This window comes from Neopsephotus bourkii, unplaced genomic scaffold (genome assembly GCF_033783945.1).
Source record: "Neopsephotus bourkii isolate Nb327-2 ecotype Australia unplaced genomic scaffold, CSIRO-AGI_Nbou_v1 NB_107, whole genome shotgun sequence".
NCBI classification, from domain to species: Eukaryota; Metazoa; Chordata; class Aves; order Psittaciformes; family Psittacidae; genus Neopsephotus; species Neopsephotus bourkii.
In genome coordinates this window covers 1,824,079-1,967,199 of record NW_026900624.1, presented here as the reverse complement: position 1 = coordinate 1,967,199, position 143,121 = coordinate 1,824,079, and the positions used below count along the sequence as shown (strand labels likewise).

Below are 143,121 nucleotides of genomic sequence, written 5' to 3'. Positions count from 1 at the left end.
GGAAGTTCAGGTTAGATATAAAGAAGAAGTCTTTACTGTGAGGGTGATGAGGCACTGGAATGGGTTGCCCAAAGAAGTTGTGAATGCTCCATTCCTGGAGGTGCTCAAGGCTGGACTGGACAGAGCCTTGGATGACATGATCTAGTTGAAGTGTCCCTGCCCATGGCAGGGGGGTTGGAACTTGATGATCTTAAGGTCCTTTCCAACCCTAACTGTCCTACGATTCTATGAGGATGCTCCCAGGACTAATGAAATTAAGGGCTTCCTCTAGAAATCACATTAAATGCATCTGAAAGAAGCATGCATTATCTTGCCTTTTAGTGATTAGTTGTGCCTCCCATGGTGGCAGGAGCCACGCATAACGATACCCTCAAAGGGACAGAAGATTAAAAAGTAGAATTCCCTTTTAGAAAAATGCCAACCAAGATGACACTTATAAAATCTATAGGACATGCTTTCTGTTACTGGAAAGATGAGTATCATGAATTTTAAAAACTGTTACAGATATTGAACACAACTCGCCATAGAACTATGAAGTATTGTAATAGTCTTGAAATGTGAACAGCAAGTAAACTATGCAATCTCCAAAGAACTCACAGAGAAAGTCGTGCAAAAATGACCAAAGGTTGATTGAGGGCCAAGAAGGGGGCAGGTGGAGGATCCATTCTGCTTTGGAATGAGTGACCACAAGAGTTGGAAGCGGTAGTCTTAGGTGAACAGATGAAGGTGAGAAAAAAATGCACAGGTGAATTAAGTAGGATAGAGAAAAGGTGTAGCTAGCTTGGGAAAGATTCACTTGTGTCCAGCAGACCTAAATCTTAACTGTGAAAGGTAACCCCTAAGATACGAGATTACTCTAGATTGATGATCTGTAGATTTCTACAGCTGAGGAAATCAACAAGAGCTCATTTTGAAAACAGTGCCCAATAAAATGCGTCACTCCAGTCTGGTGAAAATCCTAGAGGACAGTCAAGGCTATGATCAACTGAGGCCAGCGATGCTCTGAAATTGGCATCATGTTTTCTTCTAGCAGTTACAAAATGCTCCAAAGGTCTAGTCAAATCCCACTCACGTGGGTTTTCTACAATGGGCTTCACTTTGTTCCGTGTAGATTTCACTGGTACTTTCAGTTAATGCAGGAGGATCTGGTAAGCCCAAAGCACCTCTAATTAATACAGTTTGTCTAGTAAACTTGGGTGACTAAGGTCCAAGGCAAGATGGAAAACTGAAGGCAGTGGGGTAGATTTGTCACAAACCACCAACATCACTTTGAGGGCTGGTATTACCTGTATTAGATCTAGTGGAAGCGTTTTCTTATGGAAGTATGTAAGCTCTTGTCTCTTTGGTAATAAGCAAACCATGGAGAGACACTAGCACAGGAAATGTGCACAATGCCATACTTCAAGTTCAGCATCCAAGTTTGGAGTCTGGATAGTAATGCACTGCTGCGGGTTACGTTTTTAAGATGGGTGCCTAAATCCACAGTTCTGCTTCTAAAAGCAGGTACTTAGGCATCTAAAAATAGGTCTGCATAATTATCCTTTGGAAAGCAGTTTTTAAACTGTGCAGCTGACACTTGGGAATTCCAAGTGGCTGATCAAACTGAATAGAAAACTGTAGCTATAAAGTGAATGAGTGACCAGACTATATTGAAAAGACTAGCTTATTATGACAAGAAAAGCCAGTAGCACTTTTCCCATGATAACCAGAACTTTGATTTCCACAGTACAAAATCCAATGAAGAGAAGAATTTCATCCAGTATCCCACATCTGGATATTGCCTTATTCTGTAGTTTGCTTTGTGTTTTTATTAGACTTACATTTCATTTCAGTGGGAAGTTCTTTTTAATTTGCAAAGCGTATGAAGCAGCTTGTATACTCAGGAAGCTATTAACCACAAACCTCTGATTCTGGGGGAAGAGACGGCAGGGTGAAATTACTGGAAATTGAGATTTAGAAATAAAAATGGTGTGGATATTAGTTGAAGAAAGCAGAAGATATTGCTACACAAATCACATGGGAAATAATAAAACTCTGCACATGGAAATCTACTTTTAGGAGTCTCTCACAAAAAATCTTTCTCTCTTGAGGCAGTCATATCCATGATATGCACATGGCACCAGCAAAGTAAGTGTCACACAGAGTAGAGGTTGAACTGTTGCATTAGAACTCTAGTTTTACGTCAAAGAATAGTACAAATCTAACAGCAGTTTTAATATTGCTGTTACTGATGTAATCACTGCTTTAAGAAGCTTCTCACCTTTAGTATTGATTTGGATCTGTCACATGTACATAATCTAGCACAAACCCTGGTACAGTTTTCACCTCTTAACAACTTCTAATGCACTTGGACCAAGGTGAGATGACAGAATTGCTTATCTTGGTGTTCCAGGCAGGTGACCTTACGTTGCAAGTCCTAAAGCTAGGTTCATCATACTCTCAAACTACCAGAGTTGTATAGTTTCACATCAATTGAATAACAGAGATAATTCTTCTTTTCAGAACAAGGACATCTAAGAGAGATCAGAACATTTAAATTAGAAGCCCATGTTTCCCTCCATTGACTCCAAGGGGAGACTACACGTCTACATCGAGATGCCTTGAGGCTGGCAAGATGATTGTCATTCCTATTGTTGCCTTTGGGCAGCTATATCTGAGATGTCTAGTCTCACTATACACTTAGCAGTAGGTGAGCTGAATCCTGACTTGGATTTCTAGAGAAATATGGAATTGTATAAGACTTATTCTGCAAATCTTATAAACTTCTCTTCATTGGCTCCTGGGAGGTTTTTCCATTACATGCTGTGACTCTGCTGGTACCAGGTAGGTTGGGATAGAGATATTCCAGACGGGCACAAAATGCTGGATACAATAGCCCTAGTCTGCTGCAGATCCTGGAATAAAAAGTTGACCTAGATCTGGACCTCATCTCACAGGGCAGAGAAGGCAAAGAAAATCTATATCTTCTCCACTGGACCTGTGCAGGAGCTGATCTGTAAAGGATGCGTCAGTTTTCTTCTCCTCTCTGAAACCTAAGGACCGTCCAATGTTTTGACGTCAGTAGATGCACTAATGTTCATTCATATAATTCTAAATGAACATGGGATATACTTAGATCCATATTCTATTATACTCACAAAATACTTTCCACACTTTATTGTGAAAGTTTATGCTGTGCAAGAAGATAAAGTTCACTATGACTGATCAAGTAACAAGCATACAGCCATGGGAAAACGCTAAGTACAATGCAAAGTGATGGACCTCATGATGATATTTTTATCTTTCTCATAGGCAGAATGCTGAAAGGGATGTTCCAGCAATGAGTCACCTCGTGTTCAGCTTGCCCAGGTGCTGACCTCAGTGGCAGCAATAGCAGTGTCAGCTTTTTGGAGAGTATTTTCTTTCAGATCCTCACATCTTAAAGCTAAAGACAAGTTCTAAACTCCTGCAACACCTCTTACATGCTATGCCTCCTCCTGGACGATGTTTTGATGGTTTCTTATTGCTGCAGCAGGATTTTAATTGCTTGAAGGATAGGAAGCAAATTGTTGTTAACCATTTTAGTATGTGTACTATGATCAAACTGAGAGGCTTAAACATCATTTGGAGCACCTAAGACAGAGAAAAAAGAAATTATAGTGACATTATAAAGCACAGGTTCAGTCATCAGTGGGGAAAGTTGTGCAGTGAACATGGTGACTAAGTGTTACTGCCCATGAGTGGAAGAGAGTAAATCAAATTCTTCAACAGAGAGGAAGAAGCCATTTCTCGACCTGTGCAGAAAGAGGGAAGAGACAAAGTGGTGTCTTCTCAGCAACAGTGCCCCTGGTTCTACAGACATCAAATTGCCAGCTCAGCCCTGGGGAAAGAAAAAATAGCTTCAGAATCACTGTGCTGTACCAGCCAGTCAGTCTCCTGCTGAGCCCACTGAGGGATCAGCACATGCAAACAGCTAACTAGAGTTTTGTGGATCCCAATGTGATGTTCAGACCCTTTAAGTCTAATGTTTTGTACTGGTGAGTGCCACAGCACCAAATGTTTTTCTCACTTGTCCCAAGAGCATCTTCCCACAGACCTGCAAAACATCTGTACAAAAGCCAGAAACAAAGGCCTGGCTTCTAAGCAGAGCTAGCAAAAATTTTCCACCAGAATATTTGTATCTCAGAAGGTGTCATTTCATCAAAATTTAATCTTTCCTCTGGAGCTTGCTACTTTTGACACTGTTACCATGCCAAAACCCAAACACAATTAAATAAGGTCAAACTTTCCTCTGTGGGAACAAATGATGGGTTTGTTGGGTTTTTTTTTTTTTTTGTCCTTTTAAAAGGAGTTTTATTTTTGTAATTTGAAGAAATAAACTCCAGAAGTTAAAGCTTACATTTGATCCCTCAATGTTCAGATAACTCAAAAATATATTTTTCTGATTAGTCTGTTTCACAAGATTATTTTTGTTGTTGTTGTTGTTCTTTAGCAGGGAGACCAATCAAATACCCAGTGCAAACTTGGCATGTCCTCAATGATAGAGGTTATGGAGTCCAACCAGCAGTTCTTCTAAAACAATATGGAAAGCCAGAATCACACAGCTCTCCTTTTCTCATCTTCTGCTGTTTCTTAAAGATTTTTGAGGACTAATTCTATTAGGAGAAGCTCAGAGAAGATGTTGGGAGGCCAGGAAACTTGGAAAAACTTGGAGTGAACAGTCAGTGCAAATCTGTGTCAGCTCTGTGCCTACAGGATTTCACGGCACCAGACTCCCAAAGATTACTGTGGAAAAGGCCACTCAACCGAGATGGGAGTGAGCTCTTTGCAAAGGATCCATGCGACAGATGTGCAAATCTCTTTTCTACCATGCCTTTTGGGATCTCTTTATGAGGTTATTTCATACGTCAGAAATGGCCCTTTCTTTGAGAACCCTTGCTGTTTGAAGCGGACTACTTACTCCTCTTGAGCTTCTCTTGACAGTCAGGAGCCTTCACAGCTGCAAGCCTGTTAAACAGCAGTACACATCACCAGACCTCTGTGCCCAAGCAGGGCTTTGATCACAAACAAGGAAGACATCAGCAGAGCACACTCTTTACTGAAAAGTAATTCCACACTTAAAGTGCACAATGACAAAATGTACTGCTTTTCACAAGGGACACCGACACAGCACTGTACCAGGCCATGTGGAGATAATCAAGCTAGCCTGCAAGGCTGTTAGGGTACCCAAAGCAGTCTACCTATCACAGTGCTCAGCCTTGGCTAATACAACCTTCATATCAAAGACATCCAGTCCTCTGAGCCGAGCTGCCAGAAGAGGAGGGTAAAGCTACCCCTTATGGAGCCTTAGGGTCTAAACCTGCCCTGACACCTGTGATAACTTAAGTAAGTTAAGTGGGATGTATCTGCACAGCACCATATCCCATGATGTTAGCTTTCCCAAGACTAGTATGTCAGTATGAAGAGTACTGGGGCACTATGAGCACCCATGCTCTTTGGCACAAACAGCTGAGAAGCCAAAGCAGTAGACATTGTCCCATGGAATGTGGGTAACTGCATTCATTTCTTTTGACTTCTCTACAAATAAAGCTATGTCCTTTGGGGTAAAGCTATTACCAAACCCATGGTAAATATGCACTGCACGATACGAGTAGTGCTCTTGTAAAACGGGGTTGTGCTCAATTTGGCAGAAATAAGTTTATTGGGATGATCTGCAGCAGCAATAAAACCTAGACACTTTTAGATAATGTCATCAGTGGCCATCATATAGTTAATACTAATTGGGTTCCCAAATACCAAGAAGACAAATTCTTGTAGCAGCATGTAATTAGTGGGGGTTAGACTATGCTTGAATTTGTTGCTTAGTGCTCCCATGAAATTGGTTCCTTGGGGCATATCACAGAGAGGAAGAAGTAACTAGAAAAGACTTTTCCCAAAATTTCATTCCTGTGTCTTGCTCCCATGAAGCCAATGAAAATACCCACATCAGTAGTGGAACTGTTAAATCAGTTTCTTCCTTCTGATTAAAGTATACAGAAAGGAACGTAAGTTACAGGATGATAATATCAAATCCCCAAAGACAGACACTTCCTCCTGATACTTAGCATCTTGGCTGGGTATTTTTGCAAGATTTCTTATCTCAGCAGCATGTGGGAGCTGGGAACAAAGACAGTCAGGGAAGCTGGTGGTACCGTTGTTTTCCACTCTGAATTAGTCATCTGAAAGCCTAGCTGGTAGCTCAGACTGCAGTTCTGAGCGGTGCATCGCTCCATAACAAGAACAGCAAGCCTGAGAGCGTTTGCCTCCACTGCAATTCAATCAGGGTGTCTTGCAGCTCGAATTGCTACTATTTTGTGGGTCACTACCTCCTCCAATATTCTGTGTGCCCTCTCTTGTTTTCTTTTCATTTGCTATGCAGGCTCGCAGACCTTCCTGCTAGGTTTCACTTGGGAGGCCCAGAACCCCTGTTCTGCAAATCCTAACAGGACCTTGATGGATGTTAATGTCTCTGCCTTTCATATCATTTTACCAGTGAAACCTTTGATCTGTCAGCAGTCTTTATATCAATGCAGTCATCTCATAAAATGGAGAATATGACAAAAATATCTGTTGTGCTAACATCAAGTATTTCCCCCCACCCCTCATAAAAATGCAGCATTAGGGAGTTTACTTTACCCTTCAGCAGCCAGATGTGCCGTGAGGGTAGAACTGGGAGCAAAAACATTTTTTCATTTTATTTTGGGTTGGTTTTTTTAGAAAAGCAGTCTGGTAAAGGAACTTGTAAAGCAACAAGTACTGTACATTATGATTCAGAGCAGCAAGGGACAGCTGGAGAGACTTGATTGGCTCCAGCCCAATGAAACAGAGGCTTCTTGTGACCAGCTGCTGTGCTGCAGCATGAATGACAAGGGTAATAATTGATTACTAACTGGCAGCTCAAAAGGAAGAAAGAATTAACAAGAGTGATGAGGTGCTTTACAGCTTGGTAACTGTAAAACCAGTAGAACAATTAGCGGAAAAAGAAAGGGTTTTCACTTCTTACCTTAGAGTTACAAGGACAGTGCTAGTTATTGTAAATTGCATGACAAGCAAGCCAGACGGGCAGGTCAGTGAGTAATATGGGGGCTTTGCACACCCACAGGTCCCGCGGAATCATTCAGCAGATTTACCGGGGAGCAGCTAAAACTCAATCAAAAGCATCCAGCCATGCCAATTACATTGGTAGTCAAGGCAAGGTCTCTGAGCCGTCAGCCATAATATCATAGTGGATCTGAAACCTCCAGCGAATGGTGCATTGTGACAAACCAATTCTTTGCCTTTCAGTGGGCGATTGCTCGATGGCACATACACTCTTTCTGCCCTGAGAATAAATGCATGCCTTTTTCTTTTCCTTCTCTTTTTTCCCCCCTTCTTCTTGTAAACGGCTTTTGTGTTCACCAGTAAATGCACTGGATGCATTGTTGCTACACCTTTCTTCAAGGGGCTTGTACTGACCTCATGCTCTGGGCCATGTAAAGCCTTCTGGCCATGGAGAGCCAGCCTCTGCCCCTTTTTCATGCAGAGTAGCACCTCACTTTGGGCCAGATCATGGCCAGCATGCCAATGCAAGAAGTAAGGGGCCATAACGTGTCCTATGTCTTGCTTCTCACACACAGGGGAATAATAGCCTCTGAGGACTATGCCCTTTCCTTAGCCCAAGTGGGAAGAAGGGCAAACTTGATGTATCCTTCATTTCCTTTCCCAAGGCCCCAAGGCATCTGGCAGCAGGAAGCATGTGCTGTGCCAGCTACAGACCCGTCACGGTTTGCTCCCTTCCCAGGGCTGCAAGGAGACAGGTCTGACCCAGTGGTAGCTCAGCAGTGGGTAGCTCCTTTCCTGGGGCAGAATCACCATGGCCTGGTCTAGCTCTCTGTGATCAGAGCTGCTAAAATCAATGGGACTAATCATGGGGAAAGGTATCATTCAGCATGAGCAAAGCTGGCAGCCTCCAATCTGACATATGGAAAATGCTCTTCTGGTTACTGGTTGAAGTGTCTTCAATCCAGCTCACCCTCACCCCTCCTCCCACTCCAGAATCTGCCATCCTTCTGCTTATGAAGTAGCTCCTTACCACTGGCAAGGTCTGACACTTTGAACTCAAAATTACAGAGATTTGCCTCTTCTATCTCTAGCAATTTGAAAGCTAAATGACTTGTTCAAACTGGGGGTTTAGCCATCTTCTCAGCTACTACAAAGAGAGCTCTCCCCAGGGGTGAATTCTTACTGCCTGCCTCTAATGACTACATGAGGATGGTGCTGTGGCTGCCCCATCCCTGGCAGTGTTCAAGGCCAGGCTGGACAGGGCTTTGAGTAAGCTGGTCTGGTGGGGCCTGTCCCTGCTTATGGCAGGGGGACTGGAACTAGATGGTATCTAAGATCCTTTCCAACCTAAACATTCTATGAATCTATAGTCTCACACTGGCCTATGAACTTGCCTTAACAAGTATTTAAGAGCTGACTTTGAAATTTCTGTGATTCTACAATTCTATAGTTTCACACTGGCCTATGAACTTGCCTCAACAGGTATTTAAGAGCTGACTTTGAAACTTTTTGGAAGATGTAGATAGGGGATCAACACCGTCATGCCCTGTTCAGGGTCTTACTGTGACATTTAAGACCAGCGGAGACATTCAGTAACACATTGAGGAGATCAGGCTCAGTCACCTCTGCAACTTGGAGGCAGAGCAGCTTAAACTGCACAGCAAGGAGGAGGGTGGGCTCAGGCTGCTAACATGGCATCCCACTCACAAGAAAACCTTCCATGACAGAGGGGAACTGAGCTGCTCCAGGGCAGGGGTAACTGGGGCTGTCCTTGCTCCCACTGAGCAGGACACTAATGAAACAAATTTCAGCCAGAGGATGTTGCAGTAGAGCTCAAGATGTACAAAGGCAAATGGTACAGGAGGCACGTCTTCATCAATTCACACTTGAAGACTCCTCTAAGGACTGTAGAGGGAAGTTTAGTAACAAATCTACTGAAAATCCAAGGCCTGGGGGTAGGTTGGCAGGTCTGGGTTTTTTGTTATTATATACATAGAGCAAAAATGTGCTTGACTAATCTAAACCTTGTGTTACCTTCTTATACTGCTGGAGCAATTATAGTTGAGAAAAAAGCCAACCCAAAACACATCGCCCAATATGGAAATACCTTTTTTTCATGTTTGACGTTTTTACATATTTACTGACAGGGCAAAGCCTATGATTTAATCGGTCTCCATTTCCCATAACTGCTGAGAAGGGGCTGGCCCCTCCTCCACATTCCTCAAAGGGCTAATGATTAGAAAGAAGGCCATGCAAAACTCAACTGAGTTAACTCCATCTATCATGTAGCGCTGCTGAACTAGGGGAAAAGAAAAAAATGCTTTCTCACAAAGGTGTGCACATTGCAGGGTACAGAGCAACTGTGAGTTTCTGTGGCAGAAATGGGACCGTTTTGAAGAAACAAGGTAGTTTTAGCCACTTGTTCTGGAAAGTGAGAAGCTATTCTGCTTTCCTTTTGCTGAAACACATCCCTTCCCCATCCTTTTTAAAAATCTTTTTAGTAGCAATGCCACAGCCTGCTGGGAAGAAGAAGGAAAGAAAGAAACGAAAAGAGAGAAAGGGAGAGAGAGAGAGAGAGAGAGAGGGAGAGAGAGAGAGAGAGAGAGAGAGAGAGAGAGAAGGAAGGAAAGGAAAGGAAAGGAAAGGGAGAAAAGAAGGGAGAAAGGAAGGGAGAAGGGGAGAAAGGGAGAAGGAGAGAGAGGGAGAGAGAGAGAAAGAAAGAAAGAGAAAAAGAGAGAAAGAGAGAAAGAAAGAGAGAAAAAGAAAGAAAGAAAGAAAGAAAGAAAGAAAGAAAGAAAGAAAGAAAGAAAGAAAGAAAGAAAGAAAGAAAGAAAGAAAGAAAGAAAGAAAGAAAGAAAGAAAGAAAGAAAGAAAGAAAGAAAGAAAGAAAGAAAGAAAGAAAGAAAGAAAGAAAGAAAGAAAGAAAGAAAGAAAGAAAGAAAGAAAGAAAGAAAGAAAGAAAGAAAGAAAGAAAGAAAGAAAGAAAGAAAGAAAAGATGGGAAGAGAGAAAGAAAGAAAGAAAGAAAGAGATGGGAAGAGAAATAAAGAGAAAGGGCAAGAAAGAAAGAAAGAGAGAAAGGAAGAGAGAATGAGAAAGAAAGAGAGAAAGAGGGAGAAAGAGAGAAAGAAAGAGAAAATGAAAGAGAAAGGAAGAGAGAAAGGATGAGAATGAAAGAAAATGGAAGAGAGGAAGGAAGAGAAAGGGAGAAAGGGAGAAAGAGAAAGCAAGAGAGAAAAGAAAAAGAGAGAGAAAGAGAGAAAGAGAGTAAGGAGGGAGGGGAGAGAGGGAGGGAGGAGGGGAGGAAGGGTGGAGGGAAGGAGGGAAGGAAAGAAAGAAAGAACGAAGGGAGTCCCCAGTTCTGCTCTTGTCAAAGGTGGTGGACCCACCTCAGTGTGTCAAGCAAACTGCCTTCAGTACAGATCAAACAGACACACAGCACTAGCATCCTGGCTCAGGAAAAGACAAGCAGCAGCTGTTTCCTCCAGAGAAGCTGTAAAGACACAGCTGCAAGCAAGAGAGAGCAAATAATCAGGTGGTCACAGAAACAATAGAAACTGGAAGCAGAGCACAAATTATGTCATCAATGCTGATCCAGGTTTTTGGAGCTTGGAAGGAATTAGAAACTATCCGAGAGTAAACTGGTCTTCTCAAAGAACTGTAAGAGCACAGTTAACTTTTCTTTTCAGGCCTCCCCCATGCGTGCTAGCACCATCCCCTCATGCTGCTGTGGCAACTCATGGGAATGGGAGGGGGCCAGAGGTGACCAGAAGAGATCTCACCCTATGGAAATATGGCATAGAAATGCTGTGAGTATCTGGGGGCAGCCAAAAGTAAGATGCCTACTTGCTGTAGTTGTTGTAAGTGCTGTTATCAGATAAGCCCTTGCTTTCAGTGGCTTATAACTTTGCCATGCAACTAAGTTCAGGCATCACCTGTGCAAGACCTTTGGCCATAGTGGAGAGGGATATCCTGGGATTTAAGTGTTGGGGTTTTTTTCCTTGATGCTGGCAACAGTAGTTTAGCTGATTGTAAGAACAAAGTGAGGAATAAGGAAAGGAGATTGGAGCTCACTGTCAAGAAGAAATTGGACTGGGACAAGCAGCTGGGATTTGTTGTGGGAAAGGATGAGTTGTGAGTCAGCATTGATTTGGGAGATCAAAACTTGAGGAAGAATCTAGGAGTGGATGGGCAAGAATAGAAGCGCTAAGGGAGAGGTCTGAGAGGGAACTGGAACTGACTCACCAACAGAATACGGTGGTCTCACAGAGGACTTATTCTTATCTCACTTTACAGATGAGGACACTGGATCACAGGGACATTGACTTCTCCGAAGATGTGCAGGTAATTATGACAGTAAATATAAATCTGTTGCATTTCTATTCAGACACAGGAAAAGTGGGGCTTGCCACGTGACCACCCTTCTTTTTGATACCGGACAGATTGCCTCTCATACCCTCACAATGAGATGTAGGAAACTTTAGTATTTCTCAGAGCTCTCCTGCTGGCCAGCAAACAGCATGGGTCCCTCACTCCACCTCGCTGGGGTTCTATTGCTTGCAGCTTTCAGGACATGTGATGGACCAAGGAACTCACTAAAGCAGCATGTGGCAGAAGACCCAGTCAAGCCCCAGAGCAGGCCCTGCAAGAGAGAAGTAGGGCATGAGGTTTTCTCATTCAGTGCTCTCTGCTTACATGTGCAAAGGTCTCAGGTTTTTCTGCAAAGCCAAAATTCACCAAAGCAAAAAATAAAAAAAATAAAAAAAAAAATAAAGAGTCTGGTAATCTGTTATATTAAAGACCCTGAAGAGCACAGCAAGAAAAGGAACTACCTGCTTGCAAGCGTACTTCCTACCTTGTACAACTTTGTTCAACTGTGTTTATACAAGTGGGTCTGGCTCATGTGGCTTGTTCAGACAGCCCTAGTAGGATTTTTTTACTGAAAATAACAGTAGAGGATAGGATTCGTAAACTGTGGGAGAAACCCAAATTCCTGTGTAAAGTGTCTTTGGAATCTTTCAATAGCTTTCCAGCAACTTGTCCTGTTCATTGCAGGTTTCTACAAACATACCAAAAAGAGGACAATAGCTTAGCAGCCAGCAGACTATCATCATCATCACCACCACCATGTTATTATTCCACCAGATCTATCAGTGGGGAAGTAAGGATAATTCCTCTTTGTAAATTATCAACTGCTGCTGAAAGTGCAACACTGTCTCACAGAAACCTCCAGACTTTTTTCCTCTGCTTTAATTATCACATACTAAATGCATTACCATCTACCGTGCACCCACACAATTTCAGGCTTATTTTGTGACTTCTGCTATTCTACAGGCTTCAGAAATAAATCAAGATATGCGTGCTTCATGACAAAAATATTCCATGCTCCCATTTAAGAAGGAGGAAGATATGGAGGTATCATTAGATACTAGGAGTTTGTTCACAAAGCTGGGGAATAAAGAGCGTAGGTGCTTCATGGGACTGCAATCAGCTTAAAATTACTGTGATTCAAATTGAAAGTAAAAGGCACTGATGCACTCATTGCTTGAAATTAAAGTGCACATCAAGAGGGGGTTAGTATTGTTAAGCAAAACTGAAAGTGTTGCAGATAAAAAACCTATTCTGCTAATCCTCTGGTTAGACATTCTCATTTCTTCACTTCACCTACGCGTGCAGGGCTTCCCCTCTGCTGCCATCAAACTTTCAGAACAAAAACCATTATTTCTAAACTTCATTACAGTTAAAGTTAGCAGCACAGAGTGCAAGACCCTGGGAAAACTGTTCTGAGAAGAGCATTGGTCTCACAGTAAAATACTGGACAGAGACTTCTGAAGCAGGTGCAGTTATGAGGTCCTGTGTAGGTTTCCTGTGTCTGATCAAGCCGTTCTGTGCATCTGTGCTTCAATTCCCAGATGTCAAGACAGAGTGATACCACTGCGTTCCCACACTCAGCTTGATGGGACTGTGTCAAGCTTATACTTTGGAGATTGGGTTGTAGACTTCACTTCTGCTTGGCCTCTGATCTCTGTTAGCAAGCTGCCCATGTGTTTCATTCAGTACCAAGGGAGGCTTAGCTCATCATAGGGAACCCTCTGCCCTTTGACAGGCTACTACACATATGCACATTAAATCATCAGAGCAAAAGAACAGCTTTGGGAGGTGAGATCTGTAAACAGTCTTTGGGCTAAGGTAGCTTGTGACAGCCTAGCAGATAGAACATTAGGTCAAACTAAGGTGACTTGACTGTTTAAAGACAATGCTGGCCCTGATTCTTTTTTATAAGGTGCACTTTAGATGAACAGTATACGATCTTTTCACACTGCCAGCCTTCCTGAGCTTGCAAATCTTCCAATCCTTCTGCTGAGCTTCCCAGCATACATTTGTGCTTCTGTCCCATCCAGTCCAGGGAGACATATTTTGCAAAAAAAAAATTCTTCTCGAATCCCCTTTCTTTTATAAGTGACAGCAAAACAAAAGAACCAGAACACAGCCTGTGACTGTAGCCGTCAAGTTTAAGATCACATTAGCAAGAATTTATCTACATTCACGTTAGATTCACAAGAAAAAAGCCTGACAAGCCTGTGTTGTTTGAAGCCATGAGTCGAGGAATAAAAAAAAAGTAATAAAGCTGTCTGGCTGGAGAAGAACTAAAAGTTGCATACAGGAAAGCACAGAGCATGGGAGATAGCTTTTTGTTATTACTTGTCAAAAAGGCAGGAGAGAGGGTTTTGGAGAGTAACTAGTATTAGCAGTAGTGGAATTTCCCCACCAGTAGGAGAACCACAGCAAAATTTCACAAGGAGAGGGTGTATGAGAAACAAGTTCTGATATTCAGCACCCCTTAAATCCCTCTCTTGGAGGAATGCCTCATGTCATGCAATTCTTTAGTGCTGTGAGGTCTCATGCAAGTGGCAGAAACAGCTACACACCAACTCTGGGGCTTCCAGCCTGCAGGCTGCCAAGATCCCAAGATGCTGCTCTGTACTCCCTCGTAGCCTTGCAGACCTGTCCCAGCCCCAGGCAGAGGAACTCACCTTTACCTCTGGCCCTGCATGCTTTGTAACGCCTGGTATCTCTCCCCATAAGTAAGTTTTATAGGGACCATATTATTAACCTAATTAAAGGCATTCAAAGAAGGAAGTCAGGTTCATTAAGCCTTTCAGAAAGCTGTATCTAATACTAAACATTATTCTGCTTTAATTCCAGGGGCACTGCCACAACCCAGTTGGACAGAGCAGCTGTATCAGGCTCTTCAGGGCAGAGGAGCCCGGGCTGTGAGTCAGAACAGGCTCCCTCTCCATCCATTGCACCAACATCATTGGTTTTATGATCTCCAGGAGGAGATGGCTGTGAGTGCCAGGGGTGGATCTGCAGAACAGTTACATCAGGGCGCTGTGCATCCGGAAGTAAACCTAACAGGAAGGATATGATCTTGCAGGATACGTTTGTCATATTACTTGAATTTTTGAAGACTAAATTAGGTGAAAGGCTGCTCTTTCACTCAGACATCCACCCGAGACCAGGGACTTCACACTGTCTCAGGAAAGCAGTGCAAGCACAGAAGGGTTTCAGCACTGCTAGCGAAGTGCCACTGATGACAGATGCAATGTAAGTGAGCACAGAGCAAAGCTCTTTCGGTTCATTAAAATGTAAGGCTTAGAGCCTGGAAGAGAGGAGGTTGGGATCAACCCTATGGAAAACTCCTGTGGAATTTAACAGAAAAAAATATAGCAGATTTTGAAAGCTTATTGGGAATATTCCTTCCCCTGAAAAGGTTTTGGGGTTTTTGCACTGGTTTCCTTGAAATCTGTCCTCACATATTTCTGCAGACCCTCCTGGATTCATATCTATTACATTTCACTAGACTTTTCCATGCAGACATGCAAACTGAAACCACAGAAAATATTTTCATGCACCCTCCACCCTCCAGAGCAAACCCACCACGTTCTCCCCGACTCCAGCGAGGTGTGACGTGGCGGCTTCCTCAGAGGTGCCAGCCAGCTCTGAGCAGCAGGCAGAGAGGCAGCAGAACCAGTGGAGGGAAATAAAGCCAGCTTTTAGGTAAAGATCCTGTGCTCACTGCCTTTCCCCTCCTTTCTTTTGCAGCCAAGCTGCACAGCAAGTAAATAGACTCACAGATCGGAGGATGTTTATAAGCCACTCTTAGTAGAACAGTGACAATCCTAAATATGAGGTGTCCATGAGATAGCAAATCCAGCTCTGGTGAAAGCGCACCTCCTATTGAGGCCAGAGGGAGCTGCTCCCAATTACACTAAGGCTGAATATGGCCCCATTACTGACTTTACTTTTTATTGTTGAACATTGCTTAACAAAAAAAAGACACTGGAAAAATGTGCATTCTATCAAGTGTTGTGAAACTGTGTGGGTTGGAGAAGGCTCAGTTTTTAATAAAGGAAACATTCATTTCAAGGACTTCTGTTAGATAGAAAAGAGGAGGCAAGCAGGAAGCCGAAGCCTTTCTCCTAACCCTAGTTCTCCCCTTGCTATTAAACAATAACATTTGTAATGAAAAAGGAAAGGGAAAAAAAAGAGGGGGGCAGTAGGAAACCATGTAACTGTGGAGGCCGAGGAGGTTCCCTTACCTTTGCCAAGATCAAAGCTTGGCACCACATAGAGTGGAAGAGTGATGGGTGCTCAGCTGGCTCTGTGGGGATCCTGGTTGTGTGCCATTCACAGGAAAAGGTGACACGCTGGCCTTTCTCTGGCTACTTTCAGGTTCATTTTTGAAAGGTTCCCATGGAATGTTTAAAAGAAAAAAAAGGTTGTAGTTCAGTGGCAGATTTAAACCAACCAGAAAACTCATCATACGCTCTTTGAGTCACGTGCAGGAATACCTACATGTACAGTGAAGAATACAGACTACATACGCATATACATACTGAAGAATACAGTCTTCAGTCCTGTTACATTTTCAAAGGCATTTTCCAGCAGGGGCTATAGGCCTCCTGAGTTTTAGGTATAGTTAATTCTTCCCAACTTTCCTCTGTTCTGCTTCCTCCTTATTGTTTTCATCTGCCAGTACATCCCTGCCTGATTTGTCATAAATTCATGTTGACATACTGTAGTAAGACAATTGCAGCTGCTCTCTCTGAAGAATGCAAACAGGGATCTGTCATCTCCTCTCCCTTCCTCTCCCTCCCCCTCCCGGCAGGGATGAATTTCACTGGGAAGGAAGGAACCATAAGTCGCCACCAAGAAGTGGCTGCGGTCTGCCTGTGCAGAGGGCTGGCAGATGATCCCTTGTCACTCAGATCTTTGTTTGGACATTACAGTTTATGCTCAGGCTAAATGCTCACCCGTTCAAGTGTGTGTATGTTTATGTAGTCAACTCTGGGATGCAAACGGCATTCCTCTTATCATACGGAGAGAGGATATGAGCTCATTCATAAAGAATCCCAGCTCTGGGGTGCCCCACTCACTTAATCCAAGCATCCCCTGCATGTCCCTTCTTCTGAAAGCATGGAAGAAAAGCAAAGCACAGTGCTATTGGCTTTTAATAAGTGGGATAATATATTTCAGAGAGGAGCTCAGACAGGAGAGGAAATGAACTTGGCTAGACAGTCACTTAAAACAAAAAAAAAAGGGGGGGGGGAATTTGCAAAACTCATTCCATTATTTCATGTAAATATACTTGGCTAAGACAGGCTGATATAATCGTAAGATGCTGAATGAGAGTAAAGGCCATGTCTCCCCTTTAGACAGATTTAGCAATGCAGCATTGTTTATTAGTCTTCTTGATAAGGAAACAAACAGATTATCCCCTTGGCAGTTGCTGACTGTCAAAATAAGCAAAGCTCTAAATATCGTACAAAGCCTCTGATCCTGGAAGAAGGCCCCATGACTGGTACAGCATCCAAATCAACCCACTGGGGCTCTACCTGAGCTGAGGGATCAGCTTATGCGATATGCTTTGCAGGTCTGGGCTTAAAATGGGAGCAATGAGCAGCTCATGTTGTAGGCATGTGATTCAACACACACACAAATTGGAGTGTAACTGGGATGCATCAGTGCATCTGAAAGGTTTTCTGCTCAGGCCTTTGGTTGAACACATAACCCCCAAGTGGTGAATTAGCAAATAAGATTTAGGAGGAAGAAAAGCAAGGAGGAATGGGGAGAGAGCTGTTGCCACTGAATGTGGTGTGACTGTTTGGGCTCATTAAAACAGAGGACATTAAAAAGCTAGGAATGGTTCTTAAAGGTGCTGCAACAGTCCTGAAAACCTTATATGAGACCTCTCGCCATAGGCAAAAAAGACAGCTACCACTTAACAGATCTGACAGCCACAGCCAGCACCAGGTCTGCTCTGCCTGTGCCAAACTGCCAATGAGGAAGAAGGCAGGTCATGTAGCACAGCCATGAATGTGCCAGGAGGTGCATCTCTCCTGCCCTTCTATCATATCTTCCACTCCTTTCCCTAGTCTTCCCCTTCCACTGAAAAAAAGGTCCACTTCTGACATCCCACAAGACAAGAAAGCTTAGCTCTGCCTGCAAGTAACAGGCTGCCTTGAAAAATACTTGAGTGACTTCAGTCTGTTTATTTTATCCCAGAAGATATGCCCAGGCAAAGGTTTCTAAATGCTTCCATGGTAAGACCTCAGAGCTCTCACCTAGCAAGTGAAAAGCCTAACAAGACTTCTGATAGCAAGGTGACATGTGAAAAGAGATATCTTAGAGGTAAAATGTCCACTCCAAGGAGAGTTATCCACTGAAACAACTCACCCAGATGTGAAGGGGTGCAATGATAAGACATCTTTATACCATGGTGACTTTCCCTCTTGTCATAGTCAAGTTCAGCTTCCCAATATGGGGACTTGACACAGCAACTGCTGGACAAGGTGTCTTTTTCAGTATGATCAGTGAGCTCAGACAACATCATAATTTCAACAGTCTCTGCCAGCTATAGTGCCAGAGAGGCTCAGAGCTGCCCCAGTGAAGTTAGGACACCATCCCAAAGTCCCTGGGAACTCAAAGAAACAGAAGCTGCAGAAGGTGCAAAAAAGTAGTCATAACATGAAGCCGAAGGGTAGACCAGTACAGTCAGAGCTGAAGAGGTATGATAATATCTCAAAGGGGATAATAGTGCCACTCAGTTTGCAGTTCTGATATGGGGACGGAGCAGGTCCTGGGTGATCCTGCAGCAAGGACCATGTACTCCCTGCATCTATGCTTGTCAGCCCACTCTGATAGAGTGTTAGAAAACAGCACCCTTCCCAAACCTTGCTCCCCTCCACCACCAGTCCCTGCCCCACTAACCACCAGTCCTCAGGCTAAGCTGCATCTCCTGCACTCCTAGCAAAGGTGACATGCATGAACACAGGCACAGGATTACACTGTCACTTTCAAAGTCTTGCTCAAGATCACATAAGAAGCCTGTGTGAATGCAAAGTGCAGAAATAACCTTCTGAGTCTTGAGCTAGTACCCAACCCATGAGGCACATTTTTCCATAGGGACTTCCTTCATAAAGTCATGCCTGAAATGTTCCCATCTTCCTCCTGCACAAGCCAATGAGGAGCCTATAGTCATTGTCAGTAGGAACGTATCACCCATGTACAATATTTAATTAAAATGTTAGAAATAGAAATGGCTACAGGTTACACTGGAGGCAATTTTGCCAGTGTGTGGGATTTATCCAGACTTCATGATGCTCTTCTGTTTAAATTTCAAGCTCCTGAAGATACATGGTGACATAAGCAACTCACTGGTATCCTTTCAGTGAATCTTCAGCACTTGTTGTTGATGAGAAAGCTTAAAAATATAATGGGAGATGAATGAAAACTGAAAAAAAATGTGAATAGAACTTGAACTACTCTAAATCTCATTTTTCAGCCACTCCCGTAAATACTTGCAGCCTGAACTTTTGGCACTGGCAATATTTCTTATGCTTATGCTTTAAAGTGTGGGGTGCAGATTATAGTCTTTCAAAATTAATGGGAACTTCCTATCAGAAAAGTGCAAACACCTTTTTTAAGACTTGTCATTTTGCAAGTGGTTTATAATTTTCAAAAATTGTTTTTAAACCATTTTCTTCTAAATCTCATGATGTGACTGAGCTGGGCCCAGTTTTTACTAATGTTTTCTACCATGTAACAACTGATAAAAATTACTATAAAAGAGTTTGAAGGGGAACCATAAGTTAAAAGTGAAGATTGTTTCAAACTTTTCATCATATTTATTATTTTTTTAAATGCAGCTAGTGATTTTGGATCCAATTTCCAGAACCTAATCTTGAATTAATCTAAAGGACCCCCATTGACAGAAGAATTCCATTTCAGCTGTGAACATGCAGCACACACAAGATATAGTACCTCCGAGATATCACGTTATGAACAGCTGGAGGCGAGGCACAGAAGTTCACCAGTCAGTTTAAAAACTCTTGCCCATAATGAATTGCTGTATTTATACTCTTTAAAGTGCAGAGAGTGGAATATATTCATGCTATATTGCTCTTCCAACATATGTAGTTCCTTCAAATTCAAGACACGTTTGCGTCTAGCAGCACACCACGCATCTGGGGACACCTTTGACAATGTTGTAGCTTCAGCTCTCAGCAATAAAACACATGTGTAAATAGATACCTTTTCCTGGAAGTATCTCTGTCAACATTTGTGGAGTACTCAAGAGACAAGGATGGTGACTGTGACGGACAATCACAGGAAGGTGGTAATCGCTGTCTCCTCACAGCAGGGTTCAGAAGTGGATGGTGAGGTATAGGGATATACACTGACCCTGACAATAAAACAAAACCTGCATATCTGCCTGCCGAGCTAGTATGGTGGGATGGAGCTGGATTTCCATTTGTTCAGTCACTTCCCAGTCCTCAGAGTGGCTGCATTTAGTCAGAATGGCACTGCTTTTCCCATAACACTTGGGGTATAGCTAGGTGGAAAGACATACTTCCCCCTTAAAAAAATATAATAATGACAAAACAAGATCTTCTAATTATTCACTAAAAAGGTAACTCTGAGTTTTCTCATTTTCATTAAAAAAAAAAGACTCAATCAAGTATCCTCTTCAGTTTGGGAGGAAAACCCATAAGCTTTCTAGAAACAGACCTTGCATCCAAACTTGAATTAATAAGCCAGAATTAATAAGCTGCTCTGTCAAATACACTCTGGTAGAAAAAATTCCACAGTTTCCTCAATTAGCACACACATTTGTACACAAAATTGCATGCATATTTCTTTCTGTTTCTATCCGGTTGTCTTGTAAAGGTCTAAAAGGCTTACAGCAGCTCCTGTGAATGAGGAAAAAGAGCACTGCATCCATTTTACAGATGTGCAGCAAGATTAATCAGATTTACTCAAGGACACACAAGAAGTCTGTGCAACAGCTGGGAAGAAAACCCCAAGTCCTAGTCATGTGCTTTACCCACAGAATTATCCTTACTCTTGGAAAAGCAGAGGGGTGCTTTTGTGGAAAACAATGAGTTGTAAAGCCTGAGGAAAATAAACTCTCCCAGGCTTTTTCTTAAGCAGGGCTGGAGAAAGAATTTGTCATAGAGAGGTTGCTTGTAGGGATGTTTAAATGTGGATTTTGGTCTCATTTGTAGTCTGGTTTGCTTTAGTAAATAAATATATACATGTGTTTAGGTGGGCTTGAATAAACCTCCATCAGTGAAAGACTCCTTCACAAAACCACTGGTGCACAGAAGAGCCCAGCTTCCCCTGCTCGCATGCGACTCCACACCCATGCCACCCCACTGATGTCATAAATGCTAAATTCTTTCATCGTTGTTTGAAACAAGACCTCCATTATAAGCCCAATTTTGACTCTCCCTCTAGACGGAAAATAATCAGCCTGAACTTTCACAGGCATGGTATTATCCCAGGGTAGAGTGTCCTTTTAGGAAACTCGAGGCTGACTGAACAAAGTTTTCAAGAGATTTTGGGTGAGGGAAGCAGGGGGGATGACAAGGAAGTACACAAAATTGAGCTAGTTTTATGATTTCCTAGCTTACTGTTTAGGAAAAACCTTTTAGGAAGGAATAACCAGGGGAATTAAAGCAGGTTTTCTTTTCCATGAGGTATCATGAGATGCACACACTGCAGCACTATCTATAAGCTCTAACTGACCAAGCAACTCCAGGGCAGCTTGCACCTGGAGTGGCAACACGAGATAGAAAGTGGCTCTGGAGTAGCTGGAGCAGCCTGCCTGAACTTTAAGACACTGGATAATTCAGGCGAGGAGGGGCTTCCGGAAGTCCCCAGTCCAAACTCTTGCTCACAGCAGGGTTAATTCCAAAGATAGAGGAGATCTCACAGGATCATGTCCAGTCAAGCTTAGACAGCTTCCAAGGATAGGTATCCCTCATCTTCCCTGGCCTCCTATTCTTGTGCTGCATCATTCTCACAGGGAAGTATCTTTCCTAATCAAACCCCAGATTTTTTCTTGTTGCAACATGTGCTCCTTGCCTCTGCTCCTTTCTCTGTGCACTCCTAAGAATCTGGTTCTGCCTTTTCTATAACTCCCCTTCAGCCAGTAGAAGACTGCACTTAGATCCATCTGAGTCTTCTCCAGGATGAACAAACCCAGTGCCCTCAGCCTCCCTTCGTACATTACATGTTTCAGCCCTTACCATCCCAGAGGCCCATTGCAAGATTTGCCCCAGTTTGTCAATCTTCCCCTTGCTCTTCATCCATAAAGAACAGAGGCAACAGTGGTACCTGTTGTGTGTATTGACTCATCCTACTTCAGGCTAGCCTGCTTGGAACACACTGGCTGCAAATACAACTTCAGATGCAGTGCACACAGAAAAGTTGAGGGGAAGAGCAGAAAGGGTGATGCCAGCTCAATGCCCTGGCCTCAAAGTCCATAAGTCTGTTGATAGGGATCTACGATGACAGTTCTTCCCAGAAGTTGCACAGAAAGGATGGTTTTTCTTGCCTAGTATGGTCCATCCCCATCAGTTTCCCAGCTGCAGAGATATACGCTACTGTTTTGAACATGTGTGGTATCTGAAGTGCTCTCCCAAGGAGTTTTTCAGGGGGTCAGCCCAGATTTCATGGAATCCTGGAATCATTTGGGTTGGTAGGGACCTTAAAGGTCATCATTCTAACACCTCTGCCATGGGCAGGTTTCTCAAAGCCCCATCCAACCTTGCCTTGAACACTTTCCAGCTTGTTCAATTCCACCATGGTCCACTGCAGACATCAGTGGCACTGCAGACAGGTTTTCCTCTGCATCGCACAGAAACAGTGTGTAAAGGACAATCAGGGCAGCACAACTGAAGCAGGCAGCTGAACTGCTCTGAGAACTGGCTGTTCCACACTGGAGGAAGGCACTGTGGTTTTTGAAGGTAAAATTATGCCTGACAACAGCTCAGTGATACCAGAGTTATCTACAATGTACCACATGAAACTGCCCTTCATCCAGCCTGGGGAGACTCTTAGATGGCCGAATTGTTCCATTCCTCCTCCCAGTATCAGGGTGGAAGGGAAAAGAGACATGATCAAGATGTTCATGGGTGACAGTCAAGCCTTCCTGATAGAATTGCTTTCTGGGGTCATTCATATGGGGGATAACTGAAATAATAGCTAGCTCCAGGGGTTCTGCCTGGTCCTGGATCTTAGAACACACATAACTTAATGTCTTTTTTGTGGTTCTATTTTCCCTTTATAATACAGGCTGTAGACTCTGACTCCAGGTGAGGACTAGGGCTCTGATACTTTCTAGAACCCTCTCATTTTCCTAAATAATTCAAGCAAATGATATTAACAAAAGTTTTTGCATGGGAATTGAAACCTAAGTATGTCTGGTATTTGTAAGAGATAATCAGAGCCATACTGAAGCAGCATATGACATATTTTGTTTTTCATGCACCTTTGCCTAACTTTCCAGCACTTCTGCTGACTAATCTGTCCTCCACAAGACCCCTGCCTTATTTCTGTGTATCTTCATAGTATCATCTTTGAAAAATAAAGCCAAAACCAACTTGTTAATGCAATATTTTTCCACTTTCTTAAAAAATATGATACCCTCATGCCCTAAAAGCTACAGCCAAAACTGCAGAACCAGGAAGAAGGAGTCTAAATCCAGTTGCAGGCTGAAGACCCGATGTGTTGAGGCAAATGATGAGAAAAATCAGATCTTCCTACTACTGAAAATAGGTAATTTACACTGGCAGAGCATATATAATTTTCTTCCATCCGCAGAATATCCACTGGCTTTTAAAAACATGATTTTATTATGGTAAAAAAATCTGTTTTGCCATAACTTTCTGGCATACAACAATGGCAACGGTTTTCTCCTTCCGAGGCTTACCAGTTGATGAACAATGCTAAGTAAAGAAACTTGGCTTTCCAGCAGCAGGTCCTCTAAAACCTCTGTAGTCTTTGCAAGCTTTTTAAAAACTTTAAAAAAAAAAAAACACAAAAGAAAAAAACAACCCACAAACCCCCCCCCCAAAAAAAACTTTATTTTTAATAAACAGAACCCTTACTGATATGACCTTAAATACTTATCAAGACTTGTACAGAGCAAAGCCATACATTAGCTGCATGCCTTCAATATCCATGAGTAACGAGGCACCTCCAGCCCTACACTAAGATTTTGATGCCAGACACCACTGTCATGTATTTTCTCCCTCTCATATATATGAATGTGTGTGAGAAAACCCCACCTTCATATATGGTATGTCTTTCTAGCAACATTTTCACATGAGAGAGGGAGGCTGAGGTAATCTTATTATCACCAAAACATTGTAAAAACAGCAGAGCATTGGAGAACTTTAATCCTTTTCTAAATTATGGACTGAGAACATTACAATCATGCTGAGCACAAAGGCAGAGCTGTAACTTGACAGGCTTGTATAATTTACAGCCTCCATAGTAAAAGAGGTGTTTTTATTAAATGACTGCCTGAATTTCTACAGCCACTTCAGACTCTGATGATACTGGGGAGGCTTGCATTCTGCTGCCATCATTCAATTCCTTCCCTTTTACCACATGAATATGGCACTCCAGTTCAAAACCCGTATACCATTATCTATCTATTACTGCTCGTCAATTCTCAGCTGAGGCTCTTTATGCTGTTACCTTAAATAGCTTTTCTTTCTCATTTTATAAAGCTGTTTTCTTTATCAAATAAGCATAAAACCTTAACTAAACAATAAGCAAAATCAATTTATCACCAGGAAAACGCTTTTTGCAAAGAAGGCCTGTGGCTTATGTTCATGTATTCAAATTTCTGTTTAAACATATGACAAATAAAGAACTGAAGCTTTTTTGCTGACTGAATATTCATTTGCGGTAAGTACCTAGCATTATTTTCCCCTTCTGTATTGTACAGAAGAGAAGGATATTTGTCCAGTGAAAGGGAGAAAAAAAACTTCTAGCAGCATCCACTAAAAAATATTTTTGCACTGGTAAAATAAGACCAGGCAAATAGAGTGGGTGACTTCAATCTCAACATTACAGTGCATACTCTAGAAGGATGTTTACACTGCTGGAATGAAAACAATTCACAACCAAGCTTTTAACTTAAAATAAGTAATGTAAATATTTATCAGACCAGTGTTTTAAGGCCTATATTACTAAACTATTTCTGCATTATATTGGGAGTGACAGCTATTGTTAAAATTGAAATGCTTTCATAGCAGAAAGTTAACTGAAATCCATTTAGCCAGCATGGAATTCTGCATTAGTGAGTATATATTTACTGGGCTTAGAAAACTCAGGTCAAAAATTGCAGACAGATAGGCCTTACCCTGGGAATGTGTTTTGTCTTAACTTGACCTCTTTTGTGGATCCCACTGATATTAGAGAGTCTGCATCCCTCCCTTTTTTAAGGCTGGTCCTAGAGGATGAATTCTGGATGTTTTTCCACAGTACATAAGCAGCTGCCAAGCTGTAAGTCTGTGGATGCTACCACTGACTCCTCTGCAAGCAGATAAATTTAAGTGCTGGATGAGAGGCACAGCACTCAAACCTGCTCAATATCAAGGCTTTATGCCTCAGCTGGTCCTCAGATCATCATTCCTCACTCTCAGAAAGAAGTTCCATTGCTTTCCTTTATCACCTTTGACTTGATATCCTAGACCATCTTCAAAATGACACTGCTGAGACAACTGGAGGTGGAGCATAATGTCCCCAGCACAGACCCACAGCATCAAGAAAATGCATCTCGGGCCATCTACTCACATATAACACACTCTTCTCCTCTCCACACAACTACTTCTCCTCTCCTGACACAACACACCTCCCATGCTCTGCTGTGGGTAGCTGGGTTGTGCTTAGAAAGCCAGTAGTGCTCCGTGTCTTGCTTGGTATCATCTATTCATTCCCTTCCCAGCTTCCAAGCTCTTCCAAGACATCTGCACGTGCCCTGCCTGGAGCTGCTTCTGCCATCTCCACATCCATGCCAGATCCAACCATGTCAACACTGGGGCCAAAATAATCAGACTCAATTAACCTCAAATAAACTTGATTGACTCCATCCAAACTCCTGACTCCATCCAAACCCCCTAAATGTCTATTTCTTGGAGAGTTAGGCAAAGACCACAAGCAGACACTTACAGGACTCACCCACTTCAGCCCTTTGCAATGCCTCATCTGGAAAGTATTTATGGCTGTTTGGGGACCATGGATGCTGTATCACACCATCCCTAATTCTACCCCATTCGATGTGCAAACCTTTATTAAGTGGCTCTTTTTCCTCGAGCTCTGATACACTTGGTGCAGGAGTATGTTGTAGTACTCAAAAATGCTATTTCAGAAACAGGTGCTTGAAGAAGAAACATTAAAGGGGGATAAAGACTTTCTGTTGGAAGGGCCAGAGATAAGAATGGAGACAATGGTCGGTGAGACGAAACAGTGGCAGGAGAGATGAAATGTGTTCCTCATGCGTGGCAGAAGAGAGGAGAATGCAGACTGTTTTATTATTTCTCTAACTTGTACAAGTCTAAATGAGGTATAGCTCACACTTACAGAAGCCTAATTACCTGTTGTGAGGTTTTGCATAGCAATGTACATGACTTTTTAACCAGTTCAGAAAAAGAATTTCATGCAGATGAATAGGGACAGAAGAGCTTTGCACTGAAGAACACACCAAGCTCCACATCAATGCTTTTGCACCAGTAGCTCCATGATCACTAGCAGAAAATCATTAGTGTTGAAGTCCAGGGTTTACTGGTTTAAAAAGGAGCGTACTTATGCCCATCCCAGTCAGCAAGGTCTGTGTGCACTCAGCTCCATCAATAATATGAAGACGGTGTTGCTTAGTTACACCATGGATAATGGCTGGAAACAGAATGAAATCTAATTTCAGTTTTAAATTAGCTGTTAAATCAGAAAAACTTAGCATCCATGACACTAGGCCTTTTTTTATTATTGACTTTGTATTTATATATATATATAGTCCACAAAACCAAAATTATGTCCATATATATATGAATTTTAAACCAGAAGTGGTTAAGTTTCTCGTGTCATCTGAGTTCAAAGACCTTTTGTAGGAGACTTAAGAGAAGAAAAAGAAATCTAAAAAAAAAAAAAAAAGTCCAAACTGCAAAACAAATGTCAAAGGGTGTTAAAACTAAGCTTACATGAAATTTCACACCAATTGGCTGCCTAGATTAACCAAGGAATTTATGCTCTCTTTTCATGATACCGTTATAGCTTTGGAGTCATTTCAAGGTACTGCTTTCATATACTTGAACAGAAGGAGTTGCATTTGCCCACAGAAAGGCATACTCATGATTGATTGCTTTACCAGGTGGCACCTCAGATACTGTGTCTGGGATCTAAAGGTGTTCCAGCTTTCAATAGACTTTTAGGACTTTTGTTATATTTGAAAGCTCTGATATTTAATAAAAGCTGATGCTTTTGGTTCATTTACTGTTACTGTCCTGAGTGTTTCCTAGAGGCTAATGAAGTACAAAGTCCTAAACGAGTCTTTCTACATGAGGTAACTCTCACATTGTGTTGTGCTACAGCTTCTTTCAGATCTTCTCTGAAATGAACTTTTAGTAATATTTTTCCCCAATTAAAAAAAAAAAAAGAGAAGAAAAAAAAGCAGTTCATGCAAGGAAAAGTGACACAAAAGTAGCACAAGGACACCATGTCTACATGGCACTGTGCTTGAGTCAAGAGGACAGCATAGCTTTTGAACCATGATAATCTCCACACGCAGTGCTTGCTCCTCTGCAACATGGGGATGTATGAGCTCCTTTGGGCCCAGTGATACCCTTCAGAATGTTTTTGTCACAGGACTTAGCACATTGCTAAGATGTAAGAGGAGATGTTCGCATTTTTTTCTTTTCCACATGTAGCAGTCTCTCTTTCTGTGGAAGTTCCCAGCGTACAACACTGTGCAAGCTTCAGGGGATCTACTTCACTCTGCCTTTTGCTTGTTTCACTTTTTTCAGGTATGCTTCTGTTTTTCTGACTTGCACTGACTGTCAGACTTATTTTCTGTCACAGGTCTGGCAAACATTCCCATTGGAGATTCCTCGTCTTGCCTTCTACAGTCCTGCTTTCTCAAGAACATCCTGTTGCAAAGGATCTGCATTTCAGTCATGATGTACTGGATTAAAAATAGAATTATCCAGAAATGATTTATCTCTTAATTGTTAGAGGAGGAAATCCTCAAAAGAGAAGATGTTGTGAAGTGTCTCATTCCCCAGGAAAAAAAAAAAAAAAAACAACTATGGAGAATTTTTAAAATCACTTTGTGAATTCCTCAAAACACAATTTTCAGGCAGAGGACTAAGAGCTCAGGAAAGCCTGAGCTCTGCCCAGCTCTCTGAAGTCTGATTAGGCATCCAAAGTCATTTATGAACAAATCATTCACTGTCCATGTGATTTTGGAAAGGGGAGAGATCAACTAATTTTGTTGATCTGTGACTCATCCATAAAAATAAGAATCTTCACCACTCTTATTTGATCTGTTTAGCCCACTTAACATGTATGTTACTCAGAATGAGGATTTTTCTCTCTGCTCAGTAGAGTTATGAAACTAGAATTACAAAAGGTGAGAAGATGGTTCTGTTATCATATAAAAAAAAAATTACAGAATCTACAGAAATGTTTTTAGTGTTTCAAACTAAAATGTTTCATGAGGCCTCAGTATTTATTTCAGGCTAATAAGATGAAGTAACAGTGAAAAACTTGCAAGCCAGCTTCTGGTCTTTTCTCAGCTTCCCACTCAGATGTGCAGGACATGAGGTAGACAGATAAAGACCTAATGACTGAACCAAGTTAAGGAAAGTGTGGTACTTAGAAAGCTCACGTGTCCAATTCCTGACTCTGCATAGGGCAACCTAAATATTAAACCATATATCTAAGAGCACTGTCCAAATGCTTCTTGAACACCATCAGGCTTGGCACCATGGCCCGTTCTCGGAGGAGCTTGTTTCAATGCTTGACCACTCTCTCAGAGAAGTACTTTTTCCTAATATCCAAACTGAATTTCCCCTGACACAGATTTAAGCCGTTCCCTCGCATTTAGAAAGAAGAGATCAGCACCTCCATCTCTACATCCTCTTGTGAGGAAGTTGTAGACAGCATTTGTAGGGAAAGGATCAGGATCATCAGAATTTGCAGTTCAGAGACTGTTCAGGTCTGCTATACAGAGAAAAATTTGCTCTGTACATTTACCTCTTAATTCTGGGATTTACCCAATTTTCTTACTCAGACCTGTAGCTACTACAATCTTGTCTTCTACCACATTTCTTGAGACAGTCTATAACAATCTGTACAGTTCCTCTGTTTTGGGATTGCTGGTTTTGTAAACATCCTGACAATGGTAAAAGTCAAAGAAAAAAGATGAAAGGACACCAGCTGGCCTACCCTTGACCTATGAGATCCTTGCTCATTTACCATTCTTTCACTTCCCCCCCTCCCCACTATTAAAAGGTGGTAGAAGTAGAGAGCACTCAGGACAAGATGTTCATGCAAAATCTTTCCCCTTCAGATCTGACATCTCAGGCTGCTACTGTCAGGCTGGTGTAATGCACTTCATTATCAATAGCTCTAACCAACACTACCTCTCCTTCCAAATCTTTCCGCTTGTGTATCATAACTGAGAAGAGACCTAGAAACTCTGAATCCCTGTAATACCTGAGCACTGCATGCACCCACAAGAGGTTTTAGCATCAGGCAGCCCTTTACAGACAGCCAAGGCATGCCCCAAAGTTCCAAGGTCTGCACCTAACTAGGAACAGAAAAATAGTTGTCCACAAGTTGGTTAAGGACCTTAGCCACTAGATAAACATGTTGAGGTGTTGTCAAGACCAATTACCATGACAAGGCAAGCTTATTTATTATTCTTCTTGCTCCTAGGTCGAGCTGACTGCTGCAGTCACACACAGAGGCCTGCAGCTACCGTGACCCCGCAAACATCTTTTCTTTTTGCTCAAGAGAAAACAGTGCCTCTAGGACAGTCACAAACTGACACACCAAGTCACTCACTGACCACACTGCGCCTGGGAGCTGCAACCATCCAAGTGCTACAGCCAAGGCAACACGGCAAATGTAGAGTTTTTAATGACACCTACCGCACACAAAGAGCCAAGGAAACTCCCTGGATCATTCACCACACAAACTGTGACAGTCAGTGCATGGTATCCCTCAGCGCCTGGAAAGAGCAGGGGGCCACATCTCTCCTCTCAGCTGTGGTGAAGTTTCAGCGATACTCAACCTGGTCCCAGAGGCATTTACATGGATGTAAAACAGTGGGAAAGATTGGATTTATTTTTATTTTTAATGCAGTTTTAATAGTAATATATTACCTTCAGGAACCGCAGTGTGACAGAAAATAATTCGGTGTTAAGCAGCAAAGAGGAGTGCAGTGAAAATGTATATATTCCATATGAAAACAGGATAAGAAAATTGGGGCTGTTCAGCCTGGAGAAGACCGCATGGAGACCTCATAGCAGCCTTCTAGTATCTGAAGGGGGCTCACAAGGATGATGGAGTGAGATTCTTCATCAGGAGCTGTAGTGACACAACAAGGGGTAATGGGTTAAAACTTAAACAGGGTTAGATGTAAGGAGAAAGTTCTTTACTGTAAGGGAGGTGAGGCACTGGAATAGGTTGCCCAAGGAAGCTCTGAACGCTCCATCCCTGGCAGTGTTCAAGGCCAGGTTGGACAGAGCCTTCAACAACATGGTCTAGCGTGTGGTGTCCCTGCTCATGGCAAGGGGGTTCCTTTCCAATCCAAACCGTTCTATGATTATATGATTCTATGATTCTATATAGCTGTAAACAACAGACCCAAAAGTTGGGGGCCTGCTCTGTGTTCTCTTCTCACTGGGTTTTGCACTAACCCCAGCCCCCTGGGATGTGCAGGAGGCCATCTGTCCTTCCCGTCCTCTCAACTACAAGCTCAAGGCAAACACCCATCAGCCAAAATTTTCAGACTTTCCACAGAAGACAGGGCTGTTGCACCTGCGCATTGCAGCAAGGCCCACATTGCCACCATGTTCAAGCCATGGCAGGAAAAGCTCCTGCAAGCACAGGGCCTGGCATCAGCCCAGCCAGGAGAAGCTGGAGCTGTGGCAGCTTGAGGAGTCCTCTGTCCCACTTCTACCCCTGCAGCCACAGTTACTGAACTAATGTCAGCACATGGGGTGCATGGAGGGGAGGATGGACATCTTGCTCTGCCTACAGGGCCAGGGATGAGCTGCCAGGTAGACCCAACCAGCCTGCCCTTCTCCTGTGGCATGGCAAAGACTGGGGACCATTGTATGTAGACTGCTTGGTGGAGACCACACCAGGGTTATTAAAGGCTGTAATTTCACTGCTCACATGCAGAGGATTTTTTTTTATTAAAAATGAATAAATAAATAAATAAAAATAAAAGATGCTACATTACCCTTCCTCAGGGACGTCATCAGAACCACCCCAGCTCAGAGGCAGGGGAAGCCCTCAATCACTCTGGGACTGCCAAGGGCTGCTGCATCCCAGAAGCTTTCATAGAATCATAGAATTAGCTAGGTTGGTTAAGATGTTTAAGATCACCAAACGCTTGAAAGTCCAACTGTTCCCCCAGCACTGCCAAGTCCACCCCTAACCCATGTCACTGAGGGCCTCATCTACACGGTTCATGAACACTTACGGGGATTTTGATTCCATCACTTCCCTGGGCAGCCTGTTCCAATGCCTGAGCACTCTCTCTGTGAAGAAACATTTCCTAATATCCATTCTAAACCTCTCCTGGCAGAATTTGAGGCCATTTCCTCTTATCCTATTGCTTGTTACTTGGGAGAAGAGACTAGCCACCTCCTTGTTCCATCTTCCTTTCAGGTAGTTGTAGTGAGCAACAAGGTTCCCCCTGAGCCTCCTCTTCTCCAGACTAAACAAACCCAGTTCCCTCAGCTGTTCCTTGTAAGACTTATTGTCCAGGTCCTTCAGGGACTGGAAAATCTCTTCTTTTCTCCCCCATTGTGTTATTATGATGGTGTTATTATTTGCATTGCAGTGGTGCTTAGAGACTTCAGCCAAAGGCATAAGTCTCATAGCACTAGACACAACACAAGCATGCAACAGACTGTCCCTTCTCCAACACATTTTCACCTAAATGGAGACAGCAGACAAAACCAGGAGGAAGAAAATATCTGTGAATCCATTTACTATCATGGTAAATACGAGTTGACTCTACTTTTTTTTCTGTTAGTAAGGGATTTGCTCCTGCAAGATTCAGAGAAGCCATCAGATTATTACTTTGTAGGAACCACATTTTCATGTTATGTCTGAACTGATTGAATGCCCAGTTGTCACAGAGCTGAGGTGGTCCTCCTGTCCTCCTCCACATCTGTGTGCCACAAGCTCCTGAGCTCAGCTGACCTCTCACTGAACTGATTTAGGGGGACACGGGGGGGACACAAGACCTAAACTGGCAGCAAACTACCACAGCTGCAACAACTTAACAGCTTCCTGCTCCCTGCTGACCTGGGATACTCCACCACTGGCACAAGAGAGGTGAGGGGGGTGATGTGAGGTGGGGGCAGGACTACCCTGCTAAATGGCAGTAGCTGTTTGACCCCCTCAAAGCATACTGCACTCTCAGGTACACTAGCTTAGCCTTTTCATAGCAGGAATAGTGAACTTTAATGTCTTCCAGCTGTTCATATCCCAGAGGAGTGGTGGACGTCATCCACAGACACAGACCAATGCCAAGCATACTGCCCCTTGGAATTAGTCTGCCAGTGCTGCAGGTGTCTGGAGGTAGAGCATAATGGCAAGCAGCATCATATGTATTGAGATAAATGTTGTATTGCTTCCTTTGAAATTACTGCAAGCTCTTTCTGATCAATGAGAAGAAAAAAGAAAGGGAGGAAAAATCCCGAAGGTTAAAACATATTTACCTTTCAGCTGGCAAAGAACAGGGAAAAGTAATGTTGGATATCCAGTGGTTTATCATTGGCAACTCAGCTTTGCTAATACACCAAACTGGAGAGGAAAAGGAAACCATTACTGGCACCACAGCTCTGGGGCTTCTTCAGCACACAGATCTCCTCCATGGGAAAAGAGCAAGCACAACACCTAAACCCAGCCTCTTCACATTTGCTATTGGAGAAAAAGCCAGGCAGCAGTGGGAAGACAAGCAAACCCCAAACTCTCCAAAAGAGTGTTCGAAATGGATTAAACCAGGAGAAATTAGGTCATGGGGGAAACATTTTAGGTACATTAGGTCTGTACCTATCTGATCTGGTTGTGTTGTGTAGACACCTCAATTTACTGAAAGCCAGCAAAAACCTGAGCATCCATAAGTTTTTAAGATTATAAAACATGTATCCCCTAAATGAGATGGAGAAGTGCAGCTCTATTTATAGCTCTGCTACAATGACATCTCACGGAAAAGGTCATGTACATGTCTTTGACTGAAGATCCATGGGCGCAAACTCACATGAAGGGCAAAACTATGCTACAAGGTACTCATTTTGTATCAGGGCTCACTGAGCAGACAAACAGTGTATCGGCTCAGATGTTTTCTTAGAAGGAGCTGATAAACAAAAAATACAAAGCAACTGGCCACGTTCCCAGGTAAGATACAATCACGTTTTGCTGCTGTTTGCTGGTTAAGCCCCGATGAGCACGATAGTCCACCTGCAGGAAGGCAGGAGAAAAGGGATGTGCTTGCCTCCAACTCATTTAGCAGAGGCCAGATCTTTGGCAGGGCGGCCATAGTGTTGTATTTACATGGGCATCAATTTAATCAAAAGTGACTTTAACTAATAAAAGCCTAAATAAAATGAAGTAATGCCTTCAAGATTTCACCTACCGTTTAAAGTGTTAAACAAACCTCCCTACATTCAGAAGGAACATTCAAACTTTCTTCTGAGATGCCTTTGCAAGCGCACAACTTAGGATAAAAAAGGAACTAAGGTTTGACTTTAGGAGAAAGCAGGTATGCAAGGATGAAAACATTTGTGTGCTGGAAAACAAAATTATTCTGAATCTGCGTTGAGGAGGACTAGGAATACCTGATACCAGGAAAATATCAACACTTATTTTCCTCCTGCCACAGGAGGGGTTCATCAAATGCTGTAGCAAAAATACATAGGGATTGCAAAACTCTTAATTTTGTCACTCGCTATCAAAACAATTTGAGCATCCCTTGACTGATGTGTTTTGATTTGATCTGTTGAACTCACCCTACATATTTCCTCTTAAGCTAGCTCAATATTCAGCAGTGCTTTTCAGTGGTGTCAGAGTGCTGCCTCCTGGGAAGGAGCAATGAGGAAGCTCACAATCTTCTTCATTGCTACAAGCCACCCCATCCATGTTCTCTCACGGCCTGAGGTTTCTTGCTTAAAGAGAATTAAGGGTTTCTTGCACTACATCACTGGGAGACCTGGGCTGATCACATAGCCCAGCCATAGGACTGCAATTCCCTTTCCAAGGAGCAATACACCACAGTTTAATGTGGAGTCTCTGCCAGTCAAAGCATCTAGGACCATTTCAACATCAGACTCACCTAAAATAAAGTGCTTTTGAGAAGCCTGTTAGGAAGATTTGGATGGATTTGAAAATCTCAGCATTTTATGCTTTGGAATAAAATAAACCATTTGTGGTCACTGAATTGCTATCAAGTATGCAATACAAGTAGCTCTGTTGGGGTACCAACACACATGGAGAAAACACATAGTTTATACTATGCCAGATACATGATGATCTATTTTTGTTTCCCACTGTTTTCTCTACCAGAATGTTTTATATCACACCCCTGACTATGATTTGCAAAGCATCAAAAATTTAGGTTTTTAAAAAGGATAATTATTATTTTCAAACTCTCATTTTACTGCCTTGGGTTGTATCTGCTGTGGTATATACTTGTTAAAGTTCATTCTTTCCTTCCATATAGTCTTTTCTGTTCCTCATAACTACAAGCACTGTACTTTTTACAGTTACATTGGACCCTTTTAATTCAAATATATATACCTCCATTACTGGCTCACAAAAATGTCCTTCCTCCCATTGTAGTGGCTCTTTTCCTAAGAAGCCTCTTTAAATAAAGGGTAATTCAGAGCCTGGTCATTCCAACGTACCTACTTCCAGTCCTAGCTGAGGCATCAAGGGCTTTTTCAAGGTATTTTAGGGGTAAGAAATTAAATAACATACTTTTAGCCTATCCAGCACTGATGCATGGATCATTTCAGACAAGGAACGAGAGACCCAAATGTCTAAAATTATGAGCAAGTTTGTTTGGTTTCCTTTTGACGCCCACTCTTTTGAAAGTGCCCTTTGGGACACAGAGCGTGAGTGACACTATGTGAAAGCACTCCAAACCACCGCTTATTTGGCAGGGAAGTATTTCATCTGGTGTCGCACCCAGTAACACTCCCTTCCCAGCAGCACTCCTTCTTCCCAGTATTTACAGCCCACTGCAATGTGGGATGGCCATGAGACTCCCTCATCCTGTAAGTCCAGTTTCTATCCAAAATACAGTATGGAAACAACTAGGGGGATGGGGGAGGTGGTACATTGTTAGACATCTCCAGGGTAAGCGAATTGTGAGAAACAGGAAGCAAGAGGTTGAGAAGACTGGGTTTTGTCAGATAAATTTAATCAATTTTTGGATGGGTTGCACAATTAGTGGATAAAGGGAATATAAGAGATACAATGTGTTTGGATTTTAGTAAATATATTTGATCCTATGTCCCGTGAAACCATCAGCAGAAAAATTAGTCCAAATTTGCTTGGGAAATAAGTATTAACACATGGGCTGCAAACTGGCTAGAAGACCGGAAACAAAGGGTAATAATAAACAGCAATGAATCCAAATGGAAGAACTTTGTTTTGCTTTTTCTTTCCCAAGGTGTTAAAATGATGGTGTTAGTATGGGTGTCATTAAAATGCATTAATCATCTGATCAGGGATGAATGAATGATTTGTTCATGAATGCAAGTTGCAGGTGATAAAAACTTGGGGAGAAATATAAACACAAGCAAGGGATTAACAAAGAAAAATGAAGTTCAGAGATATTAAGGAGTTTCTGTTGGAGCCTAGAAATTGAAAGGGTGGGAGAAGAATCAGGTAGGGATCTGGACTAAGGCAGTGATACTTGAGGAGGAAAACAGTCTGAAAGTAGTGAGTAAAAAATGGACCTGATCACAGGCTGCCCAGTTTTCAGGCTGTAATCCAGCAAATTCCCTAAGCAGGTGCTTAACTTCAGGCATGTAAACAGTTAATGATTCACTGAGAATGAAGCTAAAACCACTAAAAGTTTGCTGGATTGAGACCAGGACTGCTCAGCACCTTGCAGACTGAGCCCTTCGCCACTCTCCCCACACTATGCATCTTTCATCCACTCAATACTTATTTAGGTTATGGGCTCCATGGGCTTGGAGGGGCTGATGTACCCAGCAGCTGTGGATTCTGCTCCCACCAAACAATTCTGGGAGTCCAATTTCAGCTCAGCTTCAAGCAGAAAGAAGACTAAAAATTCCACACTTCTCCATGGACAAAAATTTCACCAGCAATGATAAATAGTTTCAGAACAGTCCAGAGGATTTTGGCTTGTACTCAGATTTTCGTTGACAGCGAGACCACACAAACTCCATAGAAAGTCTCATTGAAAGGGGTGTTTCAAAGTGAAAAATTACACTATCCTATATAAAAGAAAAAAGGAAAAAAAAAAGAAAGAAAAGTTAGACCAGGTCTTTTCCTGAGTTTTCCTTTACACGATTCCATAGAAACTGAAACCAGTTTACAAAAGAACTCAACACTTTACAGGATTGGAATTTTCTAATGGAAACTGTCTCACCTGCCCTTCTTTCCTTGAATTTACCTAATACCTTCTTCTCTTTGTGATAATAAATACTGAAAGGAAATTACTGACTTATGCATGCCTTGTACAAGAAACTCTAAATTTTTATTCCTACCTGCAATTCACATGATATTCAGCATTCCTGCTCCTTTCCAACCACAGCCTTTCCCTTTCTGCCTTGTCAGAAATGTTACATCCAGCTCTGCTTGGCCCTGAAAACTCGATAGGGCTTGTCACTCTTCACAGAACATTTCTGCTGGGCCAACACTTTGTGGAGAAAACAAAACAACAAAATAAGCCAGAAAACAGCATAGTCACAGTCACAGGATCTAAAGTGTTTTATTAGTTCTCATGACTTTGTCTATGGTCCCAAGTTCTGGAGCCAGATTACAGAAGAATTCTCGTCTTTGCAGAAAAAAAAAAAAAAAAAAAATAAAATAAGAGGTTGAAGCAAGGCTTTGGTGTTCAAACTTAGAAGGAATGGAATGTACCACTGGTTTTAAGCTCATGTGTTTTAGAGAAACTGGCTTATGGTACATTAAGGTTTATGCTGGCAATGTAACAACTATTGAATGCCACCCAACAATTTGCTGCATTACTATTGCACCTCTTTATCAGAAGGCTTCACCTCATCACCTGCTCTCCTGCAGTCCCCACCATGGCTCTGCCCCAAACTCCACCTTGGGGTGCACTGCTGCTCAAACCTCCACCATTCAGAAGGGGAAATGCACAGGAAAGACTCTGGCAACCCTTTTTCCTCCACACCCAGGTGGTTTTGATTTGTCAGTGACTCCAACTGTCATCAGAGGACTTCTGGGTAGAAAACATGCAAATGGAGGTCTACCACTGACCATTCCTCCCTTTAATCACCAAAAGGCAGGAGCAGAGAGCTCCCTCATCAAAGCCCCCACCAGACCAGCAGTGCTTCCCAACTGCCCCCTAGCTCCTGCCCCTCTTGCAGTGAGGTATACTCCACCACCCCTAATCCTGGCAGGTGAAAAGGAACTGCTGTCAGGCCAAGAAACTCATCCATATCCCACTTCAGATTGTGATCTCTAACGGGAAAGTTACTATTGTGGCACATGAGCAAAAAGCTTTATCAAAAAATGTTACACAATTAAACACCTCAGAGTTGGTTAAAACTGAGCAGGATGGTGGCCACCAACAGAGGTGCTTAGGCTACCAGCGACTTCAAGAGACACATCAGACATGCACCTTTTCTTGTGCAATACCTTGGACCTAGCAAGGTTAAATTCCATATGCCTTTCCAATCTTCTTTCCTTTATTTTTCCCCAGTGATGATGAAGTCTTAGAAATTTACAAAAAGGATATTATAACTAACTGGGAAAACTCCCAGAGGAGAGAATTTTGCCGTCCATAGGTGTTAGTATCACCTACATGGGAGCTGGAAAGAAAGTTCAACCAGTTCGTGCACCAGCTGATGAAGCAGTTCATTTGCACCAAATGATGAATACCACGCTTCCATGAAAACTATGGGGTTTGCCTTTCCTTGGCCAACCACAGTTTGAAGGAAGATGTGGGTGACCATGTGGGGCTCCTCAGAGCACCAAAACCTCCAGCATCCCTGGCTAGTAGTCATGCTGACCTTCTCTGAACAAAAACAGTCTATTCACTGACAGGGACTTTGGAAGCTCTTCAATGAAGAACTGGTTTTTAGCATCACCAGGGAAGTAAAACTCCCTGTTAGTGCAGGAGCCAACTACTCCAGCAAAGCCCTTGATCCATCCCACTCTTCCATGATAAAGCCTTCCCATGGCTTTGCTTTGGGCTTTTCCTGTAGGATTTTCTGTGCTGAAAAACCTGAGCTGTGGTGGGGTCATAGGGAATAAGTGGTTGATGAGACCCTTTGAGCTCAGCACCTTTCGTTCAGTGGCCTGTGATTTGCAGACACTTTGCCTTGGTGATAAAGGTGATCCCTTCCAACTCCATGCTACTTTTTAGAGCAAAATTTGATTTCCCTTGTTTACAAAGTGTTGCCCCCATAATACAATTTATAGGTTGTAATAATTCCTTGGTGTAAAATATTAAGTAAGTAATCCCCACGACACATTGTGTTTTCTTTAAGTCTTTAGCTAAAATTATTTTATAACATTTGGGCTGTCACCGATACTATGTTCCTTCACCTCAGCTTCTTGGTTTGCTCATATTTCTGCCAGATTTCTTAATTCCTCCTCATGCCAACTGAGATGATGCAGGATGTCCGAGCCAGTACCATGCTGCAGCCTGTCAAAATGTGATGGAAGATGGCCCTGAAGCCTTCCTTGACTTAAACTGCAGCTGTCATTTTCCATCAGTGCCCACTGTTGTAGCTTAGCTCCTGCTGGCACAGCACCCTATGCAGAGTTGAGGCTGTGCTTTTTGCCACAGGTCTCCACTTTTCACACAACTGACACTTTTGAGTCTCCCTTCCCTCCCCCCAAAAAAGCTCCCTTTTTCTCCACTGACTTTTTCTTCTCTGGCCCCGTCCTTCTGTCCCTAAGGTCCTACACAGTTCTCTCTCCTCACTCACACTGCCATGCTTTCAGCAGACTTCCTAAGCTATCATTAGCGGGAGTAGAAAACAAAAGGATTCAGAGGAACCTCTTCCCAGGCTCTCAGTGTCAGATGCAGAGTATTTGCAATGGGGTCAGGGCTGGCAGCAACATCTCCTCAGCATGAGACCCTGCTCTTATGATGACACTTCATCTATGCTGACTGGGGAGCACCATCCCAAGTGGGGCTGGTAACCACAAGCCAGGCTCCCGTTATGGTACTGGCCACACATGCAGCAGTACAATGAGAGGCAGCAGGTGGGTCTGAACTGAAGGGCAGAGAGCCCAAGGAAGAAATTAGATGATACCATTCAGCATGCTGAGCGGCAATCACAGGACACCAGATGCATTGTAGCTGCCAAGTTTCTGTAGGGGTCAGGAAGAGAAGAGCAGCATGGAAAGAACTGTGGGACACCAAAGAGGCTCTACTATGTTCTATAAGGAGCACTTTTCATATGGAAGGACCAGTAGAAGAAAAAGTGCATATTTGTTGGAAAGTGCCAACAGTAGACTAGCTTCATCCCATATACCTCTTACTCTTTACACTTCTTTTCCTAATCCCTTTCAGTTACATGTCAATCTCTCAGATAGGATGAAAACGGGAATAGCTTTGAGAGAGCAGAAGCTGGCAATCTGGCTTTGTGTCATTCTATGTGAGAGCTAATTCGCTCAGAGTACTGCATTTTTTTCAGCTGACTGCAAGAAAAATGTCTCTCAAGTCTCACTGTTGTCCACAAGGCTGTAATGCACATAAACCTATACCAACAGAGCAACGCAACTTGATGGGCTGACATTTGCCAAGGCTGGTTTCACTGTCCTAAACTATTAAAAATCATGGAAAATTTTTACTCTGCCCTTCTATCTGTAGCAGCATTTTCTATAACAGGTGAATGCCATGGAAGCCTTCACGTTTCTCCTCGCAGCTGTCTTGTTACTGGGGAAGTATAATCCCAGTACAATGACTGGGCTGCCCAAAGAGATGGTGGACCTGAACCTAGGTCTCCTTGCAGGCATATGGACATGTCCCCAGGTTCCTGACTGCACAAATACAAATCTTTGCCCCAGCAACCTTGCAATACTGCACATAAGAGGCAGATGAAGCAGAGCAGGAAAACAATGGGACAGCGCAAAGCCGGTTCAGACCAATGATCCACCTTCCCCTGTATCTTGCCACCAGCTATTCCCAAATTTCTTCTATTGCTTTCTTTTTCTGTTGCAATACCAGGCCTGGGTTTGGTGTTTCCCCCTGCTTCCCACCACACTCGCAACAGAACCCACCACTGGCAGTGTCCCAAGCAGCTGTGACACAGGCCTCTCTCAGGGAGGCTGAGCTAAGCTGGGCATAACCCTTCTATCCTCCCTTGTCCATCTGTCTGCATATCCCCCCCTCCCCGTCCTGAGCCCACACTGCTCTCCCTGGCACACACAAATGTCCATGCTGGCAAAGCCCCTTGGCAGAGGGGGCAAAGGGTGGCCAGCTCTGTGCCAAACTCATCGTTGTACACCCTGCCCTTCCCGCCTCAGAAAAGCCTCCTGCACTTTGCTTGGGGTAAGTTGGCATGAGAACTCCCCATGGAGCCCCCTCCCATGGCACCAGGATCTGTCTCTGTCCTTATGCCCACTTGTGCAAGAGTGGACAGTGGATGGTGCCAGCTAAACGGGTCAGTTGCTGCTGGTTTAGGGCTTTTATTTTTATGTGTGGAAGAATTACTTCAGGAATGGAAAATAAAAGAAAGTTAAGGAAACAGGAAAACCAAACAAAGCTGATGTCCCCATGGTCCTCAGGCAAAACCAAAGCTGCAAGGAAATGAGAGATGCAAGAATGGGACGAGTATACATGATACTTCCTCACGTATGCTCCTGTTGCCATCTCACTCAGGAAACAATGGCAGCCAGTGTGCCTGGGCTGGGTCCACTGTCCTCTGCCTTCTGAACAGCTGGCAAAATACACTGAATCGAACCTCAGAGCATGCCAGAGATGGACATACATCGAGATAACTCTATCTGCTGTCCTGGTAGACACAGGGAAGCTATGTCATTTGCACGTGTCAGAGCTGGAGCTACCCGGGAAGTCCTGACCCTCTCTTAAGTAAGTTCTGACCACTAAAAACAGGGGGTCCCCTTAGAAGGCAACATCCAAGTTAAATGGCAGATAGAAATATAATCATTAGGCTGTGAGATAGCGTTTCCCTTTCTGTCACATGAAAGATGAGTTTGTTATAGAACATCCTCTCTCAAGCCTGTAGGGAAAAGCTTGGAAGCTCACAGATAAAACAGATTGAGTTATGTCTTCCTTCACTTTCAGTGAGTACAAATACAAGGATTTTTATTGTCTGCAATGTTAGCAACATTGCATAACACAAAAGACCTTGTTCATTTATCAGCTTTCTTTAAAATCTTTTGTTCACAAGCCTGCTTGTGTGTGAACACAGGAAAAATTCAGCTCTATCTAGTATCAGCCCGCAGCTGTTCAGTGACAGAAGGACTCAAAAGCTACGGATATGAACATGGGAAAATCCACCAAAAGCAGAAGGAAGACACAGTAAGCAACAGCTGCATGACAAGAATATGCTGTTTCTGTAGTGTGAGAAAACATAAAAAACCAAGCTACAGTTACAGTGAGCATCAGAAAGTTGTCAGCAAACATTATAATTGAGGTTCAGCTGAGATGCAAAATTACTTCTCCTTCTAACTTTAGGTATCTGATGTTCTTCTGGACATGTGTTCTGATTCTCAGTAGGATTAGGAAACTCAGAGCCAGGAGCTGGGTCCTCTGAACCATCTTCTAAGCGCTGGAGTCAGCAGATTTCAATCTGTCCCTGACTTTCACAGGAAAAAGGGCAAAGTGGGCAAAAAAAGTGACCTGCAGTCCCCCAAACCTGCTAAATCCTTTCAAAACCCTACACATAATATTATGATTATTCATAACAGGGCTGTGTTTGGGTCACAGCATGTTGGCCCCATGTGCTTTTTATGCTTCTTTAAAACAAATCCCAGGCACAGTAGTTTCTAAGCGTGTTCTCAGGACACAGGTCCTCCCTCAAGTACTTTTCCCCTAGATGCACAGACAGAACCAGAGACCAATGCTGGCTTTCTGTGCTCTCCAAGAGTTTCAGCTTGTATTTCTGCACGCACTCCACCCTTGTAAGCCCTCTACATTTAATTTGCCATCTCAGGGATAAACAAATACATAGCAGATCAACTGTGCAACATTTGTAAAAATAATTACTGTCTATTTGAGATGTGCAAGAAAATATATAGAGCTAAATAAAGCAGAAGAACCCATCTGCAGTAACCTGCATTCAATTCTTCACCATCCTTTGCCAGCCCTTTTCCAGGCCCTCTCAGGAGCACCTTGTTTCACTCCTGCACAAAGCATTGTCACATCAAATCGAAGGCTTTCTTCTGCAGCTCTCATTAACAAGTACTGTTTCATTATAAAGAATCACAGAATCATACAGTGGTTTAGGTTGGGAAGGACCTCAAAGCTCATCCAGTTCCAACCCCCTGCCATGGCCAAGGACACCTTCCACTAGGCCAGGTTCCTCAAAGCCCCATCCAAAAGGACTCTCTTTTGCAGAAGCATGTTCCTCTTTTCCCTTTTTACCTTCCCAAGCTTTCTTTGCATATGGCTTCTGAGCTCTGCTTCTAAGGCAATGCTTGTCCCTCAGCCTGCTCCAGAGAAACTGGGTAGCCTGACCTTCCCCAGGATGGAGCAATTCCTTTGTTATCTGAAGATAACGAGCTCATTCAGGTGCCAACAGTCTCTAATAGTCCATCTATTCATGAACAGAGAAACCAGCTCCACTCCCTTTTTTCTGAGTGAAAGGTTTGTGAGATAAGGACACAAGAAGACAGTGCTAGAACATGAAGGTGGAAAAGACCTATAAAATGCCACATATCCTGTCCTCTCTGATGAGGGAGATGAATCTGTTTAGGTAGTGCTCTGACATCGGAAAGGCAGTACTGCTAAGAGATATACTGCAAAGCTCCTTTAGGGTGTTGCTTTATACAACAGAGCCTCAGTTTCCCATTTATAAAATAGAAATGATGACTCCAAATCTGCGGGACACTGTGAAGCACCTGTTCTGATGATGGTGATGGCTACCAATGACCCTTATAATTAAAACTTTGGAACCCAAGAAAGAAAAAGATTCATGTCTGGGCATCAAAACAGCCACTCAGGCAAAAGGTCCTCTAGCCCAGTGCCCTGGCTCTGCCAGTGGACAATACCTAGGGAAAAGTTGAAGAAGAGGATGAGGAGCTAGCAGCATTGCCCAAGGAACGAACTGCCCATCAAAGAGGCTATCTCCATGTCAAGAAGAGATGAAAGCTCAGAGAAATGAGACAGCAGCACAACAGAGTTTTGCTAGGGGCACAGATTTGCAACATCAGGGATGAAGAAAGAGCATAGCTCAAAACAAGAATGAAACCAAGCAAGGAGACAATGGTGGAGGTATGGAGGTTTCAGTGAAAGAAAGCAGTGTGGAACTTGTGCTAGTGATTTTCTTAGTTAATAATGCAGTTTAGTTCCATTTACCAATAAATCCCACATCTACCAATATAAGCCACATATACAGATCCTGCACAATACATCCTGAGCTACGTATATGGAGTTATGCCAATGGACAGCAAGAACCTGTCACTGTTTCTTGCTGTTTTTCAAATACTCAGGAAACTTCAAGGTGATGGACAAATGTTGCAGCCAGGCAAACTCTGAGCTGGCACAAGGGAAGATTCTTCTTCTCTGAGACTGGTGCAGCACTGAGAAAGATTACCCTGGAAGGCTGTGGTATCTCCTTCCTTGGATATTTTGGCTAGACAAGGCCCTGAGCGATTCAGTCTAGCTTGGAAGGCAGCCCTGCTGTGAGCGGTGGATTGGACTAGATGACTTTCATCCTACTCTTTCTATGAAGAGTGTTTGTGACTTAGATACATTTACATCTAGTAAGACAGCTGAAGAGCAGCAACACCCTTACGGGAGCATTAAGTCATGCATAGGAAGTTGTGTATACCTGCGAACACCAACTTCAGAATCAGGCAGAACAGCAACCAAGGAAAGGGTTTCCTAGTCAAGGGCAAGCCAAAATGTTGTAGAAGCGAGGTAGCAGAGCTGCAGGGAGAGAAGAACATTTCTTCTGATAGCCCTGGGGAGAGCTAGCCCTTGAGAAACGGCTCACCATCTCCCAGCTGCTGCTGCAGTGTTTTGCCCCCATGGGGTGATGGAGGAGCCTTGGGAGCTCTCCAGGGGTAGCAGCAGTGGATTTCACAGAGACCTGTGCGAATTTCTTTCCACTCCAACAGGAGGGCAGCTGTCATTTCAGCCGCCTTCCTGTCTCAGTCCCTGCCTAAAATACCTTCTTACCCATATCAGGAGTTTTGCTCAGACCAAACAGGAACTCTTCAGACTTTGGATGTAACTCTGAGAAAGCAGACACGACTTTCATCATGCTCAGTCAGCCAAACACTACCTGCATGAAAGTGCTGGGAGATTAGATCTGAAATGGCTGGGGCTAGAGCCCGAAACAAAGATGTCCATCACCCCATCACACAAAAGCAAAGAGACAGAGCCTGAGGTCCTTGTTCACCATTACCCATGCAAATGCCCAGCAAAGTCTCAACAAGGGCAGCAGTGCTGAGCATGAGGACTTCGGGTAGCAAGGGATGCTACAGAGGTCACAATTGAGAGAGGTTTCATATCACCCCCAGTGTTTTACTTCTCAAGAAAACCATGTCTTCGAAAAACGTGTGGCACCTGACAAGTGACTGAAGCCTGGCTGTAATTGCCACTGTGAAAAGGCGCACAGCCTTTGAAAATGCTGTAATTTCATGGCTAACTCTAAAATGCATATTTCTTCAGTTGTAACACACTGGTGCTGAGACACGCTGTTACAGGAATAAAATATGCATTCCCAAAAGAAAAGGAGAGAAAAAAGAAGCAAATTATACTACTGCATTCAGCTGGTCATTAACATTCTATGCTATGTCATGGTTTAGGCTATTAATGTTTTAGCAGTACTTCATATTCCCAGGTGTTGGTGTCATTGACACAGAAGAGACTAATAATCTGAACTATTCATCTATGGGAAATAACTTTTAATTCAGCAGTTTTGGAAGAGAAAATAAATGAGTAAAATTGTTTACTTCAGTAGAGGGCATTTATTGACCCTGTTTTATTTTGTTTTACTCTCGTTTTGTTTTCTATGTGCTTGTCTGCTTGTCAGGCAATAGAACTTTATTTGTTCCATTTGTTTGTTTGACCACATTAAGAAGACCAAAGGCAACAAATCTAGGCAGTGTTTCATAGTCCCTGGAATGCAAAAGGGACACCCAAAATACTGTATCAATGACTATTTAAGCCAGAATGCTTGTGAAATGAGTTATTTCTTTATGGGTGGTTTATGATGCTTTTGCAGAGGAAACAAGCCTAGTGCTGAGGGGAAACTTAGTTTTTGTTCCCTTTAAAACCTCACCTATTTTCAGAACTCCTCTGTGCTCTATACATCTGCCTTCCAACTTATCCCCATAACAAGTTGCCACTTAACACAGTCATTCACACGGCTTCCAAAACAAAATCACATACTGATGTACCTCCATATATCTCGTCAGACTATATATGCCTCATATGTTTCAGCAAACTATTCAGTGTGGGAATCTGTGTCAGGATAATTCTCTTACTGCGGATTATCAGAATCATTACACATACCTTTAAAATACAGCTGCTTCTTGGAATAAATACTGTGATTATTTAGCAGCTCACAGCAGTGTTAAGACAACCGAGGCATGCAGTATCCCTTCCCATCTCCCCATAAAAGGAGCAATTTGCTCTGAAGGGCTTCCTCTCCCTTCCCTGTCTGTTTAGACCTGGGCATGCCACACAAATATATTAAAGGTAAAATCTTTGCCTCAGTGTAGATGGAAAGAAAATAAAATGGAATTGAAGCTCCACATCTGTGACCACAGAGAAAAGTCAGAACATTACTTTTGAAGGAAGGTGTGTGACAGCAGGATGCTTCAAAAATTAGAGAACAGCTGAAGGCTTGGGTACAGAGTCTTTTATTAATCTCTTCTAATAGTCTGGAAAGCAAAAAGATCATGCATCTAATGTCAAAGCCAGCATTGAACTAATGACTGGTACAAACCTCCCAGAGAGCAGGGAAATCACACAGCAGAACGCAAGAGGTTAACAGCAAAGTCTATTTTAAGCAGAAAAGTGAGATGATTCATAAGCAAAGGAAACAAAACAAAACAAAAAAAGGATTCGGTCACCTTCAGATCCTATCCTACTGTTAATGATGAAAGAGATATCAACGGCTCATAACCTGCAACTTGTCAGAACTGTTCTTGCTCTTTCAAATATCTTCTCCAAAAGACAACTTTTTCCCCCCCCACACCACCTAGTAAGAAAGAATAAATGACGGTGTTTCTGTACAGTCCTGCATACCAGGGGCCCAATCCTGCAACAAATGTCAAGAGCTCTCCCTTTCAGTTGACTTCCTAGCATGGGGGAGGCACCTGTTATGTGCTCCTGCTCTCTGTAAACCACTCACAGCCTTATCATCCAGCTCATCAAGGAGATGATGGAGTCGGCAGCACTCACTGCAAGGGACATGGCACCCCTGCAAGATAAGGCTGTGGCACCACCAGAGTTAAGCAACACAAAGATTTCCCTGTTTCCCATCTAGTGAGAAAAATGCCAATCCAAGACTTTCAGCTGCAGCAGAAATTTCTCATGGGTTTCAATTCCTTTGGTGCAGGAAAAACTGTGAGATCTCACCCAAATTCTGCACGTGCCCATGTTACCACAGGCTATAGGTTCTATATAGATTGACAGATGAAATAATTTTAAGGCCAGAACACATCATGGAGATTATGTATCTGATTCTGGTTTTGGGTCACACACTGGGCACACAACCCCACGCAGTAACTCCTCCTCCAACTCTGCAGCTGTGATCTGTGGTACAATATACTTTTTTAGGTTTTAACCCACCTAACCTTAAAAACACAGTCCTGAATAAAATATCAAGGGATTAGTAAAGTTGCAGTTGGAAAGCTCACTTTGTGGTTAGCATTGTGTACCACTACCTGCTCTACCACTCTAAATCTCCCTGAATTTGTCTGGATTTCTGTAGTTTACATTTGTGTCAAACCTGGGAATGTCTTTGGGCTAACTGTGATGAATTTACAAAGTCTTCCAGCCTAAAACATGATTCCCAGGTATATGATCACTCTTGAAGCTCTTTTTTGAGTCCCTTCCCATCTCACCTAATGAAGGAATGTACCAGTGGAGCTGTGCACTTCTTGCACTGGGCATTGCATAAATGCAGTTTCTCCTTACTGCTCTATAGAAGTTCAAGCCAAGGAATGAGAGCCTAAAGAAGAAACCTTGCACAAACCAGAAAGGAGTAAATAATTAAAAATATGTTAAGCAATCAAACAGAATTCGTTAGTTAATGCTGTAATTGTTCTGCCTGCATAAAATCACCCTCTAAAGGCAAATATAGTTTTATTACAGGATATATTTCACCTGCTCAGTACTTATGTTAAGGTGGCTGTAACTGATAAAGCTGCCACTACCCAGGTATTTAAAGCCGAAAATTGCCTGTACAATTAAAAACAACTGTTTGAAAATACATGGGCAGTGTGCAGCATTTCCTGCAGCATCCAAATCCTCTTCTGGTCTTTAATCAGAAACCAAAGGAAAGAAAAGATAGTTTTTATCATATTGTTCCTGCACATCACGGAATTAAGGAATTTATCTTTGAACAGCAAAAAAAAAAAAAAAAAAAGAAAGAAAATTAAAAAAAAAAAAGAATTTAAAAAAATAAAAAGAAACCACCAGGATAGACTGCTTCCACTGACTGAAGCTGGAATGGTTTATTCCAAATCTATTGCACATTTTATTATTCACGTGTTTGTTTGCTTTCGGGGCTTTCCTCAGCTTGGACAGTGGAAACACATTCATCTGTTTCTTTTTTGGCTTCCAGTCGGTTTCACTTTCAGATTCTCATGTTTCACACTCCAGCCTTCAGGTTTCAAGCGCTGCAAGGGAATACTTATTTCATTTAAACAAATAAAAAACCTGCGGCTGCCGGGGCGCACACACATGTGTCTATTGGTCTGCGGTTCGAATGCAAAGCTTGATCTCATACTGTCCCCTGAAGCATCTTCCAAGATTGCTCTCCGGGATGTGCAGAGAAAAGAAATTAAATAAATAGAAATGATGACGAATTAAGGATCTATTTTTAAAAAAGCCAAGAGACGCCGCGTTTTGCAGCGCTCTCCGACTAACACCAACAAAATGCCATTACACAGAACAGATTTGATGGTAACTATGTGTCACGCTGATGATGAGGCTCCGTGACTCCAGACTTGACGACCCGCAGAAGAGGGGTTCCCCAGGGCAGCAGCAGGGACTGCGGCATTGCCCCCCGGCGGCTGCGGTGAGGCTGGGAGCGGGACAGCCCCTTCCCGCCGGGCTGCGGACGGGGAAGGGGAGGAAAGGGGGGGGCTGTCCGACCTCGGGAGCGCTGATCCCACCGTGGCCGCTTCTCCTCGCAAGGCGCAGCGCTGCTCCGCGGGAGCGCCCGCCTAGGGCTGAGCGCACGGCGGTCCCGGGGCCGCCGGGGAAAAACCCATCTACCGGCGGTATTTGATTGAATCATTTGTGCTTTTGAACGGGCGAGGCAGCTCACCAAAAGATTGGGAGCGAGTGCGAAAAGTAGTTTTTTCTTCCTTTTTTCCTTTCTTCTTTTTTTTTTTTTTTTTTTTCCGGAGGGGGGTGGCATTTAACATATGGCACTCGGTAATCTCTACACGGAGGCTGTTAAAACATCTGCTGCCTCCAAACGCATGCGGCAGCGCCCGTGGGCACGGGGACAAGGCAAAGGGGCACATCGGGAACCTTGGCTTCCGCAGCCGCGTTTCGGAAGGCCAGTGTTTCCCCATTGGAAAAGCGTACCGCGTATACAGAAGCCGTCGCATCGAGGAAAAGCGGTGTTTGGTGGTGGTTTTTTGCTGCACCTCCACGTGCAAAGCTGGCATGTTTCCATGTATTGATTTAGGTTGGGTTGTTTTTTTTCTAACGGGAGCCTCCAATCCCTCCCAGGAAGGTGGCAGGGTGGCCTCTGCCCGCCCGTGGGACCCGTGGCTGCCACCCCGGCAGCCGCCCCGTCGCGGGGTGCGGGGAGCCCCTCACATCCCTCCCCCGGTCCTTCCGCCGGCAGCCGTGTTGTGCCCCAGACATCACCCCACTTCGGAAAGTTGGTGCCGGACAATTAGGACACCCGTTGTCCTCCCGCCCGAAACCCACATAAATCACAATCGCTGCATTGTCGGGCTACAAAGCCAGACGGGAGCGCTTATGAATTTAAGTTTGGAGAAGGAAAACGTGCGCTGACACAACACGCTCCCTGTTCACAGGAGTAGCCAGGAAGGGGAAATGAATGGTGGAAGTTAAAGAGCCTTTCATTGCGGAGCACGCCGCGACGCAGCGGGTCCCCGCTCGCCGCCCTCGACGTACGCCGGGGGGTGCCCCCTCCCAGATCCTTTCCTTCGCCCTCGCAAAACGCGAGCCTTGCCGGTCAAAGTCTGCCCAATTCCGCCTACGGCGGGCTCGTCCCCGGTAAGCTCCCGCCTCGGGGGGTGCGGGTACAAGGGCCACACACAGTGCCCGGCAGCTCCCGGACGCCGCTGCTGCCGCCGCGATTCGGCGGTGGCCGGGAGCTGCCCGATTCGGTGACGGGACGGGAGGTGGGCGCACGGAGCTGATTCTGCGGGGAAATGCGGCTAGCAACGCGTGCAGAGGTCGGCTGTCCCGGGCCGACTCCGCGTCACCGGGGCACGAGGGGGAAAGGGAAGAGGGAGTCCTGCTCGCTTTCTGTCGGCGAAGTAGCAGTGCTCCGACAGGCGGCTTAGGTGCCGAGCCGTCCCAGCCGGCTTTTGCAAGGGCTGGAGTCCGAAGAGATGCACCCCACGGCACAGCCGGCCCCGTCCCTCCCATCCGTTTTGATGCAGAGGGGAGAGAGCTGGTGTGCGACGGGACGCGTTTGCCCACTCGCGGGCAGCGACGGCCGGTAGCCCGCCTTTCCCGATACCGGCAAGGACCTTGCGGCTCCCAAGACCGGCAGCGCGGCCAGGTGAGGGGCCTCCACTTCGCCCCCTGCCCTCCGGGGCTGCTTTCGATGCCGGGCAGCATGCGTCCTTAAAATATAATCTGCCCGGTAACAATCAGCGCGCAGCGGCGAGAGCCCCAGAGCTATTGGCTATGCAAATGGAGGGAGGGGAAGCGGCGCCCCAAACTCCCCACTCACTCTTTTAAGGCGGTATTTCTTCCCCCGCCGCCAAGCCCACCTCCGCGGAGTCCCGGGAGGGGGGGGGCTGGGAGGGGGGGGCTGTGGGGCAAGACGGCGGTTCCGGGAAGCGAGATCCTTTTATGCCCCGCGGGGCCGCTCCGATGAGCGCCCGCCCGGGCAGCTCGTCCCCGGCCGGCTTCGGTCAGCTCCTTCCCCTTCGGGAGCCTCCGCTCGACCGTAGCAGGCAGCGGTAGAGACTTAGCAAATTTGACACATTTTGCAGGCGGGGAGCGACTGCGACGCCGGCGAAGTGCGAGGAGGGTGGAAGTCACCCGGTGTGGGACATAACTCCCCTAACACCCCCCCCCCCCCATCCCCCCGACAACCTCTCTCCCTCCTCCGCTCCGTTTCCTAGAAAGTTGTATCAGTGTGGTCGTGCAGAGCTAAAACGGTTCGCCCGCTAGAAACGCCTACATGTGCCGGAGGAAGCAGCGGTGATTATTGTTAGATTGCACCCCGAAAGCGCCGGGGAACCCTCACCGCTCAAGGATCAGTGGGGTCTTTTTCGGGTTTGCAGCAGGCTGCAGTTAGCACGGAGCCCTGTCACCCTCCGGTTGCAGATCAAGGGGGTGCGTGAGGGAAGAGTGGGTCAACGGCTTGGGGGGGGGGGGGTGGTGGGACGGGACCCCGCATCCATCGCCCCCATCGTCGCGGTGGGTACTGAGAGGGAGCCCTCAGTTTCTTGCTACAAGAAAAGGAGGGGGAAATAGATTCAGACGAGCTCCCGCAGAAGGAAAGTGCGGAGCGGATTTCATTTAGTCGCTGGAAGCAAGCAAAAGAGAAGCTGTCATTTGTATGTGTGTGTCCCTATACGAGGGCCTCCTGGTTCCTTGTTAGCTTATAGAGGGGAAAAAAAAAAAAAAAAAGAAAAAAAAAAAAGAGCGTTTGATGTTACGTCTGACCAGCTGCTGTTCTCCATAATAACAAGAGAGAGAACTGCCTGCCCCGGCGAGTTGCGTCACTTTGCTTCAACTTTAGGCTAGAAATCAAGAGAGGGAGAGACGAGTTTCAAGGGAGGCAGGAGCGAGCTGGAAAGCCCGGCTGCCGCCTTCCTCCCACCCACCTACCCCTCCTCCTTTACCCCTCTCCTTTCTCCACCCCCTTCCCCCCAAAAAAAAAAAAAAAGGAAAAGGAAAAAAAAAAAAAAAGGAAACCTTTCCCATCAGAGAAAGAGGGAGATCTCTTTGGAAACATGGAGCTGCTGTGCTGCGAGGTGGATCCCATGAGGAGAGCTCTCCCTGACCCAAACTTGCTCTACGATGACCGCGTTTTGCACAACTTACTAACCATAGAGGAGAGGTATCTGCCTCAGTGCTCCTACTTCAAGTGCGTCCAGAAGGACATCCAGCCCTTCATGAGGAGGATGGTAGCCACTTGGATGCTGGAGGTTTGTATCCCGGCGCCTTCCCCCGGCCCCTCGGTGCGGCGGGGCGCGGGCGGCAGCACCTCCGCCTCGCCTCGGCCCCTCTCCCCCTGCAGCCTCTCGCCCCTCCGGTCGTGGTGGGGTTTCTTCTCCTCTGTGTGTGCCCCTTCTCCTCCCCCTCCTGCGCTCACCCGGTGCCGTGCCGAGCGGTGCGGTGGGGGAAGGGGCGCGGGGAGCATCGACAGCCCACGGGGGAAATCGCCCCTTCCGGGGGGCTGCTGCAAAGCGGGGTGCAGGAGGGGAGGAAGCAGGGGGTGGGGGGTTGAAAAAGTCATTTGCAATTAAAAAGCAAAAGAAAAGCCGCCTCCGGCGGCGGGCTGCCGGGAGCGCTTGGGAATGAGGCTTTTCTGGGAAAAGGGAGCTGCGCCCGGGCAGGGCGAGGGACGGGGGCTGCTCGGTGCCCCCCGCGTTTTGCCCAGAGAGGGTTTCATGCCCACGTATGCAGTGGTGAGGACGTGCCTTTTTCTCGCCATGTTGCGTTGCATGCAACTGTGCTCGGAGGCGCCGAGCCCGTCTGCCCCCCCTTTCCAGAAGGGGTTCGGAAATGCATCCCGCCGCCGCGCCCCCTTTCCTTCTCGGCCTGGCGGGGGTCTGTCGGTAAGCCCGAGCTGGCGGCGAACCCCCCGTTCGCCCCTATACTTCAGGCGGGGCGGCAGCGGGCCCAGATCCCCGCAGTCTCTCTTGCCTTGCCCTGGCCCCACCGCCCATCATTTGCCCCTTCGGATCTCCTTTGGGGGGGACCTTTCCCTGACCAAACCCCCTGCGTTGGAAAGCCCAAAGCCCCCGCTTGGTTTTCATGTGCGAATTGTTTTTTTTCTCCCTTGCTCCGATTTTTGGTAAATTTTTGAAGTCATTTTTCGCTCGCTCCTGCTAAAAGGATCCAGGCTGCTCAGGCTCTCCCCACCCCACCTCGCCCTCGCTGTGTCTCCCGTCCTTTCCCCCCCCCCATGCTGGATCAGGGGCACAGGGCTGGGGGACACCCCCCGAGGGAATTTTTGCAATTGTCGGAAACGATAGGGGACCGTCCCGGGGTGCTACCAGCACCAAAACCGGGACCCCCGGGGAAGTTGTAATATTTTTATCGATTTTTTGAAAATATGACGAAATCAAAAAAAAAAAAAAAGTAAAAAATTGGGTCGCAAAAAAAAAAAAAAAAAAGTCGGAGACTGCTCGCTTGCTGCTGGATGGGGCTCTTCGGCTCTCCCACACAGTGTCTTGAATTCATTTCTTACTGAATGAACTAAAGGAATGTGAAAGCCGATTGACAGCCTTCCCAGCCTCTCCAGAGATCTCCCCCTCCCCCAAAATTTAGCTCCCCGGGAAACAAAAATAGCAGGAGGCATAGCGGGGAGGCAGTGGTCTGTTTCGTGGGATCACTCATTTATAAATATTTTTTCCTTCTTGTGTCTTTTCTCTCCTCTCTCCACCCCCATCCCGCTGCCCCGTCCTCCCCACGCTCCCCTCGCTTGCAGGTCTGTGAAGAGCAGAAGTGCGAAGAAGAAGTTTTCCCTTTGGCCATGAATTACTTGGACAGATTCTTAGCTGTGGTGCCCACTCGAAAGTGCCATCTGCAACTGCTGGGGGCAGTGTGCATGTTCCTGGCCTCCAAGCTGAAAGAGACAATCCCCCTCACAGCCGAGAAGCTGTGCATATATACGGACAATTCCATCAAACCCCAAGAGCTGCTGGTAAGCAGCCCCCCCTACCCATTCCCTCTTCACCACCTTCCCGGCAGCTTGCGCTGGCCGCCTTCTTCCTTCTCTTTTTCTCACACGGCAAAGCCATCACTTGTGTCACCCCCCACCCACCTTCTACAAAATCACGCCTTCCACGTCAAAAAGAGCTAAACACTCGGAGAGGGGTGACCCGAAGCTGCAGGAGACTGGTTTGGGGGCCACCCGCACGCACACACACACACACACGCGGGACTTCCCGGTGGGCTCAGCCTCCTCCGCAGCCACCCCAGCGGCGCTTCCTGCCCCATTGGTGCAGGGTTTTGCCATGTCCGCGTCGTGTCCCCCATATGTGTGTGTGTGTGTGCGCGTGTGTCCCATAGACCCCGGTGGGTGCGGGTGTTCCCGTACCGGGGACCTCGCCGGGCAGGGAGGGCGCCTGGGCGCACGTGCGCGGGGGGCGGGCGGCGCGGCGCAGCGGCGCCACCTGGCGGCAGACACGCGGCTCCGGGCGTGACTTCACCCCTTGAGCGGCTGCCAGGCGGCCCCGCGCCCCCGGCGGGCGGGGCGGGCGTGAGGCGGGGAGAGGTGCGGGGCTCCCGGCCATGGGCCCGGGCAACGGGGGTGATGGAGCACAAGGGAATGGGGAGGGTGTGGCAGTGGGGTGGTGTCCGGGGGAGGCCGCGGTGCCCGCCGGTGAGGTGGGAAGCCACGGCCCTGTGTCTCCGCACTGCTACCATGTAGGTTATCAGTGGTGCAGGTGGTGAGGTAAAAAAAGCATCTCGGTTAAGCAACCCGCGGTGTAAAAGGCCACATCTGGTAGTTCGGGATCAATTCGGGCACGGTGAAGGCAGAAAAAAAGAATTATTTAAGGGAAGAGCGCTTTGTGGTGCAGAGCGGCAGGCAGGTATTTACGGCTCTGGGTGAGATGTGTTCTCAGTCAGCTGGCTGTGTGCTCACGGATCCTGGTCAGTGCACATTGCCCAGCTGGATCCCAGGAGAATTTCTCCTGTGAATCACTGGGCGAAGGTGGTGGGAATTCCCCCAGGGAGGGGTTGGGAGCTCATGCTTCTGCAGAGTGAAGAGTTGTGTGCTGCAAACCCTGACATGGCTGTAGCAGGCATGAGGAGGCCTGTCAGTGATGCACACTGTCAGTGGTACACGCTGCCATGGGAAGTGCTGCAGCCCCCATGTGAGAAACCATGGAAGGATGTGCCTGCCTTTTTGGGCCACATGAGTTTAAGCATGTGTTTTAAGTCCTTCCCTGTATTATCACCTCGGTTAAGTGCTCTTCTGTATCAAAACCTATGGCATTAGCGATGTTGGGAAGATCAGGCCTTAGTTAACGTAGTTGCCATTATGTGCAAACATTTTATGGGTTTTTTTGCTTCCTAAGTCCATCTTTAGGGGCCTTTTACATATGTGAACATGAGGTTTTCCAAGCTATGGAGAGCTCTTTCATAATCCAGTAGGAATGTCCGTAGGAAAGTAACTTGCTGTTAAAGTGGGCATCTATTCAGAGAAACGACAGCAGAAATGGCATTGTGGGGTCCATGTTTATGGTTTCTCAGCAACGCCGATTGACGTCTCCTCAGCTGCAAAATTAAAGGGCTTTTTTTTTCAACTTGCCAGCTCTACAAGTTTAGCTGGGGCTCCCCACCACGCTGGGCTCCATCAGCCTCACGCATCATCAGGACTCAAGAATCAGTGCATGGAATTTAGTTAATAGCTAATAGTTGACGCATGAGACAGAAGCAAGTCCAAGGCCTGAGCTTTGTTCACTGCAGGGCACTGCGAGGTATTTAAAACCTATTTTGAATGTTGAAGGATGCAGGTCTAGCCCTGCTTGAACCCCACTGCTAGATCTGTTCATTAGGTACCATTTCTACATGTCATCCTGTTGTAGGGAATGGCCAGTAGTTATATATCCACCCAAGTTTTTCTTTGATTTCACTGGGAGTTTTGGGTGTGCAGAGAATGTGGGAATGTATCCTACATGATATATTGGCAGATAATTTACACAGGCTACTTCTTGGCTGCATTGTGTGCATTTCCTTTCTGCAAAGCCTGTCTTGGAGTCATTTAAGTACCATCAGATTTATCTGCAGGCGCTTTTGAATACAGTTTTGGGAGAGAATGCCATCAAGCTAACTTCCCCAGTCTTGGAAAAAAGCATGTATATCTAGGTCATTTTTGTGCATGGTTATCCTGAGGGCTTTAAATGGCTATAAAGTAAGGACTACAGCCGTTTAAAAGAAGTTGCTAGGAAAGGACCACAGTGACCTTGGCAATATCTAATTGCAGGCTAAACTTTCTGGGTGGGCATTCAGCACTGGATACAAAAAAAGTAAAACCTTGGCAAGAGCTGCCAGGTCTCATTATTTTCAGTAGAGCTTGACATTTCCAGTGTTAAAAAAGAAAAAAAAAAAAAAAAGAAAATAAAGTCAACAACTTCAAAGTAGTAGGGGCATATGGAAAAAAATGTTTGAGCAAGACCAATTCAGCAGTGATATAATCAGCGATATAATTACAATCAAGGAAATAGGTGACGGGGGTCTGGGAAGGTTTTTTTCAGCACTGCTTACAGCTTCGCTTCTCCCTTCTCTCTCCCCACCCTGCAGGAATGGGAGCTGGTGGTGCTGGGGAAGTTGAAGTGGAACCTCGCAGCTGTCACCCCGCACGATTTCATTGAACACATCCTAAGGAAGCTGCCTCTACCTAAAGACAAGTTGCTTTTGATCCGGAAGCATGCACAAACGTTCATTGCCCTTTGTGCCACAGGTAGGCCAAGGTGTTCAGCATGTACCTGCTGCTTGCTGTGTGGTTAGGAGGGCACATTAATTTCTGGTGGCACAAAGGCTTTTCATTCCTTTCATCCTTACATGACGCGGGAAGAGCGCTGAAGCTGGTGGGGCAGGTTGAAGAGGGCATCATGAATCAGGCTCCGAAACTACGGAGAAACAACCTTGCACTTGGGAACTGTAGTGCAGTTGCAGTCCTAACTCCTGACAACATGTGCAGTTCCTTTCCAGTGGAAGTCAGTAAGGCTGGAGTAGATCATGTGATTTTCTACTTTTCCCTGTTCACTAGTGTTTTCAAGAGCCGCAGGTTGTAAGGACAGATGTGGGACAGCCAAAATACTAGAAGCTGTTATGACGCATTAGCCCAAAATGTATTTGGCTAATGCATTAAATTAATGTGTTTGCAAATTTTTCATTAGCTGGATGCTGTCCAGATAAAAAGTAAAAATTATATTTTAACATGTTTGTGGTACTACCACATTGTTGAAGCATAGGGAATGACAGTTACTAAACATTTAGATGCTTCCTTCACTTCACTCCAAGAAAGCAGGGAACTGTTACACTCCTCTTTTGTTGTAGGGTTGGATGAATACAGTTTCTGAAGACTTAGGTGGGAATAACTGCTGCTGTGGAAGAGCAGATTTGAATTTATACCTGTCTGCAAAACGCTTTTTTTTTTTTTTTTTTTTTTTGAGGTTTTTTGTTTGTTTTCACAGTGACTTTCACAAAATAAGTTTACTCTTAATTTTCATCCAGAGGATTAGCATTTAGACCATCTCTTAGAAGCTAGTCCTGGAACAGATGAAAAGCATGCAGTGTTTGCCAGGGTTATCATCAAGTAGTACATGGCTTAGTGTTTGAATTCATTACAGATTGACATACCTAGTCCTGTGAGATAGGAACTGTTCTGCCTGCATGTTTGCAGAGGGGAAAAGAAGACGGTGCAGCTTTGGGGTATGAATGTCTACTGCTATGCCTGCTTCTTTCTTTTACTATGCAGGCTGGTTTTGCCTACCTCGGGTGATCTGTTTTAGAGAGTTTGTATCTGGGCAGTGTAAGGGTAATTGACTTGGTTACCAAGATGCTCAACTTTCCATTCCTTTTCTGTGGCTGCATGATCCTTTTCAAGCAAAAGACCCTAGGACTCAACAGAAATATTGCTGAAAGTCTGCAGGATCACTTTTGGTAATTCATCAGACACTTCTAGACTAATTAACTTTTTACGTCAGGGTTAATCTAATACGTGAGCTTTGCCTTCTTTCTTTGCCTTCTCACGATTCATTCGCACTGCCCTTTTTCTTCTTTCTTTCCCATGAATGTCTGGATCCTCGCAATGCCGTCAGCCATCATCCTCCAACATACCTTGATGTTGTCTTCCAGACCAGACCAGTCTTCTCTCTCTTTTGTTCATTAGTTGCTTTCGCCCTTTTGCCTTCTACATTAGTGTTTTCTGGGGGGTTTTGGAGCTTGGGTTTGTTTTTTTTTAATCCAAGAGGACATTTTCTTGAGTGACGTAGATTTCATTGTGATTTAACTTTGGAAATTCTTCTCTGTAATCCTTTGCCCTTGAAGTTTTCCATGTAATCAGACCATTGCAGGACTGTGGGCCATGAAGGACTTTTCCAAAGTCCATGGCTTCTTTCCACTCCCTCCATGAATTCTTTGATGCTTAGCTCCATGCATTGCTAGTTTGTTTACTGAGATCCAAAACAGAAAGAGTTCCAACCCTTAGCCCAGTCATGCACTTTGCTTATGTGCTTCCGCTGTGTGACTTGTTGCTCATGTTATGCATCTTATGCTATGCATGAACCGAAGTCCTCCATGTAGAGTTTAAGGCAACAAGTTAGAGATTTTCTTGAAAATGAAAGACATAATTGACTGCATATGGATTTTCCTAAAAGACAGCACACCATGATGCTTGCTGTAGATTTTATTTTCTTATCCCATTTTCTGCAAACCACAGGGTTGGCGTTTGATTTTCAGAAGGACCCACAACCCCTTGCAGTTTTGAAAGCAGAGGTCTTACCCAAGCCCTCATTCCCAGTTTTCTACCTCATTCGCAGTTTATTAGCAAGCTACTCTCCGCATTTGCCTTATAGAAATTTGTTACTGTTGTATTTCCCTTTCACTGTCACTCTTCTCAAAGTCATTCTTGCCCTCCTTGGTGAAGAAAAGCCCCTTCTCATCAGACTTCCTTCCGGATCCAGTTGTCATTTCCTTTTCTTGTCCCATTTATTGCAGAGCTGTCATCGGCTCCTGTGTTTCTTTCCCTTTCTCCCTCAAAGCTTCTGCTCTCCGCCAACGTGGGTTAAGCCTGGTGTTTCATTTCCCCATTTGCCTTCTTTCAGCAATATGACCTCCTTTCACATGTGGCTGCCCCTTCCATTGCTCCCTCCCTCCATGCATGTTTTTAGCCTGGTTTTCACTCTTTACTATTACCAGACCTGACCTTGCTGGCTGGCTAACAGCCCTGGTCTGGAGCACAGAAATTAATCTATTTTTATTTCCTAATTCATCTCATTGCAACTTTCTCTGCTCTCAAGTACTTTTTCATCTTCTTTAGTGTATCATGCAAAATCTGGCATATTTTGAACTTTTTCCTGTAGCCTGAGTTCTTCTTCGCCAGCTGCTCCATTTTACTTTCCCAGCCAAAGCACACCACCAGAAATTCCCAAGTGTTCCCTGCCTTTTGCAGAGCCACTTGTGATCCTGTCCTGCGACACTTTGGGTCAGCAGAGAGGGAAGCAGCCATTAACAGTTCTGGATATTGGGCTGGATGTGTAGGATCATTTTGATATTCATCTCTATCTTCTTTCTGTTTGAACGTAATGCAGGAGGTGAACTTTTTTTATATATTCACCTCAGTCATGGTTCATCATTCTTGCATTTTCTCTGTTTCTCTGTATTTATTTTGAGGCCAGTTTCTGAAAGAAGCTGTGTGGATATAAATCCACAGCCTCTCCCCAGTCCTTGTGGTGATTAATGATTCACATGAGCATGACTGAAACTGGAACATATCCCTCTTTGCCCTTGGTCCCATCTGAACATACGGCTGCTGAGCAAGACAGAAGCATATTCCCTGACTAAAAATTTTTCTCTTTTGCCTGCACTGCACTCAATGCTTTCAGGAGCTTACTTCTCCACTGGAAGGGGCTGAAAGTGGCATCACTCCTGCAGCCTGTCCCAGACTGTGCTGACAGCACCGTGGCTGTGCAAACAGGGTACTGTCATTGAGCGAGAGTTCAATCTGTTGGCTGGGAATTGCCTATGCTTAGGCCAGCTTTCTGCCAGTTGCCTCGCTCACTGCCCAATAAGAGTGTATAGATTGATATGCACTGGCATAGCCTAGTGTTTTGCAATGTCATTTCCCACTGGTGGGTCCCTATGCAAGCTAAAATCTCCTTCAGGAGTCTTTTGAATTTTAAAGACACTAAGAGGGTACATCTGGAGTCCTCGTCTTTCCAATATAGCCTGGCAAAATTGATGCTTACTGCTTACTCTTTATCTGTGAGCCCAATGGAAATAATTCTTCTTTTGCTTTCTGGGATCACATTGTTTTGCCACTCTGACCCTAACTCCATCTGTTCATTGCTTTGCACCCTTCGTTCCTCCTGTGTCTGTTCACACAGCAGCACTCCACAGTTTGGAAATGTATTCTCAGGGACTGCCCACTTGCTTGTACGTGCCATGCTCCAAGCCAGGGAATTGCTTGTGGAGTAGTGGGAGAGGGCAGCAGTTACAGAGCTGCGTGCAGAGCATGCCATACTGGCATTGAAAAGAGAATGTGCACTATTGCCTCAACTTCAGCATGCTATCCCATTTCTTCTTCCAGACTGTTCAGAGTCACAGATGCCCAGCTGCTTCCCTATGTTACAGTCTTGTGCTGGAGGCTAGAGCCACTGTTTTGTCTCAGGATACCCCTTTTTATGTCAGAACCTGTAAGGGAATGGGTTTTGAAGGAAGGCAGGCTGTGCAGGTCAGGCTTTCAGAAAGAGGAGCTCTGCGTCTCTGAACGTAATCTGTAATGGAGGGACCAGTCTCAGTGAGGAGGTTTTAAGTGTTGTATTTAAGTGGCGTGCAAAACTTGCAAGCAAAAAGCTTTGCAGGCATGCAGGGACACAAGGCAACTTGTAGATCTCTAGTCTCAGCCCTTTGCATGGTCTCTTCTGTGCTTCAGCTGAGTCCAAAGGCAGGTGAGATGTTCGCATGATTGATACAATGCAGCATCTCATAGACTGGTGGCTTTCAAAGCCCATGTCTGCAAAGAGGCTGAGAAAGAGGAGGAAAATGTCAGCTTTAAGTCAGTTTTGTACAGAGTGCCAAACCTCTGCCCACTGTTTCTGGGACATTAATCATCTACGTTTGAAAGCTGAGAAGGCTTTTTTATAAACTCCTGGGCCAAATCTTGGGTCCTTACTCAGACAGAAGTTCTGTGGAAGTCAATGGGAGCGTTGTTTAAGCAAAGACTGCAAGATTAGGCCCACAACCCTACTAGTGATGTGGAGGGCAACCACACAGAATGCCTTGTAACAGCAAGAGGTATGTTTGGTCCTCAGGGCTCCTGCTGGGAAAGTCTACTATGCATCCTTTCCCTCTCAGCCAATATAAGAGTTATAGGGCTCTTACACTAGCTTACTTGGGCTCAGAGGACAGAAGTGTGGTATGAGTTTTCTTTGGGAGCTGTTCTTTGCAGAGGGAAAGAAAAAAGGCCACAGAGGCTTTGTTGTGTAGATTAATCTCTTAGAAATAAAATATATGTTGCAAAGTGGCCGCGGTTGCATGAATGCTTCTTGCATGACAGAAGAAACAATAATACATGTGGATTTATTACCCCTCTTGTTGGTTCTTTGGAGAGGCAGTATATTAAGTTTTCCATCAAAATGAAGCCACAAGAGCCGTGAAAGCTCCAACAAGTAAGCAGGGCCTGGGGAATTTTTCAGATGAGCAGATTCCTTAAGTTGTAGGATCCATCAAATCTGGAAAGATGAGGTAGAAGGAAATGGAGGAAGAGACCCTTTTGCTGATAACAAGCTGGTGTAATTGCAGCACTTCCAGATAAGTTATCCTCTTTCAAGTTGACCTCTGACCAGCTGCAGATCAGACCTTTTGATGGTTCAAGTGCTAACACAATCCTGATCCTTGGTTAGGTGAAGCTGTAGAACAAGTGAAAATAGTAATTGGTGCAAACAGTTGTTCAGAAATAGTGTTTATGATCAGCTAATGAGCATGTTGTAATGATTGCTCATACACTTTACATAGACTGTCCATACACTGTGTTTCCTTGTCTGTACTTCACTTGGATGGTTGTGATGGAGCACAAGTGTTTAGGATACTTTAGACCCATTTGTTTATACAAAGGCCAAATACCTTTTCTTTACTGTAGTCCTGGAACAGAATTGAGTGTCTGCCCTCCTACCTACTCAAAAGATAGGAGCACATTTGCATCCTGTTTCACTTGACAGTTTTTGTTTGGTTATACTTGGCACTTCCATGCCCTTTATGAAGGGCTGAAGAGTCATACGGTTTTGCCTTGAGAAGAAGAAATAGTTAACATGGGGAAAAATTGCAGTGTCTTGTAGAAACATGAAAGCAAGACAAAAAAGTGGTCAATGCAATAAAAACCAGCTGCATTTGGAAAAAAAAAAAGTAACACACTGATACTGGAATTGTATTTGGATCAAAGAGGCAAGAATTAATTAACTACTTACACTGTTTCCCTCAGCCCTTTCTTTCAGACTTCGTTTGCAGAATGTAGATCCATGCATATCTTCATAGTACAGTCATTGACTGTGTGAAGTTTGAGGCTGGGTGAAATTTGACCATTACCTATGTAGTTTTAAAAACCAGTATTTATGACTGTCATAATTCTGTTTACCTGATGGAGGTAACTTTCCCTTTCTTCTTCCCACCCCTCACCCCGTGAGAATTACCTTCCTCAAGCCAGCAATTTTCATTCTGCAGTAGAAACTCTGAAAATAAACCTCTGTCAAATTATGTAGCTTAAAACGGGCTCTTAAAAAAAACCCAGCCAGTGGCCAGAGCAATAATAAGGGTCATTGTAAGAAGATAGAGTTCCCACCTGGCTTTGGCACACTGAGCACGTTCAGCCTGGATATTTGTCAGTGCTCTTTTCCTTCCGGCAGTTTTCGTTTATTGGCTGTGAGTTAGGGCTTCCCCTTGCAGGACCTCTCTGGGTTCCTGCCTCCGGTTCCCTCCTGCTTTAGACTGACTGTCAACCTTGCATTTTCCTGGCTCAGAGGTAGTGAAGTCCACTGGATCAGGAGAGAGCCAGCAAAGCAGCTCAGCTGCTGTGTGCAGGGTCCTAGAACCTGACCATGGATTACGTGTGGCACACCAGCAGAAAAACATCCTTGGCATGTGATTGTGTTCATGCCCCTGCTGTGTAAGCTCCAGTTTGAAAGCAGGGTGCGGGTTTAGGGCACCCTGAATTTGCTTGATGACTCCAGCTGGCTGGTCCAGAGGTGGCTGTATTTCAAAGGACACTTTTTCTTGTATCAGCTCTTTTTTGATTTCCAGTACTGAAGTCAGTGGGGTTATGCAAGGCTGGTCCTTTGTTTCTGTGGTCCTTTAAGAAAAAGGTGATACTGAAATGGGGATGGGATAGTTTCTAGTGCTTATTGCTAATAATAGAAGGCAAAGCAATTCCTGCTTTCTAATAATGTAGTGTCTTCCCTTGAAGTGTTCGTGTGCTCAGATTCTCACAGACTACGCATTGTTGCACTACTTCTTTAACTTTTATTGAGATTGGTTTGTACTTTCCCATGGAATTGCATAAATCACAGCAAAGTTAGAGTCAGAGCCATGTCTTCAGTACAGGCTCTGAGTGCCCGCTAACCAAGGTTGCATGTAGGTCCAGAAGAAGCTCATAGCTTTGCTTCAGGTGTGCAGTAGAAAGTGCTTTTTGTAAAATCCCCTCTGTAGTACAGGGGTCATCATCTGCAACAAGAATTTAAAGTAAAAGCATATGTTTCAGCTCCACATATCTAGGTCCTCTCTCCCCTTCTTTTATTGTAGAATATTTTTATTTTTTTTTTTAACACCAGGGCAAGCTTTTGACTTGATTCCGGGGAGGCAGTTTTACCTGGGTGAGAATGGCAGGATTTGGATTGCTGTCACAGGGGAAGCAGAGATAGAGGTTTATAATTGAAAATAACACATAAAAAGCTTGTTTTGAATTTCTTGATGGAATGTACAGGACTCAGAGGGGGGTTCTGCATCCCCTCAGATACAGTACTTAATATTTACGCTTTCATTGCACCTTGACAAACATTTCACGTAGTTATTGCTTTGCTTGAATATGGAAATATGTTAATTATGGCCTTTATTCCACTGCCTGCTCTTTTCCTCAGCCTTTTCTATTCAACCCTCTAGGTGGCCCAGCACAATGTGGCTTCTTTTCTTTCAATGAGCTCTTTCCACACTAATAGGGTCCAGGGTGATGCGGAGAACCATGTGCACAAAATTGGTGCACCACCCCCCATCCCTTTGTGGGCATGTCAGGTTAAATTCATATCAGCAGGAGGGTCACTGCCATGATTTTCAATAGCACGAGATGAGGTGATGACTTCAGACAATGGTGCCACACTCTCCAGTTGGAGACACTTGCCTCACCAGTTGCAGTAGTTAATTAATATGCTAAAAATAGAAGCCAGTGATACAAATCGCTGCCTGTTGTACAACAAAGACTAGGCATGTGTAGCTTTGATAGCCAAGTTTATGGTGCTTGTTATGGAGGGAAGTTAGTTTAGAGCTAGAGGCAATGTAAGACTTTCTGGATGCTGAGCTTTAGTCACTCTGGGCCTCTGGCCATTCGCTCGCTGTCTCATTTGCATTATGAATGACATTAAGGGAACTAACAAGGTTATTGGGCATAGAAATGTTCGCATGTGACCCCACGTGGAAGCAGACCTACAGCAGTGCTAGTTGGCAGGGCCACTGTGGCTCTTTATTCAGCTTCCTAGGAAGACGGTGTCTGGGAGTAGATATAAAATCAACCACGAGAAAACCAGCATTTGGATAATGTGAAGGTCTTGGTTCAAGACCCTAGGAGGCAAGGAAGTTCAGAGGGCAGGCAAGAGCTGTGGCCTTCACTCAGTCCGGTGTGCCTGGCTGGTCTTGAGCATTGAGTGCAAGACACAGGAGCTCCCTGTTGCTCCCCACCAGCTAGCTGCTGTTCTCTGGAGGCTCAGTGACCATGCATGAGGCTGTGGGTCCATCAGGCCTCTGACTGGGTCTCTTTCTCCCTGCTGCTGGCTCTCATGGTGGGGTGGCAGAGGGTGGGTTTTGATTCTGGGGCACTGCATCATAACTTCCTTAGGGAATGCCCAAACAGCAGAGTTTGAGAGGTTTCACATCATCTTTTTACTGTATCTCTTCTGAAACTTGAGACAAGGAGGGATAAGTTATGGAAAGTCCATAGTCCTTATGCCACCCATATTTCCCCTGCATAACTAGGAGATGGTTTGGTAAGTCCAAAGATAAAATGCATGAGTCACTTCCCAACTTAGGACCATGTTGATAAAGTGCAGCCTCATTCGCATCAAATGCAAGCACAAGGAATTCGTAAACCCAAGCAAATGCAGTGTGTACAAGAGGAGAAACAGACCCATGGAGGTGAAGTCTTAATTTATCTCTTTTCTAAAGAAATCAGTGAGATTGCTGATGAGTCACTGTGTAGATGAGAGCAGATTTTGGGGATGCAAGGTCTCTTCTATATATGTTCAAACATTATTAAATATTGTAGACATCTGTTATTTGCTTTGTGGACCAGGAGGAGACTCTGAACAGTCATGCAAGCACATATATTTGCAATCTTTATAAAATTCTCTCATTCTTGGAGTCTTTCAGCCATTTCTGCCCTTCATATTGGACTTTGCAAACTGGTGGCTCAACAGTCACACTTCTTCCATGGAGCCACTAGCCACAAGATCAACCCATAGGAACAAGCTATTGCAACAATCACCCAGTGTCAAGTCCTGGGGCCCCCGTCCCCCGTAGAAATGGGTAAGAAGAGAGGCAAAATTGCATAAAAATAGGGCTGTTTCAAGGACTTAAATCCTTCTGTGTTTATGGCCTGCTCTTGAGGTCTGGCCCAATGATAAGTGCAATCGCAACCTGAGGCGCTGGAGATAGGATGGGCTCTGGGGGGAGTGCATGTGTCAGGTAACCTTACCTGTTTTCCTTGGTCATCCTTTTACAGTCTGAATGGGGCTAGCCATTCCATATATGTCTATAAATCCACATGAGGTAAATGTAAAAGTGATTTTGATCATGAAAGTCCAATTCCTGTTACCTCAACGTGTGCTGAGATCACACATCAGGGCTGTCCTGCACTGGTAGGTAGGAGTCGGGTCTCCTGTTGACTCATTAGTGGGGGTAATAGAACTTAATTTTCAAGATCATCAGCTTTCCCATATACAGTGGGTTCTTACTATTACAGTAGTGCATACTTACTGTGTTTACAGTATATGCAGTCCATATTTATTGTTTCAGTCCATGGAAATTTGCTTCTGCAGAAGTGCTTGTCAGAGTGTGATGTATGGAGCTCTCCTGGTAGGAAGTAGCGTGCAGTGGTGGGCTTGGAGGTGGTCACCTCCTGGTGGCTTTGCGAGACAGATAAACCTATGTCAGGGTTTCAGCTCCTCCCTTCCTCTCCCTGTTTCTAACACCCCACCTTCCAGTCCCTCTGGATGAATGTTATGACTTGAGTTTCATTCTTACCTTAGTGCTTCATTCCTCGTGGGTCCCAGGGACACATTCCAGTCTGGAGAAGAGCATGCTGTCTCCACAGCTATTGCGGTACCTGCCAGCTCAGAGTCTGGGGGGTGAGAACAACTGTCCATGTGTCTAAAACTTCAGCAGACATCAACAGGGTTACAGTTTGTACTAGCTGGACAGAGGGGATTTGGGACCTGCCCTTAACAGAAGGGCAGTTTTCTGTAACAATCTGTTTCTATAAATAGACTGAATATTGATTATGGTTTATTTCATGTGAAGTATTACTTGGATTTCCTCTTCCTTCTTCTCCCGTCCCCACAGCTGAAAACTGGTAGAGAAGGGTTTGTTAATGAGTTATTGTTGAACCAAAGAAATTAAATAGCAAAGCTTCATTTTAGGAAGATACCAGTAACCTAGAAGATCTGGAAATGCTGTTTAGTAAGATATGACGATAAACTAGTATCGTCATAAACTAGATATGACGATAAACTAGTGCCTATGGCAGGATCATAAACCATAAATTTGTCTTACAAAAGTCACAAGAACATTGAGTTTTATTTTCATTTCTCTCGTGATCTCCATAGATCACAGATGCGTGAGAGGAAGTTTTGAAATGTATTTTCAACTTGTTTGTTAAGAAAGAGTACTAATGATAAATGTGATCTTTGTTTTTTCTTGTGTTGTATAGCTGCGGGCTGTAAGTGTTCTCACTTCCTAATTGCAAAGGTGGCAAAGATGAACCGTTAATTAAAACCTTTTCCTGGACAGGTCTTTAAATGTTCAAGTTAATTAAGCCTTTAAAAATGGACGTGACTAAAAATCTCAGTTTGGTCTTTTGTAATAGCTTATTCCAGTTAGTTTTCCAGTTATACAGAGAGCTCTAACATGACTGAGACCCAAATTTCTGACATAAATAACAGAAAGCCTCCTTCTTCTTTTTTCTTTTCTTTAAAATGAAGGAAAGACTGTTAAAAATTGTCCAGGTTTACTTTACGCATCAGTGAGAATAAAAGACTGAACTGCATTTCCATTTTAATTTGCAGATCTTTTACCCTTCCTTTGACTGCTTGTGATGAGCAGTGTGACTAATGAGCTCCACCGGACCAGAAAGAGTGGCACTTTTCCCTTTCTTCTACTTCCCTGGGTTTTATTCTTGGGTGTGGTTTTTTATGTTGCTTGCCTCTGATGTTTTGCAGCTTTTGGGCTTGGCCTAATTCCCAGATCTGTTCTTGCAGATTTTAACTTCGCCATGTACCCACCGTCAATGATAGCAACTGGAAGTGTGGGGGCAGCCATCTGTGGCCTTCAGCTTGATGACGGGGACAGCCTCACGGACCTCCTGGCCAAGATCACAAACACGGATGTGGTGAGTGTCCCACATTCCTCTTCTCCTTTTACTTCTAAGGGTGCAGTGGAGAACCAGGCCATCAAATCCAGCCTGATCCTGAAAGACCAGTGGAGCGAAGAAGAGGGTGCTCCCGGAGTAAGCAGTTTGCAGGAGTGGACTCAGCACTTTGTTTGCAGTGCTTTGAATGTCCAAAGCTCCTTGGCCTCCTGGGATCAGTTTTCATTCATGCTTTGTTTAGCAGCTTGGTGGGGAGAGCCTGCTCTGGCCACCCTGACTAATGGTCAGGCATGCTGTCTGGGGGAGCTGCCTTGGATTCTGCCTCGGACAGTAGGGCGAGCCTGATGACAGTGTGCCCTGGGGCATAAGGCAAAGTGATACGTTTGCTAGCCCTGTGTTTGCAACCCTCCTCTGGCCCTCACTGAGTTATCATAAAAATCCTTGATAGAAGGAGGTGAACAATGAACAGTTTGAGGCAGGGGCAACCCAGGCTGTCTGCTGTTTTGTCTGTAACTTCACTAAGTTTGCCCCATGAAGGGCATTTGTGGCTTGTCAGAAAGTCCCATCATCAGTAGGAGATGTGAATCTGATGGCACTTCAGTGGTGCTCAAGCTCACTCAAAATTCAGCTTTCTGGTCTGGGTTGAGCTTCCTGTGGGGAAGTGAAAAAAACCCAACCCTGAGAGCTCTGCATGGCAGACTTGCCAGAAAGCTGGGAGGACTGAAAGGAGCACACTTGGGGTGGTGCCTCTCCTGCTGCCCCCCTGTATTGGTGAGGCACTGCAGGGAACCTATGCTCCTGCAAATCTGAAGTGCTTGGTCTGTGTAGAAACACGAGTTGCATCTCCTGGAAAGCTGACATGTTTTGCCATCATAAAATTCAAAAGGAAAGAAAATGAGTGAGGCTTTCTGAAATGCAGGCCACTAATAAGATAATGCTTTTTTGACCATAGAAGTATCAGTTTCCAATGTGTCGTCTTTAATATGTCCCAGCTATAAAACTTTTTCTTGCTTTTACTGTGCAGAATAAATACACTGTCCAATTATTAGATCCATCATAACATTGTCAAGAGAAGGCCTGGTTTTTTTTTCCAGCTATAGAAATTACAGCCTGATGGACCAACTTGGTAGTTAGCAGGACAAGGATAATGCTGAGAGCAAGGGAATGACAGCATGGGGTGAGGAACAGGGCCACAAATAGCTGTTATGGCAGCCAGGCATGGACAGGGAGGCTTGAAGCAAATACTTGCAAAGTTTAGGGGGAGCTTTCACTTTGTAATTCCACTCGCCTTAAATTTCTGCTGCTGTGAAACACATCACTACTCACAGAAATCCCTAGGTAGTTATTTGGAAGTCCTTTATGAGGATAGAAGCAAGTGGTGCTCAGGTACCCCCAAAACCCAAACCTAGAGCAGCTACCCTCATCAGAGCTTATCACTGTTCCTGTGCTGTCTGATTAGTGGTGTAGTCTTTCCATCACCAGACCATTTTTCCCTTATCAGTGAGTTCCAGGTAAACTACTGATACTGTTTCCACAGTACTTTAGCCCTTCTCAGAAGGGAGAGTCCTTGGTAGTGTATTTGTATTTGTGATGTTTGGTTGGTTTTGATCGTTGAGTAGCTGGGTTGTGTCTTTCTGGAGATGCCAGGGCGTTGTTCACGGTGGTTCTTCATCTCCTGTAAGAGTTTCCCTATGGAGTCACAAGGATCTTTCCCTCCTTGCTCCTTTTCAGCATGGACAAGAAGTTTGGGTAGCAGTGACAGCATGGTGCTAATGATGCTTAGCTCTTAGGTTAGAGTAAGCAAACTCAACACATGGGATATGTCATTGGAACCTTATGTGATACTTAGCTGTGCCTTGAGTCCCTGATCACATTTCCCTCCCTCCTCCATCATTTTTGCCAGCAAAAAGATTTTGAGCATCCCTTTCTGATGCAACCCTTGCTGTAGTAATCTGTTCCTTAAGCACCTTTCACTTGTGTTACTGTAGTTCCTATTGTATGGGGTCACGTTCAGAAGGTCTTTCAAGGGCAGATCCAGCTGCTTGCTTGCCCAGCCACTCTTCATGGTAGGAATTACACCCATGGGTTTTCCTGCTGCGCTTCTCCATGTGTTTCTGGAAGCTGGCTGGTGCCTTACTGCCTCATGTGTGAAGCTCTGCTTGAATCAGGATCCCAGTTGTCTGTTCCCATGCCCAGTCTGTGTACTGGGAATGTTTGTGAAGGCTTGTAAGACAGAAGAAAAGTCACAGTAGGGTGTCCTTCTGGTGGAATTTTCTTCCTCCTTGGTATGGTAGAGCCATACTTCGACTTGGCTAATACATGGCTAATTTTGCTGTCTTGGGGATTTTTATGGATTCTCTTTATTTGATACTTACTGCTATACACTTAAAGCTTATATTCTTTATTATAAGAGATATTGAAGCTTTCTCAGGCATCCCAATGCCTTTTAATGTAAGGCCATTTTACAGTATATTGCAGATTGGACAGACTTTGTTACGCTGATTTTTTCTATCCTGATTGTTTCAGTCTGAAAGAAAATACCTGCCAAAACAGCTTAATAGTTCTTAAGTCATTAGAAGAAAGAAGAAAAAAAGATGCTGGTTTTCGCATTGCAAATTTCTTCATGCCTTTTCTTTGAAATTTAGCAGATGGGTTTTTTGTCAGAAATGTGCTTTTTGCCACCCTAATGTAAATCTTCCCAGATCTGACTGAGCCTTTAGAAAAAAACTCAACTAATATATCACTCTTTCCCAATAACAAAGAACTCTACATTTTACTGGTCACATCTCCTCTCCAGGAGTCTGTCGGCACTGGATAGAAACAAGCCTTCTTCTCTCTGCTCCTGGTGTCAGCCCACAGACTGCAGAGGAGACTTTCCCAAGACAGAGCACACTCGGGACAAAAGAAGTTTCTGGATAATGTAATTGCTAAAAACTTGAGGTCTTTGCAAAAGTTAGAGGTGCTGTCATTTTTTCAAGCTGTTTCTGTTGTGGCAGAGGTGGCCTTAATTCAGGGTCTGTCTCCTGCAAGCTTTGAGGTCTCAGCCCAATCAGAGGTGGCCAGAATTTTTAGCTTGGGCAAAATAGTGTATTTTTCATTAGCCAGCTATTCGGAAGGGAAGAAATATTTTGGTAGAAACTTTCACTGTGACATTTTCGTTTGAAAAAATGCGAAAGGGCCCAGGACTGGAAGCTTCAACATATTAAAGCTTGAGAGAGAGATAAGCAACTCTAAACAGGGTCTTGGAGGAGTATGGGACAGTCTTAGCAACAGATAGTACTATCAGTCTCACCTGTAAAAGGTATTATTGGAACAAATGTACTGGCTAGGTTGCGTAAGAGCTAGCCCGAGGCTGTGTTAGTGAAGAGTTAAGACTAATGTAATGTATTTTACTCTGTGACTTAAAGTTGAATGAACAGCTTTAGTTCTCTCACTTCCTAATTTCTGGTGTCTGAGAGCTGTTCCTGCAGCTACACAATTAATTCAACATCACTCTGTGAATGGTTTTGTTTTCAAAGGGGAGGTTAGGGAAGAGGAAGGAGTGAGAGCTCCTGTGCTTCAGGGGCATCACATGATGGAAAAGCAAGGGAACTCACAGAAATCACAGTTCTGCAGAGAAAGAACTTCTCTCCGTCCACCCACCCCCTGCCATGCCGCTATAACCCACAGGAAGCAACAGAGAGCTGGGGGAGAGTCCTTCCCAAATGGAGGGTCTTCTTTTTCTTTGGTGTGTGTGATTGCTTAGCATGGAAGCAGATGATGGGACTTTCTCATTGGCTTTCTAAAGAATGTCACTGTTGGAGGTGAAGCATGAAAAATTTCAGCTTCAAAGATGCAAGCATATGAAACTAGAGAATGATAATGAAATCCTGATGCAACATAAGTGCAGTGAGCTTTTCTGAACTTGTACTGTTTGATAATAATAATTTGAGGCTGCTATCTGTTTGCTAGGAAATAGCCACAGAAACCAGGAGTCTGAAATCAATGGAGTTATTTGAGATTTACACTGATGTAACTAAGACTGGAGTTTGGCATTTGGTGCTATAATGTTTTTAGTGAATGTTTCATTAAGAATTAGACCAAAAATACATTACTAACAAACAGCATTTAATTTAGAACCCAGCTGTTGGGTAAGCAGACAACCAACACAAGAGTGTTTCTTTCAGAAATACATCAGTGTCAGCTGTCCTATATGAATCCAAAGCAGTGCTTCAGATAGTACATGGCATCCTGTCAGTGTCATTCTAGGGATAACAGCTATTTCTGATAAACTGTCCCCTGGGCATTTTGATGAAGGTTGAATCACAGTCTGAAGAGACAGTGACAACAAGGCCATGCAAACCTCAGTTTAATTACTCCTTCCATCTACCAAAATAAACACATCTCAAAATAAAATACAAAATAAAAACATCTACCAAAATAAACATCTCAGCTCCCCTTGGAGAACCTGAGGTGCTCAGCAGCCTTATGGGTAGTGAAAGCAGCCCTGCACGGTGTATCTGAATTGACTTTTTTGATCATTATTGTCCCAAAGAGTCGTTAAGAGCTAGTCTCACATGGCTTCACACAGCTCTGATGGATAGGGGATTGCATGTTTTGATCTGTTTTGCTGCCAGAGAGTGGGAATATTTCCTTTGTGTTGCTTGAAGAGAAGAAGCCAGTGGGCAAAGAGTTAACAGACTACTCACAGGAACCTGCTGAGCTCCCTGTGAATCTCTTGGTGGGTCATTGAATGGAAAAATAAAAAACTCAGGAAGTCAGGAATTTCCATAGCATCCGAGACAAGCACTCCAGGTCATTCAGTATCCTGTCCCTTGTGCAGCCAGATGCTTCAGGAGCATCTCCGCCATGTACAATTATGGGATGTAAGGAAGGATAGCTGAATGGGTAGGGCACAATTAAAGAACTTGCAATCAATATTCTGCTTTGCCACAGACGTATTTTGGGCAAATCTGCCTCCTCCCTTCCTGGAAGAGCAGCCAGTGTTCAGTGTATCGCTAGCCATGCATCTGGAAACCCCCTCTCTAGCTATGCCTGTGAGTGTTCTCATAAATCATGTGCTGGGTAAGCATGCCATGGCTTGGTTACTGCTTGCATCTCCCTTGAGTCTGTCCTGTGCCCTTCCATTTTCTGGTACCCGAGATCTCCTCATGGAGGGGAAGTACTTTTAAGATTTCTGAGGAGCTCAAGAAAGTACTGCTGGAGTAGATAGATAAGGTCTTTACCTGTTACAAAGCACCTGGGACCAGAATTTTGTAGGATAAAGTCAGTGAAAATCAGGCACACAACTTTTATCTACTTAATCTTATTTTGAGCAGAAGGTTACGTTAGGTGATATTCAGAAGCCCCTTCCAACCTCTTTCTGGGAGACTGAATGCACTGAAACATAGAAACTGTTACATTATTTTAAAAATGTGGTCAGGCTTCCATCATGGACAAAAGCCGGTAAGGTTAGATCACAGATTAAGCTGGATAGTGGCTGTTTGTGTAATAAACTCCGTGTCACCATAGCTGCCAGAAGGGCTGGCTGGGTTCACTCTGTGTGGTAGTCAGAGCTATATGTGCATGTCAGGTGCATCTTCTTCCTAGAGCCCAGCTCTCAAGCTTGCATCCAGATGACAAAAGGAGTTGCCCTCCCCAGTATGAACAGCAGGGGCTAGTTTTTCAGGCAGACCTAATGTGTAGCCTTGTATTCAGGCACAAGTCCTTTTTGAACATGTGTTTCCAAATGGGAATTGATGTGTATTGAGTAGTTTTGAAAATCCAAAGAATATTTAAGGGCCTGAGGTAGAAAGAAAAAAGGAACCAAGCTTTTCATAAAGTCTTGTCGAAACAGCTGCATCTGAGCCCTTGCAAGTGTAGAGTCAGACTGTTCTGAAGACTTGGATCCGTAATAAATGGCATATAAGATATCTCCACCTAAATATGTGACATACGTCAGTGCTGGGATTATTTCTCTCTCCCCCCCCCCCCCCCATGTTTCTGTTGAGCTGCAGTATAAAATCATGGACATCTGTCTTGAATGGATACCATTTGAACATTGTCCCTACAGTACATACACTATTAATCCCCCTCCTTTGTAGTGTTTAGGGCCTGTGGTTTTGGAAACAAGTAACAGGACTCGTTGTATCTTATCCTGCTTTACTTGTTGCAGACCGCATTTTGTATGCAAGGAAACAACAGGCAAAATAGCCTCCAAAAGAAAGGAAGAATGAGATAGTTTCCTAAGTTGTCTTTGCCTGAGTTGGCAGCTGCTCTGATTCATTCAGCTTTTTGTTCCCCAGTGAGTGCTGTGCGTGTGTAGCAACAATGGGGTGATGCAGTTACACCACGGGCTCATGGCGGAGTTCCGTCACATCCATTCATAAATACAGCCTGGGCCGGCGCACTGAGGAAGTGAGGCCCCCAAGGAACCGGCTCCACAGCCCAGGCACTGCTGCCAGAGCCACTTATGGCCCGGCACTGCTCTGGTCAGAGACTTGCCCCCAGCCTCTGGCGGGGAATCCTTGTTTGGCTCATCGGGCTTTTTACAATGCAGCTGAATTGTCACAGTTTTTATCAAATCCCCCTTTTCAATGAAGGATCTCAGCATCTCTTACATCAGGGTAAATTCACAGCTTTTCACAGTTGCTAAGTATACCTGTTAGAGATAATCAGCTTGAAATGTAGATGATATGGTTTAGTGGTGGTCCTGGCAGTCCTGGGGTAATGGTTGGACTTAATGATCTTAAAGGTCTTTTCCAACTGAGTTGATTCTGTGAGTCTGTGAAATCCCAAGTCACGTTAAGCACGGAGTATGATTTCAAGCATGGCATCTGCCCCTGGATCACCCTACCAGTGTTTTGGCTTCACTCTCACTTTTTCCAGTTCTGAAAACATTGTTCTCTCCTGTTGCTATGAGAAATACCCATGCGAGCAACAGGAAATCAACAAACTGACTGTTGAAGCAAACAGTGGAACTGAATCTAAAAAGTACGCTGTTGGAAGTGCTTAAAAGACAAAAAAGATTGCAGAGAAAAATGTGCCATCCTTCAGATGCTTAGTGTTAGTGATCTTACATATTGCATTAGTACAGTAATGTAGCAATAGCAAGTGGAGAAATTCTGGCATAAATAAGATTTGTTTGTTTGTTTTTTAAAATGAGATGTCCTCACTAGTCTCCATGAAATGCCCTTTGGAACAGGCCAATTACTATTTTTTGTACTTGTAGATGGAAAAACAGAGACATAGACACTTATCTGTAATAGATGCTCTTTGTTACAGTAGCAAAAATAGACATTTAGGAGGGAAAATATTTCTGTTTTTAAACTTTGTCCATTAGATGTGAGATCACTGAGATCCGGTAAATGTAGTAAATGGGCATGATATTCCCACAGCAGCTTTTCAGGCTCTTGTTTTGGAGAATGTTGGCGAGCTAAAGGCCAGCACTCGGCACACGAAGGCCCTGCTTTGGGAAGGAATCCCTGTTTATGTCAACAATGAAGCATGTGCTTTGGAGAGGTTTGAATTGGGGCTTAAATGTGAACTAGCGGAGGAATCCTGCCGCCTTTTGTGTTTAGGAGTACAGATGACACGTTCCATGCTGGAATTTATGTAAATCCTGACTCTTTAATGCATGTCTGATTGCTGTTTTCTTAGATTATCCAAGCAATGCATACGTGACCAGGGAACAGTATTGTCACTTCACGTATCTCCAGCATCCTCTCTATTTATCATACCAGGTCCCCCACCTAAAAAAAATGTCCTTCTCTGGTTTCCGTTTTGCAATTTTAAGTTTTAAGAAAGAGGAAGATACCAGGGGCGTTAACAGATATATGTGAAGTAATTAAATGTATGCATGGAAAACCAACCACCCTTTAATACAGAAATGCCAGAAAGCTCGTGCAGCTTTGCCAGCTTTGGGACTCTAAGCACTCAGCAAAGAACCTAGGGTTTGGATCCAGGCTCCTAAATCTGATCAGCACAGGAAACGCAGGAGCATCAAGAGGTATCCAGTTGATTTATACCTCAGTATTTTGTATCATTTGCAAATACATGTTATATATAACAACAGCCCTACTGTTACTCTTCTGCTGCTGGTTGTAAAGGAGAGTAGGGCTGTGGCTTTTGGCTGCCCTTGAGAAAAGACCCACTTGGTCACTGAACAGGATTGTTCTCAGCCTTGAACTTGCAAAGGGTATCATGACAAGGATGCTGGAGAGGGACTCTTCATCAAGGACTGGAGCAATAGGACAAGGGGTGATGGGTTCAGACTTAAACAGGGGAAGTTCGGGTTAGGTAACAGGAAGGAGTTCTTTACTGTGAGAGTGGTGAGGCACTGAAACAGGTTGCCCAAACAAGTGGTGAATGCTCTGTCACTGGCGGTATTCAAGGCCAGGTTGGACAGAGCCTTGGGTGACATGGTCTAGGGTGAGGTGTCCCTGCCCATGGCAGGGAGGTTGCAACTGGATGATTTTAAGGTCCTTTCCAACCTATACGGTTCTATGATTCTGCCTTGCCATTGGCTTGAGCTTGGTGCGGCTGGGGCTTGGGTGGCAATGGCATTCATACCAATCCCTGCCAACTTTCTTTGAGTTACCAGGATGAGCTCTTGGCAGCTGGATGTCTGTTTATCCCATGTAGGGCTCTGAGGCACGGTGTTGCCTCCCTTCAGGTTTTTCTCACTGGTCTGATCAAAGCTGTTTAGCTGTCTAGGCTTTAGCTGGTGGTGGCCCTATTTATTCTGTGGTTGCTGATGCACAACACCTCGCCATAAAGCTAAGATCTTGTCAAGGGCTAAGTGATAGTTAAATGAAACAGAACTAAAATGAAACCTTGTTAACTGTAGTGTTGCAGTCATTTGTTTCTTCTTAAATACAGCCATAATGCATTTTCTCTGGGCACTGGTATTCCCAAATGAGTGCCATCTTGGATGGGCAAAAGCTGGGTGGCTGCAAGGCTTAGACCAGTTTCCATGTATGCAGATGTTTCCCTAAATTTAGTTTTGATAAAAAAAACAAAGATTAGGAAGCTTGCTGGTGTAAGCTCTATTGCTTCTCCCAGGCAAGACCAAAACTGAGATGCAAAAGGGGAGTCTAAAAATGACAACACAAAAAGTGCTGTGGAAGAGGCTAAAGCTAAATTCATTGCTTCTGCACACCATGCCTCCCTGCCTGCCAGAGTCAGTGAGTGCTGAAGCTCTGGTGGTCGCTGCCACAAGGACCACAGGGCCTGGCAGAGCTGGGTGTTACATGACCAGTATGGACACAGGGGTGTGCTATCATTTAGTGGCCCTGCTTGGCTGTGAAATTAATCTGGTGGTTTAAATCTGGTTTAGAGCAGTTGTCATGGTGAGAGTAATTGCAATAAATAACAGAGCTGCAGTCCCCTTATGATCACAGAAACTCTGGATTGATTGGACTGATTCAAAATGGAGATGGAGGTAAAAGATGCGTGGCTAAAATGATTTACCTTCTTGTGACAGCCCTCCACTGTCAGCACTGGAGAGGAGTGATCTTTTTCTTTGTGCAGAAGGTGGTGTACCACTACTCACTTACTGCAGGATCTGATGCAGAGACCATTGTCATCCCAAAGATACCATCTGTCAGCTTCAGTTTAGATGGGGTGTGAGGGAAAACTTGAAAATGGTTAAGTAAGTCTGTGGCAGAAACTCAAGCCGAGTTACTAGTATTCTGAACATCAATTTGAAACTGGAAGCTAGGGGGCATTATAGGGCATATGTATTATAGAGGTGTTGAAAAGTTCGAGAAAATGTATTATATAGGTATCATGTTCTACAGGACCTCTCCTAGTGCTTGTGCATTGTAGCAAGATTGTCATGAATGGAAATTGAAATCCTCAATTATGATTGACTTGAATAAGTAGATCCTGGTGATTCCTCCTTCCAGTCATTTTCACTGCCAGCATTCCTATCACATTCATGAGGGTATTCCTCATTGGACACAGAAAAGCATTTCTTTTCCTTCAAATTCTTTTAGAATGTGCTAGTGTAATCACCCAGGATGATAGTTTCACCAAAAAAAAACCCCAAAAGTAACCCAAAAGTTCATTAAAAATTACTGCCTTTTTAGTTCTGTACATGCTGAAGTAAAAATAAAACTGTGGAATGGAAAGTACCTGAACTATTTTAATCATTAAAACTACTAGAGCATATAGAAGAATGGGGAAGTTGACCCATGTGACACACACTTAAAAACCTTCATTATAAAAGCAACAAAGAGAACCCTACAGTATTCTGGAGGAATGGCTCAGTCCCTATTATTGCAAAATCTGAGCTTCTTACTTCAGTGGGTTCTCTCAAGGAAAGTTTGCGTAGTGGAATTCATAGTTTTATATGTTTTTTTAGAGCCTTAATTTTCTCTTGTCAGTACTGTCTGGAGGGTGTAAAATGGAAGTCCTCGAGTAAACTATGCAGACATGCAGCAAATCCACATGAAGCCTGAAGGAGATAAAAACACTGCATCATGCAAAGGCCAGGCTGCCTGTCCTGATAGGTTTTTTGTATTTTTTGTGTTGTGTCACTTAACTTTGGATTGACAGGAAGTTCCTGTGAAGCAAACTGAACTCCCCATCCCTGGAGGTATTTCAAAGGTGTGTAGATGTGGCACTTAGGGGCATGGTTTAGTGGTGGCCTTGGTAGTGCTGGGTTAACGATTGGCCTCGGTGATCTTAAAGGTCTTTTCCAACCCAAATGATTCTATGATTCAATGAAACAGAAGTGGTAGCCCTATCTACAAAATAAGCCACTTGCTGTATCACACGATAACAGTTGGGATGATAAGATACTCAAAATGAACTAACTTTTTTTCCTTTCACCCATGCGGTGACCATCCAGACAGTGTACTTCATGGGCCCTCGAGCTAGTTGCTTGGTAAGACAGTGATTCAAGTGCACAGCAAATGTGGGTTTATGATTTCTCATAGAAGAGTACAGGCACTTTGCTCGCATGTCACATTGGCCAGATGTAAGCTCCTTCTGCTAATTCCAGTTTATTAAAAAAAGCCATTGACAGGTTTAGTTGGCATCTCATCTGGCATAAGGCACGTTCCTGAAATCTGTCCACAGCACTCTGACACTGTGCTGTGCCAGGGATCCTCTGTTGTCCCACAGCTACCATGGTGAGTAAAAACCCACCGTGTGACCTGAATACCATGGCAGAAGCGGGGGTGTGGGCCTGTGCATGATCTCCAGCAAATGAGGCTGCCTGATGGGGTAGTGACAGAGCCAGGATTAACCGTTGCACAGCCGCAGGCTCAGTTGATGAGTTTGTTGTATCTCTGTCATCAGTACTGGAGAGTTTAGGCTGAATCTGCTGGTGTGTTCCAGTTTGTTTTGCTGCACGTCTGAGATTCAGTCATGAATCTGGCATTAGGTTTTTACCCCTTAGTAGATTTTGGTAGTAGAACTTGAGAACCTGAAAAATAAGTTTCACCATTTTTGGTTTGTGCTGGCCAGGCAATTTCAGCTGCTGGATCTTGTTCATAGACAAGATTAATTAAATCTTGTTCATAGACAAGATTAATTAAATATAATGTATTACTCAGATTAATAAACCCCTGATTTTTAGTATTCAAATAGCAGCACTTTATTTGGGAAGCTTTCATGCTGAATGCAATATGTTGCTCATTTTACCACAGCGTTTTTTATTTTAAAGAATTCAGTGGTGTATTATTTAAAGTTCAAAATAAGTGTGGACCACAGCTAACACATGACAGAAAAAAACACACCAGTAGCCTGTGGATCACCATACAAAATAAAATCTATGGAAAGCATGACACTGAACCCCTTCATTTGTTTTACGTACAAAATGAAGACGTCAGAGATTACCCATTTCTCTATAGGATTACCTAGAGATTTTACCCTCATTATACAGGCAGTGAAGCATCATATTGACCATCAGAAGTTTGTATAATAACAGCGTAAATGATCATATATCAGGATGTTTAGAAACAGACAGAGTTGGCTCCAACTGCTCAAGCCTTGCGTTCCACGTGTCACCACCCTTCCTTCCCCGAGGCTGGCTGCAAGGAAATTGCCTCATTAAGCTCTGCAGTCTGAAGCTGCCTGTAAAAAATCTGGCTTCTTCTCAGGACATACTAGTTTGAAATTGTGCACAAGTGTGCTTTAAAAGAAGAGTCTTACCCCCCCCCCCCCGCAAAAGTGCATTACAAAGGTAGTCTCTTACAAGAGTTTCCAAACTGGTGCCCCAGCTCTTTCTTCCTTTTGAAAATGCCTTGACCCTTGAAGTGGCTTGTTGCCATTGCTCTCTCACAAACATGTGAATGATTACAACGCACCTAAAACCTGCCCAAGCTAATAATGGGGGATTTTCTTGATCTGAGCTTTTGACAGATAGGTGTTGTGGGAGAAAGGCTGAGGAATGTGTCTCACTCCCATCATTAAAAAAGCAATTCCAGTATTAGAAAATTGCTAAGCTCCCAGTAGCGTAAGAGCAAGCTTCAGCTATTAAAAACAAAAAAGTAAAAAATTCCCAAACCCAGTGTTTAGCCAGTTAAACAAAAGTATCTATTCTTACCTTAAAAAAAAAAAAAAAGCTTCGCCAGCAGCAGCCGGAAGGTGGTGTTCAGAGAGAGAAGCCCTTCTCCTTACCTTTTGCTAAAAGGAAAGGAAGAACCTCGTGAGGTTTTTGCTTATCTGTCCTGGATCTCATCACCAGAAGATCCACTGTGCTCACATTTTATTGCCTCTTCAAAGGCATTTGCCTCTGTGTCTCCCTGCTGAGGCTTCCGCTCCACTTCCAATGAGTTAAATGCTAAAGCTTCCCTTCTCTCGAGGAATGGGAGTCTAGCATGGATTGCAGGCAGGGACAGGCAGCTCTGGGAGGCCTGGGTTTAAGTGCACCCTCCTCCATTAAAATCCTGCTGTGATGAAGCCAGTGTGTGAGCAATGCGTTTGGTAATGGTGGTTTTTTTATGAACCTCCTCCTGGCAGTTAGCTCAGGAGGAGCTGTGCAGTGACCAGGCACATGAAGACCAGTGTTTTCCAACACAGCCTTTGCTTTTTCTCTGGAGTGATAATTTCTTTATTACACCAACAATGTATGCATCCCACTGAGCTGACTTGGCATTTTAGGTACTCTGTAATTCTGAGCTGCAGAGTTATTCACTGATTGCACGTGGGTGTGGTTATGCACCAGCTCTGGGAATGCAGTGGTGATGGCCATGAGATATCTGATCTTCTGAGAGCATCACCCTTGCTCACAGAGCATCAGGATGAATTATGGGAGTGACAGAAATCAGGGCATGACCTGGAGATGACTACAAAGAGCTTGGGGTGATCTCTGCGCTACATCTGATGTAGGAGTCATTCCAGTGCACAGGCAAGGACTGGTGCAACCAAGAGCAGGTTGCAGCACTCCTTTGCTGTATTGTGGGTTACACTACTGCCTACTGTAGCTCAGCAGCAGAGTGCAGTGCTCTGTGAGACAAGGAGCCTACAGCCAGTCACTTGAATTCAGTGTTCAGTGCTACCCAGGCCATCTTAAACAAACTGCCCATGTCTCAGCTTCTTTTGACGTTGCACTTCATTTATATTCTGACTCTGTACCCATAGCATGGCATGTACATACCATTTTTCCTCTAATCTGGTTTCCAGAGGAGGGAAACATGGGTGCCTGGGCTGGCAAGGAACTCTTCCCATGCACCCCTGCAAGGACCTTCCTGTGCTCAGATGGGCTTAGATGCAAACAGGGATGGTGGTTGCCTTCCTCCAAAGCACAGGCCCCTCAATTGTAAGGGCCCTGAACAAATGCAGTATGTAGTTTTCTGAGACATGGGATCTTCACTGGTCTTGGGCTGCATTTCTTGAGGATATCCGAAGGTATCTGATCCCCCACCATGTGCCTTGCCAAATTCTAATTAATCTTCTCCAGAAAATACAGACATTGGAAACTATGGCTAATGTTGGTAAAATCACCTGCTTTCCTTAACCCTTTCCTTGGACACAGCAGCACGGTTTTTGTTGTGGTTTCTCCCCTTCCATAAAAAGCCAGCCTGAGGCAGAGAGCAAAGCGTGGGAAAGTTTAGCTCCAGTGACTGAGACTTGGGAAAGCTGCTAGCAGTGAGAAGCATTGCTTACAGTGGAGCTGTGTTGGGGTAGGTACAGTACGGCTGCAAGCCAGTTAACTTGACCACAAATGCTTTTTCAGGGACAATCCCACAGTCCCCAGCTCTTCAGACAAAAGGTGAACATGGGAAAGGCTTGATCTGGCCACAGTATTGCAGCAGAGGTTTTTCATGTTGTACTCTGCTTCACTGTGCTGTTACTTATCAGACTGATGGAACAAACTTCTGAGTCAGATTGTACACAAGTAGCTCAGACACTCCAGACATTTTGATGACGACTCACTCTGGCTTTAGCTGGTGTCATCCACATCACTGTGAATATTTTTGTCTGTGAAACAACTGGCTCTAACCTCATCCATGTCCTTCTTCCTGGGACAGTTTGAAAAGCCATCCCTCACAGCCTCTTGTTGGCAGATATACCTTCAGAGAAAGGTTGGGATGCTTCATTATATTAAGCAGGGCAGTTTCACAAGGAGAGGACATGATTTTGCAGCTAGCAGCTGCTGGGTAGTAGCCGAGAAAAATGGGTATTTGTGAACCACCGTGGTTAATTGTGACCATTACAAACGTAAATGTTGTCAGCATTTACCAGATACTCTGCATTTGACGTGTTCTTCCAGTCTGGCTAGGATGATAAATTAAACCTCTATACATGAGTATTTCAAACTCGCCTCAATAAACTGGTATTATGTAGAGAAAGTGGAGAGTGTTGGTCAGAGCTCAGCTCCCCAGTGCTGCAGACATACCTGATAATGGGTTCCTGGACTGACAAGTGCCCATGGAGCCACGTGAAGGTCAGTGCCCAGCTCTTGTCTTCAGCTGCCATGCCTGAAAGTGGGAATGGTGATACCAGGTGTCACCACCCCTGTCAGATGCTGCCACAACTCTGGTTAAAGTACTCTGCTGTAAAACTCTGCTGCTAAAACCTGCTTTTTCCCACTGCCCAAAGCCTTTGTGAGAGATTCATCTCTTAGGCAGACCGAGGCATCAGTGGGTTTACAATACTGGTACCTTTTTCAGTGTTGTGGAAGGGCTGCTTTTAGGAGAAAATCCACATTTATTGTAGGATCCACCCACCTTACTCAGTGCCTTACTCAGTTATACTCTCACAGTCCCAAAACACTGCAGGTAATTGGCATTGTGTTTGTACAGTTATGGCTTGGGTTTTGTTTTTTGGTTTCTGCTATAACCATTTGCCAATGTTTTGTCACACTTTTTTTTTTTTAATAACCATATTATTTGGTCTTCCAGCATATTATCAAGAATGCAGAACATCCCATAATACTTAACATTCGTCTTCTTCGTCGCTGTGTCTGCTTTAATTGTATTGAATACTTTGGATTTCTTCGTTTGTACTTCATGTTTTATCATAGGACTCCTACAGGGTTCCAAAATTTGTGTTGCTATGCTGTATGCTACTCTTTCTCCAAGTGTTATGTAGTATAATTTGTAATGTAATTTTCTCAGAGGCTTGGTTGCATGTTTTTGACTTACATGTTTTTCATAGAATGGTCAGGGTTGGGAAGAACCTTAAGATCATCCAGTTCTAACCCCCTGACATAGGCAGGAATGCCTCACACTAGACCGCATCATCCAGGGCTCTGTATCACCTGGCCTTGAATACTGCCAGGGATGAAGCATTCACTACTTCTTTGGGCAGCCTGTTCCAGTGCCTCACCATCCTCATAGGGAAGAACTTCTTCCTTACGTCTAACCTGAACTTCCCCTGTTTAACCTTTAACCCATTACCCCATGTCCTATCACTACAGTCACTGATGAATAGTCCCTCTCCAGCATCCTTGTAGACCCCCTTCAGATACTGGAAGTCTGCTATGAGGTCTCCACGCAGCCTTCTCTTCTCCAGGCTGAACAGCCCCAACTTTCTCAGCCAATCTTCATATGGGAGGTGCTTCAGTCCCCTGATTGTCCTCGTGGCCTTCTCCAGACTTGCTCCAACAGCTCCATGGCCTTCTTATGTTGTGGGCACCAGAACTGCACACAGTGCTCCAAGTGGGGTCTTACGAGAGCAGAGGAGGAGAATCACCTCCCTTGACCTGCTGGTCACATTCCTTTTGATGCAGCCCAAGACACAGTTGGTTTCTGGGCTACAAGTGCACACTGAAGCCAGGTCATGTTCAGTTTCTTGTTGACCAGCACCCTCGAGTCCTTCTCCAGAGGGCTGCGTTGTCCACTAACTAACATTGTCCATTTGCTTTCTACCCTCTAGGACTGCCTTAAAGCTTGTCAAGAACAGATTGAGGCGGTGCTAGTAAACAGCCTTAGTCAAGTCCGGCAGCAGCAACAGCAAAGCAATACTTCTAAGACGGTGGACGAACTGGACCAGGCCAGCACTCCCACAGATGTGAGAGACATCAACCTGTGAGGACATCGGCACAGGAAGTCACGCTTGCTCCCCCAGCCCTTTTATTTTTGTTATTATTTTTAGAGTGATTTTTTTTTTTTTAATCTGCTCCCACATAGAACGTATTTAAAGCTCTTTTAGGTAAAAAAAAAAAAAAAAAGTACAAAAACTGAATAATGAAAAGAAAAAAAAAGCATTTGGTGCCTGTGATGTTCTACAGAAGGGAATCCCACAATATATTTGGTAATTGCTATTTGATTATGTATCAGTGATATTAAATGCTTATAAAAGCATACAAAGTAGCTAGATAAATGTAAGCCTGCATTTGTGGGAACAAAGTAGAGTATACTTGTCTGTGTATTATGACCTAGTGCATACACCCCTTTTTTAGATTTAAGAAAGGAATCGTGTGTGCGATTTTATGGCTTGACTAGATTGCAAAGCAATAGAATAAGGGGTTTAGGGCAAAGTGGGAAAAGATCCCTGAAGCAATTGAACCATTTTGAATGCAGAAGAGATTTGCTGATCTGTCACCTCTGTTATTAGTCAGAAGTGTTTGTTGGATCTCTGTATGTTAGTTTTGTTTACTCTTGCTGTCTGTGGTAGCTGCTACCTAAGAAAGAAGATGCTTTATTTTGCCAGCCAGAAGAGCAGGTGGTTTTTTGTTGTTGTTGTTGGGTTTTGTTTATTTTTCTTGGTTTTTTTCTTCAACTTCCCCCTCTCCCCTCTCGACTTTTTCTACTTTTCCCTCAGAAATGGCTCATTTTAAACACAGCAGCATCTTTGGCATAAGGGCAATTCTGATTACCCAACTGTGGTCCAAGCCAAAGTTACAGAGTGTTCATATTAGGTGGGGGAATGCACCAATTCAATCAGATCACCTCTGACCTTTGGAGTGCAAGATGCAGTGGGTCATCTGTGAAAAGCATTATATTCCTTTACAGTGCTAATGCTTCACATCAATGTTAACTTGTGGCAGCTCCTTAGCTTGGCCGTAAAGACATTTAAATGATGCTCTATCCATCTTCATTTTTAACATAACCTCACTGTGTTAAAGAAGATGAGATTCGGTTTGATCCCTCTTCCAGCTACCCACCTTCCCCCATTGCCCCGCACACGTTTTCAGCATTTCATTAACTTTATTGATCCATAGTGAGGGTTTTTATAAACCATTTCATTCGAAAAGCACTTTGAAAATTGTTCCTAAGGGATTAAATGAGATGGTTTATGATGATTTTGCCAAGGAAAAAAAAAAACACCAAAAAAGAAAGAAAAAAAGAGAAAAAAGAATGAAAAACAAGAAAAAAAAAGAGAAAAAAGTCACAAAAGCAAAGCATATAGCTTTTTATAGTCAATATTTTCCAGTATCTGGTGTACTTGGTTAGTTGTGGTGTTGCTGGAAATGCCAACACCTGCTTCCGATGACATTCCTGTCATGACATTCCGGATAAGAGCCTGATGATTTGTATTGTTCAGTGTCACAGAAGGATCTTAATACCACCTGCATGCTTATCTATGGACAACGAAAGAAAATTGCTGGTGCAAAAGACACGAGTGGTAAACACCAAGGTGTGCGACTTGGAGTTTGATTACAAAGGTGTATTCAGCGTACTTGAATTTATTTTTCTGCTCCATCTGTAACGAAGAGTCATTTAGATGGGAAAGGAGTTGGAGCAACTTGGTTTTCTTTTTTTTCTTTTCCTTTTTTTTTTTTTTTTGCACAGTTGTATTAACAGTTTGCAAATATTCAGTATGAAGCTGTTGGTTGAAACGTTAATGTTTGCATTTTTAAGACAAAAATCCAGAAAGAACATGCTACTTCGAAAAATATTATATGAATGGACTCAGCCGTATTTGGCTAGATGAGAGTAGAAGATGGAGTAAGATTCTAAGGTTTTGTTGGGTTGTTTTTTGGTTGGGTTTTTTTTTTTTTTTTGTTTTGGGGGGGTTTGGTTTCATTTTGGTTTTTTTTTTTGCGCTGCTAAGAAGCTATGATTTGTTTCATTCTTATTCACATTAACAGTACTTAGCTGTATTGTTTCACTGAGTGTGCTGCTATTTTATAAACATTTTTATAATATATTATTTTACTGCTTAAATTTCAAATCCTGAAGTAGATGGTTAAGTGGAGATATGATGAGTTCTTTGATTTACTGGAAATGCCCTGTACAGTCTGGTGTTTTTTTTCCTAATAGCGTGTTCATGATCTTTTTTTTTTTATTTTATTTTTTCCTTCTTTCTCCTTTTTTCTTTTTTTTTTTTCTTTTTTATTTCTTCCCTTCCTTCCTGGTCACATCCTGCAAAGACGGTATACTTACCTCAGGTTTACTGGACAAAACAAAAATGGTTCCCATTTTCACAATACCTCACAACACGACAGCTTGGTTTTGTCCCAGGGCCCACACTGTGGCTGCTCCAGGGAGAGGGTTTGCAGGCAGCCGGGGCCCTGGCTCCCTTTTGGTCTTCTTTGGTATCCTTTTCATGGTGGAAAAAATGCACTGACTTTGACTCTCCATTGATGGCTTTACCAGAGCAGATCCATGTTTCCCAGCACTGGTGGTGGGGACAGCCTTGTTCTCACCGCCATCACTTCCCACCTTCATGTTCCATGTTGGGAGCAGTTGAAGTTCTGCAGCACTCTCTCTTCTGGAGGACAGAAAAATAGCTAATTTTGTGGAAGTAGGACTCGGGAGCTGCACACAGCATGTATGTTCATATATATCAGATCATTCCCTGAAAGCTCTCCTACGTTAGCAAATGCGGCTTCACAGGGAGGTGTGTCAGAGGGTCCCCAGACAGTGGAATGACTTCTCCATGCACTGCAGCTGTAGCGCAGCTGGCCACAGCAGCCATAGGCACCATGTCCATCACGTTAGCATGGTTTGTTCCACTCTGTGCTGTAGGTGCAAGTAATACTTAGGGTGCCTGTCCCTGCTCTTCATCCCACTTCCTGCAGTGCCCCAGTGCCATGTAGGAATCTCCTTCTGCAGCATTATCCCTCTGGGGCTCCGCAGTGCTGCCAGGAACGGGGGTGAGGTTTTGCCACCAAGGTCCACTTCTTGCACAGTGGAGATGCAAATTGTGCTGGAACGGAGCTGTACTGCCTTGCAGGGACCTGGTGGGTTTCTGTAGATCACCACCAGGCTAAGAGTGCATTCAGAAGATCCTAAACCACCAGGGTAACAGTGCATTCAGAAGAGCCTAACAGCCTGGTTATACTGAGAAGCGAACTGTATTTGAAGTCTGGAAAACCTACAGCTTGACCATTTTCACATTGGTGATCTAAGTAGAAACACTGCGTAGTGCTCCTGCTTAGCAGGTAAAAAAAAAATGCATATATACTATTACTGAAAATTAGGTGTGAGATGTTTCTCCCTGTATTGAAGAAATCATAAACCTTCCTACTGATTAATTCAGAAAACAGTGATGCTGATTATACCTTCACAAATACCAACAGGATTGGCACCGTTACGAACAGCATTTCTCTCCCACATTCCTATTGATGGTACTTTGATGATCCTCCCCTCCCTCCCCTTACTGCACTGTAGGAGCACCTCGTAAGCTATTTATTTATATCCCCAACGTGCTTGTGAAAAGAGAAAAATACTATTAATCCCAGTTCAGTGTCAACGATTTGTGCTGGAATAATCGGAGGGCTCTCAGTTACTCACCAAACCACCTGGCCACTGGATTTTTTCCACTATGTTCCTTACCATGTTCTCATGTACCTCAGAAATCACTCTCAGTTGCACAGTTTCTGTTCTCAAACTTTTGGTTTTTGGTTTTTTGGTTTTTTTTTTTGGTTTTTTCTTCATTGAGTGTGATGCCATATCAAGTCAACGTTATTCTCTCACAATGTGCTCTTTAAGAGGTGTGGATGTTTATATGGTCAGGGGATGCTAGAAAGTGCGGTAGTAGGCATGATCAGTGTAAACAAAAGTATTTAGAAAGTATGCGAGGTTGTTTTCGATGGATAAGACTCAGATACAGTGTAGTCTCGATTACCTTTTGAAAGGTCTTCTTTGTTCAGTGTTGTCATTTTTATTAATAACCTGTTGTTTTGACTAGTTTAAAGATGGTTCTAAGAAAAGTGTTTTGGCGGGATTAGGTATGCAGTATGGACAATAAACTCACCTTGACCTAAGTTCGTCTGTCTTGGTTTTATTCATTCAGTGTAAAGATGATGCAAAAGAAGATGAGATTCTAAAGTCTCTGATCTAGATAGATGGTGTTAGCAGGCGTATAAAACATGAACTCTTCAATGTTGCAGTCTCAGAAACAGTTTTCCTCTAAAACAGCTCGTTGCCTGCTGGATAGGAAAACCCTGACATGTTTCTTCTCTGAAATGACCCCATGAGATTCAAGGAGAACAAAATCCTAAAAATGGTAAATTGCTGGATTAAAACAGTTTGTGGAAATTAAACTGAGCTGGTGGAAAAATCCTCGTAAGTACGTGCAGCGCAGGTTTTTGCCACTAATTGAAATACTGTTGAAATCTCCAGTCAGTTACTTGTTGCGTTTAAATGCTACTGCAAAAAAAAGAACATGTTGTTTTTCTTTCTATGAGCTTTGGGCAAACTGAATAAAAAGAGAGGGCTTTGTGGTGAAGCCAGCAGAAAAAGCTGAGCCTCCAGGTGCAGAGGCTCCTTTCTCAGCCTGTGGCCAGGTGGCGAGATGCTCGTACTCTCTTGCTTCCATGTCTTCTGCTTCTGGATGCTTGCTGTGAAATGACCAACCTCCCATGGTATGTATTCGGCCTGACCTCAGTGTCTCTCCTTCTCCACTGCCATCTTCTACTGAGTTTCAGGCCTTTGGGCACCCCTGGGAAGAGGCCATGAGGGATGGAGAGGTGTTTGGGCAGACACACTGGGGGAAAAAGTAACCCCATAATAAAGTGAATAATACAGCCAAAACCAGAGAAGAGAAATGAAAGAAAACCAACAAAAAAAAAAGGGGGGGGGGGGAGAATAGGGGAAAAAAAGATGTAATGAACAGCAAGCAGAAATACTCAAAAGGAAAAACATGTATTACAAACATGAAGAGACATACGAGCAAAATTAATACATATGAGCAAATAGAAAAAAGCCATGGAGGGGTAGGAAATAGAAACTAAATCATGAGGCTGTGAGTTCCCTAAAAACTCAGGACCTGTGGCTTTAGGCAGAGTCTGTTAAGACTTCCCTGCAAAGTGATGGGGGTTAGCCTCATACTTCAGAGGCTGACTGCACCAAAGGTAGAGATTTTGAAGTGTAACAAGTCCACATGTTTGTTTCTCTGACCACCATTTAACATGACCTGCACTCTGCAGCATTTCATAGGCATAACTTTGATCCTTTGAAGAACTGGAACTCATGAGGGCTCCAGTTTGTGATTTAAAGCTCAAAGGGGTACTCCTCGGCCTAATTTCAGGTTTTAGGGGGTTAACTCCTTTCTCACTATAGTGTCACCAGTAGTCACCCAGGAACTACATGGATGTGCTACACAGCTTTGTGTTTTAAGAGTTTTTACTAAATATAGATTTAGCAGAAGAGAGATTTTATATTGTCATTTAAGTAAATGCATGTGAATATAGGGAACAGAAGCTAAAACTGAGATTAATTGAACAACAGCCTGTTCCCTTCCTTTAAAGAAAGCCGGCTGAATGCGGAGAAGCCACATACAATAGGGTTAAGTTCCATTATTATGTGGCCTGTGAAATCGTTTTGTATTGTCATCTTCTTGACCATCTGCAAACAATTTCTGCCCATCATGATCCTACACTTTACATAAAGGACAGCCTGAGGATTTAAGGAGGGACAACATAGCAAGATCATGCTTTAAAACAACCGCATGCTGGACTGACTTTTCTGTGTAAGAAAACTTCCATGGCAAAGGGAGAAAAAGCTTTTGCACTGAGATTCCAGAACAAACAACCACCACCACACAATGCTCGGTTTTCCCAATCTCAGTATACGAGTTAGGTTATATTTTATTTGGTATTTCCCAAAATCTTTCTGTACGGCCTAGAAATACAGTTTATCTTCTAAAGAGGGACTTTTCCTGTGTGTTTCAAAGAAGGTATCCTTAATGCTCGTTTCAAGGAGTGTCTTCAACCATTCCTATTGCAATTGCTGTATTTTTTAATTTGTCCATGAACTGTGTAGCCACTCTTCATTCTGTGCTGCTCTAAAAAAGCCAAATTCCCTATGAATCTCATGCAACCAGCACAAGCAGAGTGAAATTCTATCCCTGCTGGAGACAGTGGGAGCTCCACTGTGAACTTTTCATAGGTTTAATAATTTTCCCACCAGCTCCAGTTCACTCTTGTGCCATACTGTGAATTACCAGTCACATCAATAAACGTAAAGCTGATGTAAAGGCAGGTAGAGTTTCTGCTAAGTCTGGCCAGGCAATTTCCTTTTTTTTCAGTAGGAAAAATCAGGATTTTGCTGCCAAGAGGTATGAGAGGTGTGGGGTCCATCTTTCTCAATACAGTGTTAACCCTTGAACAGTATATTGGTTCTTCAACTTCCTGAACTCCCAAGGTCAGTGAAGCTCACTGTCTCCAGTCACAGCCCATCAGTCGCCCATACTCTTCCTGGAAGGATGCTCAGGAGGATGTGTAAATGATGGACAAAGCAGGCACTATCAAACATATGGCCTGCTTAATGGTAATTGAGATAATAAGGTAGAAAACATGTATTTTAATCTTATATTTCAGGGGGAAGAAACAGACCAGGAAAGCATATGGCTTTGTTCATGCAGGAAAAAACTGCTCATACACTTACACCCTTCTGTAGCCCCTTGCAGGCATAAGCATAGAGTAGCTGCATTCAGCCTTTAGAGAACAGTATTAGAGCCTTCTCTGTGCTGTTTGCAAATCGAAGCCAGCCAGCTGGCACAAAGGGAACCAGGCTATGCTCTACTTCTTTGCCCCCCACAGAACACTGAATCATTTCTCCCAATTAAGGGAAAGTTTATTTTAACAAGACTTTGGGGATCCCTTCAGACCTTTGGACAAAGCTAGCTGTACCACAGTTACTTCGTACCTCCTTGAAAGATACAAAAATCCACACACACTCTTTCATTTTTTCTTAACGTAATGGTATATTAAATGTATTGGTATGTTACAGTGTGTGGAGACCTCATAGCAGCCTTCCAGTATCTGAAGGGGGCCTAGAAGGATACTGGAGAGGGACTTTTCATTAGGGACTGTAGTGATAAGACAAGGGGTAATGGGTTAAAACTATAACAGGCGAAGTTTAGATTAGATATAAGGAAGAAGTTTTTTACTGTGAGAGTGTTGAGGCACTGGAATTGGTTGCCCAGGGAAGCTGTGAATGCTCCACCCCTGGCAGCATTCAAGGCCAGGTTGGACAGGGCCTTGGGTGACATGTTTTAGTGTGAGGTGTCCCTGCCCATGGCACGGGGTTGGAACCTCGATGAATCTTAAGGTCCTTTCCAACCCTCACTATTCTGTGATTCTGTGATATTTAAAGTGGTCCTCAAAGGTGATCTGCATTTCAGCCGTGTGCAGCTGCACAGGCATCAGAGCGTTTTTGCACCAAAAGGAGTGTGTGGCAGCTGATGTTGCTGCAGATGCTGCCAGCAGACAACAGTGAAAACTAGGAAGGGTCTTAGTACAGACACTTGTCAGGGAGAACACCAGGCCAGGACTCAGGTGGGCTTTAGGTGCACTGTGGGGAAGGGCACCCCTTGCTGGCAGATATATTAAATCAAGACCTATTAGGCTTACAAATGAAGGTGAGTAAAGCTGAGGTATTTATGCGTAGATGTGAGATCTGTACGCAATATGCCTGGCATGAAAGGCTGCTCTGAGTTTTGCTGCAACCTGCTAGAGAGAAAGAAAGGAGCTGATGGGAAGAGTAAGAAAAAAAAAGGGTATGAGGGAAATATCTGTCTCCTTAAATGTCTGTCCTTCTGTGGAAATGATGTGATGATAGCTCTGTCTTGCTATTGAGTTTTCTCTAAAAATAAACTGGGATGCTATTTGAGCTCTTCCAAAACATAACATGCACAAACTACATGAAGAATTAGGACAGAGTGATGAAGGCAAGAGAGAAAGGTCAGTAGACTGGCCACGTTTGGAGCTGCAGCTCCTCAGATTACTTGGTAATGCTGTTTAGAGCAAAAACTCTGGTTTGTCTGGCAGGAGACTAGCAAGCATCCCTGAAGAGCAGCAGAATGACCTTTCTGATGGCTAGGGTTTTCAGAACTTGAACAGAACTGTGAGTGGGACATAACAGGCTAGGGGATGAAGAATTAATTCAGGATTAGAAAAGAAAGCCAACCATCATCAAATAAGTATGACCAGCAGGTCAAAGGAGGTGATCCTGCCCCTCTACTCTGCTCTAGTGAAACCCCACTTGCAGCACTGTGTGCCCTCAACATAAAAAGGACATGGAACTGTTGGAACAAGTCCAGAGGAGGGCCACGAGAATGATCAGGGGACTGGAGCACCTCCCATATGAAGATAGGCTGAGAAAGTTGGGGCTGTTCAGCCTGGAGAAGAGAAGCTACATGGAGACCTCATAGCAGACTTCCAGTATCTGAACGAGGCCTATAAGGATGCTGGGGAGGGACTAGTCATTAGGGACTGTAGTGATCACAGTATCACAGTATGTTAGAGATTGGAAGGGACCTCAAAAGATCATCTAGTCCAATCCCCCTGCCAGAGCAGGATCACCTAGATAAGGTTACACAGGAACGTGTCCAGGAGGGTCTTGAATGTCTCCAAAGAAGGAGATTCCACAACCTCCCTGGGCAGCCTGTTCCAGTGTTCTGTCACCCTCACTGAGAAGAAGTTTCTTCTCAGGTTTAAGTGGAACCTCTTGTGTTCCAATTTGTACCCATTTCCCCTTGTCCTTTGATTGTTAGTGATAGACAAGTGGTGATGGGTTCCCAGGGGAAGTTCAGGTTAGATATAAGAAAGAAGTTCTTATTGTGAAGGTGGTAAGGCACTGTGGTAAGACAAGGGGTAACGGGTTAAAACTATAATAGGCGAAGTTTAGATTAGATATAAGGAAGACTTTACTGTGAGGGCGTTCAGGCACTGAAACAGGTTGCCCAAAGAAGCCGTGAATGCTCCATCTCTGGCGGTATTCAATGCCAGGTTGGACAGAGCCTTGGGTGAGATGGTTTAGGGTGAGGTGTCCCTGCCCATGGCAGGGGGGTTGGAACTGGATGATCTTAAGGTCCTTTCCCACCCAATCCAGTCTGTGATTCTATGACTCTATGATTGTTACCCAGCACACCCAAACAGCATTTCCTCTCAGATGTTCTACCTTCCACAGGCTCAACCTCTTCGTTTCCCCATAATTTTTTATTTTGATTTCTTTGGATTTGCTTCTTACCCATGACAAAGCACTTATTTTTCTGGAGTGCTCTGATGGCATCAGTTTATTTCCCCAGTTTAGGTATTAAGGCTTGGCCTGACGTTAGAGAAACTTGCAACAGAAATCCGTTAAATCTGGCTGTGATTCTCCTCGATGGCTAGCGGCAAAAGAGCAAATGTGTAATCTAAGCTAGATGCACAGCTTGTTGAGTGGGAAATCCGGCTAGAACGGAACGGTAAAACCCGAGGGTGCAGACTGCAGGAGCACCGCTAGATGACGGTAACGCCTCTCCTACGGCGGCAGCTATTCCTGGCCCTCCTCCAGGATCTGCCGGGGTTTCCCGCACTGCTGGGAAGGAACGATGCTCAACTGAACCTTCCCGCTGCTCCAACAGCTCACCTGAACGCCTTCATCAGCCAGAAAACCTGCAACCATGACTTGCGCTCTTTTACACTTGGGGGTTTGGGCAAACTGGTCTAAAGTGCGGTTACAGGAGCAGTACTGTTCAGTGGAAGAGCCACAAGGGGATGGCTCTGCTCCCCCTTTGCAGCCCGTATATCACACTGAAAACCATCTTAACAATAATTAAACACTTTCCTAAAGTTGCTTTTCCATAAAAGCAACCGTTGCAGTTGCCACAAAGGTATTGCACAACCATGTTCTGCAGCCTGAGTTGAGAACTGTCCACAGCACAATCTCTTCTGTTAGGATTCGACCGACTTACAGATTTCTGCATGCCAGCACATCCTTTAGGGCCATACTACTTAGGGAGAGGAGTGAGGGAGAAAAGCAATGAGGAAATTTGTCCCAGGTTTCTGCTGGGCTGGTGTTAACTTGTAAGAGCAGGAAGCAAGATCAGATCCCAAATGACAAGTGGGCAGCAGGGAATACAGCCCAGGTGAGGATTTCAGGCTTGCGTTAATTGCCAGCTGATGTTTCATGGAGACTAGATAACTGCTCTGTATCAATGATACCATCTAATGTTAGTGACATGTGATTCATATGATGATGAGTTTACTAGATAGTCAACATTACTCAAATATAAAAAAATTTTTAGGAAAAAAAAAAAATCCTCACTCAAAAATGTTTTATTTCCAGCTTTACAGAAGCTTTTTCTTCCTAAAATGACTTCCTCAAAATACTGTTCCTCATCTGATGAGCTTCTACGCTCATGTTAGTAGTTGTGCTTTGTAAATGCTTTGTTTTAATGGGTCAGTTTAAAAACCAGCTTCATGAATACAGGCTTGATGTGCTACAGCAGATCTGAGAAATGACTGAGGAAGAAGAAATGAAAAATAAGAATGTTAATGCTCAGGGAAAAATATGCATATGCTACGAAGATGAAGACAGGGGCAAAGATAAGCGGACTAAACAATGGAAAAGGGAAACATGATCTAGCAGCCAAATCATGAGGCCATTAAGTCAGAAACTGCAGGCCTTTCAAGCTGTCTTCTCACAAACCCAAACTGTTGGACTTCAGACACAGCCTCTTTAACTTTGCCTGAAGGGCTGTCACAGAGGGACCTGCATCAGAACATCCACTTATAAGAGCACAGACACAGTGTTGGCTCCTATTTATTTCTTGTCCTTCTAAAACACACTTGAAACACAGCTGGGGTCTTATCATCCTAGCAAAACACAGTTGTTTTTAATGGTGATACAACAGAAATAGGTCAGAGTTGAGTCACTTGACAATGGCTGGTTCAGAGGCCAGACATGCCACTGGTCTCTCACCCTTTGAAAATGTCAGTTCTGAAATCCATGAAGGAGAGGCACTGCAGAAATACAAGGTTATGCCACTCTGCCAAAGGAAAATATAAGGTGAATGAGACAGACAAGCTGTTGCATTAAATGTTCAATTTAGCATCTGTTTTAAACTGCTACCAAATGAAACAAACATGTTTTACCCTTCACATTTAGAATGTGCTTGGTGGTAACGCACAAACCACTTTCAAAGTTAGATCAGGTCTCTGGGCAACCCAGAAGAATGTCTCTGACTTTTAGATAGCCTTTATTCCATCTGGTGGTGAAATCCTAAAGGAAATACACTCAGGTATCTGACCAAATAACTGGTTAATCAGACTGCCTGTAACCCATAAAACTTGAGCTTTCTGAAAGGAAAAGGATGATTTGTGGCTGCTCCTTCTATTACTTTGTCCATTTTACCAGCAGTAATTTCATAATGCTATTATTTAATACTAGCAATTGGGTCATTTCTCTCATTGTGTACTAGAAAACACCATGAGCAAAATGATTAAAATATTAATTTTACATGGTACTTTCTAAGTTCCTGTGTGCTATTATAGCTCCTTGGATATTTTTGTTCACCATTACGTGACTTTCCCATTTCTTGCCCTGCTTTTTGCAACCATAAAACACATATTATGTGTTATTTATTCTGCATCAATATCGCAGCGAACCATATGGTTCATTTCCTAAATATCAACCATTTGAATCCTCTGTATTTTGGACAGTAGAACTTTTCCTGAGGTGAACGTTGTATTTCTGTGTTCAGGGAAACATCCTCTCTGCTGCGTCCTTGCAGTTTGTGAGATGTGTTTTTTCATGGATCTTCAAAAACAGTACGTGGGGAGGAACAGCAAAATAAATGTCTACTTTTGTAAGACTTATTTCTTGGGGTTTTTTTGCTTTGCTTTCTCACTCTCACTAGGGAAAGTAAGATTCTGAACGTCAAACCACAGCAAGTGAAAAAAGCATCCCCCTGCTCACCCAGAAAGTAATGCATAAGCAACAAGAACGTCAGCTACAAAATGCGGATGTCTGGTATCTTCCCACAGATGCTGTTAGCCGGCGCAGGAAGCACACTGCTGGGCAAAGGAGGAGAGCTGATTTACTGTACCTAGCTCAGGCGTCAGCTTTACTCCCGAGTCTGAAAACATCACCCCGATATAGAGGAGGTGTAGGTGGTAGGTTTGCTTGTCGTTCTTATTTCTCTCTTCCCCACCCCCCCCCCCCAGTTTCTCTCTGTTATCTCCCAAGTCTGGAGCGGGTCCAGAGAAGGGCAACGAAGCCGCCACCAGCGCAACCAAGTTACTCGAGGAACGCCCGGCAGGAAGCGGGACGCAGCTCCGCGAACACGCACCCCGGGACACTGGGGTCTCCCTGGGGGCGCCGGAACACAGCGGAAGCGGTCGGGGCTGCCCGGAGCGGACGCGCGGACTGACACCAGCACAGGAACACACACCGGACCCCGACGGCTCCCGGAGAGACCCCGCCCCCTTTCGCCGCCACGCCGGGGCGGGGCCGTGACGTCACCGGCGGGCGTGAGGGGCCGGGCGCCGCGCGCCGCAGTGCGGGGTGAAGCGAGGCCGGGCTGGGCCTGCGTGTACCTGTGAGGTCGCGCCATGGTGCGCTTCGGATTGACCATCGTCCGGCAGTGAGTACCGCGACACCCCAACACCGCAGGTTGCTTTTAACTCCTTTCCTCTCTGCCCCCTTCCATTGCCGGGATGGGCTGCGATGTTAGCGGAGTTCCGTTCCTCCCCCCCAACCCCCCCCCCCCCCCCCCCCGGTCGTCCCTTAGGCGCACACGGCTGCCGTCAGCCAATAAAGCTGGGTGGCTTGGCGGCGGGCGGGGTGAGCGCCGGGGTGTCCCGTGAGGGAGGCGGGAAGGGGGCCGAGGCGGCCTTGGAGCCGGAGGGCTGGCTCGGAATGGCGTGGGTACGGCCTCTGGCGTTACCGCTCCTGCCGGGGTGCGTGAGCCCATGGTGTACGCTGCAGTTAGCCGGACAGGTGAAGCCACATCGGTGCGGTTTGGTGTTGGTGAAAGTACGGGGGTATACGTAGCGTCAGTAAGCACTATTTGGGACTGCTTAGGTGGCTGCTCTCGAGACCTTTCCACAAGGTCTCTGGTTGGGCAGGCTGCTCGCTTAGGAGTGGCAGTCCTAGCATTTCTGCTGTGGAACATTAAAGAATTGGCATTTGTGACTTAGAATCACAGAATAGTTAGGGTCGGAAAGGACCTTAAGATCATCTAGTTCCAACCCCCCTGCCATGGGCAGGGACACCTCACACTAGATCATGTTGCCCAAGGCTCTGTCCAGCGCGGCTTGAACGCTGCCAGGAACGGAGTATTCAAAACTTCTTTGGGTAACCCATTCCAGTGCCTCACCGCCCTCACAGTAAATAATTTCTTCCTTATATCTAACCTGAACTTCCCCTGTTTAAGTTTTAACCCATTACCCCTTGTCCTGTCGTTTCAGTCCCTAATGAAGAGTCCCTCTCCAGCATCCTTGTAGACCCCCTTCAGATACGGGAAGGCTGCTGTGAGGTCTCCACGCAGCTTCTCTTCTCCAGGCTGGACAGCCTTCATTGAAGTTACTGAGTTTTGCCTTCAGGCTACAGTGGATATTGGCAAAGATTTGTAGTCAGCTAGGCTGAGTAGCTCCAGTTTCCTGCAGCTGAGAGTAATTAACTGTCTAATTTTTAGTAAAGTTAGACTTTTTTTCTCCTTTAGTATAATATATGCTGAAAGTAGCTGTCAGGACATGGGGCAAGCCTAAAGAATTACATTGCTGCCCCTTGTGCAGGAGTCTAAAGCATACTGAAATACAGTGATTTGTCTTAAAGGTACTAGCCTTCTGTGATCAGTTACCTATTTCGGGCTCATCTTGAGGGCTTTCCATGAAGCCTTGTTGATGGGTGTCTGCATAAAAACCAAGTAGAGAACTTGGCCTTAGTACTGCAAAAACTTAAATGTGACATTTCAGTCAGGTGAGGGGTTTCAGCAAAGTCAGCATGCTTGACTTCGTGTGAAGTTTAGTTGTTAGACTTTCCCCCTAAATAAGTCTTCACATAGTTTTAGTCACTGTTCTCATGAAATACTGTCAATTATGGTTTTCAAGGTAGAATATTCATAAAGAAGGTGCTGTTCATTCTACTAGCTTTTCTACAGCTCTGGCTTGTTATTATGCTGTTTCTTCAAGGTGTGCAGGCTGCTCTGCTGCTGTCTTTGATAATCTCTTGAATTGGCTTCCCTTTAAACTGCAGAGGTCCAGTTGACTAGCACAGATTTTTCATGAGGGCTCCTGAGTCTTCCTGCAACTTCTCTCTCTCCAGCATGGAGGTGTAATTGTAACAGATATATTATGTTGCATTTATGATAAATTTAAGAAATTACTTCCTTTTATTCCAGGTAGGTTTGTCTTAGTAAATATTGAAGGCATGATTGAGGTTGACCACTTGAAAATATGGGGTGTTTTTTTTTGTTGCTTAAAAGTCTTCAGATATTTGAAAAGAGGCTGTGCTGTATTATATCTCATTTTTCATATCCAGACTTTGCTGTCTCTTGTTGGTGCCTAATACAGTAATGGTTTTGAACATTCAGCAAAATCATGGTGAGTTAACTTTTGTTTATAATCTCTTTCAGTGGAGAAACAAGATACAACAAAGACAAGATACTTCAAGGTTGGTATCAGTTACTCTGTGAGCTTGTTAGAGGTGGAAATTTATTCTTCCCTGCAGAATGTGAAATCCTGCAACCAATTGCTGAAATGTTAAGTATTATTATGGAATAATATTGTAAACCTTAACAGATGTTATTTGTAAGCCAGGACATTAGCTTGATAGCTTTACTGCTATCAGCTACATACAGCTATCAACTGCATACAACTAGGAAGGTTCTAAGTGGATCTCCACAGAATATCAACAAATGACTTGACTCTCCCATGTGCATGTGTTTTTTTTTTCTGTAGATGTATTTTAGTATCAGCAGCATTATCTCAATTGTAATGTCCTTTTTCTTATTTTACAATCAACAGATATGTTTATAGCATTTCAATTTCAGTTGTAAGGCACCTCTTGCAGGAAGCCTACCAGTGACATTTTGAAAAGGACAAATGTTTTGAAATTACTGCTTATGTTTAGAAAATGTATGTCTCTGTTTGATGTTTAAATTTGTCATATGTATACATTAATACGAATATCAGTAAAGATCCTTCTGTCTTCTTAGTTTGTACTCCCACTTCTGTCATCTGTGTGACGGTTTATGAAAGCCTAGAGGAACAGTGACGTTTACCAGAGGTTGACTTTACTGAAGGAGAAGGATTTTATCATGACTGAGCAGATTCTTTATTGCTGCTGTGCTTGCTCAGCTAAATGATCAAAAATTTGCATGTCTTAATGTTGATGGGGTTTTATTTTTTAGGTCAAGGAGTGGATGAGCCGCTCTCTGCAACTGGTTTCAGACAAGCAGATGCTGCTGGTTTGTTTCTCAGTAATGTGAAGTTTACTCATGTCTTTTCAAGTGACCTTCTTCGAGCAAAGCAGGCAAGTGCTTTTTGAGGTAACTGAATGTAAATATTAGCTTCAGAATTTGGCATTTATTTGCTGTTGATGATGCAAAAAATAATAGAGAGCCAAAAGGTATTCTGAGGGACTTAGAACTGCAGTTTGAGTTTTGTAGAATTCAAGAAGGCCTCTGAGGAAATTTCAATGAGAACAGCTCTGTTAGGAGCCAGTGAAGGCTACCTTGCTTTGCAGGATGTCTTGCAATGTTGTTCTAATGGATTTGCTGTTATTTTTTATGGGCATAGGATCTTACTAAAGGAGTAATTAGGACTGAGAGGTAACACAGGCTGAAGTCAGTTTTTGAAGAAACAAAACTAATTTGCTGTGATATTGTTCTACTCTCATATGCATTATGGCTGGATGCTGTGTCTTTCTGAAAAATGCAGGCCAATATAGGCAAGATCAAGTTTTGCTGTAAATTCAGTGCAATGATCATTAAATATGTGGAGAGGTTGGATTTGAATAAATATCACACCTCTCATCTTGATGCACTATTTTTCTAGGTTAATTAAAGAGGAAAAAAATGTTAATTACTGAATGGGATTACATGTGATTTTGTGTGCAAAGTTACAAAATGCTCAAAAACTTCAGGAAACAGAGCTTTGAAAGGTAGAGGGTTTTGATCTCATGATCAGCTGTTGAAGGAAGATCATGTCTCCTGTGGAAGCCCTATCGTTAATTCTCTCTGCTTTGACTGATGCTGTGATTTCAGGAGATGTGTAGGTTTCACATCATTGAAACAACTAAGCAGTTCTTGATAGCCCTGCTGATTGCTTGCCTTTTGCTCCACTGTCCTGCTACAAAAGACTGCGAAGCCTTGATGTAAACCAGATCCACAAAATCTAGCTTAAATAACCTTTTTTCCCTTAAAACATAGATCATCAACATTAGTCAACAGTTTTGCAGCACAGTCCCATGAACTGCTGTAGCAGCACAACTTAGGCAGAAGGCAAACTGGAGAGACAGGAAGAGAGTACTGCAGTAATTGGGTATTTTAAAAATGCCTTATAACTGCCTGATAAGTCACTTCCTTTGAGTGTGTGAATGGCAGCAATGATATTTAGAAACATTACAGTACAGTTCTGGTGTCGTCAACATAAAAAGGACGTGGAACTTTTGGAACAAGTCCAGAGGAGGGCCATGAGAATGATGGAGCACCTCCCATATGAAGATAGGCTGAGGAAGCTGGGGCTGTTCAGCCTGGAGAAGAGAAGGCTGCATGGAGACCTCATAGCAGCCTTCCAGTATCTGAAGGAGGCCTATAAGGATGCTGGCGATGGACTCTTCATTAGGGACTGTAGTGGTGGGACAAGGGGTAACGGGTTAAAACTTAAACAGAGGAAGTTTAGATTGGATATAAGGAAGGAGTTCTTTAGTGTGAGGGTGGTGAGGCACTGGAATGGGTTGCCCAAGGAAGTTGTTGCTCCATCCCTGGTGGTGATCAAGTCCAGGTTGGACAGAGCCTTGGGTGACATGTTTTAGTGTGAGGTGTCCCTGCTCATGGCAGGGGGTTTGGAACTAGGTGGCCTTAAGGTCCTTTCCAGCTCTAAATATTCTAGAATTCTATTAATAGTGCTTTATAATGTTCATGGGATGCTGTGCTATGTGCCTGCCTTAGGGGAATTGTTTTTGAACACTCAGCCACTTGAGAGTGAGCTTGTTAATTTTATTCCTTATTTTAGAGACAACCTTTTCCATGAGAAGCATTTGCACGCTCATAGTGTAGAAGACAGACCTGAATTTGTCCTTTGCAAAAAGGAAATGTATTTTGCTCTATTTTTTTTTTACAAGCTATCCAGACTTCGTGCAAGCTTTTCAAAGATGGGCAAACCTGCAGTTTCCATTTGCTTGGAACTCACTTTTTTTGGCATCTGCAAATCTATGAAGAAGTGCCCTTTACTACACTGTCACTTCATAGCTCAAGTATGAGAGGAATGTGTAAGTTCCCTTGAAAAAGAGATAAAAAATGATTTTAAAAGAAACTGTTAATGATAAAGTTTACTTTTCCTTGCAAAGTCTCCTGCATGAGCTGTAGTCAGGTTGTGCAGTGGTTACTGGAACCAGGAGTGGTGTGTTGTCCCCTGGCTACTGCCCATGGCTAACAGCTGAACATGCAAGACTGAACAGGATAGGAGAAAATGGGGATGTGTGCAGAGAGAGTTGTACTAGATGGGCAGGAATTCCAAGAGCTACAGGAGATGCAACATGAATAGGTATGAGAAATGCAGGAAGAGACTCTGCAGGGAAGCCTGCTTGAGAGACTAAGCCTAGAAAGGGGGTCAGAGACTGGCTTCAGAAATCAGCAGTGCAGGAGAAAGCAGGGCAGACTAGCAATGTGAAAATACAAAAAGACTAGTTGGACAGACTAGGATGTTTTGTGAACACAGCAGAACTCCATAAGGCTACAAAGCTTAACAGAGCATAACAACAAAGTCTGTAGGGGAGTATGGGGCCTATGTGAGGTGCTAATGCTGTTGGAACAAGAACTGTGCAGTAGTGAAACCAGATTCAGGACTGGGACAGGCTGGGCCCTGGGAAGGATCAGAGATAATCTTTTGAGTCTTTTCCATGTATGAAATTAGGCTAATATCCATTCTCTCACTGTGGTAATGTGAAGATTCAGTAATGTTTCTGAAGCATTATATTCTAGTAAATGATGGCATAGGGAAACTATGAGGAAGTTAAACTCTTGGAACATATTTTGGTTTCAGCAGAGTAAATAAGTCTTCATGTTTAATACTTGCAACTCAGAGTATGTATTAGTGCTCAGTAGGTGAACACTGTCTATTCCGTGTAGCAAACAGGATCTCAACCCTGGAGAAATTTCAGAATATTATCATACTATGAATAACTATATTATTCATATTTGCTAGGAAGTATCTGAATTTTGATGTTTTCCTGTGGCAGAAATTTAAAGTTGCAACTTAAAGCCTTTTCTGAGCAATGCATTAAATAGGTCATAAAATCTTGTTAGTACAACAAAGCTTTTTTATTATTCGTCAGAATCAAAGGAGCCTTTTCAGAATGAGTCCTTTAAGTGTCATTTTGTTTGGACGTGGACATTTGCACGATACTTCCAGCTGATATTACCAGTCAAAACTGATATGTGAATCCAGTATGGCCTTCACACACCAGTGCATGTAAGAACAGGAGGAGGTTAGCTCCTGTGGCAGCCAGAGAGGTGTGCAATATCCAAGACATTAGAGCCTCCATTAGGCAATACTTTTTTCAAAGTGGTATCAGAATTTCTTCTTGATCAGTCATCTTGCCCTCCCTGCACTCCCAAAATCATGTTTTCTTGGAAGCAAACAAAAGATGTATCGCACAAGACTTGTCATCCTGTTAGGAGCAAACTAAGGCCTTTGGGTTTTCTCTGTCTCTTAGCTATGCCATCAAGAGGCAGAGGAATACAATAAGCTAGATGTTTTTTTTTTCTCCTTTCAAGTGTATCATACAGTGCGTTTCTTCCTAGTAACAACTTCCATTTGTTGCGGCAAACATCCTCCTGCCTCTTAACTGCTTCAAGAGTAGCTTGTTTCTGAGTTGCATTGAGTAGCCACTTGCCAGAAAGGAATTTAATTTGTTAGATGTTACTTTTTTTTTTTTTTGGTGGTTGAATTAACTGATCAGTTTTTAGGAATGTACTGCTTGTGAATCTGACCTACATACTACAAAGAATGTGTTGGCATGATTGCTTTGTGAGTGGCAGTATAAATGAGAGAAGATGTGGCTTTTATCCTGGTAAATCCTGTGCTGCTGTTCATCTTGCTGCACACCTTTCATAGGTGCTAAATGTCTTCAACTATTCTGGGCTTTGAATTTTGAAAGAACTTTCAGAAGATGTAGGTTTTCTGCCTTTTATGGCCTGACACAGGCCTTATATCCAATTCTGACAGTGACTACTAGCTGAAAACCTTTTTATCTTGGATTTTTGGGTCCTGCTAGTGTGATTGACATTGGTTGTGGTGGTCTAAGATGGTCTGGCTATCCCATGAGAAAACAGCTCATTGATGTGACTTGTATTCACTTTTTAGACGGCTGCCACAATTCTAGGAAAAAATAAGTTTTGCAAAGATTTGGAAATCAAGTGTGATGCAAGACTTCGAGAGAGAGTAAGTGCCAAAACAGTATGTTTTAATATTGAACATTGAACAATTTGAAATGTAACTTGCTGCTGATGGTATCTTGGCTTATTAAATGGTAAATTTAATAGTGGAGATAACTGTTTGATGTATTTTTAATCATTGAAAACTGAACTGTTCACATCGGATATTATAAATTGTTTGCAGAATTGTGAAGCAAAGCCAAAATGTAGTGATTAGTGCTGTAACTGATGCTTTAGTGATGTAAGGTAAGATTGACGTGTAGAGGAAATTATCTTAAGTGTAATAAAGAGCTTAGCTGTTTTCTAACTCCATATGTAAAGTGTTAAAGATACTCTCTCTGCCTACCTTCTCTAGCCTGATGGCACAACTCAGTGTTGACTTTTCAGCTGTTTATACCTTTTCATTTCCGCAAGGACTCCTGGAAGGCTTTCTTCTGTCTATGGAACAATCTGCTTTCCTGATTAGCTTCTCTGCCAGATAAAAGGGATCGTGTACCTCCTGTCTGGTTTTAAGTATGTCTTGATAAGAATAAATTCAGATGCTGGCTGTTACTGCTAATATGAACCACCCTTCAGATGCTACAGTAAGACTGTCAGCTAATTTTAAATAAGGAAACGGTGCAAAACCAATAGTGGGTTGGCATACTGCCAGCATGCAAATATGTGTTTAAGGAGCGTAACATGATTGTAGCGTTTAACTTTCGGATCTTTGTTTTCTGTCGGAAATTCCAGTTCTTCCACTGAAATCAGCAAGTAAATTTTCCCCAAACTCCTTTAGTTGCATTATCACCTGATAATTTAAAAAGATATTACAGTTTCTAATACAGAATTTTAGAAAGCTATGATGTTACGCTTGTTTCCCCCTTTTATAGCACTTGTATGGGTGTATAGAAATGCCAGTACAGTGTCCGCAGGACACAGGTTGTAAGTCACTACTCTCTATAACTGGAATTAAGTTTGAATTGCATGAAAAGAATCAAAGTCCTTTAAGACAACATATGTCATTGATCCCATTAGGAAGGTTTTATTCTCTCATGCCTTGCTTTCATGAGAGGAGTCTAGAAAAATAAGGTTAGGATTTCATTTTCAGCAGTTTTAGGGCACTGAAATCTTCATATCTGTCTTAGTGTTCCAAAACTCTCAATATTTTGCTGTAGAGAAAGGGATTGAGAGGCTTAAGTAGATGTGTTTCAATACTTTTAAATTCTGAAGACTATAATAAGTTAATTGTTGTGGATATGCAGTTAGGGGCCATAATGAGTGGAGAGTGACATAGAAGTCTGGAAAGCCCCAGTAACAAGTATGTGGCTGTATCCTAGTCATCAACATCAGGGTTTCTGGAATGTGCATAACAAAGTTTGACAATACAGTTATCTTGATGTGAACAGCAACATATGGAGGTGTTTGCAATGTAGTGTCAGTTACATAGACACTTGAATTTAGTATGCTAAGAATGACTGTTGAAAATATACATGTGCACACCAGCGTGTATATATATATACACACACACACTTTGTATGTATACATTTAGCTTAAATAGCAGATAAAAAGTTACCTCCTCCCCCAGTATTGAAATAAAATGTAAAAAGTAGTTAAGCCTGTGGGTTACACTAGAGAATCCATTAAAACAAAGCTCTTAAGAGATGTTTGCATTGAAAGTGGTATGGAAGACTTGATACATCTGGCTAAACCGTCTCTTGTTTCTTACAGAAATATGGTGTTGCAGAAGGAAGGCCTTTGGCTGACCTCAAGGCTATGGCAAAGGCTGCTGGAGAGCAATGTCCTTCATTCACACCTTCTGGAGGAGAAACACTGGATGAAGTATGGTATTTATTTATTTGTGCCCTACTTTCAGTGCAGATGCAGCTACTGGATACGTACTTTCAAACATCTTATTGAGAGCTTAGCCCAACTAAAGATCATTATTTTATAAGCTAAAAACACTTGACCTGATTACAGTGTCAGCCAAGTAGGGAATCTCTTTAGAACTGTAGTATTGATTTTGAGATTGTCTCCTCATGAAGCTGTCATTTGGAGAAGGGTGATGGCAATTACTTCCAGCCTTGGCTTCGGAGGGCAGAGGAGTTTTTACAGCATTCAGTAACTTTGCACTGATCTCTGAGACTTGTCTGTGATTAATGTTTGCCTTTGAAGTAGTTCCATCTCAGATTTCTGAAAGGCAGTCTCTTGCATTCTTCACAACAATCTCTTCTGACCTTTCCCTGTAGGTAAAAGAGCGTGCAAGGGATTTCTTTGAATTTCTGTGTCAGCTAGCTGTTGAATTGGAACAGAAGGAGCAAGATGTCCATAGTGCAGGAAGCAGAAACTCAGGAACATCTGAAGAGCAGTTTGTTTTCCCTTGGACGAACCACTGCAGTGAAGCAGAACTTAGCTGTGGTAACGGTGGAGTTTCTAAAATACTAGATGCCAATATATTGGTGGTGAGTCATGGAGCCTACATGAGGAACTGGATTGGTTATTTTGTTTCACATCTCAACTGTACTTTGCCATCGGATTTAACAAAGTCTCAGTTGTCTTCTGTCAGTCCCAACACAGGAGTTAGTCACTTTATTGTAAAACTTGAAAATGGAAATTTGTTAAAACCTGAAATCACATGTGTTTGTTTAAATCAAGATTCTCACTTAGTAGATGTGGGAGCTGAATGTGTAGCCCAAAAAGTCTTTTAAGAGGTTTTGTAGGAGGAAGTAGCTCTAGATCATCATTAATCTATGCTTGGAAAAGGTATCTGTAGTAAGTACTGAGATTGACTGGAGTTACTGACATTAAACTGCAAAATTTAAGATATGCAACTGCTTACCGTCTTAAAATAACATGATTTGCATGTTCCTAGTGCCTGATATAAGTTGGCACTTGAGAAATAACACAAATGTTCTTTATGAACAGAAACTTAATACTTAGTCTCTTGTATATCTACACCTACAGAAACTTCATTAGTCAATAATTACTTGGTTTTCTCCAAGTAAAAGAGTTAGGGGGGGAAGGAACGGTACCTCAAAGATGAACTGTACTGTATCGTTGTTTTATTACAATATGCTGTATTGTAATATTAAACATATATTGTCTTAAAATAACTTCTTTTGAATGCAGTAGTATAACGTAAAAAGGAGCATTGCCTAGTGGAAAAGGTTTGGTACAGAGTCAGGGGACATGTTCCTGGCTCTGGTGCTAAGTAGCTGTGAGACTCTGGGCAAATCTCCCTTCCCTTTGTGAAGTGGGGATGATGATACACCTACCTCGCAGGAGTGTTTTGTAAGAAACCCTTAGGGTTGTTGAGACCTCTGTTGAAGAGCACTGTACACGAACATAAAGTATTTATTTTTAACTGTAAGCAGGATGAGGAGCCTCATATGAACATAGTTGAAATAATGGGCTCTCTTCTGAAAAGGAACCTTATCAATAGGGTGAGTCGTACCTGACTGGAATCCTTTTGTCAATTTGTAATCAGGCACTTGATGGATGAGTAGTTTTGCCTCGAATTAGGCAAGTTTGATTGCTGGATGACTGTAGTTGCTTTAGTACTGCATTCTTTCCCAGCTGGGGTGTTTGGAGTGTGACTATCTGATTTATGTTATTTATGTCCACATACTTTTTCTTCATTTGCATATTTTAAGCCTGTTTAAAAAATAAATTAAAGGTTTCTGAACTCCATTTCATCTGTATTTCTTTTGATGTAAAAATCTTTGTTAAGATTACTTTATGAAGCATTACTCAGGTCATATAACTTCCCATTTTATTTTTTTTTTCCCTGAAAAACCCTATGCTGGTCTCTTACTGTGAAAAAGAACCTTTTTTAAGGCTAACTGATCAGCACTATCCTGACTCTTACCTGGAAGAACCACTGATGTAAAATGTTGAGGATATACTTAAATTGCTTGCAACTGTTCAAAATTAACTGTTTGAAGTTTTAATTTTTTCATAATTTTTAAAAATATGCTGTCCAGTGTCCTTTAAACTACTTGGTCTCTTTGCCTTGAAGGAGAGACCTGAATTTTGAGGAGTAAAAAGAGGTTGCTGTTGTTTCCTTGAACAGGTGGGTAGCTATACTTAACTGCAACCCTACTAAAAAAAAAAAACAGCAATAGTATTACTTAATCTGACTCTAGTGACTGTACTTTGCTGTTTCTATTCTGACTGTCACTCAGTAGGAAATTCCTCTTGATTCTTACCTGAACAAAGAATGAGGGTCTGTGTTTGTCTGTGGTTGGTTGTACAATGCTAATATGCTAAAATGTAGAGATTGAAATGGGAAGTGTTTGGCCCAGCAGTGAGCTTCCAAGGTGGTCTTTTCCAGAACCTGGAAATGAACCTAAGGTTTTCTACTTCTTTATCCACTAAATAACCATGAAACCACCTACTGCTGTGTCTGAGAACTAGTCCATTGAGAGAAAAGCAGCTTACCTGGTGTGTAAAAAAGAAAAAGAAGGGGGGGCCCCCCCAAATGCACACTGGTAACTGGGGCCAGCAAGGACTGGATATCTTTAATTGGGGTTGGTGAATTCAAATTGGAGTTTTATACTGAACTTCTGCATTGATAGGTATCAGTTTTTTCTCCAAAGTGACAATTGATAGGACAAGACGTAACAGCTTAAAGCTCTGTCAGGGAAGGTCTAGATTGGGTATTACAAAACATTTCTTCACAAGGAGGGTGCTCAGGGGTTGGAACAGGCTGCCCAAGGAACTGATGGAATCACTGTCCCAGGAAGTATTCACAAACCATGTAGATGAGGCCCTCAGTGACATGATTTAGTGGTGGCCTTGCCAGTCCTGGGGTAAAGGTTGGGCTTGATGATCTCAAAGGTCTTTTCCAAGCAAGTTGATTCTATTAATTCTATGAAACTGAAAAAATCCTTGTTTTATGAAACTGGAAAAATCCAACCATTATTGACATTAGGCATGATTACCACCCAGACAGTAAGTTTGTGTTTGTGAAATTTAAAAAGGCCAAGTTTCAAATTGAAAGTACAGAGATAGCAGTGGTAGCTTGAGGAACTGTTCAAGACTTGTTTCAAAGTGTCCATGTCTGTCTTTGACAAGAAAAAAAAAAAAAAAGATTAATTTTTAATGCAGTATAGAGAATAAGTTGTGTTTGCAGGAAGGAAAAATAGGAATGTGGACGTCTGCACAGATTCCTCAAGCTTCTTGTGAAATGCGTCTTCCTAAAGCGCTTCTGAATACTAAATTGATCACAGCCAAAGAAGGCAGAAAACTTTTATTGATGACTACTAACAAGAGTTAATGGCAGAGGGTGAGCCTTTCTTAATTTGCCTGTCCGTGGTAGGGCCCGTTTATTTCAGGAAGGCTGCTTACACAGCAGGAGACCATCCTGCTGGTGTTTAAATAGCTTGACTTTTCTGTAATTGTCATGTCCTGAATTTTGTTGGTCATTCCATTAATACTTCTTGGAGCCAGAGTAACCAAGTTAAAAATGTGCATCCTTCATCAGCTAGAAAATGAGTGGGCACCTAATCCTCCCGTAAGTCTGTAACTTTAGTCAAATATTTCAAAACACACTGGTGATTTATGTGCTTCCCTGAGTTTAGGAGGTTTCTTTTGTTTTCTTGCCTACCCTCAAGCAGGTTAATTAACACTTTGTTCTTGCTGATGAGGTTAATATCCATGGGGAACATCTACCTGTTAAATGCTTTGCCACTTGGGTGTTAGTCTTCTGTGAGGAAGATATATCTATGGATCTTTGACTCTTCCTCTGTAATACGATTTGCCTTCTTTAATGTATGTGTAAGTGGTCAAAATTTAGACCCATCCTAAGAAACCTTGTCTTTATGATAGTTTTCTTTATCACTATTAACAAATTCTTTTATCTTGGGTTAACTCTTCCGTAGGGCATGCAGATGGTACAATAGTGCCTGATCATGAAAAATATCTAAGGGTGAAACTGTTCCAGTTTTCTAAACAGCTCCTATGTTAATGAAATAACCTGTTTTAATTAAAAACTTAAAAGCTAGAATGTCCTAATCAACACTTTATAAAACACACTAAATTGGTGCAAAAGCATTTGCCAGTGGCTGGGGGAGTATAAGCAGTCAAGTGTGTTCTGCAGTTCTATTGCAGTCTTCCCGTATGTGTCTGCACTTGACATTGTTGGAGACAGGATTCTGGCATAGGTGATCTTATAGCCTCCCCTAATAGAGTTATGTGTTTCATTTCAGCTTCATCATATCAGATGTAAGCTTCTCTGTGCATTAAAAAGTAAATCAGTAATTTTGGAAGCTTCTGAAGTTAATTGTAAAGCCTTTTTTTCTTTAGGTCTATATACGGCACTGGTCTTTTAAAGTCTTTAAATTGACACTGAGATGAAATCTGTCTTCTTGCTCTTTTAATAAAGTGACTCTTGCACATTTGTACAGTAATTCCGTACAGTTTATTGGGATCATGGGAAAGGAGAGCTGCAGTTATAGATGGTTCTGTTAGGAATAGTAACAGAACATAAATATTTGAGGGATTACTCAGTAGTGGGCAATGAATGTTTTGTCCTTGTGAAATGCCAGTCTCTAATTAGCAGCAGGAGACAAGGCTTTAACTGCAGGGTGGATTTTCAGCAGTAGCTGCCAAGATGCAAGAGAGGCTGTCGAAGCAGATCAAGCTGTTAAATACATTACCAAAATGATAATAATTTCAAGTGATAAGAAAAAGGTACATTCCTTTTGAATACCTTCGTAGGAAAATAGTACTGAAATAAATGTTAGAAACATCTCAGCTTGTCCACATAATAGCCTATAGTCAGATGTGATGTAACCAATTGCCAGTCTTTTAAACTGGTCAAGGTTAAAGTAAAAGCTGTCTTGGCAGGTCTTTTCATGTGGAATAGGAGAAGAAAAGGTGACTGTTAAGAGCACCAAGATCTAGAGGAAACTCAATCCCCTCCTTTCTGAGCTAATCTCTTCTTTTGCTGAAGAGTCCAGTGGTATTCTGCTCCCAAAATAGTCATGCTTCAAAAGGTAGGGAAGTTGTGACCTTTGATAAAGTCATCGTTCATATTTAAGCAGTACTTTTCCAGGCTGGGCTTGATTTGGAAAAGGTGACAGGACAGACAAATCAGAATTCAAAGTTCCCTGCGTGGTAGCACACTTCTTGCTCAGTTTTGGCTCCACCAACATCATCTCCTGGCAAATCTGCTAAATGTCTAGCAGTCATCAGGCATGCATTTTGGCAGAGTGCTCTGGTAATATCACAATTTCCTTCCCCTAAACTATCAGCTCTTTTTCAAGATACTTGCTCTGTTCCCACAGTTCTCTCTTGGGTTTCTGTTTTCCAGACATAGCCCTGTCTTTGCAATAGGAAGAGGTTTGGTTGGGGTTTTTTTACATACAGAATTTAGATCAGATGTATTCTCTATCCAAGCTGTTGGTATTTCATGAGACTGCCTCAGATCCACAGCCCACATGCCTGGACCTAAAATATGTCAGATTTTCCCCAGATATGTCCCTCTTTTGAGGGCTTTGGCCATGAGCCTGAGGTTTTTGGATATGTAGTAATCCCAGGCAAATGGCAGTTGCATGAGCATAGATCAACTGCACAGTATGTGAGCTGTTTCCCTGACACCCACAGCTATGGCTAACCCGCTGTGTGGATGGTCTGGTTGTGTGTGGTAAATCCAACCTGCTGTTTGGGCAGGTCTCCTGTGCTGAGATGGCTCTCATGTCACTTGTAAACATCCCTGGGGTTTTCTGGCAGGCAGGGAGCCCTGGATGCGTCTACGAATGTCCTACCTGAATACCAGAAGATGGCAGTGGGGCCCCTGAGAGCACAATCAGAGAACAGTAGCAGAGGTCCCTGAGACTATGGGCATAGGAGGGTACCAGGGTAAAAACACAAATCGGGACTAGGAAATTACTGAGCACTAAAGGAATACACTTGAGGTCCAGGCAGAACCCCTTTTGGAGCATAACTGGATGTGATCTTTTCTCTCCCTCTTAATGCCCAGTTGATTAATCAAGCCACAGGTGAAGTGAAGCAGTGGTGTTGCACTAGGCTTGCCTGTGGTAAGTCATGAGCATATTTTTGGAAGAGCTAGCTATTAAAAATTGAATTAAAAAAGGTTTTATTTCAGAAGGGCAAGAATCACAAAATCAGTTTCATAAGGTAAACTGTACCGAAGAGTCACAAAATTAACAAGGTCAACTATACTTAAGAGCCTTAAATGGACTTAATATGGAAGAAAGGGGGAAAGCTTTGCTTGTTTATATTAGAGGTGTAAAAATTACCTAGTTATATCACAAACAGGCAAAAATGGCAGGGAGGGTCTCTAGGCCTGATTAGATCAAGAGTCATTTCCAAATGAGTTACTGGTTCTGGGAAAGCAACTATAAGGAGTAGAAATAAGCTAGATATGAAATAATGAGAATTTGCAAAATAAATTAAAGCAAGTAGCAAAACCATCTTGAGATATGTGTATATCAAAATAGAAAACAACAAAAGGAGTATCAGAAATGTAGGAGTATTAGTGTGTAGACTGAATAGAGATTGAATAGTCTTAAATTATATCCCCAAAATTAATTACTTCATTTACAGCAGTATTGAACACAAGAGTGAAAGAAGATGGATGATGGGAAAGGCAAAATACCACATTTAAAGCCAAGAATTAAAGAATTTAATATGCTTCTGTCAGGGGAAATGACTAATCTTTATCCCAGAATTCTGAAAGCACATCTAAAATTACACATCCGTAAGCAAGTATTTTAAATAGATCTGTCAAGTTGGGTGTGGAACTGTGTGACTAGAGAATAGGAAATAAAATATTTTTTATTTGAGAACAGGACAAAGTAATCTTACAGAACTGTTGGTTTCACCTTAATAACATTCAAGGCATTAGAACTAATGCTGAAGGAGAATGTAATTACAGACAAGAGAGGTAAATGAAACCTTGACTATAATTAAATGATTTTTTGCCATAAGTAGTTCACACTAGACTAAACTGATAGTCCTTTAATCGAAGAACTTATGTTTAGCAAGGGGAAAATTATTTAGGTGAATTTTAATTGAACACTTGACACCATGCCACGATGGAAACCATCAGCTCAACCGGAAAAGATAAATGTTACTAGAGAAAAAAAAAGATTGAAGTAGGTATGCAGGCAATTTATGGACATATGAGTAAGTAGTAATGTCCAAGTTCAAGCAATGAGCTGGAGCAAAGTTGCTACTTAAGTTCCTCATGGGGCATATTTTTTTTTTTATGACTTTGAATAAAAATACAGGAATGTGGAAATATTAGTGAGGGATCATCATCAACAACTAAGTCAGAATATCATGCAGAGGAGGAAATGATGAACTGGAGGTGTGAAATTAAAGACATGGCATGAAATCACCACAACACTTTGGTACCAGTGTCAAGAATATCCTCTACAAACTGGAAGATAATTGCTGAAAAAAATGGAGGAGAAAAACCTGGGGTAATAACTAACCTCTGACTTACAGTGGGGAGTTGGTGATGTTGCATTTAGAAAGGCAAGCCTGATCCTTAAAGGTGTCTCTCATCAAGGTAAGGAATCATTGTACAGTCATTGCCATTATGCAGGCACTGATGAGATCTCACCTGTAATTCTTGCCAATTTCAAGGAGGAGCTGGAAAATGTAGTTCTACCTTGAAAATGGGAAACAACGACCTGGGTTAAATAAATCAAAACCTCTGTGTTATTCAGATAAAACACCAACAGCATTTTGTAAAAGACTTCCTGTTACCAGCAGATCCAGGAGTTGGTGCTTAATGCATGGTTAGTCTGGGGGAAACAAGTAGGCAATATTCCACTTGGGATGTTGCTGGTTTTAAACTCTCTGACTTCCTAAGTACGTCACTTACCCTGAAAGCTTACAGACAGGAATGAAGTTCACTCTTGGGCACATGAATTTCATTTAGGGTTGAAGAAGGGGAGACCTACTTTACAGAAGGACTTCAAAATCAGTAAAACACCCAAGAAATCATAGAAATGGAAGTTAAATTTAGCTGATTTGCCAATCTTACTACTTCTTGAATCTTAAAATTGGTCCTTCTCCCTTCTGAAAACTTCTAGGCTGCATCTAGGATTGTGCCTTAGCCTCAGCAAATAGACTCCTGGCTTATGCACCAGATGTTGTTTGAATACAGGGAAGAATTGTTGGGGATGAGGGTTTGCTCAGAGTAGTGGAATGGGTTTGTGGTCTAATTCAAGCTGCTGTCCACAGTGTGCTTCAGCAAAACCACATAGCCCTCAGCTACGTTACTAAGCAAAATACTCAATTTCTGTTAGATATTATCCAGATCAACCACTTAACAGAACACAGAGGAGACTAGGATGTGTGGTAGCTTAATGAAGATTTACAGACTTACAGGAATAAAGGTTAAAGGGAAATGCAAGGATGTTCTAAGATGTGTGAATCATGCTCCAGGATCTAAAACAGTGTGACAAGGCTTGGAAAAAAACAGGTGCTACGTTATCATTATTGGAACTATCCTTTCAGATGCCTGGTTCTGGTCACTGTCAGAAACAGGAGCCTGAACCAGGTGTGGCCCTTCGTGTCCTGTCTTCCTCTGTTAGAACAACTACCCCGGGTAAAAAAAATGAAGGGGTCTCTTATTTCTTTGAGTAGGCAAATGTATCCCGTAATCTTCATCTCTAGGTAGTGTTTGAGCCCTGTATCTGACTGGCACCCTACTCTTTTTTTCATGCTTCTTTCACAAGCATACATAACTCAAAAATAAAACTTCATTCGTCCTTGTGAAAAACATAGGGGCTTGGCTGAAAAAGGTGCAGAAATGTTTGCCTTTCTGCTCCAGCATAAATCCTCTGTATGAAGCTCTTTCTTTCCTAGCCATGGACTTTCTTTGAATGTCTGTGATTTTCTAAATAACACAGAATCAGATAATAACGTAAAAAGAGGGCGAATCCCTGTTAAATCAAGCTAAGGGTTGAAGACAAGGGTAGGGGAAGACAGGATGGTGGGTGATGAAAATATCCTAGCAAAGGCCTGCACAACAGGCAGGGGAGCAGAAACAGTGATTGCATGAGCCAATGTTATGCTGTTGTTCTGTACTTTAGGCACCACTACTGTCTGGGACTGTTCTCAAGCAGGGTTACAGCATTATTACTGAAGAGCACTTTGTAAAATTATACAGTCTGTGAGATAAAATCTAGCAATAGAAGAAAAATAGCTGGGAGGTCTTGAAAGGGCCAGCTCAGTCTCCTCTTCATCAGCTCAGGAAGGAAAGAGCACTGTCTCGGAAGGGAAGATAGGAGGTTGTATCAAGGCATCAAGCTGTGTAATTCCAAAACCCCACCCTGGCAAAAGAAGCAGGGGTGAAACGCTGATGGGTAATGTCTACCTGGCACTTTGTTCTCAGTCATGAGAAATGCACTTTTTTTGTGGTTGTTTTGCTGCAAAACAGAGCCTTTGCATAGCCCTAGGGATGGAGTTACAATGGTTTGTATGAGCAGCAATAAGTGAGCAGTAACAGTAATTTACCAACTATCTTTTATGCTAAGATCTTGAAGCCAGGATGACAAATATTTCCTAGTGGATTTAGCCGCTAGATCAGTGGTTTCCCACTGCTTCTGGGTCGCAGAAGTTGTTTCCCAATAGAGATGACAATCCCTTCATGGTCAGTCTACACCTACTAACACTTTTTCCTCATCACCTTTCACAGACCTTTCATAGTTGTAGTAAATGAAACACCCCAGCAGATGCATCCTATGAGGCTGAAAAACACAGGGGATAGCAAGACAAAAAATCTCAGACAATGCTAATAGCATTTGTTCACTCGAGTCCTTCTGGAATGGGGAGCTTAAACAGAAGTTGCAGAATCCATCATTTGGAGAGAAGGAAAAGTTTATTGGTACATTTATAAAAGGAAATAATCTCTATAATACATTGTTATAAATATTTATAAATATTTTGTGGGGCTTAAGGCCCACTCAAATAAATAAATAAATATTGCAATATAAATAAGTAAGGCTTTCTTCTAGCTGGTGATTGCCAGCATCTCCTTTGAAGAATTAATTCTTTCAACATTTCTATACAGCTCTCTATAGTTACAAATATGTTCTTTGATGCAAAATCCACTGTGAATTCACTCTTAGCTTAGGGACTAAATCCACTGACTCCTTTGTTCTAATGTACAGAATATATAGAGAATATATAGACTATAGAGTTGGTACAGAGATTTAACCCCACCAACATTTCTCATCAAAGTTTGATATAGATCAAGAAAGAACTCTTCACAATTAAAATTGCTGTAGGTCTGTTGACTTGGATCCTGGACAGCTCTGTGGACTTACTTATGGCAGTTTAAGCAGAATGAAAACTTTGCTTCTGTAATTGCAGTCCAGAGTTCTCAAGGAGCAGAAGCCAAGAAGAATGGTATAGGAATCAAGTTGAATTAATAAACTAGAATATATAAATGAAATCATACCTCTCCACTGTATAGACAGCAAGGTAAAAAGTCTTGCTTTAATTTGGGTAAGCAGGAAAGTATGCAGCTACCTGCCTGCCTTGAAATTCTCCTAAATTCATTAGAATCACTCCTTTCCTTTTGAGACCAATCAAAACTATGATGAGTTCAGAGGAGAGAAAACATCAAAATACGAGTCAGAACCCTTGGTCTAATCCTCATCATTTGACTTGTCCTGTGCACCTAAGACCTTACATCAGTTAAGTTTAGTGGTGATCCTGGAACTTCTCTCTGGCTTGGAAATATGCAAAACTAGTGTTTCTACATTATGTTTCCATATTGTGATGGTAGAACTCAGTCAATAGAGATAGAGAAGCACTAGAGAGACAGTAAGACTCTCTTCTTTTTTTCTTAGACCTCAGTTTGGATTCAGTAAGTGTCAGAAATTACTCTTTCTACACAAGACCATTTGATCCTGTCCTGTTTTCCTGTCAGTTATTTCCGTTTTCCATGTGTGCTGCTCCTATGACAGCAGAGTGTTCACTTTTTTACTCATACGGGCATAAAAAGAGACTGAAGAGCCAACTTAGCAGCAAAAAACATAAATAGTAATTTTTATATAATAATATAACAGTTTGTCTGCTGTGTTTGCACAGCCAGGGATGGTGCTAATAAGGGATTCCCTGTCTTTGTTGGCGTCTCAGATGCTCCAGGGCTCTTCCCAGTTACATCACATGCATAATATTGGTTTCTTGTTTCATTCAGGTGAATTAGCATTTTTGCTGATGCACACTTACAGTCGTGATTCAGACCCTAAAATGTTCGGTTTGTATTCTTCTTTTAAAAAATTTATCTTCTTTCCAGTAAAGCACATCCCCATCTGGAAAATGACCAACTCTTTTTTTTCCATAAACTGTCATTTATAGGTACAAAATTTGAAATTAAGGATTTCTTCCCAGGATTTCCAGTAGCCATTTCAACATTCAAACTGAATATGCCAGACAATTCCTTTTGCCTATTATATTCACCCATGTCTTCAATTTGCAAGCAGTGGGACCACAGTTATTTTGTAATATAGAAGCGAGGACTTGCGTACCTCCTGGCATCCATCATAGCGTGAGGGTCATCTGGGTTGACCACATCGTTCTGGTTGATTCTCATGGGTTCTCTGGGCACGTGGGGAAAATCTGTTTGCTGCTGCAGCTGAGATCCAAACAGAGAGATCTTTCTCTGTGGGACCAGGATCTGATGAGGATCCATTGGGTCGATATCTGCGCTTCTAGTGTTTCTGTGGGGTTCAGGTGTGTTGAATCGAAACAGAGGGATTTCATTTCTCCTGGATAAAAACTGGGAGTATGGTGGTGGATTCACACCAGGGAGGAAAGCTTGTTTAACTCTGCCTAAGCTAACCAGGAAGTTGTGTTTGGGAGATTGGTACACATCGTATCCATTTTCCAGCGTCTTGTGGTTGAACACACAGTCGTCTTGACTGAAGTAATGCTTAGGGGAAAAAGAAAGACACCTGTAAGCAGAGGAACTGGTGAATGCCAGGTTCCAACTAAAGATGGAAAAAGGGGCAAGATCTTGCAGCAAATGTGTTTCTGATCTGCCAGCCCTGTAACTCAGGCTTAGCTGTAGATCTGAGATGCTTGCCCATGCTTTCACCAAAGGTATTATAACAATAACACTGTTTTCTGTCAGAGAAATTGTTCGAGCACTGTTCGAGCTACTCCCAGCCCATGGCTCTATGCTACAGCAGGAATTCAGATTGATCCATCACTGGATCTTGTTCTGCCCTCATTTACACAAGCAGGAACTCAGGTGGTTTTTGTCAGCTCTACAACTCAATACAGTCAAAGAACAGGGGGAAGTTTAACTGAAGCGGCAGGTTCTCAGCTCATTTAAATCTGCATCCTCCTGCTGTAGCTGTACAGACTTGTCCTAGCTGAGGAAGTAGGCACCGTGGTTGCAGACTGAACCTGCCTTTCAGGTTCGTCTTAGTAAAGGTCACTCACCGAACCAAAAATGTTTCCTCTCATGTCCATACACAGGTAGCGTCCACTCTTCACGCCTGTGATTATCACTGAGCCAGCACCCTCGGACTTGATCATTAGAGCACCTGTTTATTAAAACAAAGATGTCGAGTCCATGACCCAGTTTGACATTGCACCGTTGCTTTGCAGACCCACAGATGCTCTGGCTGGAAGTGTCCTCTGGGGGTCTGAACGAACCTCCCCATGGAACCTGGGGCTATTTGTCCACCCAAGATCGGGTTAGCTGTTGGCTTTGTCTGAGTTTTGGAATGCCCCTAGGATGAAGACACCACCACCCCCCTGGGTGCCCTGTTCCAGTGCTGTACTGACTCCCGAAGACAACTTTTTATTTCCCTTAGCATCTTCTCTGAAGTCTCAAACCACAGTGTGGGGACATTGCCTTTAGTTCTGTCGCTGGCCACTACCAAGGGGAGTTTGTCTCTCTCACCTTTGTGACTGCCCTGTGTTATTAGGTCATCTTTAGCCTCCTTTTTGCTATACTAAATAAGCCCATCTCCCTCAGCCTTTCCTGACAGATCGTGCTCAAGGCCCCTGATCCTCAGAAAACCCTCTGCCAGAGCAGCTCCAGTTTCTCCCCATCCACCTTGAACTGGGGCTGCTGTAGAGCTCCAAGAGCAGTTTCACCAGTGCTGGGTAACGTGGTAATAACTTTCCTTGATCTGCTGATCACAGTAGATGGTTTACCTTCCTCTCAATGCGAGTGTTTGACTCAGTGCCTGCTGTAACTCCCAGGTCCTATCCAGGAGAGCTGTACACACCCAGCCCGTGCAGCTGCAGGGGGCTGTTGCAGCCCTTGTGAAGAACTTTTCAGTTCTCATTTATCTCAGTGGTACTGTGGTGACCCAGCAGAGATTCAGTGACCCTGCCTTTAATGACCTCCTTTGTTGTCTGATTTTTTACCCTTCTTGCTCCACCAGTCTCGATACTGGTGTGTTTGCTTCATGGCAGATATGGGAAAAACATGTTTCCCTGTCTGTTCTCTAAAACATCACTCTTGTTCTTGACCCATAAACCTAAAATGGGTTTTATGGCACCTTTAAAGATGCAGGAAGAATAACAACAAGACAGTGCAAGTTTTGTTGCCAGTGTTCATTACTTTCATTAGTAATTCCTAAAAAAGCCCCCAAAAACACAAAACAAAAAAATAGCAGAACATGATCCTTTTTTCTCCTTGATTATATGATAACTTAGAAAACCTCCTTTGCTGCTTATAGAGTTCTGTGAAAACATCATTACTTATGCTTATGTTTTTAGTTGAGTTTATGAAGAAGACTCTGTGCAGCAATAATACTGAACATGACTTTATGATTCCTAGCTACCTGTGATGTGAGTGCTGCTAAAGAGAAGTACTTCTGAAATGCTATGAAAGAACTATAAGTCTTAAAAAAACCCCTAATTTTTCTATCACCCATACTGTTTGGGCCAGGTTTTCTGCAAAGGAAGAAAAATACCTCAGTTTTCCATGAAAATTATGATAAGACAATTTAAGAACCTTTTAGTTACAAGAGGGAATATTTTTTTCCCCTCCAAAAGATATACTCCTCTGTCTGCCTGCCTAACAAGAGAAGGGGATTTTCTATAGGTAGTGAAATAGCAAAAGCCTTGTTCTCCCTCCCTTACTCCCCTGAAGACTGAGGTTCCATAGTAAGCTACTTACTGTAAATGGTTTGGTGAGGAGCACCGTCAACATAGCCATCAGCATTGATTTGGAGATGGAAGCTGTTCCTCTCTGTATCTGTGTAGAGGTGCATCAGGCGATCTTCATTCCCCCAGCTGGGATTCATCAGTGGAGAGGAGTTGGGAAAGGCAAGGGTAGCCTTCAGGCTACAGAGTACCAGCAGCAGGTAGTAAGCACTGCTCTGTGGCATGGCTCACCCTTCCTTTCAGTTGGTCGGTATCTGCAACTTGATGTGAGTCTGTGCTTCTCGCTTGCTTCTGGTCACCTGTGTTTGGAGAGTGAATCCTCAGATAAGTTCCCTTCTTTTCTGCAGTCTTATAAAGGGCAACAAAGTGACATCACACAGGAAAAACTTCTCCACATCCTTGATTTTTGTCAAAGCAACATTTTAAGTGGCCCAAAACCTCAAGGGAAGGATCTCTGGCTAAGGTGCGGGGGGGAAGAAATGTAAGGTTTCTAAAGACAGCTCACGAAAGCTAATCATATGTTCAAATGTTATCGACAACCCTGTGACATCTGAAAGCTTCCCACGCCCCTACTGTTAGGTCCAGGAAGAGCAATCCACTGCAGTCAGTTTACTTTTACCGAAGGGAATGACCCTCCAAACCTGAACAATCCCTTTTTTTTCAGACGTGTTTATTCAGATTGCCGCCTGCCCTCTCGGTTTCCAAACTAGATCTGATTTACTGGAAACAGCAAATACTGATACAATATTTTGTGAATGTATCAAAAGCTGATATTAGTTTGCTCTGGGCCTGATTCCTCCTTCTTTATGGTGTAAGTTTAGCAGTAAGCCTGTGGTGCTGATGTTTGTGTCACTCCATTTAAGCAAAGGAAACTTGACATGAGCATGACCCACTTCAGATAAGTTGTCCCTTTTATTTCTCCTGATTAATTTTGAGTCACTTAAATAATCTAAGGCTGGCTGAACAGCTGAAAATTACCTATAAAACATTTAAAACTGCATGTTTGTTCCTGCATTGCGCATCTGGCTGGCAGTCTTTAATGGAGTCATAGGGGTTAGTGTGACCAGTAGATCTGAGATCTGAATCAAACCTGAATCCCTCATACTGGCACATTTTTAGTGCTTCAGGTACAGCAGGCAAGCTTGGAAGGACTACAAGGGGAAAAGTAATAAGTGGGCAGTAATGTTAAAAACTGCTCCAGGACACAATACCTGCTTTCCAGTTGTCCTGCCGATGTTCTGCATCTTTACAAACAAATTTTCTGATCTAAAAAAAAAACAAAAAACCCTTCAATTTATTGTATGAAAATGCTGTAGTAATGCAACACTGTGTAAAGAGTGATAGGAAGAACAGGTTATAAAACAAGACTGTGTTAAGTTTTCATTCAAAAATAAATACAAAACTGAAAAGAGTACTGGACAATAATTTTATCTTTTTTTTTTTTGAGGAGAAATGAGGATTTTGATTGTAGCAGTCTTAGGTTCAGTTACAATCTCTTGTTGGACAGAGTACGAAAAATTCTTAGTTTCATTAACAAGCTGTGGAGCAATGCTGCCAGCACCAAACATGGATTGATGGATTGATACAAGTGAAACCAACTGAAGAAGCTGATTTGATTTGCTTTTATTGCTTAAAATTAGCAAAACACTGCCAAATTCTTCTGTCATACCTGTGTAAATCCAGAGACTTGCATCAGTGTATATACACTGCGTAAACGACAGCATTGTTTAGCCAAAGTGTATAAGGGTCGTATCTTTCACTAAGTAGAGTGACAAAGCTGTGTTCACTGAAAGGCCAGCTAGGCTGCAGACATTTTACTGGTTATAATGTCTGACATGCTTCAATTTAAAGGATACCTTGGAAAGAAAGTAGGATTGCTTTTTCTTTTTAAAGTGACATGTCTATTTATTGTTGAAATTATCCACCCATATTTCTCACTCTGGTATTAAAACAAATGTTTGGGGGGGGTTGGTTGGTTTTTTGTTTGTTTGTTTTGTTTTTCTTTTGTTCCCTTCCACTAGAGTACCATGTAAATGTGCATATGTATACCTCAGAAGCTGTTGCAAAGGTTTCTGTGAGAGTCACTCATGTGAGAGGCACTCATGTCCTTCTGTGAGAGGGTGGGGTGTCCTCTTGGGGGTTTTTGTGATTCTTTTGTGAACGCAGTTTTTCTGCTTTGATGTTTCATATTCCTCATGACATTTTTCTGTGCTTGCCATTGTTCACCGAGCTGATCTCTCTCCACTGTTATAGCTGCAGAGAAACAGATCTCAGATGTTAGAAAAAAGCATTGAAACCCCATTGTAGCACACGCCAGTGGTGAGGAGCTGTTTCGGTGTTTTATGTGTCAAAGAAGCAAAGACTGCTCCCACATGCTTAAGTTGTTTGGCATATTCCAAATTTTCCTGTAGGGTCAGCTTAACTCCAGACTCCTCAGAGTTCTGTTTAAGCTGCTGGGCTAAAGTGAATGGATTTAAGCCTCTCTGAAGGTCATAAGGCAAATTTTGCCTTTTCGTAGGCCTTTGTTTTAAATCTATGAATGACCACTGCACGTTGTTCTTTTTAACAGTCCATTTCTTTTTTATTCCAGGCTGCTCCATTTATTCCTTCTGGTTGCCACTTACCTTCTCCTTGGTATGCCACTTACCTTCTCCTACCCATTCTGTTACTGAAGTGACCAGGTGTATGAAAGCTTGTTGACTTCTTCAGCTGTGTCTGTTAGTGATGACAGGCCTTTCTTCTCATGTATTGTTATGCTGTTACAACAGCAATATTTCTGCACCCTTACCACATATGTCGGTATTGCTTTTTTAAGATTTCTTATATTGTTCTGAGACGTTTGATGAATCAAGGCAGCTTTTCTCAGTTCTCAGTAAGTAATCAGCTGCAGTCTTACAGATACTATTTGATTTAGAAAAAAGAAAGAAAACTAGAACTGAATTTGAAGAGCAAAAACTTTTCAGCGAACTCAGAACTGCTGTTCATCTTTAACTGCTAACTTAGTCCAAATGGATATTCAGGTAGTGCTCAGTTTTGTTCAAATAGGAAAACAGCTTACTCCCTTCCATGAGGAGCCTACACTTTTAATCAGACAGGAGGGAAAGTGGGTGCTGTGAAAACAGCCATGTGAGTACACGTGAAGCATGAGACATGCGGATGGGAAAGTAGGTCTGATCTATACTTTAGGACCGAACACTTATGATTCTATGGTCAAGATGGCCACATTGTCCATGTCCCATCTCAGCGATGTTATACAGCCAGTGTCAAGTGCCACAGTGGCACAGGGCTTTCCTTGGAAGCATCCTGCAGCTGGGAGACAGCCTGGAGTTACCACCCATGGGGGATGTCAGGAACCACTGAGGTAAAGCAAAGAAATTTTCCCTTTGGAGCAAGGTTGAAAGGATGGATGAGAAGCTCACAGGCTGAAATTTGAAGAAACTATTGATATTCTGCCCTTTAGTGTCTCATTCCCCTCCCTCTCTCTGCCATGACTGCTTTAAGTTTCAGCATTAAGTCATTTTTGGATCAAAACTACAGTTTCAAATCCGTAAAACCCTGATCTCACTAACTGTATGTCATCCCTTGTCCCACTGCTAGTAAAGTAACTCCTTTCTTTTACTGCTTATCACTGCAATCAACTGCAGAGGACTTACAGGGGAAAGGCAAGTTTTTTACAACAAATCCAAGTCACTACAAGTGATTTGCTCTCAGTCACTTTTTACAGACTCCTTGAAAATTGTTTATGCACCACCCAAAATTTTCAGGCTAAAAAAGGGAGCTTCCTGCTCAGTACAATGGGGTTGCCTTCCCTGTTACTGCCTGCGAGTGAAAATGCACGTTCCCTCTCAGTGCTGGCCAAGCTTTCATCATGTAGGAGCACCTGTAGCACTATTGCTTAATAAAGCATATTGACTTCTATTTAAACAGGTGTGTGGCTTGTCCTTTTGCAGAACTCTGTGCTCTCTGGGTGTCTGGGATGGCCTCAGGAAGCCTTTTGCTCTCTGCTGTTTCAAAGATCACAAGGGAGTTTGGGTTGACAGATTTGAAACCACCTCTGCTTTAAACAATTTCCCTTGCACTGCATCTCTTCAAAAAAGGCAGGGAAATCAGGGGCCCTTCTCTCTGCCTCCCCTTCCTTAAAGTCACCGTAATAACTGGCTCTGGGACAATCACATCTTTTGTGTATTTGCGTTGCAAATACAAGGGTGGAGTGGCTCTCCAGAATTTATTCTAGGAATAATGACGCACTAAGCCAACGGTACATACAGTGGATGCTCTGTGTGTCTGTGTGTGCAGGAGCCTTTGCCACAGACTTTACCCGGTGTTGTTAAACACATCCTGAGTGACCTTATTTGGATGTCCCATTCTTGTCACACTGCCCACGACTAAAGAAAACATCCTGGCTAGGTTCACCTACGTGAAACAAATGAGTTAAGCATAGCCCACTGGGTCTGGGACTGCAGTGTGTGCTAGAAGTTTCTGCAATGTGCTTGCCAAATATATTGTTTTCTGTCTTTTATTCCCCCCCCCCCCCTTTCTCTATGTAGTAGACATTGCTAATTTCAGAAGTGCTAAGTCACTTGCGCAGGCAGCTCAGACACTGATATTGCTAGAGTAGCTTCCTTGATGCCTTTCTCCACAGGATGGGGGATGTATGGTCTTCCTGAGAAGTGTCCATCCTTTATTCTTGACACTTTTACTTCCAGTCAGGCAGAAGACTGGTGTAATATTCCAGCTGTGGTTCACGGGACCAAAAAGGGGGGCAGATTTTTACCTCCGGCTTTAGAGGCTGTCTGCTGTCAACATTTAGTTCAACAAAGGCAGAAAGGGCCCCAGTGTTTCACTGTATTTTGAGGAGGAGGTAGATAAGAAAACAGACTTCCTTGCCTGTAAATGTCCCAGATGGGCATTTGTGATGCTGTTTGTGTTGTTTTGTTCTAGCTAACTGAAATGAAGGGCCTCATTCCTCCTCCAGCTGAAATCCTTGGCAAAGCTCCCAGTCAAAGCAGAACCAGTCCGTAAAAGGTTGTGTTTTCTGAACAGAGAGTGTTTCTGTCATTTTAAAGGGTCTGAATTTTCTTAGGTATTGTAGACTAGAGCTACTGATACCCTCCATTTCCAAAGAGCTGCTTGCAGTTTATTGAAATGGAGTGTCCCAGGTTGTAGGACCCATTTCTCTGTGAATGGGAAGCCCCTTTCCAATGGAGACATGCTTCTCCTGTAGCTCAGGTCAGCATCTAGACATAACCAACCCCACAGATTATCTGACATGCTTGGTAGTAGGTACATGAGAGGATGTCCTTGCCCACATGAGGTCCCAGCATACGATTAAGTGGGTGATAAGTGGTCAAGATGGGAGGGAGTGAGTACAACAAAAAAAATGAAGGAAGAGTGCACAGAGACATCTTTTCGCATTTGGCTGTGGTAGCTGCTGCTTTTTGTATAGGAGCAGACTCTGAGGTAATCTGCTAGAGTGGTGCAGGTGGTTGAACTAAATGCCCTTTGTCAGTGTCTTGTGGTATCAAGTTCTCCTGATAATCTAAATCTGGCTTAAAATATGTATATATATTTAAAACCATGTAATTCCACCTCGGTATGCAACGCACAATTGCATCTAAGGTGCCATAAGAATGAAAGAGTTTCAAGTTAATTTTGTCCCTACACACATACTTGTATCATCTCTCAGGTTTTTTTTCTCCTCAAAACTAGACAGCCCAGCTCAGTCTGAGCTCTCGCATGGAGGTCTCTGCATGCTTTCTCTGAGCATCCTTTGATTGTTGTTTTTGCTGCTCAGATCCCATACTGAAGATCTTGATTTGCTTCAGTCTACCCTCTTTAAAATAAAATCCATATGCCTAACAATAAGAACCCACAGCACTTGTCCATGCCTTGTTTCATTATAAGAACCTTCTTTCTTCCCTGGACACATCCCCATTGTTTCCTACATCCTATAATGCAGTATAAACAGAAATGTGCCTTTGGGGAAGCTTTCTTTTCCTGTGCTATTTTTCAGACTTGAAATTGAAGCATTTGGGTGTTCAGGGTTGAGGGGAACTTAAATGTCTTGATGCTTTTGTAATCTTTGGTGTTTGATTATGGCCACTGTTCTGAATGCAAACCCTCAAAGCCAAATGCTGTTGAAATAGTTTTGCTGTTGAACTAGTTAAGGAAATTTTTTTCTCCTGCACATCAACACACACAAAGTAGAGAACTCAGTTTTACAGATACTTTTATAGATGTGTGAACTCCTTTTCTCATAAAACCATGTAGCAATTGGCAGCACTCAGGTTGGAGTCCAGTGCTGTAAAATGTAGTTTGCTAGCATGGCAAACTACTTGCAGCCTTTGAAGGTGTTTGGTTTTTCAGCTGCAATGCGATTTTACTCTTGAGAAATGCATGCCCTTACACAGGGGGTTAGTAGGGATGGAGGTGGAAGCCTTCCTTATAAGCAGAAGCAAAAGGTTTTAAAAAGCGCTTCTCCTTTCACAATAGTTTTCTTATTTTATGTTTCCAAATCTGTTTTGGGGAGGAAAAATACAGGACACTATCCAGAACCCTTAAGTTTTCACCTTTTCAGCAATGATATTTGATCCAGACAGAAGTGAAGATAATGTCTAGCCAGTCTAGTCTCACATCCACAGCTTTGCACCTGAGTTTTAGTGGATAGGCAAGTTCTGAATTCTTTTCTGAAGAAGAGATGACAGGTTTAAAATGGGCCTCTGCAGCATCAGTTTGGTTTCAGATGTAGAGAAACAAAGAACAGCCTTGCAAGATATTAAAGATACACTGATATTACACAAGATTCTGACAAACACATCTGAACTGCAACTATAAAGTATTTCTGCAGAGTGTTTGCAACCCAAACAGAGTGATGTTAGGCTAACGAATGGCACTGAAAAAAGGAGGAATTCAAAGGAATAAAACAGGAGCAGAAGTCGCAACGTGCCTTTTACCTTATTCAGAAAAATTAAAAATGTAAAGAAGTGAGTGAATTGGTTCCCAGCCATCTCCACCTCTGTGGGTAGTGCTTTGTTTCAAGCAGTCTGCTCTAACAGCCCTTTGTAACGTACACTTTCTGTACAAAACACGTATGTTAAAATTTATCAAGACCAAGAGTAAGCATTAGTAATTTAGGGTAAAATACACAATGGTCACAAGTTGCAACAAAGGCAATTTTGGTTGGACAGAAGTTACAAGTTCTTCTCCTGGGAGTGATCAAGCATATGCCCAGAGCAGCTGTAGCCCATAGCCTTGGAAATATTCAGAACTTGTGTGATCAAGGTCCTGAGTGAGCTGATCTAGCTCTGGAGTTGGTGCTGCTGTTAGCTCGGCTCAGACTAGAAGCCCCCAGGGCCCCCTTCCCACCTAAATCTTTCTCTGATTCTATGCTAATGTGCGCCATTGACAGTTTCCAATAAACTGATAGGACAGTTTCCCCCTGATAAATAGAAGAATAGATAATAAACTTTGTTCTAACCTAGATGTAAACTTATTCCCGCATCTTGAGTTCACATGCTTCACTTGATTCTGTCCTGGAAGAAGAGACTAAAAGGCTTAGGTTAAAGAAATGAAGAATGGAAAATGTGAAGAGGGAGGGGGGAATGCAGTGAAACTGTCAGAAGACAAAATATGCAGACAACCTCATCATCAGCCAAGAGCCCTTTTTCTGTGGGACAGTAATAACATAGCATGTGACTGATATGGTTAGAATTGCTTGAATACAAGTGCATGTGTTGCTCTTTAGCTCTGAGACTTACTTTTAAATGAGATCTCTGAGACTAAAACTTGGTTCAAGAAACGTTTGCTCTCTAAGTTTTAAGAGCAATTTTTTAACGTGAAAACCTAAACAGTAAATGAAGAAGCCGATGTCTGAAACAAGCATTACTCTTATACCCAGTGCTTCTAATGCAAGGAAAGTACAAAGATTTCCTAAGCTACTGCAAGACTTAACATGTGAATCTGAACGCTAAAGCAACATGGAGCTCAAACTTTGTAAATGGCAGGGCAAGATAAGTAACAGTGACTTCATTTTTTCATGTAAAACCGGGTTAGCTCAGCTTTGCTCAGAAGCTGGGGTCTGGTTGTGAGGTGTTTCTGTGATGAGGCACCTGGAGTGTATAGAGAAGAGTTTATTAGGCTGAATGGAAATCTGGCAAAGATATGTCTTGGACTCTGCCCCCAATTCATGTTTTCCATCACAGAATGGGTTTTCAGGTAGATTTGCAGCTACACCGCTTCTGAGTATTACAGACACTGTAGCTCTTCATGATGCTTTTCCTTGGCCTGTTATGCTGCTGGCAAGGAGGAACTTGAGTGACACACTGGACCCCGCATGCACAGGTTCATCAGCTGCTGGGACACTGATCCTGCACCTGGGCCCTACTGATCTTTGGCTGTTTCACAGCTGGCACAAGCTGGTGTCATGCTAGGGCTGGTTGGGAAATGCATTCTCTTTCAAAGACGACAAGTAGGCTGGTTTTGTCATCTTTATGGAAGCTTTGGACTCTCATCAAACTGCTCAGTTTTCCAAAAACAAAGATTTGCTGGCTGACATTTTCTTTCAAACTTGAAAATGCAACTTAACACTTTTTTCTTTTTAATAAAAAGATAATCCTTTTAACATTTCCATAGCCCTAATCGACCTTCTTACATGCCAGAGACTGCCTAGCCTGTACGTGTCTCTTTCACACTGGTGTCACTTCAAGACCCCTCCGTGATTCACTCACACCTCAGGCTCCTCTTCTGGGGAAAGAGTGGAAACTAATTCAAGTTAACACCTTCATGGCAGCTGATGAACAGCTCAGCATAATGTGAGGTTGTGCAGAACACAAACATGCCTAAGAAATTTCCCACGGAAGAAATATCACAGTCACCCAAGTGGCCTGTACTCCTGCATGTTGATTGTTACAGGGGTGTAGAAAATAAATCCTATTTGAGATTATCCTTGTCTTCTTTTGAAATCTGCAACTTTCCCTCTAAAATCTGCAACATGATGTCTACAGATATGCTCAAGATGTACTCTTCCTCCTGTTGCGCTCGCTTCTAGGTTGTTTTGAATACTGAGAATCTAGCCTCCACAAGAAAATCAGTTCATGCATCCATCTCCTGTTGTAGTATACTGGGAAGGTGACTAAAAGTAGGCTGAGAGACTGTTTTATTTTGGTAAAACTGTTTTATGTAAAGTTTCCTGTTTCCCAACATTGCTGTTAGTCCAGCACTGGAATTTAGTGCTTTTACATAGGGCTAGCTACGTGGTTAAGTACTTCAAGTATTTTCACTGAGGGACCGTGGATCAAGCTAGGCAAGATCATGAAGTTAGAGTCAAATAAGCTGCTTGTTCCCATCAACTCAGCCTGAGATCTGAAAGCCCAGCTTTATGGAAGCACTGCCAAGAGTCAAGGTATGGTAAGGATTTGTCATGTGTCCACTCTTTTGCAGTAACTGCTTGTGTCTTGACCTTGTGGCACATATAAGCTGTTTGTCCCTTCCTGGATAACTGAGGCAGTTAAAGTGCTGTTGAGAACTGATGATGATCTCACTGAATGACACCTATGCAAGTTATCATAGCTACCTTCCTTATGTTTTGGCAGCCTCTTCAATAAACTGGAAGATTTGTGTTGGCCCAGTGAGCCCTGGGCCTGGGTCACAGACAGAGTAACCCCAGGAAAAAGAAACAGGCTCTGATCACCTAGAACAACCCAGTTCTCATCACAAATACTTAAGAAAAAATAGTTATTCTTATACAGACAGCCCTGAAACAAATACAATTGCAAACGACACTGTTGGTTTGTACATTATCGCTGGTGATTGTTCCTTTGACATAAGTTGGTATCGTTGTGTTGTTCTTTGAGGAGCTACTCTAGGGCTGAAAGCTCTGGCCCATGAAATTATAAGCGCACAATAAAATTGTGAATCGTAAACAGTTAATTTAGGGGACAGAAATTTAGTCCCGATCAAGGCATTTTGGTCCCCACCCTGTAACAAAAAGTAACCAACAGCAACATGCATGCATGCATGCAATCCAGGATTGAATAATACATTCACATCTCATGATCCAAGGACACAGCTTGTTCAGCTCATCTGGACTTGTTGGCCCCTTGGATTTTGGCCAAACACTTTTCAGCAGACTACAGCTTCCAAAACAAACATGCTTTTGGGTTGAGCTGGATGCAGAGCTTGGCTGGGGAGAAAAAAGGCATCTCCGCTTGTGGCTGCATACTTGGTTGTTTGGTTTTAGGACTTTTTTCCAGTGACAGCTATTTCATCAGCCAGGATTGGTCACTGCACTTAACTGTAATTCCAGTTTGCATTATATATATTAAACAGAGAGATATTCACACACTGCTTGTCTTAGCCTCAGTCTCCCCCTGTTACCCAACTGCTGGAAGAGATTCTTACCTCCTCCTTTAATCTCTCATTCTGACAAGGAAATCAAATGTCCTCCTGGCCTCTGCTGAGTCATTTGTAATTCCAAATGTGAGGCACAGGAGCTTGCAGTAGGGTCGTTTTTCCAAGGAGCAAAGTCATCTGTAGTTAAGTACCTGGGACCTAAATCTGTCCTCTACTGCTTAAACTGATGCAGAGCAGGGTGGCCTCAATAAATGCCAAAAGTAAAACCCCAAAACCAGAATGCAAAACCAGTTTGGGGTTATTTCCTTTTATGAGCATATCTTAAGTTGCACAGCCGATACTGACCAGCACTCTGATGTCACTGAGACACCTTTAGATCATGGCCTGTAAATGTCTGTCAAAGATGCTAAATATCCTCTGCTTTCCTTAGCAACAGTGGGAATGGAACTGAGCATTGCTAAGCTCCATAGGGACCGGACTGTTTCACAACATTTTAATTTGTTTGCAAATCACTTAATGAAATCCAGACACCAGCCTCACCCCATTGTCATGCTCTTACACAAAACTGTCTTAAATGAATGTCTGGCAGTTCCCTTGAGAGGCTGGAGGGGGAATCCCTGGTTTATAGACTCTCTGCCTTTGCCACTCCTTGCCCTCTGGGACTCCAGTGTAAGAAAGACTATCAATGCAACCAATAAAAAAACAATGGCATATTGGGTTGCATTAGCAAAACCATAGCCAACAGATTGAAGGAAGTGTTTGTTTCCCTTTTCTGAGGTCACATCTGACAATGTGTCTAGTTTTGAACCCTTTGTACACATTGCAAGAGAGATGTTAATAAGCTGGAGCAAGCCTAGAGAAGGGGGACTGAGGTGTGTGCAGACTGAAGCACATGATGTACGAGGAAAGGCTGTTGGAGCAGCGTTTGTTCAGCGTGGGGACCATGAGGGGGCAGACCTGGCTGCAGTTTTTCTACATGAAGGACAGCATACAGAAGAGGGGAATGATTATTATTAGCACGTGGAAAATACATTGCTGAAGTATTTGTGTGCTCTATGCTTATCAGAGTTGCCCCAATCCAGCCTGTATGGCTAAATTAGTTTCCTAGTTTATCACTTTTGCAGCGTCCCCTGCCTGCATACAGGAGTCAGTGCAGAGAATTTCAGTTCATAATCCAGGGTCAAGTACGAACCCTGTGGCAGAGCTGGGAGCCGAGTTTGGGACTCCCAGATGCTAGTCGAGCATCGTGCAAACTGTTCCCTGCTTCCTCGGCAACCTCAGAACCCCGCTGTGAACTTTGTCCCAGAGGGGTCCTTCTCCTCCAGCTGCAGAATCAGAAAGATTGTACAGAATAGTGATAATCCACGCTAATGCTGCCAATTCCCAGGCAACCGTGTTGTTCATCTCCAGGGTTATGATGATGTACCTTAGTCCATGTATTTCGGGCCAGGTGAGGCCGGTAGGGGCCATCAAGGCCAATTAGTGCCCACAGGGCCCTAGCAGCAGCCTCTCTGTCCAGCCAGGCACATGCTCACACTGGTCTGGGATCAGGAGGGACTTGGTGCTGAGTGACTACATGCTATGGGGCGCTAGTGGGATTTTATGGGGTGCAGAGCCAGAATAGCAAAGTGGGAAGGGATATGGCAGGAATGACTTATGGCTCAGGGGCTGACCAGCCCCAGGGACTGATCTAAAAAAGAAATGGGTGAAAAATGCTGAATGCTGTCAGATGTCACTTTTCTGACATACCTGTGTGCATGTTCTAGCATGTGAGCTGCAGTTACATACGTAAACAACACTTCTGAAAGCGTTGGGGTATTTTATTGAATTGAAAGCCTAGGGTGTTCTTCCTTTGAGGAAAGCTCTGACTGCATCTTTACATGAAACCAGTGTCACACCTGCCGCTTTTCTAGCAAAGCTGTGCTAACGCAGTAACTGATGGAGAAGTGTCCGTAGCTTTATAATGTGCTCTGGATTTTCCAGGTGAGTTAAATCTCTGCCTAGTGAATTTCTTCATATGCGTTTTCCCCAGTGAGGATGACCCTCCTGTGGTTTTTCCCTGCTGTGTTTCTTTCCAACCCTCCCGAGCCGTCATTTCTGCAGGTGACACACTGCCCCCTGGCAGCCGGAGCACCAGCATCTTCCCCGGGGCTCCTGGCTCTGCGAAGAGCACCTCTGCTGAGCGGTGGAGACTCTATCATCCGTGATCGCTTGCAAATGGCAAATGGTCCCACAGCACCGTTTGTAACAATGCGCGGGGGGGGGGGAAAGGGATTTCTTAACATGTTTTAAAGTTGCTGTCTTCAGTATAATTTGGAAAAGGTGCTGCTTTCTGCTCTCCCACTCAGGGTGCTCCATGCTGCTAACCAGGATTTCCTGCTGCAGATATCATGAGCGATAGCAGGGGGATTCAATGAGCCTTGTCATTTTATGTCATAGAACCACAGAATCATATTTTGGCCTGGAATGGTCCATTAAGGTCATCTAGACCAACCCCCACCTGCAATGAGCAGAGATATCTTCAACTATGTCAGGCTGCCCAGAGCCCCATCAAGCCTGAAATTGAATGTTTCCAGGGACAGGACATCATCTACCTCTCACGGCAACTTGTTCCATTGCCCTCGTTGTAAAAAATTCTTACCTGTATCTAGCCTGAATCTCCCCTCTTTTACTTTAAAACCATCAGCCTTTGTCCTATCACAACAGACTGTACTAAATGTCTGTCCCCTTCTTTCTTATAAGCCCTTTAAGTACTGAAAGGCCACAATAAGGTGTCTCTGGTGCCTTCTCTTCTCCAGGCTGAACAACCACAACTCTCTCAGCTGCTCTTCACAGGAGTGTTCCAGCCCTCTGATCATTTTTTGGCCCTCCTCTGGACCCTCTCCAGCATACCCATGTCTCTGTCCTTTAAGGTATTATGTGTGGCACTGCCTTTGATGCCTAGGCTCAGCCTCTGTGTTTGCAAAAAAACTTGGCACATCTTCGGGTTGGAAAATTAGAGGCAAAAGCGAAGTAGTTTTCATTATCAATTTACCTGCCTGCTGTTAGGAAAAGCTGCTCATCAAGAAAATACCTGCATCCCAAATACTGTGTTCTGTGGCTCCCCACTTACAGTTGTCACTTTCCTATATAAGGCTGCAGCCGAGGGACCTGAAGCCTATATCCAGTCACAGCCATGAAGTGATCGTTCCCTTTCCCCCTTGTGCCCAGCCCGTGGTACAGAGCCCACGCTTGGGCTCTGACAGGTAGCTGCGAAATAACAAAATAGCCACCAGAGGGCAATAATAATTACAGCCAATAAAAAATTGCAGTCATCAGCCTCAGGTGCTCAGACTCTTTCTACCTGTGCCCTTTCATTCCTTTCTCTTCAGGGGAACGAATGCTTCAGGTGATTTCTGCAGCCATTTGTGTTGGTCGGGGTGAGAGCCAGTAGGAGGGACAGTTTCTGCTCAGCACACAGGACAGATGTGCCTCCTGTCAAGGCTGGATAGGAAGATGCCACCAGCTGTTAGATTGCCTTCCAGTAAGGCACAAGGTGTGCTGGTGACCCCTCTAAGACATCTGTTTGTGTTGGTGACTGACCCTTTTTGAATTGCTATACAGAGTTTCATCCAGAGCTTAATGAATCATGAGGCTATCACAGGAGCTGTCAGAAGGGGTGGATAGGGGGGATTCTTCCTGATGTAACCTCCCCTTCACCAAGCTAGAGTTTGGGTTCAAGCTCTCCAGCAGTCTCTGGTACCATGACCAGGATGCTCCCAATACCTGTTTAGCCCTTTGCTTTATTCTCACCTCACTGCCCTCACTGAGCAGCCTTTGCTGGCTTCAGGAAGATGGAGTGCTGTCCGCTTTCACCTGTGCTCCTCCTCACAGTGTCACCTCTGGCCAGCTCAAGGCTGGCATGTCTATCAGGAGCTGTTGACAACCCGGGCTCATCGTGCTAATCAAAACAGCACCTGCTGCCTCATATAGATGATGGGTCACCAGAGAAGCCAGAGCCTGAGTAAGTGGATGGATTCTGGATCTCTGCCAATGGCTTCAGGCCAGGGAACACAGAGGGCAGCACGATCTGGGGGAAGGGGGAGGGAAGGGACATGCTGGGATCCTCCTGCTCTGCTCTGGGTGAAAGGAGAGACTTTTCAGAAGAGCAGTTATGTTGTCAGTGACAGGTCAGACAAAAGGACTTGGGAGGAAAGAAGAGACCAGAACAGGATTGGCACAGTAAGTTACCAGAGGTGCCCTTTAAAGACATTTGATTCTTATTTTTGTTTAAATTGTTTTTGCTCCTGTGTATTAAAGTTTCTCTCCCCCTGATAAGCATCCAACAGCTTGTCCAGGCTGAGCAGTGGAGAGTTGCTGGAGCAGAAACCAAAATCAAAGAGGAGAAGGAGAAGGTGAAGGTTACTGTGACACACGTGTACCTGTAGGAACGGGTACATCAGTAAGTTTCAAATTACCTGGGAGGAAGCAGGAAATTATAGAAACCAAGCAATGGTCTTAGTTACTATCCCTTGTCCTCCACATTCCCTGAAGACTTTTAATTCTCTAAGCTGAAAGCACTGGGGGGGAAGGGAGCATGGGCACTCTCTGTGCCTCACAGGGCTCCTGGGCACTTGCCCAGGTGTGTCTGCAGCATCCTCTTTCGAAGGGCAAACTGTGATGCAGGGAGAAGAAACTATCCTGTGTCTGAGGGGGTGTCCCGTGAGCTGGCCACCTGTAGCCTTTTCCCAGCCTCTGCAGGTGAATCCATATGGGAACACTGATGTCTCTCTCTTGCTGGGGGTAGCTTGGTTTACATCAGCTGCCAGTTTGTCCTGTCCTTTCCAGTCTCTGCATGTGAGCTGTGTATCTTCTCCTATTCCCACTTCCACCTACAGTAACCAGCCTTCAGAGCTGTAAACATATAGCAGACAGAAGCATTGCTTAAGCCACCAGCAAAATGTAGTCCTCTCCTTGGTGAGATGTGGCACATACAGAGAGCAATGATATGCAAGAATTTCTGACAACCTATAAGCAAAGGAGGATCACAGGAAGCCAAAACACAAATGCAGAGAATGGGGTTTAGCCAGTGTAGTGGTGCTGATGTTCTTTTGCTCCTGAGAAGGGCCACTAGCAATCAGAGCTTTGGAGACTTGTGCGCTCTGTGATATCATGCTGATGGATACTTGAACCAAAAAACATGTGGCAGATTCCCAGCTATTGGTTTCTAATACCGTAATCTGTCTCCTCTGGGAGAGCTCCGTAATCATTTAACTAACTGAAGGACTGATTAAATGACAACTTGTGAGTGGAGAAACGGAGAGCAAAACTTACCAAATCACTGAAACGTAGCAGTGTTACCAAAATACCCAACTTTGAGCCATAGTGAGGCAAAAACCGTCAGAGACAGCTGCAAGAAGAAATGCCATTTATCAAAAGGAGGCCTTTCTTATTTAATGAAGTAAGGGGTATGTAAGGGCAGCACCACACTGAAGAGCACCGTCAACAGGAGAGTTGCACTAGAACATCCCCAGGTAAAATCCCTGGAATTTAGACAGGTGACTACAACAGATTGTCTTTAATCAGATTGCATTTTTATTTTCCTTCTCTTCTGTGAAACTCCCAGATTGCTACAACAAGCACAACTCCCTTATGACTTCCTAGGCAAGGAGTCTGAAGAACACAAAAGTCTACCACAATTCTGAGTGTACCAATACATCCTCTGGTTCTAGGGATGAACAAAAACTGTGTGTGTTTCTGTGTGGGATTTAACACAGCAACTCTGAAGCAAGGAGAAAAACAAATGTTAAGAGGGATTTGGAGTCAAAACACTACCAACAATGTATAAAAGTTTATTTCATGAATACATTAAACTATTGTGCGCAGCACATACATATAAAAATAAAAGCAATTTCACAAACGATTGGACAGTTTCGTGTTTCTTGTAAATTTACAGTCTCAATTGTGAGTCCATATTGAGTCAGAATATGAGGTATATTTTAGTGAAAAAAAAATACTGTGAGAACTTTGGCACCATTTCACTGTGCAAAATAAAATCTTGGAATTGAAATACTTAGTGAGGTATACAAAAATCACTCTGCTTTCCCACTGTGGGTGTCTGCATCTCTGCATGTTTGGGGAAAATCACATTATTTAAGAATATAATTCAGTGCCAGCCAAGACTGTTTTCTAATGGAGGTGGATAAGGTCTTAAATTAGTATGGGATTTGCCTAAGAAGAAGAAAACTTGAAAACAGGTATCGTCAACTCCACACAGAATCCCATGTGCAAAATATGGGTAAGATAGGCTGGTGTGGGGCATTCAACAGCAATGCTTTCAAAGCTTGTATTCCATATCGTAACTGCATTAATGCACACTGAGATGATATATGCTCTGAAAGGGACCACATAAGAACTGTCAATAGCAGGTTCCTAATTTGGCTCTGATTTGCAAAGCTCCTTTACTTTCATGAGTTTTCTTTTACATATCCATTGAACTATTCTTTCAAAGAAAGCTTTGCTTGAGAGTTTGCCAGACTATGCCCATACTGTCTCCATAGCCCCCATATCATGTACATCCAGCTTACAAATAGTTTGTTTAGGTTTGGTTTTTTTTTCCTCTGTGCCAGCTCAACAAATTTATCCTGAGGTGTGTAAAATGTTTGGTGGTCTTCCTAAATCTTTCTACTCCCATGCAGGCAATAATGGCCTGAGAAGGAGGAAGTGGAATTTAGCTACTCAAGATTGAGGCAGAACAGGATCAGGCCATTTCCCAGGCAAGTTGCATCACTTCTTGAGCACTGCCACAGTGCATTCTGCTACTGTGGGCTGCTACTAGACTGCTTGCACATCCACATTAATGTGTCAATATGTGCCTTAATTCTCTCCTGAAAGTAGCTATGCATTCACCTCTGTCAAACTATTGTACCCAACTAGTCTAAAACTCCAGAACACTCCCATACTGCACTATTTGTGCTGGAGGGATTTATTGACACAGCTATCACTCCTGGCAATGGCATCTTTCATTGTCATTTCTGATAATGACATGATTCACTCTCATATTAGTCAGATTCCTAGCACCGGAAGACCTGTTTCGATTTCAGTGTTGACTTCAGTATTGGTCTGGCTGGCACTGATAATGCAGTAAGGAAAAGGACAGTGGTGTAAAGAGTAACTCAGCAGAGTGACTGGTGGGGCTTTCCAAATGCCCACCAAAACTGCATCCACGAGGGTCTGCAATTCTTAAGAACAAGTTCCGCCCAGCAGGCTGTGTACAAACAGACTTCTTGTGACATGGTCTACAGTTTGTTCTTGCTGTTGACCAGTATGTGCAAAATGGAACCAGTGAGTCTAATTCTCACCTTTTATGCCAGCTATCCCATTATTTGCCAGCACTGGCAACAATAAATTAATCTTGACTGCACTGGTTTAAGAGGGAGCAGACTTCATCCTACCCTAAGGACACTGGTTTAAGCTGTAATCAGAAACGAACTTGTGTGTCAGCATTTAAACTATGATTTCTTCTACATCCATGTACTTTTCAGTCCTTCTTTAAACTTAATTTCAAAGACAATTAGGAACATAACACAAAGATACAGGTTACCAGCTAATGTATTTGAGCACAGCTATAGTCTTCCAATCTGTACACCTGGAGACTCTAGGTTGCTGTCTGATATCCTTCAACTTTTCTCTCACCCTTTCTCCCTACTCAAACCATTCTGCCTTTTCTCTTAAAAATGCACATCTTTCCAAAACAAACTGCTGCACACACTGTGGATGAGCAAAGCGTGCCAACTTGGTTTCTCTCTGCTTACTGCAAGACCAGAAAATGAAGAGTAACTCTTTTCCTTCACCATATCCAAAGCGTCCTGTTCATGTACTGTAAACAGTATTCCATTCTTCTTTTCTCATCATTTACACTGTGATCACCACTTATACTTGAGCAAAACAAATTCAAGTATAAATTACACAAAAGGAGCTGGAAAACTGTATCCTCTTCACAAAACAATTGTCTTGATAACTTTTCAGAAAGTGTGGCTGTAGATGCATTCTTGTAGGTGTGCTCTTTGGGCAAAACCTTCTGCAACAATAAACAGTAGTCTTACTAGGTTGGTTTACTCCAGCTGAGGACCTAGCCTTGACAGTGTTTGTCATGCATGTCAGAAGGCTCAAATTCATCATGAATAGACACCTCCTGCAAATAGAATGGCATGTCAAGGCTGGACATAGACACATTTCGGCTGGACATGGGAGATTATCTTGCACTCAGATGTTCACTTCTACAGCAACATGGTCCATCTATGCTGAAAATGCTCATGCTCTGACATTGCATTGAATCTAGTTTCAAATTTAGGAGCACGCCATGAGTGCAGGAATCCCAAGGCTTCTGGTAACTGACATTTATAGTGACTATTGACTTAGGACCTCTTAAAATACTCCTTCAAAGGCACAGAGAATGTAGCTTCGTTGGTGATCTGGAAAAAGGTTGTCAGAGTAGCAAGGCAATGTTATGCACCATTTGTATGGCTTCTAGGAGAGCTTTGGAGAGTATTTCATACCGCTTGCTGTGTTGTCTTTGAAAAGGATGCTTTACAAGTGACAGAAATTGGAATTACAGCACGAATTCGTTTACCCCAACACAGGAAGACATACTTTTATAGCCTCCTTCTTCCTCTGTTACTCATACTCCAGTAAGATATGACAGAGAAGAATCAGATACACTTAAAGCAGTAAATACAGGAAAATTCAAAGCACAGAAGTTTTCTCAAATAACCCTCTGCTGGAAGCTTTCATGAATTTCATACATTTTATAAAATGCATCCTGCAGACCAGTTCTAATTCTTAGAGATTAACAAGGTTCAGCCTAAATGGAATACAGTGCCCTTAAATATTTATGCTCTTTTATGTGCGTATGCATATAAAGGCACCTGGGCATCTAGAGGTTGGGATGCTTGGTTCATTAAAAGTATGCAATTACATAGGTACACACACACCCCGTGTCTATATGTACACATATGTATTGATATTAAAGGTGTACACTTTCGTATTTGAGGTGAATCTAAACTAGGCTCACAAAACGTCATTCAAAATCCTTCAATTCAAAATCAAAAGCTTCAAATGTATTTTGCATTTGAGGCCCATCTGTCATTTATCCTGTGGCCCTTCCTAAGGGAAATTGATTGCAGATCTTCATTTTGCCAGCAAGTCCATGTGAGAATACCATGGAGAATCCCTTCATAGACAGAGGGACTCTGGGGGTAGGCAGTTTGCTTGTGTAGAAATGGGTGCGGAATTGGCATCCTAATGATCCATATAATAGATTGAGGACACAGTGTGTAGAAGGGGAGGTGCAGGCAGATATTCAGATGGAGTGAACTGCTTGAAGCTCTGATGAAGCAAAGTCCTTTGATGATTTGGCCCATGATATGTAAACAGCTCACTATGAAAGGTTATTTTCTGAGGTAATTAGTATTATTTAGTAGATAATCTATGATCAATCAGATGATTACCTACAGCCATTTTGTCTTCCGAATACTTCCTTTGCAATTCAGCTTGCATTTTTCTCTGTTCAGCACCAAAGGAGGCACACAAGCCATGTAAAATTTGCACAGAGTAGAAGAGAAGTAGCATTGTATTACATATGCTATGTGATGAATCTAGTACAAATATTTTTATCCAAATATACACATAGATACATTTTTTTTCAATGAACAGTATAAATACTTTACCTGGGAGATTCTTCCCATGTGCAAAATGAAAGAGTTTTTCCTGCGATTTAATCTTCAGCTTTGCCCGTGTTCATATTCTTGGTAAGAAGTGGGTCACTGTCATAGCAGGAGAAACCTTGTTTCCTCTCTTCACTCTCCCATGTTTGCTGAGTGCTATGTAAGCACCACAGTAAGCATCTGATTCATATGAGTTGTAGTTATTAGGCAGCAAGGTTTCTTTGAATTTGCACTCATCTTGGAAAACAGCCTAAAGAATAGGAGGTGGGGAAGAACAAAGCAGGTACAGTAAATATCTCAAGAAGACTCAAGTAATTTCTCTTACTAGCGCTAGTACAGAAGAGCCTGTTGCAGTGTGCAACAGGTGGTGCCGCAGCGACTGCATCCAACAATAAATCTCCCTCCTCAGTGCTAATTTGGTGTCAGATGAACCCAGATGCCACCTGTCCAGATAATGGACTGTGCACTTCCTGTGACAGATCAAGTTAATTCATCATAAATCATAGAATTCTTCATTTTATTTGCAAGCAATAAAAACAATAGTTTCTGCCAGCATCATGTTCTTTTGTCCAAATGATGTAGCTTTATTTCATATCTCCCCTCTGCAACAGGTCCTTTAATCTATAAAAGAATGACATGCTAGCTGTCAAAACCTTCAATTCTCATCCAGGGAGAACTTTTTGCTTGAATACTACTATTTGCTTGAATAAGCCATTTGAATAAGACCTCAGATCTGCACTAAATCTTTTCTTTAAATCATTAGTGTTATTATATTTAGCTGCTAGTAAGACACACAGCAGGTTCTAAACCAGGAAAACAGTTTTATTTTTCTTCATGTCACATCACATAAATCCAAGGAGAGGGAGTTGTCTGACAGAGGAGGTACAAGGACTAGCAGGAGACATACACAGAGCACCAAGGAAATTTAAAGAGAAAGCAGAATAATTGTCTGACATTAGATGTTTGGCACATGAGACACCATCAGTGCTGCTCTATTTGGACTTCTTAAAAACACCATTCAAAGCTTGTAAGAGTTTAACTTAGGGCATTGCATTCTGCAAGGGAAAATGCTCATCTCTTAAAGCTTTTAAAAATATCTTTGAAAATCATAGAGTCACAGAATGGTTTGGATTGGAAAGGACCTTAAGATCATCTAGTTCCAAACGCCCTGCCATGGGCAGGGACACCTCACCCTAGTCTGTGTTGTCAAAGGCTGTCCAACCTGGCCTTGAACACCGCCAGGAAAATAAAGAAGACTGGATTGAAACTAGGGGGAAAAATCAAAGGGAGCTCTGAAGACAGACCCTGCATTTCTTTAGGAAGACCTAGCCAAGCAAAGCAGTTGGACTTGTGGCTCTTTTTAGGTGCCTTAAATCAGGCATAGTTAAAAGAATATTCCTAAAGTGGAACCTTAAAATGCCCCATTGTCATTGTCTGTGTGAGAAGGAATCAGTCAGATTAAGAATGGCTATGCCTCCTTTGCAACATTTGGTGTTTTATTAGGCAAGTGAAACGCTTTGTTGAAAGTACAGCTGTTTCAAAGGAAATGGCTTTGCTGTTTCTTGACAAAAGAGATGAATGCAGTCAGTGCTATTCATTACTTGGAGATGGACTGCTTTTGCCTATCGCCCAAACCCAGCCTCTTGCAAACCTGCTTCCTAACAAGTACTTTTTCTGCTGAATGTTGAGATTGGAGATGCCTTGCTCATGCCTCAGAGATTAAATTGCATTTAGATATCACAGCTAGCACTTTCTAGATGAGGGTGATGGTGTTGGTATTTCAGTATGACCTGCATACCACTGTTACGAGCTATTATTGTTTTCTCACCCTTTTGGATTGATCTCACAAAACTGGTCACTAAAATAACCCCAAGTGCATGTGTTGACTTTGGAGGGTAGACTTACTATTTATTCTTCATTATGTGCTTGGTTTTGGTGGGGGAAGCATGTGGTCATGATTTTACTAATGGTAGCTAGTATAGATGGCTCTAATTGTGCCTCTTCTACACAAGCCTGTATGCACACACACACACATGCAATCGCATACACGCACACACTCATGGACATACACACACAATTGATCTCAGGGGTGGTTTTGCAGAGCACACCCTTTTGCTTTATAGACAAAGGGAATCAACAAAGGTCAGTCTTGTAGTGCTGAGCAATCTAATGAATGCATACTGTTTGCAGAATACATTCATTTTCCTAGTGTGCTCCCTCTACAATCTTATTGGAAAGCTTTAAACCACCGGCCTCTGACAGCCATGCTGGCAGTTGGACTGAATAACACTGATGACACCAGGTTGGGCAGGCTCCCTCTAATTGAAAGGCTATTTTCTCTGCTTGTAATCAGAGATTTCCACAAGGAAAAAAAGCCCAAAACACTTTTGCAGCCTTTGTTTAAGCCTCAGAAAACTATTCGCACTTGTACTCACCGTTCCATACAACTTCCCTTTGTTGTTCATTGCGATGAAGAGAGCACTTTTCACACCGAACAGGCTAACGACACCTCTCTCTACTGTGGATATTTCAAAGAGACCTTAAAAAATAAGAAAAGTTATCATAGAATTTAGAGCTAATCAAAGGCAACTTAGTTGTAATTTACTCATTTAAAAACCCTAATGAACTCTTTGTATTCACTTATTAGAATTATCATCTCCCTAGAAATACAGAGAAGCTTCTAGGTTTTTTACTACATGCTGCAGGATTTTAAAAGAATTATTTTGGAATTGTAGTCACATGCTGTATAATTCTTTTGCTCCATGAAACTATCTTGATCTGTCAGACTCCTGGGTCTTCCAGTAAGCAAATTATTTGTAGCTAATATGCTATAATTACAAAGTGTTAACTACCAAGCTTCAGAGAAGCGTTTCTTGTATTTTGAAGTCTCCTGTGCTATCTTAGCTGCAAAGGATTTTAGCAACTGCTCTCTACAGAAACTTTAAATCCATAGGGATAATGCTTTTCTTTAATCTTATGGTAGCAGAGGAGCATTCATAAGAACAAGCAAGCCAGGAACAGCAAGCCCCAGGTGTCCCAGAAGTACTAGTCATCTAGGATTCAGAAACCACACTTTGGCACTCTGAGCTCAGTGACAACCTCTCGCATTCAAAAGGCAAATGAGAAGGGAGGAGTGAGGAAATGCAGCAGAGAGACAATTTTCAACCTGGTTTGTCTTTTCTCATCAGTGCAGTAAAGCAGAGTAAAAATAAATTGTGTTTAAATTTGTCTAAGCATTTGTGATACGTTTCAGCCTGAAGGGTCCTAGTGTTTATTGATCCCAGAGACTTTTAAAAGGCAACAGATGCAGCACAGATTAATAATATCAAGTAATAACATTTGCATTCTGTGAAGGGTAATTACTAGAGTTCACAGCAATTAAGTGACATCTATTCTATTTCATTTCTGGATGCAACTCACTGTATTGGTTTTCATTGTGAACTCCGCTTATCCTTCCATCTGGGAGGATTTGAAGGTGAAACCCGATGCCCACGTTGCAGTAAAGCCTCCGCTGCCTCTTGATTCCTAGCAAATAGTCACTCTCCCAGTTGCCATCTGACTTCTCCCCTGACATCCCAGCAATGGACCTGGACAACAGAG

General features: G+C 43.3%; 4 protein-coding genes and 2 long non-coding RNA genes across 6 annotated transcripts in view; 2 read left to right on the top strand and 4 right to left on the bottom strand.

Annotated features, from left to right (window-relative positions):
* Window positions 1-15,207, bottom strand: part of LOC133213983 (uncharacterized) — a 20,105-nt gene extending 4,898 nt beyond the window's left edge. The window contains exons 1-2 of the long non-coding RNA XR_009725946.1: window positions 15,000-15,207; window positions 11,515-11,700 (exon numbers count right to left, since the gene is read on the bottom strand). This is a non-coding gene — a long non-coding RNA (uncharacterized LOC133213983). The remainder of the gene's footprint in view (window positions 1-11,514; window positions 11,701-14,999) is intronic.
* Window positions 15,208-47,699: 32,492 nt separating this feature from the next.
* Window positions 47,700-50,490, bottom strand: LOC133214696 (uncharacterized). Its single transcript, XR_009726199.1, has 2 exons — window positions 50,150-50,490; window positions 47,700-47,879 (listed from the first exon to the last, which is right to left on the bottom strand). It is a non-coding gene; the product is annotated as an uncharacterized LOC133214696 (long non-coding RNA).
* On the top strand, window positions 49,443-85,428 carry CCND2 (cyclin D2). The gene is made up of 6 exons (XM_061357838.1): window positions 49,443-49,461; window positions 51,358-51,578; window positions 53,087-53,302; window positions 55,909-56,068; window positions 67,062-67,192; window positions 83,483-85,428. The coding sequence occupies exons 2-6, from the start codon at window positions 51,384-51,386 to the stop codon at window positions 83,636-83,638; spliced, it is 858 nt and encodes a 285-aa protein (XP_061213822.1). The 5' UTR covers window positions 49,443-49,461; window positions 51,358-51,383; the 3' UTR covers window positions 83,639-85,428.
* Window positions 85,429-96,204: 10,776 nt separating this feature from the next.
* Window positions 96,205-107,030, top strand: TIGAR (TP53 induced glycolysis regulatory phosphatase). The gene is made up of 6 exons (XM_061357825.1): window positions 96,205-96,349; window positions 98,342-98,379; window positions 99,119-99,240; window positions 103,296-103,373; window positions 105,077-105,187; window positions 105,595-107,030. The coding sequence occupies exons 1-6, from the start codon at window positions 96,318-96,320 to the stop codon at window positions 106,051-106,053; spliced, it is 840 nt and encodes a 279-aa protein (XP_061213809.1). The 5' UTR covers window positions 96,205-96,317; the 3' UTR covers window positions 106,054-107,030.
* An 8,456-nt stretch (window positions 107,031-115,486) lies between these two features.
* On the bottom strand, window positions 115,487-120,821 carry FGF23 (fibroblast growth factor 23). The gene is made up of 3 exons (XM_061357812.1): window positions 119,481-120,821; window positions 117,785-117,888; window positions 115,487-117,269 (listed from the first exon to the last, which is right to left on the bottom strand). The coding sequence occupies exons 1-3, from the start codon at window positions 119,689-119,691 to the stop codon at window positions 116,832-116,834; spliced, it is 753 nt and encodes a 250-aa protein (XP_061213796.1). The 5' UTR covers window positions 119,692-120,821; the 3' UTR covers window positions 115,487-116,831.
* An 18,110-nt stretch (window positions 120,822-138,931) lies between these two features.
* FGF6 (fibroblast growth factor 6) overlaps window positions 138,932-143,121 on the bottom strand; it is a 4,852-nt gene continuing 662 nt past the window's right edge. Inside the window, exons 1-3 of the mRNA XM_061356600.1 lie at window positions 142,942-143,121; window positions 141,957-142,060; window positions 138,932-139,771 (exon numbers count right to left, since the gene is read on the bottom strand). The exon at window positions 142,942-143,121 is cut by the window's right edge and continues 662 nt beyond it. Coding sequence (XP_061212584.1) covers window positions 139,595-139,771; window positions 141,957-142,060; window positions 142,942-143,121 — 461 coding nt within the window. The 3' untranslated portion in view covers window positions 138,932-139,594. The remainder of the gene's footprint in view (window positions 139,772-141,956; window positions 142,061-142,941) is intronic.

What these genes read in the sequence shown, in the direction of transcription:
- CCND2 (XM_061357838.1), top strand. Translation starts at nt 51,384, where the DNA reads ATGGAGCTGCTGTGCTGCGAGGTGGATCCCATGAGGAGAGCTCTCCCT. An exon ending in TAGCCACTTGGATGCTGGAG is followed by an intron (nt 51,579 to 53,086) that starts GTTTGTATCCCG and finishes CCTCGCTTGCAG; the next exon opens with GTCTGTGAAGAGCAGAAGTG. An exon ending in TCAAACCCCAAGAGCTGCTG is followed by an intron (nt 53,303 to 55,908) that starts GTAAGCAGCCCC and finishes CCCACCCTGCAG; the next exon opens with GAATGGGAGCTGGTGGTGCT.
- TIGAR (XM_061357825.1), top strand. Translation starts at nt 96,318, where the DNA reads ATGGTGCGCTTCGGATTGACCATCGTCCGGCA. An exon ending in CAAAGACAAGATACTTCAAG is followed by an intron (nt 98,380 to 99,118) that starts GTTGGTATCAGT and finishes TTTATTTTTTAG; the next exon opens with GTCAAGGAGTGGATGAGCCG. An exon ending in ACCTTCTTCGAGCAAAGCAG is followed by an intron (nt 99,241 to 103,295) that starts GCAAGTGCTTTT and finishes TTCACTTTTTAG; the next exon opens with ACGGCTGCCACAATTCTAGG.
- FGF23 (XM_061357812.1), bottom strand. Translation starts at nt 119,691, where the DNA reads ATGCCACAGAGCAGTGCTTACTACCTGCTGCTGGTACTCTGTAGCCTG. An exon ending in TCCTCACCAAACCATTTACA is followed by an intron (nt 117,889 to 119,480) that starts GTAAGTAGCTTA and finishes TTTAATAAACAG; the next exon opens with GTGCTCTAATGATCAAGTCC. An exon ending in GAGGAAACATTTTTGGTTCG is followed by an intron (nt 117,270 to 117,784) that starts GTGAGTGACCTT and finishes TTTTCCCCTAAG; the next exon opens with CATTACTTCAGTCAAGACGA.